The following is a 144,179-nucleotide window of genomic DNA, read 5'->3' as shown; positions in this document are numbered from 1 at the left end:
GTGGAATCTATATGCACTGAGAAATCTATACGCAAATTCCTAGAATTTCTTTATATGCATAAAGAAAATATCAGGGAAGTGTATTATTTTATTGCTGAATAAGACTTTGACCCCAAGGTACCATCTTGTTTCCTATTTCAGTAGCCTAAGATGGTTCATGTGTGAGCCTAGAGGTGTATGTTTGCCTGCTCGGTATAAGGGATAAGACTAGATTAAAGAGCTAATGCAAACTGTATAAAGCAACGCCAGGCAAATAATATACGTATGCTTTATAAGCCTTCACCACTGTCATCATCATCATTATTATTTTAAAGGATAGCCATCCACCGCTCCTGAGCAGTAAACCTCAGTCTCCTGACCTTGACTTAGTGGAGGAAAGACTGCATTATCCAAAGGGGAAATACAGTGATATTGCAAAGCATTATTTTGCTAACCTACAGTTTTCAGTATAATAGGTCTATTTGTTTGTTGGCTTCTTTTGGATTTTTGAAATACAACAGACACAGAGCTGCAACCTAAGAATGATGAGTTGTACATCTGGAGGAAAGCTGCGGCTGCCTCTTCGTGAGGGTTCGTACAGCAGCATAGATGTATGGACAAGCCACATTTTTCTACCCACTACCCTGAGGAACATTCTCATTTAACTCTGGGCATCCAAAGCCATAAAGGGGTGTTTGGGGGAGAGTTATTCCATAATTCCCTATGTTCTTAAGACAGACAGACTCAGGTCTTTGACCCACAAATAGATTTTGGAGCATAAGGTAGGCACAGATAGAGCTAGCTCTTCACAGTGGAATCAGACAAATGATAGCTTTAAGGGAAATAACGTCTGAAGAAGACATCCACCTCACTTCAGAGCTAAATTAGAGACATAAATCAGAAACCCAAAGGCTAGAGAAAACTGCTGGTTTTGTAGAGAGAAAAAGTTTAGAGGTTTTTTGAGGAATACCCATATAGTATTTCTTTCTAAAACAAAACAAAATCATTATCACAGAATTTTGCTTCTGCAGGCAGCCACAGCTGTATACAATATGTAAGTATGGGTCTCAGGCTCAAAAACCACATTTAAATAAAGTAAAGAGCCTGGCTTACGTCCATCAGAGTTTGGGTAATTTCAAGGTTATGCCAAGTCTCCCAGCCACCGAACACCCTGTGTAATGCCAAGGCTCTTCCACTCATCTGGTTCTTTATATTGGGCTGTTTGATCGCGAGTCATTTTGAATTCCCCAAGCAGAAGGTCTGGAAAGCAGAGAGTAGGGTTCCAAATTCCACTTGGGTTTCATTTTCTTATGCCTTGCAGTCAGCGCTAAGTCCAGGAGTGGGCCACCATACTTTCTAAGTCTTCATCTTTGAAGGAATTGCCCTTCTAATGAGTAAGAGCTTAGAGGGTGAAAAATCTGAATGAAACATGATGGTGGTATTCACTGCTGCACCTTGGTGGAAACTAAGAGGGAGACAAGACCAGAACAAAGAAAATCCAGAGTATAACATGTTGGGATCCCTGACCTAGGGCTGTGGATTTGGAACAAAGGGAAGCCATCAGTTACATTGAAACAAATTCTGTCTTTGAAACGAACTTAGGGGTTTTCCTCTAATGAAGAATGAGAAACATTTTGCTGTGGAATTGTGTGTAAATAGTGCAGCTGATGGAGGCTTCAAATGTGAACTAACAAACTGACAATTACACATTGATTATATAAATATTCTCTACCTGAATTTAGCATGTGCCTTTCCACATATATGATGTATGTGCAAATGGCAGGAAACATTGTCTGCGCTGACAGATCTTTTAGGGAAAGTGACGGCATGACAAATTGAGATATCGCAGCTTCAATCCTCCGTGGTGATAGATATTTAATATGTAACCACATATTTTGCTGCGTTGGGTGAAGGCCTACCTCTGCCTCACACCTGCATTGTGACCTTGGGGAAGTAATAACTTTGCTTCCTGTACTTCATCTCTCTGACAATTACATAAAAATATTTACTAGGAAAAGTTATACAATTATGTTTTATTTCTTCAAGCTCTTTGGGAGTCATTGATATCCATATAACAATCAATATGTTCTATAATAAGAAAGAAAAATTAACATCTCCTTATATTCACCAAACTTTAAAAGTATATATTGATCAGTTTCCATGTCTTAATAACTCATGTGACACCTCTCAACACAGACTAAACTGCCATCTGGTTAATCTTGTCACTCTGGCCTCTTCTAAAAGCTTCTATATTCTATTTCTGCCTTCAAAAACCTTTAAGTCCAATTATGAACTATTGAGCATATCATAAATACAAGGCAGTGGATAAAAAAAGGAAACCTGATATAGATGCATGTCCAAAAAGGATAATTGTTAAAGTTTACATACACGTGTAAGATATTGTTTTTATACTAGCAAATATAATAAAGCTTATTTAAAGCACTCTTCAAAAAATGAAGAAATGAATCTTTTATCAAATGAAATAACTAGGGCGCCTGGGTGGCTCAGATGGTTGGGCGTCTGCCTTCGGCTCAAGTCATGATCCCAGGGTCCTGGGATCGAGTCCCACATCGGGCTCCCTGCTCTTTGGGAGCCTGCTTCACCCTCTGCCTCTCTCTCTCTCTCTCTCTCATGAATAAATAAATAAAATCTAAAAAAAAAAAAAATGAAATAACTGCATGTGTATATATTTGGGATCTTAGGTAAGTTCTTCCTTTCCCCAGACCTCCATTTCCTTACCTGTAAAATGGGGCAATAATAGTACCTAATTCATAGTTTTGCTGCGAGGACTGGATGAAATAGCGTACATCAAGAATTTAGGAGAGCCTAAACCATGAGTGCTATTATGAGTTCAACTGTGCTGAAGCCCTAATATCCCAGAACGTGACTCATATTTGGGAATAGGGACTTTTAAAGAGGTAATGAAGTTAAAATGAGGCTGTTAGAGTGGACCCTGGTTTAATATGACTAATGTCCTTATAAGAAGAGATTAAGACACAGAGACACCAGGGGGTGCGTGTGCCAGAGGGATGGCCATCTGTCAGCCAAGGAGGGGATTTGGAACAGATCCTTCCCTCATGACCTTCAGAGGAAACAACCCCACTGGCACCTCGATTTTAAACTCCTAGCCTCTAGAACTTCAAGGAAATTAATTTCTGGTGTCTAAGCTGCCCAGTCTGCAGTATTTTGTTATGGCAGCCTGAGCTGGCTACACAAGTACTCAATATGGATTTGCTCTACAGAGATGAGAAGGGCAGAGAGGGAGAAAATGAACATGTACATGGGACACTGCGGAAGAACGAATGTGGTTACCACTTCCGCCTTGGGTTGACCTCCCTGGATGACCTCAAGGAGCTCTATCTTGCTGGCACCAGAGCAGTCTCATTGGATTGTCTTCTCCAGTCAGTGAGGAAGTTCTGGGAAGAATTACAGCTGCTTGCAGACAGAGAAAAAGCAGAGCATCATCATCAATATCACTTTATAGATTCATTTGGAAGGAAACTGGGCTTCAAATCATACCAAAGTAACACACAAAACAAAAGGAGCTCTCATTCCCCCTAAGACTATTGACCATTTGCAAGTATAAATCAATAGTGCATTTTCAAAATGCTTTGTTTCTTTTATGAATGTCTTAATTCCTCTAGGCCAGAGAATCTTAGAGCCCAGAGTAAAATAAAATAAGCCAGGACAATATGTATCAGCGTCTATTCATAGGGACCTAATCGGTGCAATCATTAAACAATATGTTCTTGGCAAGTCATTTGGGTAATGTATGCAAATATGTATTTCCCTTAGTACAGACCCAGCATGCTAATATATGTCATTCTGCCGTTAGGTCCAGGAGGCTAAGGGAAATTAGGCTCAGAGCTCTATGTCTTTACCATATCATCTCAACAACAACACAAATTCCACAGAGATCTAATAGTGTATTGCTGCCAATATCTGGATCTTTTTTATTGCTAAGTGTTCTCTTTCTCCTTTGCTTGCAGCATAGTTTTAAAATCATGTAGTGCAGCTTATGTTTAGGAAAGACCAGATGATATCTCTGTATCCTGAGGTCAGACCCCAACAGCCCATCAGTTAGCACTTGACTGCTGTGGGCTAGGCATGGGACGTTTTAAGTACTTCATTAGTCTGGGGCCATGTTCCCTGGGGCGTCCATCTAACAAAGGGTATTATGGATGCTTTCCAAATGTTCCTTTGTTTTCAATCCTTGTTATTAAATGTAGGCAGGCCATGTAAGGAAGAGAAGTCTAGGCTTTTAGATGGTACCTTTGAAATATTCTAGTCCAGGGGTGGCAAATAGATTTTATTTCAATTGTTAACTCTTATCAATTGGTGGTGGCTACCCAGAGCATGATGTTAAAACTGTGCCAAAGCCAAGTGTTGGCTCAGCAGGAAGTAATGCCAAGGTTGATGCTGATGTCCATTGTGGACACAAGATTGGGGAGTGGTAGAAAGACATCCTACCTACGTTCCATCTCTCAGTCGAATCCTTTCTTCTTATACGTGAGGAAACTGAGCTCCAAAAATATTGAATGATATTCTCAAGATCACATAATTATCAAAAAAACCAAAGTCAGAATCAATACATCCTGACTCCCTTCCTACCACATCACTGAAAAAAATCCTAGTTGCATGAATATAACTTAATTCTGCCCTCCAGGTGATAATACTGGCCTTCATTTTCTAATGAAACCATAATCCAGAAAGAAGTATTAAAAGCTCCTCCCTCCCTAACACACGTATATCCCTTCTTCCCTCAAGGACATATTTACTCTGCATTTACTTAGACACTATATTTTCTCCTGAGCCCCTTTTCATGTTAGAAATAGGAGATAAAGTTTGTCTCCAGGTACTGTTTACTTATTTGTGAATTGGGGAGAGTGATAATGCAAAGTCTAAATTCTGCATGTTGAATTTAAGTTAGTAAAACCCTTTGAGTTCTTTAGAAAAAGAATTCAAAAATGGAAGTTTCTTTTGTTATCAATGTGCCAAACATAGGTAAGAAAAGATGAATCCGTATATGCAAACACAAAATGTTCTGCACATGAACCAAACGAATTACGGGGGGAAAAGAAGTTATGCAAAGGGTAAAAAAAAAAAAAAATGCTGGCGAACCTTCTGAAGGAATGAGCGAGGAGTTAAATTCTAATTCTTTGTAGCAATTATTTTTTCCCCTTGGGAAAGGACATTAAGAACTTTTGCACTGCAATGCCATCTATTTTTTATTGCGCCAATGAACAAGTAAGTACATCTTTCCAAACTGCCACTATTCATCACTTTTAAATAAGAATAGATGAGTTTGAAAAGATATGAAGATTCATTAGTCCCAGCTCTAAATATTGCAGGTGAAATTATTTCCATCCACTGAGGCCTACTGCAGACTCAGAGAAGTGTCACATAATATCCTTGAAAATTATGCTTCCAAAGAATGTGCCCTTGTTTGGACAAATGCAAAGGCCACAAGGATCTGTGTTTGATACCCCAGCCTATCATGTAGACTGCCAGTCTAGAATAACATTCCATTTCGTAGGAAGGAGTCCTTTCTATATATTGAAACCATCCAGAAAGTGGGGGGAGGAGGAGTTTGAAATCGATACAACATTTTAATGAAGTAGTGTAGCCAGTGGAAAAGTTTTATTAAGATCCACTCCCTTCCAACCACATTAACCTCAAGAAGCCAATAACCGAGGCAGTATTTACTCCTGAGAAAAGTTGGCACGAGGAGCCCTGAGTTCTCCCAAGCGCTTAACTACCCAGCACTGTGTTTGGAGATTGACATTTATTACCATATTCATCATCACAATGCTCCAAAAGGGTGGATGTAATCTGCATATGGAGACAGAGATACTTAGGGCATAAGCGGGGTTGAGGTAGGTCAGTGCTCTGGAAGCAGGACTAGTACTATCCCTTGGCTCCTTTCCACTAGCCCAACCTGAATGCTATTCTACACGATACTTGGTGACCCAGCACTATCCCTCAGCATCCTAATTCCTTTGAAGGTCCTTCAAAACAACCAAACCTCAGGGGTGCCTGGTGGCTCACTCGGTTAAGCATCCAACTCTTGATTTTGGCTCAGGTCATGATCTCAGGGTTATGGGATGGAGCCCTGCGTCGGGCTCCACGATGGGCGTGAAGCCTGCCTAAGATTCTCTCTCTCCCCCTCCCCCTCTGCCCACCCCCTCCCCCAAAACAAAACAACCAAACCTCTACCCTAGCATTGCCATTTGGCTAACGGCCACATGCCCAGGCCCTAAATGGGAATACCTAACTCTCCCATACATAGGAAGGGTAGTCCTACATACTTTCTTGGGGTGATGTTTTGAGCTTGCCGCAGAGAATAAGACATGACTGGGGTGGGATTACTCTACCTCATTTATGACATTTATTTTATCTTGCACTTCACTAGGTTTTTGTTACTTACATGATGGAGGGCAAGAACTCTGCCATGCAGCCTGACTCCCCCACACTACTTATTCCTGTGCCTTGCACACAGTAGGTGCTCAACACTTCTGAGAAGACTGGCTGACTAATTGAATGAATTAAATGGGGGGATAATAGCTCATGAGGGAGTGTCCTCAGCGGCCAGGCTGTTTCTCTCTTTTCACTCACCTTCTACCACCTGAGTTGCTTCACAGAAAAAAATGCAACCTCCTTCCCTCTCCTATGCTCACCTGATGTGCCCTCCACTGTGTCATCCTCTACTGACTTGCCACAAAGTAATAAGGCTCTCAGGAGAATGACTCAGTTCAGTGTTGCATCTGGATGTCCCATGACATTTTCTTCTTCATCATTTCCTCATTGCCAGTCTGAGTGACTCAGCTGCTGGCTTAATGAAAGTGGTATTTGTACAGTATGGAATACTCCATATCTATGTCTATGCCAATAATTTATATACATATAAATAAAATAATTTTATATGTAAATTATATAAAATAAATAAAATGCATATATTTGTAGTCTATATTCATATTTATATTCCTATGCATATATAAAATTTTTTAACTCTCCCACAGCCACTATCTCATTTGATTGACACGACACCCTCTCGGACCAGCAGGACATGTCTCGTGAGTCTTATCTTCCAGGAAGTTTATAAAGGTGATGTAACCAAGGTCACAGAGCTAATTAAGCCAGCAACTGGCAGATGCATGTCCCACATTCTTTTCACCGTGCCACGCACTTCTTCCGTTGTGGCTGACCTGTTTCCACTCTTAGGGCAAAAGCTCAACACCCGTGACTCAGTTTCGGCCTAGCACAATAGGTGTGGATGAACCTGACGTCAAGAGCCTCGAAAAGTGCACCCTAGTAGATTTTTAGCTCACTGGCCTTGAACAAAAAAATTACCTGAAATGTTTAATATTTTGAAAAACCACGCCTCGCTGAAGTCTCATCAGAAATGGACACTCCCTATTCCTTCATGTGTGAGGACTTGGGGGGAAGGAGGTAGCGTAGGAAGCAAGTGTCACGGGAGCTTCTAGAGGTCTTCTGTCCCAGTGAAGGCCATTGTTGAATTTGTCCCAAGAACAGTCCCACAGCCAGCATGGCTGGGGCGCAGGTCAAGGGCTGATGGGCCAGGTACTCCATTTTGAGAGAGAAGGAAGTTCATCCAGGAGGGAGTGGGGGGTGAAATGGCGTTTAGCGGAAGACAGAAAGGACAGATGTGGCAGAGACCTGGCTGAGGGATGTGGAATTGCTGGGTCCAACTGGGACGTGCATCTGTGCGACCATTTGGATCCCCAAAACGTGTATGTAGGCCTTGTTTTTATTTAATTTAGTTTTGTAACTATTTTTTCATGAATCCATTTTCCTGTGTGTTAAACAGAGACAAATTTACCACTTCTTAGCTATGGACACTGAGAAAAAGTTTTAATTTCTCTAAGCCTCCTATTTCCACTTTGGGGAAATAGAAAGCCTGCAACCTGCCACAGCACTGTTGTGGGAATGAGTTGATCTAAGTGAGGCCTCTAGGGATAATGCTTCTGGGTGGGTTTTAATGTGCTGCTGTCCTTCATACTAAACAGACACACTTACAACAACTGTCTTGATTCCCAAAGTCTAGATCTTCTGGAAACTTCGATAGTCATCTCTTCAGTCTAGAGACTAGATAGATAGATGATAGGCAACAAAAGGGGAGATGCATAGAGAGAGATGGAGAGAGACATCAGTGGAGAATTTTTTTTTTTGAAGATTTATTTATTTTAGAGAGAGAGAGCGTGCGCAGGGGGAGGGGCAGAGGGAGAAGGAGAGAGAATCTCAAGCAATCTCCCTGCTGAGTGCAGAGCCTGATGTGGGGCTTGATCTTATGACCCTGAGATCATGACCTGAGCTGAAATCAAGAACCAGACACTCAACCAAGTGCACCACCCAGGCGCGTCCCCCCGACCTCAACCCTGTGAAGAAATTAAAGTGAGAGAGGAGAAGAAGGAGGGAGAAAGATGGGAAGGTAGATGGAGATTTATGGATGGAGAATTGAAAAATTGTTCTTGACTCACCCCCACCTCTGCGAGACATTACCATTGAATCCCTCTGAATCCAAAGCCTGAGTAATTGCAAATGGCATTTGGACTTGGGAGATTTCACTGTAGGTCCTGGCAATTTCTATTTCTTTCTTGTTCCTGAGTAATGAGATATTGCCGGAAAATGGAGATGCTGAGGAAGGGAGAAAGAATGTTAAACCTACTCAGATACAAATGGGTCCAAATGAAAACCGGAGAACAAAGAGTATATATTCTTTCCCAATCTAATTATATATTTTGAACCCTCTATCTCCATCATGGCTTCAATAAAGGCCTCCTCCCCTCTTCTCCCCCATCTCTCTTTTCCCCTGCATTCGTGCCCACGACCTCAGATTTTATGTGTAGCTGGGAGGTAACTAAAATTCGTGTTTATGTGGCCTCCAGGAGTGCTGAGGTTCACACTGGGGGAAGTGGGATAGAGCCTGGTAGGCATAGGTTCTTGGAAGAAAGAGCCTGGTAGAGCAAGGTCCAGCGACACTGGATGCCCTGAAATAATCGGGCATATCCCATACACCTGGAGCAAGAAAGAGTCTCAGGCAACAGTGTCCTCACTGGCCGTTATCAATGCACAGAGGGCATGTGCAAGAAATAGACAGGACAAGTTTAAACCCAACAAGTCGCCCAACATGTTGTTGACTTGGCACTGGTAACAACAGTTTACAGGATTTATGCCCATTGATGGCAACTGGCTCCGTTCTCCCTAGCCAGGTCCCTGGAAGAAAAATTTCATTCCCAAACTTTTCCAGTTTTCAGGAACCCATTTTTAACCACAAAGTATTTCATGTCCCCCCCCCATGATTATAATTGTAGCTAACATTTTATCATGTGCCAAGCCCTGCTTATGTGCTTTCTGTGTATCGATTCTGTTAATGTTCATTCCACCCTTGTGAGGAAAATAGTATCATGGCATTTCCCAGAGGAGAAAGCCAAGGTAAGGGGAAGTTAAAGAGCTTGCCCAAAGTCACGGCACAGGTAAAGGGGACCTGAGTTATGACCCAGTTCCACAGTCCCTGCTCTTAATAGCTATGCTATCCTTTCTCCCGATTGTAGGTGAACTTTCCCTGTAAGACAGAAGGACAGAAGACACATAAGGACAGAAGGACAGAAGACACATAAGGACAGAAGGATTCCATATACGTCCAGCAACGCTTTTAAATAATCGCATATGCCTGAAAAGATAATACGCTGGAGGCAGGTATTTGACACTAAACACACTTGAAACAGCATGTGGCCGTGTAGACTTCCTCTGATGGCAGTCCTTGCCCTGGCAAGGCATGGCCAGACCACCACCAAGCCCACATGGCCCCGGGGCTTACTGTTCCAAGGCCCTATCATACTCTCTTGGACCTTGGCTGTATATTGGTCATGTTCTTGGGGTCAGGGATTGTCTTCTACATAATTGTAATTTATGCACTCGTCCCTTCTTGCCCAAAATAGGTGCTCAATAAATATTTTTGGAGTGAATGAATGCATAGTTCTGCATCGAGCTTCTCCCTCCTCCCACTGAGCGTATTTGCAAGTACAGATGATTTGCAAACAATTAGCTTACAATGCGTAACCAGTCATAATACTAGATCTTTTAAGAGAGGGGATCTGAGGTGCCTGGGATGGCTCAGTCTGTTGGGTGTCCAGCTCTTGATGTCGGCTCAGGTCGTGGTCTCAGGGTCATGAGATTGGGCTCCACGTCCTGCTCTGCACTGAGCTTGGAGGCTGCTTGTCCCTCTCCCTCTGCTCCTCCCCCCCACCCCACTAGTTCTCTCTCTCAAATAAATAAATAAGTAAAATCTTTTTAAAAATTATTAAGAAAAGAGTTTACTTAAAATAAGAGCGGGCACCTGAGAGTGTACAGGAGCGCCCCCTAGAGGGACCAGTCTAAAAAGCATGGCACGAGGTAGGTTCCTGGAACCCTTTTCCTGGGCCTCTAGTAAGGCAGCTCTTTGGGGATGGTAATGGACATTATGGTCTATGAGGGGTCAATGGCAGCAGATACCTTCAGTGAAGATGGCAAGCTCTTTGGCCAGGCCCGGTTTGAGGGTGCTGAGGTCATGAGTTTCATGTGGAACTTAGGACAGAGTAGGAAGCACCTTCCTCAAGGCATGTTGGCTGCTAGAAGGATGCATGAGGTGGTCAAGCTGCTGAGGCATCTGACCCTGACTGGTTGTGTAACAGAGGTTTGCAACTTCGGGTCAAATTCTGGCCAACCCCCAGGGAATCTTTCCCTCCCAGGCTTCTTCCAAGGGCATAATACCAGGTGGGCTTCACCCATTGCTAATTACAATGAATAACAATGGGAGATTTCAAGTTTGGCATTATGGGTGTGCCCCCAGACACTGTGGGGTCACAAGACCCTGGGGTGGGGCACTGGAGAGACCAGTGCTGCTCTGTGTTCACAGCTCTTGGGTCTGCCCTCTGGGGGATATTTGGGGCCTTGAAGTAGCCACCTCTCACTCTAAGAAGCAGCTAAGAAACCCCAGAGAGCCCAGCCTGAGCCCAGGATGGAATAAATAAGAGTTCTCAAAAGAGAGCAGGGTCTGGGTTATATCATTAAAAATGATCCATGAAAATTGGATAGCAAATCACTGATGTTGAGATTTTTTTTCGGTATGGAATTGGATTATGTGTGCAGACCCCATTTATTGCTCTTCATACCCTTAGTATGAGTACCCTGACTACAGCCAAGCCATCACAGAGAAAGGGATACAGAGAAGGTGCTCAAGGAGTGTCCCTTACGGTGGGCTTATCTCAGAGAGGACTGTGCTCGAATCCTTGCTCAGAAAGCCCATTCCGAGCTGACAATGTGCTTTTCCTTCTCTGTGATCTGACAATCCACTTGCCTTTACGCCACCACTTGCGACCTTTGGATAGCTTTTCCTTATGAAACGAGTCCTGGTGCCCACTCCATGCATTCAGCAGAGCAGCACAAATTAGTCATTGCGCATTAAAACTTTAAACTTTTCAAAAACAAAAAAATAGAGAAAACCAGCATGGTCGCAGTATGTCAGATATGCACACAGAATCAACCGTTTGATTTTTAGTAGAAATAAATCAAAAGCAGACACTTCCCTTGACCATAGATGAGGCGGTGTCTGGAGCCAGATAGCGGCAGGTTGCTGAGTCTAAAGTGCACATAAAATCCAATTGTAAGTTGGCTGACCACAGAACATGACTGGATTCACTTACTGCTAATTAGGATGAATAAAAAGAGACACTAGGAGATGGGAAGCTTGGGATTATGGGTAGTGAAAGCCACTTTATGGGAGGAAACCAATTTTTCCTGGTATTTTGGAAAAGCACTTTGTACAGAGTCTGGTTCATTATTTACGTCCTGAAATTTGCACGTAGGAAGGACCAAACGTATTCTGATAAAACTACACCCCAGGAAGCCCAATCTGAAGGGGTCTTAAGGGTCCAAGCTGAGAAGAGTGAATGGGTTTGGCTCTCTATTAAAGAATGGATCTTCTGTTCCTGGCCTGTATAGAAAGACATTTTCCTTCTGCCCCAAGAGATAAAATGCATGCCATGGAGCAACACTCTGGATATTGTCAGTGGAGGCTGGAGTGATGGCCAGATGGCCCACTTGGCTATTGATCATTTTATTTGTACCTCCTGGTGCTAACTTCTCTTTCTTAGGGTGATTTCACTATCCTTTTACTCTATTCAGAAAGGAAATGAACTGCCAGGCTCATCTAAGCTAGGAGTGACTGTCGGGAGGTGTGAGGCCAGAAGAAAGCAGCTAGACGGACTGCTGGTTGATACCATAAAGGAATCTTTTGTGGGAATTCTTACTCCATTATGTTGGCACATCCTTTTCCCCCACTTTCTGGCCAGCAGTGATATGGGAGAGTTATTTTAATCTTAACTCTATTTAGGGGATTGGAGCATTCCAAAGAGAAGGAGAGTTTTGCTGAGCATTTTAAACAATTGATTCCAGATGGATTCTCTTTGTATCATTTTTGGAATTGTCTTCTCTAAATGAGTTCTAAAGATAGAAGGTATGTATTCACCAAAGAGTGAAGGATGCTGAAATATTCAGCAAATAGGATGGCAAATGTTGCTGTATTCAGGTGTCACTTCGGGTAAATGATTTCAATTCTCATTTTTGTTTTGTTTTGTTTTTCTTGGTGCTTCTATGACATGTTTTTCTTGGGGCTTCTGTGACACGTCAGAGACACTAATCCTCACAGGGTAGGGATTACAGGATAAGTTTGCAGGATGAGTTATCCACCTCTCTGCTCAAGTACAAAGTTCAAAAATATTGTGCAATGATAATAAATGATTTTTATTTCAAATTAGTTTTAGGAGTAATTTTTTAAATTTAAATTCAATTAGCCAACATATAGGACATCATTAGTTTCAAATGCAGTGTTCAATGATTCATCAGTTGCATATAACACCCAGTGCTCATCACATCACGTGCCCTCCTTAATGCCCATCACCCAATTACCCCATCCCCTGACCCACGTCTCCTTCTGCAACTCTCACTTTGTTTCCCAGAGTCAAGAGTCTCTCATGCTTTCTCTCCCTCTCTGATTTCTTCCTATTCCTTTTTCCCTCCCTTCCCCTATGGTCCTCTGTGCTATTTCTTATATTCCTCATATGAGTGAAACCATATGATAATTGTCTTTCTCTAATTGACTTATTTCACTTAGCATAATACCCTCCAGTTCCATCAATTTTAATGAGAAATGTAGTGTGTGTGTGTGTGTGTGTGTGTGTGTGTGTGTGTGTCAAAGGGAGAGAGAGAGACAGAGAGACAGAGAGAGAGAGACCCACAGAGATTGGAGGCAGAGAGAGAGAGATTCTAGTGGAGAAGCCAAGATTTAAAAACAGGGTCTGCTTCTCACTCATGTTCTTTGGCACAAGGCCCCTTTCTTTTAAATGGTTATCATCAAATACTCACCCTGCAAAGGTGGGAGTCAAGACAAAGGGGACAGCGCCAGCACTGCTCAAGGAGGATGAATGACAACCATAAACTTCCAACATGGCCGTAACTGCAGAGGGAGGACCACCAGCCATCAGTTGAAGCAGTTGAAGCTCCTGAAACTCTGCATCCTTGCTCTACCTATGGCCAGAGTGGAATTGCATGTGCTGTCTGGTTTCGTGTCATCAGACACAGATATCTCGGCCACAATGGACTGAACCAGAGATTGGCTCCTTGACTAAAAACCACATGACATAGGTGATATCTACCAGTGGCTCACAAGGTGGTCAAGTGCCAGATGAATGTGCTTCTTTATGGTTGAGGATCAGTGAACCCAAGGAGAGAGCCTCTTTCTGGAGGAACTGAACAAGTAATACAAGAAATAGAAGGGGTACCTAGGTGGCTCAGTCGGTTAAGCATCTGCGTTTGGCTCGGGTCATGATCTCAGGGTCCCGGGATTGAGTCCCGCATTGGGCTCCCTGATCAGCAGGAGCCGGCTTCTCCTTCTCCCCCGCCCATGCTCATGCTCTCTCTTGCTGTCTCTCTCTCTTTCTCTCTCAAATAAGTAAATAAAATCTTAAAAAGAAATACAAGAAACAGAAGAAAGAAATAGAGGCAGGACAGTCATGGAAGAAACCCAAGAGTAGAGAGAGAAGCGCCCAAAGAAGAAGCTCAGTGTTGAGAATGGCGAGCTCAGCGGAGTAAGTCTCAGTGCTGTCGACAGAAAGGGCAAGAGGGTACCGAGCTCCTGAGGATCGGGAATCACGCTCTGAATCCTCGTGACATCTACTGTGGGAGAGCAAAGATGCTTTCCTGACCCTCGTCATTTCCCCAAATGTTCCCTGCTAGATCTCCATCACCTGGCGTCTCTCAAGCCTGTCTCTCCTCCTTGTGACCTAGAACAATTTAATGGCAATAACTATAATAATCAAATGCTTACTATACATTAAATTATTAAGCAGATTGTTTTAGTTAATCATTTCAAAAACACAATGAGGGCCACCTGGCTGGCTCAGGTAGCTAGGCGACCAACTCTTGGTTTCGGCTCAGATCTCATCTCATGATCTCGGCTCAGGTCCTGGGATCCAGCCCCGTGTTGGGCTTCTTGCTCAGCAGGGAGCCTGCTTGAGGATTCTCTCTCTCCCTGTGCCCCTCTCTCTGCTCTCACTCTCTCTATCTCTCAAATAAACAAATAAACAAATAAATAAATCAGTCTTAAAAAACACTATGAAATAAATATCATGATGATAATATCCATTTTACAGATGAGTAAACTGAGGCAAAAGGGGGTCGAGTACAACCAAAGCCTTCATACTGAAAGTAATAAGTCCCAGGAATTAACCAGTTAACTGAAAATTGAAACAAGGAATTGTTAAAAATGGATTCATGCATACCTTAGACGTTCTATTTTTTTAAATGCATAATGTATGTCAATTTGACAAGGGCTTTTCTTTTGGTAGAAGTTGCTAATGGAATTCAGGGGTGTTTTTCTGGCAGAAACCACACGTATAATATATGCTTAACATTTTCTGGTTTCAGTTTCTCTGAAGCAAAATAAACCTGGAGACACGTGTGAAACAATCTGACACAGAATCTAGATTGCTTTTTTGTTTTCTATAATCGTATATATTTTTCCAACATTCAACTTGCATGGCTCACTCTTGTCTAGTCCTTCCAAAGCATTCAGCCTAGTGTTCACCGGGAGAAAAAAAAGCACCTTTTTTCATACTCCATTTCAACATTAGTTATATTTGATTAAATTATATGATGACATTGGTATTAAGAGATTTGACAGCTAAATCTTAGAAACTCAACTGGTACAAGAAGAATTGTGTATGTCTCTTACAGAGGATTCTATTTCCAATATGGTTGTAACCAGACGTAGCACCTCAGATGCTCGTGTAGAATCTATGTCCCCTCCCCACGAACCTGGAAGACCGTCAGCAACTACCTTGGCAGAGTATGGCAAAAATGATGCTGTGTGACTTCCAACCTTAAGTCATAAAAACGCCACTCACTCCTACCTTGTTCTGCACACTGCAGAGATGCTACATGGGGAGGAGCCACGGCCCTGAGCCAACCCCCAGCTGATATTAGCACCAGCTTGCCAGCCATGTGAACGAGCTCTCTTGAAAGCAGATCCTGTCGTCCCGGCTGAACCCCTCTTCTATCTTCTACCGTATGCAGAGAAGGAGCCCTCTCTGCTGAGCACTTCCGAATTACAGATTAGTGAATGAAATACAAGACCATTATTTGAAGCCACGTGGTTTAAGTAGTTTGCTGTGCCGCAGTAGGTCACTCCAGTGTTTTGGGTATCATGAGTGTGTTTTGCAGAGGGAATGGAGGACATAGATCAACCAGTGGGTCTGCTAAATAAACGTCCTGTGTCACTCTTCCATGATTAAGAGCTAAAGCCGGGCTTTGAACCCAGCAGTCCGAATTCAGAATTATATTACTATATTCCTAAAAAAAAATGTAGAAGCCCTTACTAAACCCTACATAGCAGTTGACGATACATAATAATTTGGTTTGATTTCTTAACTCCAGGCCTGTAGACAAGCTCTTAATATTTGCAGGTTTCAAGGCAGGAGTACAAATACCAGATGTCTAATCTTTAAAAGTGAAAAATGAACTTAAAAACTCTCAAATAAGTTTTATCCTTTTAACTTGAAATCTAAATTTCGGGTTGAGTTCTTGGACTCCATGGCTATAGCCCTTTTCTTTCGACCCCTGGATTCTTTCCTCACCACAAGGGCTTTGGTCACAGGTTTATAACCTCCAGCCCATACCTCCTGGCTTCATTCACACATCCTCTTGCCCCATCAGCTGCCTCTTGGCCGGCCCCAGGTCCTAGGGATAGTCCTGCAGAAGGACAGTCAGCCCTAGAAGGATGAACCCAGGAAAGAGGTCCATGCGAGCTCGGGAAGTAGACGTGAACAATTCAGGTAGAAACTTCTGGGCTGTTAGTGCTCAGAGCACATTCTAAATTGAGAGGTGGGCTCTGGATGGACTCTGGGTGGGCACCTACCCTTGGCCGAGTTGCCCTGTGCCATGTGGAGGAGTACAGCTAGAGGGGACTGCGAGTGAGGGACACATGCCGGGGCACCTCTTCTCAGCCCTAAGCACAGGACTAACCCCACCTCTAAACCCTCTCCCCGACCCTCTTTCACCATGTCTGGCCCACGATTGAGGATCAATAAATATTTACCAGATAAAGTAGCCTTGTTCCCAAAGGCAAATTTTGCCTTTTCAATCTTGGGTGCTGCTGGGGCTTAAGACCGTCAGCCCTGAGTCAGGTCATAAAGCCGGGACAGGAGCCAGACTCCCACACATCTGTGAGCACAGCTAAAATTGATTCTGAGTGACTCCGAAGAGCAAGCACGGTGGATGAGAATTAGATTGGGCTCCATGAATGGTGGCACAAACAAGCACCAGGCCCTGGAGAATGAAACCCCGAGCACTGACTGTCCCAACCTCTTGTCCCGACGATGAATTTTCCACTGACACTGACACTGACAAATGGCTCTCATCTCCCTCACACCCATGCCCACCTCCCTACCCAAGTACACATACTCTTCTGGTAATGACAACCAAGTGGCAGGGAAATGACTGGAGCTAAGGATGTAAAACACTGCACTTAGGCACTTAGGAGATTTATTTAAGAAGGACTACTCATCCTGATTATTTCTTTAGAGCAGCCTCTGTAGAACAGCCTTCCAGGTCCCCCACCAGTAATGGCAACGGTGCACTGTTACTTACCAGACCCTTCTGAACGAGTATATGTCATAGACACAGACCCTCCTACTCTGTTGAGGGCCATTTCAAAGTGCATTCTCCTCTATGTCCAGAAAAATCATCACCCATGGAAGTGGTTGCTTTAGTTCATCGGAGCTAGGGGTTTTAATACCATTTTAGTCCAAATAGAAAGGACTTGAGTCAGAAAGTCTTATAAAAAAATAGTTTGCCTGTCATTTTGATTAAACTTCGTTCTACAAGCCTCAGAAAAAAAGACCAACGTAAGTTACACCCCAGGGTATTTTAAGTAAAAGGCGGGGGGGAGTAAAAGAACATTTTCAGCCCCAAATTCTGTCAATAAATTTATTTGGTTTTTATTTGGAAGGGTGTTAATGCAAATTCTTCATAAACACAGTAGATGAAGACTTCTAGTGGAACAGAACTTGCTCAGGCATAATTCCCGAAGGGTGTAATTCGAACGTGCGCTCTGAATTCTGCTTCCTCTAAGGCTATCAGATCTGAGGCAAACAGCAAAGATTAAATCTGTGGGAAATAAATGTCACACTCTCTTCCTGAACATTCTTCTGACATTTAAAACGTCCAACCGCTTCAGGAAATCTGTCTCTGCCTGAATTCATGATTGGTGCTTCGGGCATAGACGTTGACAAAGAATTATATAAATTGATGTTTTATTTATTTTATTTTTAAAGATTTTATTTATTCATTTATTTTAGAGAGAGAGAGGCCGAGGGGAGAGGCAGAGGGGGAGGGAGAGGGAGGGGAGGAATCTCAAGCAGACTCCTCGCTGAGCATGGAGACGGATGCAGGGAACCAAGAGCCAGAGGCTTAACTGACTGAGCCACCCAGGCGCCCCTATAAATCGATGTTTTAAAAGGTACTTTCTTCTTTAGAGATTTTGAGAGAGTTTCATTAATTCTGGGGAAAAATTAAACCATAGGGAGGTAATTTATTAATTATTAACTATTAGTTAATTGTTTCCCCCCGTTGGCCATAGAAAGCTAAAATGTAAGAGAATGATTCTTATCTCCTCATGCCCAAGGTTATGTTTGCATCTTTTTCCTGTTGTGAACAGTTTTTTGTTTTGTTTTTCTTCCATTACTATTTATTACTATTATTTTTTATTACAACTTTTCCTAAGGAGAATTATACCGGGTCCTGGAAGGGATGGGAGGTGAGAGATACAGGAAAGGATAGAATGGCCTCACAAATATGTCCAAATTCTAATCCTTGAAACGAGGAACGAGGTCGTCTTATATGGCAAAGGAGATAAAAGGCAAACATTTTCAGCTGTGTCCTGTTTTCAAGAGATGAAATTAAAGTATAAAAATACAAATAATTTAAAAGTAAAAGGAGGAGGGGCACCTGGGTGGCTCAGTTGGTTAAGTGTCCAACTCTTGATTTTGGCTCAGGTCTCAGAGATCAAGCCCTATGTCGGGCTCTGCGCTCAGAGGGGAGTCTGCTTCTCTCCCTCTGCCTCTGCACCCCCTCATTTCTCTCTCGTACTTTGTCTCTCTCTCGTACTTTCTCTCTCTCTCTCTCTCTCTCCCCCTCTCAAATAAATAAATAAATAAAAGGAGGAGAAAAGGTGTACCATTGTAAATAAAAAACTATAAGAAAACTGGTATGGCAAAATTAGTATTGACCAAGTAAACTTCCATACCAAAGATAAAGAACATTTTTTTAAAAGATTTTATTTATCCATTCATGAGAGACAGAGACAGAGAGAGAGAGAGAGAGAGGCAGAGGGAGAAGCAGTCTCCCAAGAAGCAGGGAGCCCGACACGGGACTCGATCCCAGGACCCTGAGATCATGACCTGAGCCGAAGGCAGGTCTGAGCCACCCAGGCGCCCAAGATAAAGAACATTTCATGATGAAAAAAAGGTCAAGACACAATGACCCTATATGTATATATATGCATATCTAAAAGCAGAGCTTCAAAACACATGAAACAAAAGCTTACAAGTTAAACAGAGAAATAGACACATCCACGATCATAAGGAAGTAATTGGTAAAAACATAAATTTTTGAAAAATATGTAAGGATATAGATTTGAACAATATTGACCAGTTTGTCATAACAGAAATCTATAGGATATCACACCCAACAATTGCAAGAACACATATTTTTTCAAGAGTCCATGGAAATGTCATGAAATGCAATACATTAAACATGACCACAAATTAGTTGTCCCTCCTCTCATTAAGAGGTAGAATCCATTTTCCCACTTTTTAAATCTGAGCTGGTCTTACCATCTGCTCTGACCAATAAAGTATGGCAGAATTGATGTTGTACCACGGATGAGTCAAGTCCTCAGAGGGCTTGCCACTTTGTCCCTGTCCTTTGGCAATGGTGCTGCAAGGAAGTCAAGGCTAATCTCTGAGGTTGAAAGAGAAGCCCAATCATGGCAGTGTCCCAACTGTGCCCAGCCCCCAGCCAACCCTCCAGTTGAATGCAGTCTCAGAGTGAGATCAAAAGAAGTCAGCACAAGAATCATCCAGACAACCAACAGAATCATGAAATAATAAATCATTGTTTTTAAACCACTAGGTTTTGAGGTGGCTTGTTTTGTGTGGGTAGTTGGTTATAAAGCAATAAATCTATGACACGCTTAAGAAAGACCATATATTTGACCGTAAAATCATCTCAATAAATTTCAGTGGATTTAAATTATACAAAGTATCTTCTTGACCACAGTGAGTTAAATTATAAATAGTATAAATCGAGAATGAAAAGATATCTAGGAAGTTTACAGATATTTTGAAGTTAAGCACATAATTCTAAATAATTTATGGATCAAAGAAGAAAGCACAAGGGAAATTATGAAGTATTTTAAACAAGATGATAGGGAAAACAGTAAAGATGTATGGAATGCAGTTAAAACAGCTTGTAGTTTTAAGTGCTTATATTAGAAAAGAGAAAAGCTTTTAAACCCATTGGACTAAACTTCCACCTTAAGAAGCCAGACGAAGAAAAAATCAAAAACAAATTTCAAAGAATGAAGGAGAAATATAGTCGTAATTGACGGATACAGGTCTGATTGTGTATGTAGAGAACACTAGGGCAATAAAACAACAAAAACCTTGGAGACTAATGAGGGAATTTAGTGAAGTCTCGGGATACAAGGTCTTCGCAGAAAAATCAATATATTTCTACATACTAGCAATACACAATTAGAAAGATAAAATGAAACATCATCTACAGAAACATAAAAATATGAAATACTTAGAATAACTTTAACAAAAGAAGTAAAGGAACACACTTTAAACTGTAGGATGTGGTTGAGATATATCAATGAAATCTTAACTAAATGTCCATGTATTGAAAGACTCAATATTGTTCCGTCTATTTGCCCCTCCCTTCATCTATAACTTCAGTGGAATTTCAGACAAGAGCCCAGCAGGCTGGCCAAGGCAGTCTGTCTTGGTCTGTGTGGTGCAAGGCGGTGCTTCAGCCTCACCCCATAGTCTAGGATCCTCTCAGCGGCATCTCGTCCTTCAGTAGTCGCTAGTCGTTCCTCTCGTGAGGGGGAGCAAAGTCAGGAACAACCTCTGCCGCCCTCTTGGTTACTTTCTTTAGGAAACTTTCTCTGAACCCTCAGTTTGGGTCGTCTGTCCTTTCTGTGCTGTTTTTCCTTAAATTCTCATTTGTGGCATCAAAGTGCTTAAACCACTTTGTTGAACTGCCAGTTTGCTTGACATCCTCCTCCCCAAGGTCATAAGCTCTGTGAAATCAGCCTCTTGGCTACCCCTGTTCCCAGGCAGCCTTCCTTCATTGTCACGAGCAACGCCCAGGGTTTGTTGCCACAGGGCCCTACGTTTTCTTGTCCTCCCATCATGGGTGACTCTTCGGACTTCTTCCTTACCTCTTTATGGGGGGCAGCCTCCCCAGCCCATCTGGGGAGCTGGCTCTTCGTGAGATACTCAACTAGAGCAGTCAGGGGCCTCTTTGTGTGCCTGGGTCACAATACTTTTAACGGTTGCATAATGGTGATCATGCCCCTTTGTTGTCTAAAACCAAGAATAATGAATAAGGAAGGGGGCGGAAGAGAAGTAAGCATCTTGAGAACTGCTGCTAACAAAACTAATCCCATGGTGAAAGGGCATAGTTAAATGGTGTTACTTTTTCTTCTCCTGGTCTCTGAACCTATGTTTTGGCTCTTTCTTCTTATTAAATCTTGACATTCCCAAGAGTATCATGGGAAGTGTGTCCCATAGAGAATTTCCAGCCTCCATCCACATAGTCCTTGTCACCATAGCAGCTTCTGGGCAGGTCTCCTATGTTCCCAAAGCCCCCGTACAGCCTGTGATGAGGAGCTAGAAGTGCCACTTACAGAAGACGTTCCTCCCCATGGTTCCACTCACCCACAGCTGAGGCCCCTTCTGTAGTCCGGCAGCTCGGGTTAGAGATTCCTGCCTGATAGCTCCATAGAGCAGGATTTTAAAGCACCCAGATCACCATTACCCACCTACAAACATTAGACTCCATTCCCTATGCATCTTGGAGCAAACTTCTTTTTTCTACTCGCAGCACTAGAAAAAGATAATTTTCCCCTGAAAGGCCATGTTGCTTATAGAAAAGCTTCTCAGAAACATGAAAAAGTTACAAGAAAATTAAGTGGCCATTAACTTGTTTTGGAAAATCAATCTCAAATGTTTTGGGATAAAGTTTATGATGTGTTTTTAAAACACATCACCAAAATTTTACAGGAAATCATGCATAACTTTCCTTCTCCCACTGGCTCCCAGTGACTATACTTCCTAGGGGGAACATCCCTTGAAATAACTTTGAAGTCTTTGACTAATTTACTAGATAAATCCACTGTGTATAAAATGGCATCTTTATGAGATAATGAATTAATCTCTAGGTTCCACTGGGGCCTGGAACTTTGAGCTTTGCTATAAATTATGGCACCTGCTGCAATTCTGTATCACACACACAGGATGCAAACATTTTTTTCTGAATTGATTAACTGGGACTGAACTAACTGCCTGAAATATCTTCTTGAGGTTTTAAACCACTTATTTCTTAATATACTGAATATAAAATTATTTTTATGTCAAGTCATTTATACACACATAAATTGAAAATAAAAAAACAAACTTTGCCACTGAAGTTTGATAAAAGATGAACTTGGGAAGAAAAATTTTCAATATCAGACATGGTAATCTACTGTCATGAAAATTCACAAGTCAAAAAAATAAGCTACAAAGAAAAATATGGACAAATTATGACCTCTGTTTAAAATGACACATAAGTTGTTAGGTGATAGCTGATCTAATTCTGGATTAGCAAAGACACATTAATTTTGCTGTTTCACTCCATAGATAAAGGAGGGTTGATTAGCACATCATCAAAAATAATAGGCTATGTTAACAGTGTGGGAAGAAAACAAAAAGGAAAGGAATAGTAGCTTTAGACCAAAACGGAAGCAACAGAGAGAACTTGCTTTATTTGGCATCTATTTAGTTAATGAAACATATAGAATAAAAAAATTAATCATGTTTGAGAAAAATCAGATGATAATCTTTATCCCGGGAAGTGTCTAAGATATTTTCAATAAGAGACACTATCTTCTACTTCACAAGATTTACAATGTGCTTTCCTCTTCAGAATTATGGGTTTTGCTGTCTTCTGGGAGAGGGAGGAAAGCCCATTCAATGCCCCCAATATTTTTACTGCATTATCTAATTTATAGCAGTAGGCCTGTGTGTGATTGCTGCCTACTTCATTTCGTAGGATTTCTCCAAACTCCTTTGGGGGTATGACCTCAATCCATTATATTTTAGCCCCATCTTGAGAGTGTTGCCCATAGATATGGGGTTAGAGGACATTCATTCCCCCAAAAATGACTTTGCCAAGTCTTACCACTTGCAGCTTGAACACCATCTTCTCATGGTTCCCTGTGTTCAGTCCCCAGCTACCTCGTCAACCCTGTAGAAATGGATCATGTCTTCACATGTGTCCTCTGCTCCCCAACGTGAAACCTCTCATCATTACTGAAACATGCCTCTCTTTCACCCCCAAGGAGCTGTTCCCAGAATGTTCTTCTCCATTTGTTCCATTGGCAAACTTCTACTCGTGCTTCAACACCCAAGTAATACCGGCTCCTCAGTGATGCCTTCCCCAGCCACCCCAGGCAAATCTGTTTCTCTGGTCTGCCACTTCCTCTTGCTTGCCTGTATCCCAACACATATACTGCAGTGCAGCCTGGCCCCACAGACTCCCTATGAACCTGCGTCATCCCGTGGCCCACTGCTCACAGCATCTGGCACACAGGAGGTGCTCTGTAAATGTTTGTCCTTCAAATGAGTGGTTGAAGAGAGACGGAGGGCCTATAGGTCTAAGCTTTTATAATATTAGAAAATATTTTTAAAATAATTAAAATATTTCCAACTATTTTCTTTCTTACCATAAATGTTGTGATAGTTAAGGCAGTCCGAGTTTGAATTACAGCATTTACCACTGAGAGTTAATTGTTTATATCGTACTCACATATTGCGTGCTAAAATTTTAATTATTGTTAAGCAGTGAATTCAAGTCTTTAGATGCATGCCCCCTTCCCACCTGGAGTGTTTCTTTTGAGTTTCTGTGTAATCATTTCATGGATGGTACATTTTGTTGAGTGGTAATTCTGCCAGATCCTATTTCTACCTTGACTTGGTCACATGTGGGCATGTGACTATGTGCGGGTGTGTTAGGAGGTGGGGGCTGTGAAGGTGATGAGGGGAAATGGTGGGTGTAGACGAAATGTACATACAAAAGCAAGGTGCTGGAAAACAGGGGAGCCTAAGGGCACACACTCCTTCCAGATTGGCAAACCCACTCTGTACTCTCATGGCGACCTCTCTACCTCCTGCACCCCACCTGACACTATAGAGAGGGGTTTCTCGTCCATTACCCTTTTGTTTCTAGTGAGTTGATGTCAATACAAGGGTGTACACTAATTAGAAGGGCAGACTTGCTAAATACAGAGCAATGATCATCTAGTCTGTGTCTAAGTCTCTTTGTCCAGTATTTATAATGAGATGCTCTGAACAGTACCTACAATTATTCTCCATTAAACGTGCTGTTGTTGATGACGTCTCTTGGTGATTGAAACAGTCCAGGACAAACATGAACACTTGTGGGGTACAAATAATGGATTTTTTCTTTGACAGCAGATTGACATTCCTGGTGTCTCTATTACATGATCTGCTCCGATCCCATTCTGAGAGACAGAGACCGGATTTATACCCAGTGCCTCACCCAGGATTGTGCTCATTAATACAGATTAAAACAAATGACATATAGGGGCTCCTAGGTGGCTCAGTAGGCTCAGCATCCGGCTCTTGGTTTCGCCTTAGGTCATGATCTCATGGGTCATGGGATAGAGCCCTGCATTGGGCTCTGCTGGGCTCCGGGCTCAGTGGGGAGTCTGCTTGAAGATTCTCTCCCTCTGCCCCTCCCCCATTCGTGCATTCTGTCTCTCTCTAAAATAAAACTTTAAAAAACAAAAACAACGTATAGAATGAGCATGTGTAACACTCTCGCTTCCTACATCTGCCCCTAAACAGTAGTTGTTTTCCTTCTTCTGTGACCTCTGGACTCCTTCCCATTTTTGCAAATGATCACATCCTTAACTCCTTTATGACAGTTGTTTAACTGGGAAAATATTATTTCAAGGACTGGTGGGATTTGCTATGTTGAAATCACAGTGCTACCTATTCACATTAACTATTCTATTTTCATCATTCAGAGGTCATTTTTAGAAAATAGAATGTAAAGCCTTTTATTTCATATGCTTTAAAATCTAATCACCAATTACTTCAAATGACGTATACGTTCAGCTCATGTTTCTGAGGAAAGCACGATGGCCTGCCTCTGCATTTGTTCCGTTATTGCTCATTAAACTGTGCCATTCCCTCCATTAGGAGGATTAAAAGGTGGAAAATCTCCAGGTGCCACTAGTTAGGAAACTATTCCTGGGGAATCAATAGCCTCATTTTTCTTCTCCTCCTTTCATTTAAAAAATACTTATCTAGTGAAAGAGAAACATTTCTCGCTGCTGGTGAATATGTTTCCCAGGACTTCATTAAACCAAGTAATAGGATCAGTGTTTAAATGATTAAGTAGATATATAAGCTTTTACAAAAAGAAAATCTAATTAAGATAGGGCTCACAGAAATCAAGACACTAATAATTAACCCAAATGACTACATAGGTCTATAAGAGGGTTATGCAAATGTGAGGCCATATTATTATACACAAGCAATGATGCAACGTTTTGGTGAGTTTTAGGGCTAGAAGTATGCAGCGTGCCCTGCCTACTTGTATGTAATACAAGTATGTCATACATACTGGAATAAAACTACTTTTTTCCACTCATCTTTAACTTTTTATAAGCTCTCTGTACTGTTTCAGAAGCTAGAAAACAGGCCAACATACCTAGAGTTTGCATTCCTGGTGACAGATTATTTCAACCCAGCAAGAAAGCCTCGTTCACATTTGCCAATAAGCACGAGGCACACAGAGGACCAGTACACAGTGTTGCATTGCCGGTTGGCACTTTGGCATCTGCCCACAGCATTCTAAACTCTTTCCCGTTCGTAACATGCCTGAAAAACTACACATGGAGCAAAAAGTTTGATAAAAATATATTTAAAACAAGCAAGAAAAAATAGTTTCAGCCTTAAGGATAACTTTCATCATTCTTTTAACCAAGTAGAGTTAAATTATACGTAAAATGATTTCAAGTACCAACTTATAAAAGATGTGATAAATCAAAACCCAAAGAACCAGAGAACCTTTTTTTTTCAGAAAAATGTATTTGCAATTCAAATGTTCATATAAAAAGCATAAATTTTAAAAAGTTCATAGATGTGTGTTTTTAGAAGTGCTATGGTTTCGCCGTTCATTGCAATTACATTCCAAAATGTGCAGGGTGGTCTACACCACGCTGCCTTACACTTGTGTCACACAGAAGTCACTCTCATCACAACCTCCCCTGAGCTATTATCTTCTGACAAATCTTCGTGGGGCCTCATCCGATTGAACAGATGCAATAACACATAGCCACACTGAAACCTCGGGGAAGTTAACTGCGTTGGGTGGACCAAGTTCCTGTTCCGCAGAGCCGTCAATGGCAACCATAAAGTCCTGCTTGTGGAAGACTCTCCCCGGCTACTTTCTTCGATGTCTGTGGCTTTATCATAATTTAGTACATCCCAGTGTAAGTTAACAGCTCGCCAGCGCTTAAATACTCTGTAAACTGCAGCTCCTTCATGGACAATGAGACCTAAAATTCAAGGAAAAATAAAAAAAGGCCAGTCATAATCAAAAAAGTTAAGAATGTTATTTTGTATACAAGTAAGGGATTGAAAAAAAATAGTCAATTCTCTGTTACTCGTCATCATCAAAAAACATGGTATCCTGACTTCTCAAGTATTATGGCTAATGGTAAGCTACTTTCCAGATTACACAGGAATAATCAATATCCAAAGGATATGAATACACTAACATGCACAAAGCAAAGTTCTCATGAATATAATTAACTTGCCCCATCACGGCTGAGAACATACCTTGGGCACTTACATTGCCTTAAGAGAATCATTAGGTTTATTGATTCATTCATCATCTCTTTGAGTGCCCACTGTGGCCCACACAATGTCTTAGGGACTTTGGTCTCAACTGGTAACTTAATTTAGGAAAGAGACAGATATTAAAATCACTACCATCTTCCCAGTTCCTAAAACAATGTCTGATGCATAGGAGGTATGATACACCTTTTTCTTACTTTTACTCTCTTCAACCATCCAACAAAAATGTATTTAGCACCTACTTGAGAGTTTCATGTATATTACCTCATTGAGTTCTCATTATGAACACATCCAGCATTTTACAAACCAGGAAGGAGCTCAAGACCAGACAACTAGCAGCGGGGGAGGAGGGTTTCAGACCCAGGCAGCCTGGCTCCAGAGTCCTTGCTCATTGCTGCTATATAGTAAATTGGATGATTACACATTTCTGAGACAGACTCTCGGGAAAATAAACAAGGTAATGCAAGAACCTCAGGGACCATAAACTGGCAGTGTGTAACTAGGATACATGGCTCCATCTCTACCATCCAGCCCAGATCCTGCCACACCCTGCATTTTTCACACAGTTACACTTCCGCATGTGGTCCAAGAGCTTTTGAATTGGTGACTGCTCACAAAAAGAAATTCCTTGGGGGAGGTCCCCTTCATTCGAGAAGTGAGAAGAAACTCTTCTCCTTCAGGAGGCTGAAATTCCATTGAAAGTCGGTAGAGAGATCAATAAGAGTCTTTTCTTAGATGGAATGTGGTTTCAGCTCAAGTCGTGATCTCAGGGTCGTGAGATTGAGCCCTGCGTTAGGCTCTGTGCTTGGGCGGGGTGGGGAGCGATCTGCTTAAGATTCTCTCTTGCCCTCTCCCTATGCCCCTACCCCCCTTCTCTCTCTCTCTCTCTCTCTCAGATAAATAAATCTTTAAAAAAAAGGGATTTATTATGGAATTGTTCATATTTGAGGGGGAAAACCCCAAACAATCTTAAAGTGCATTCTGAGAAGAATGGATAAACTGCATTGTGTGAATCAATGATCACAGCAACACAATTGAAGGGAACAGAGTCACATGCACTAAGATGGATAAATCTTAAAAGAGCAGAAATCTCAAAGCCACATTAAAAATAAAAGAAAGTTTCAGAAATAAATGATTGGGGTAAATCATTATTAATTAAAAAGTCAATAGTGAATCTATGTAAAAAGTATAAAAACATGCATAAAAATAATAACCATGAAAGGCATGATAGTGGGGAGCAAAGAAAAGAAACAAGGTCCAGGAGAGGCTTCAAATAGGCCATTCGACTGTATTTCTGATGTCACATTTTTTTTATGCTGGGGGTGAAGATGTGGCTGTTCAACATATTCTGTGTACATTTTTGTGCCTGAATAATTCCTATGTTACAAAATTACAGAGAATTAGGAAAATTTATCTAAGATGTATTGAGGCATAGACAACTCAGGTAGTGGAGACAAATAGGGAGGTTACCACGTTGCATGTGGAGAGCAGAGTGGAAACAGTAAGGAGAATATAGAGGGACAAAGTAATACACTTGTCAGATTAAAAAAAACTGACAGAAATAGTAATGCAAGAAGCAGGAAGAATCAGAGTCTCATATTTTTAAGGCTGCATGAAGCGGTGATTGAAAGGATGATAGTTACCTTCCCATAGGCACAATGAGTAAGGGTTTTGAACATGGTTTTGTTGGGAGGATTACTTCATTTTTTTGTCAGCTAAAACAATGGCAGGTAGGTGATGGAGATACCCAGTTTTTTAGATGACACAACTACCTAATACCAGAATTTAAGTTTTATATCATTCCCTTCCCAGGGGATAAACTTCTGACGCTTGTGACCTAAAAGCATTCCAAGGATATGAACATAGGCCACTAAAACATGCATGTGGCCCAATAAATAAAAATAGATAATTGTGGACCACCACCAAAATAATGAGAAGGAATGTAAACTTCTGTTAATCATAGCAATTGCAAATAATTGTTTTGATCAACTTCATTTTCCCAAGGAATAATTGACACAACTGATCAGATATTTTTGGGAAACGGCCAGACTAAGTAAAGACTACCAGATTTTAATTGATGATTCTATTATTAGCCTTCCGAAATCTCTGTGGGCCATGATTTAACTTTTCTGGCTCTATTTTTCCTCATTAAAACACAATCAGAGTACCTAATCTATACTTTCAGCAAGATAGTAAAAAGAGAAATTGAAATTCATCAATTATAAAGCACTCAAATTTCCTCGAGATGGCGGCTCTATAAGCACAGGGCATTATTATTAATTAAAAAGTCAATAGTGAATCCATGTGGTGAGACACATTCACTCACACTAATCACAAAACCATTACAGCTTGCAACAGGTTCCTTCTGGAGAAGTGCAGTGATGGGTGATGGCTTCACCCCAGGAAACCACTCATTTCACAGGATCCTATTCTTTTTTTTTTATCCATTTCCTTTAAGAGGCCAGAAATCAGATCATTTACTAGAGCTTCAAGTCATTTTCTGGGAATACATTCCTGGTAGCCCTTTTCTAAATACATAAATCTACCCAATGTGCACAAATAAATCCCACAGGTCTTTATAGTACATTTTGAATGGAATTTAGAGAGAGAGCTACTTGAAGTTTTCATAAAGACAGAGTCCTCTTGAATTTCCAGCTCCGTGTGCTGCTGCTTAATTGCATTTCAAGTTACGAATGAGGCTTAGATTTTGTTTTATTCCCCATGAGCGTTCAGAATTACTCCTTGCCCTTTAGAAGCTTAAATTTTCCTGAAATAGGAGAATGCCACTCCACCCCAACGTTGTCCTCTGGAAGGTGCATTTTCCCCCTTTCTTCTCTAAATCTTCTAGAATCGTAGCAAATGCCTTTTGTACTTGAGGTAATGAGAACATATGGCTACTCCCATCATTGAAATCCAAGAGTAAGGATTCATTTGACTTTAGCCCACATGCTGAAAATCCAACAATTAAAAATCATACTGCCATACTTTCTTACTGACGATCTTGTTTCCTCTTGTTTCACAACCGATAAACTCACTTCCTCCAGTGGCTTCACTCTCTGAGTAATACCTCAAATTAAGCATTAAATGAATTTGTCACCTTGACATTTCAGGTCATATAAGAACAGGCTTAGATTTATTCTGAGATTTGTTTTTTTTCATCTGAGTCACTAGACCTGAAAGGAAAAGCGATGATAATTTCTATAAAATGTAAATATTAAATATTTTAGGATACTTGCTACATTATTAATAGCATGGGTGTCAACAAGGAATGATTCATAGGAATTTGGGGTTTTGAGAGTTCAGTAAGTATGTGTGTATATGTGTGGTTGGCTGCTTTTTATCATTTCCCTGCTTTTTATCATTCAACATTTAATTGGAGCATCCCCTTATTAATGTGCAAAGGAACATTTTTGTTAGGGAACAATCTTCTTAAAAAAGAGCAAGTTTAAATGTTTCTGGTTTCACTGAAATAAAAGCACAGTGTTCATATATAGGTAAAATATATCCCAAATTTGTAAGTGATGTGTTGGTTGAAATTCTTATATGATAGTAGAAAATGAATTAATTACCCAAAGAAATGATGGGGGAGATTATCAAGGTACATAGGCTCACATGTGTGTGCACACACATGCCACTTGTCCATGTCTATTTCAATACAAACAAATGATGTGTTATAATGAACAGAGACCTGTAAAATTTATAGTCAAATACAAACACATTTTGGTATTAACAACCAAACTACTGATCAAATAATTTCATTTCTTGTGTTACCAGTCTCAGCTCTTGTTCAAATAGGTTTGGTTGTTTTTCAAAACTTAAATTTTTATCAAGGTTCTATTTTGTGCCAAGCACTGCACTAAGTGGTTTATTTGCATGATTTTCACTTAAGCTTGACAGAGACTCTACAAACAGATACCATGATTGAACAATTTCATGGTTGAGGAAATTGAGACATGGAGAGATTTAATAACTGTCCAACATCATGAAGATGTAAGAATAAGACCAGAGATGGGAGCTCAAATATGTCTACTTATAAACCTTGAGTACTATCGTCCTATTTATGTTAAATTTTCAATGGTAAGGCAGTTTCTCTTAGTCATAGAATTAAGGCCACCTAAAAGAGTCCTTGCTATGGACTGAATGTTTGTCTCTCCAAAATTCATATGTTGAAGCCCTAATCCCTAATGTGATGGTATCTGGAGGTGGGACTATTTTAAGTCATGAGGGGGAGGCTCTCATGATACGATTAATGCCTTTATATAAAGTGGAAAAGACACCGAGGAAAGGCCATGTGAGGACACAGGAGAATGACAACCACCCACGAACCAAAACGAGAGACCGACTAGACTGAACATGCTGGCACCTGACCTTGGACTTACCAGCCTCCAGAACTGTAAAAAACATATGTCCTTTGTTTAAGCCACCCAGTCTGTGGTATTTTGCTTTAGAGGCTCGAACAGACGAAGACAGACCATGTAGATCTACATCATCCTCATTTAAAATATGAGTAAATAGAGCCCTGGAGACTGTGATTTGGGCAAAGTTAGATCATTAGCTGCCATTTTTAATATCCTTGTGTGTCACTGACACTGTTATATCTCTAAGAGGCCCAATGAAACAGCCCCTTCTTCCTCTCCCTACCCACAAGAAGAAAGTTGTTGAAGGCAACACTAAAAGTGGTGAGAGCGTCATCCAGGAAGCCACACCCACCCTGAGCTTTCCCAAGAAGTGCAAGGCCCACAAAGGAATAAAGACTGAAGCCCTGTGTGCTGTTCAATCAAAACGACCTTTGGGAGAGCTAAAGAACTTGCAACGCACAGCAGATATTTGGCCAGAAAAGGTCCAAGATTTCAAGAAAAATTTCACCACTGTCCACTGTCAAGAGTTCTTTCTGTCTCTCTCCCTCTCTCCCCACCTCGCTCAGTGAAATTTACACATATTCTATAAAATACAACCGATGTCATTCAGAAAAGTCAGCGTGCACCAGAAGCAGAACAGGGAGTTTGGGTCCCATTTAATCCCACTTAAGAACAGTTTAGAGTCAATCTCATAAAGTGGACCCATTTTTGACTCCTTAATTTCTATTACTTGAAGACCAGAGCATGGTTGTTCAAGGAGTATTAACTAAGTGAGACTGTGGTCGAAGATACCCTTTGTAGTATGAGCTTTGCTAGAGTGTCATAAAATGCATTAATCTTCCTGGCGTATTTTCCCAACCTACCCTAAATTTAAATGCTCGTGGACACTTAGATGTGACGGTAGAGGTAAACACTTTTAAAAGTCACTCCCCCATGGGGCACCTGGGTGGCTCAGTTGGTTAAGCGTCTGCCTTTGGCTCAGGTCATGACCCTGGGATCAAGCCCCACGTTGGGATCCCTGATGAGCAGGGAGCCGGCTTCTCCCTCTCCCTCTGCTCCTCCCCCTGTTTGTTCTCTCTTTCTTTCAAATAAATAAAATCTTAAAAAAAAAAGTCACTACCCTATTGTTGAATCTTGTTAATATGAACCTTGAAGAAATAAACATGAGTGATTCCTTCTTTGTATACTGAATGCTTTTTGTTGAACTGAACTATATGTGGAGCTTAGAGAAAAAAACAAAAATGCAAAAATATAAAACTTACAGAGATGAAAACTGAAAGACAATATAATATATACTGTCGCTGAAGTCACTAGACTCACAAGACAAAGCCATCATAAATTGATATCTCAAAAGCCAGGTCTCTGGGAACTACATGCCCTGATTATATATGGGGAGTTTTGTGAAAATGTACTTCCAGTGTTGCCTGTATCAGAACAAATAATGTAAAGAAATATCCCACATAAAATGCACTTATGTCTATAAAAGACGAGTTGATTTTTCCATTGTTGAATATAAATTATATATATATATATATGTATTAATTCACAGATTTAAGTTGAGAATGGCAGGCTGATTGTGAGAGCATAAAGTTCAGGGGCTCAAACACTCAAACTATTGGTAAGAAAATCTTCTGTGCAAGAAATGTAATAAGAATAAGAATTATTCACAAACTTCCCACAGCACAGAAGCCCTTGCAACAAAAGGCTGGCTAATTTCCAAATACTGATGATCTGACCCACCCAGCCCCAAAGTAGAGTACCTAACAGTACACATGAAGAAAAGGTTATTACAAATAGTGAAGACCCTAAGTGACTGTTTCTCTGAGAGTACACAAAAGAAAATTCACAGTGTCTGTCTTATGACCCTGCGACTCTCTCTGTCCTCCCGTCTGCTCAGTGAAGTCCACAGCCATCAGCCTGGATGCAAAGAGCACACAGGTGCTGGCTCTTCCATGTTGATGACGTCACTGCCTGGCGACTGAACAAGATGGCAAAGCCGAATTTTAATAAGGAGTATAATAGTTTACTAACTGGCAGGGAGGGAAGAACACTCTTTTCCAAAAAGTCTTGACATAGGTTGAATTTGCTTCTTGACCTACCATCCCTGTTTCAGTTAACGATTGTCCCCCAAGTCAATTAAGCTAAAAATCTTGGAATCACCTAGACTCCTCTATCCTCTTGCACTAAATTCTGCTAATTCTATCTTCTTAGCAAATCTGTGATAAACCCGTAAGACAGAGACTTCTCCGGAATGATCACTCTCCTACATTTTCATAATGAACTATTATTAAACATGCTTCAAGATCCAGATTCTCTCATAATTTCTTCTCTGACCCACTCAAAATTAATCCCTCTCTCCTACCTTCTACCTCACCACAAGGAAAAACCTGCACTATTTTCCTTATTACCTGTACTCGAATAATTTTTTTCTATGCCTGTGACCTCACTCAGCTGTGTGCCCCCGGAGGGCAGGAGCCCTACTCCTACTTCAGTGCTTGAAACACAGTAGAAACTCAACAAATCTTCACTAAATGAGAGGGAATGAGAAAGAGGAGAGTAGCCATCCCTGGAATCTGAGGGATGACAAGGGTCTAGTCGTGACGGTGCCACCAACACAAAGATCTCAAGTATTGTTCTTTAAAACGGTAGAGTACCATCTTAAGATACCAAGTGGAGACATTGAGACATGTGACAAGGACTCCAAGACTAGAGATGGAAGGGGTTTAGGAATCGGGAGCTATGTTTCATACATATATGAGCATATGTATGTGTACACGTACACACACACACACACACTCACACACACACACTCGGATGGGCACAGGATAGTGCTTCTTTACAAGGACTTATTTTCAGTCCCAGTAAACTGTAGCTGACTCCTCCATGGTCTTTTTGGCCTGGTCATCAAATATCTCCCTGCATCCAACAATCATGAACCCAGCTAGTCACAAAATGACTACGCTCAGGCCTAAAGCCTAAGAGGCTGATATGGATTCTTCTCTGCTATTTCCAGGCAAAACAGGGAGTATAAAAAAGATTGTCCATTCATCTGACTACTTGCTGTTCTAGGAAGCCAATCCATCAATCAATCATTTTAATGATTTCTTTTATTCCTTAGTAGATAGGAGACTTCTGATCTTTCAATTACTAGCCCTGCCTCTCAAATCTACCTTTGGCATAGTCACAGAACATTCCTCAAAAGCTGTAGACCTTGTTACACGTTATAAAACACATGATACGTTAATTTTTTAAAGGATTAAGAGAATTCACCGGAGAGAAGAACTGTTATATCATCTAAGCTTCTGCCCAGAAGTGCCTGTGAGAAAAGCCACCTACGGATACAATTATTTCAATAAAAGAAATGAAGGAATAAGCCCAATGCCCTTAGAGATGACAAAGATATCCTAGCGCCCTCCTATAACTGGGAGCATGGATTAGAACTAGTTTAATTTCAGCTGAATACAACTTCAAGTCTGTCCTTCAATTCATGAGCAGATGAAACACCTTCAGCAAAAGGGTGATGACATATCACACAGCGATTGGCAGTGGACATAGTCACTGAATTTCAAAATTAGAAAACATTGGGTATGATTTCATCTAACCCCTTTGCTTTGGGGGATGAGGACTCTGAGGCCCAGAGAAGTGACATGGCTTGCCCAAGGGTCCACAGTGCTAGAGCCCAGGATCAGAGTCAGACCTCTGATGCCTGGTCCAGTGTGCTTTATACTCTGCAAGAACTCAGACCTCAGGAGCCGTCCTTGGCCAAAGTCAGCCCACACTAGTGTCTCCTTGGCCCAAGGGATATTATACCATGAGGTAGACAGGAGCACAGTCTCTTCAGTAACACCCGAGGCTGGGACGGTAAGTTCTCCTCCGGTCTTTATCCTCAAGGGTACCCGGCAGCATTGGGACGGATTACAGTGACCCTCACAATTTATAGGAGTAATTCCACAAACCCCAGTGTAACAGTATTGGGTTAAAAAACCCTATCAACGTCCATCTTCTGTGTTAAAGTTTTTGGAACTGGGACTCTACTTTGGTGGGTTTCCATTCGTTTCCCACATTCCAGTATATGGACTAAAAACAGTTCTTTTCTTCCTTTCCTAAGTAGGCTCCACCCCAACGTGGAGCTCAACGCAGGGCCCGAACTCACAATGCTGAGATCAAGAGTCAGATGCTGAACTGACTGAGCCACCCAGGTGCCCCGGACCAAAAACAGTTCTTAGAAGAAGGCTGTTATGGGCTTTTCCTAGTGACAAGGAGAAACAAACACAATGTCCTTCTCCAACGGACAAACTGTCTACTGCAAACTCACAGAACACGATTTTATCAATCTCTAGAGTAAAGCATATATGTGTTGGTTGTTCTATTTTTCAGGATGAGAATAACACTTAAAAAGACCTAACCTGAAACATCTAAAGTCTGTTTATCTTTATGACTGTAATAGGCTATCTCATCTTTGTTGGCTTTGTTTTTCATTTCTCTTAAATCATACAAGCAGTGGGTAAAAATTCCAAATAGAAGTGACCACCTAAGCATAAATAAAATTTCTAACTCTTTGATTTCATTCACACAACCTCCGTAAGATTTTTTTAATTGAAAATATTAATGGCATTTTTAACCTGAATATTAAAATGCTCAGACCTTAGCTTTCCTTAATATTCTAGTCTATGAGCTAGCAACAAAATTCAAGGTTTAGATGTGATTCTTTACATACATAATTCTTTTTTTTTAAGAATTTATTTATTTATTTGACAGAGAGAGACACAGCGAGAGAGGGAACACAAGCAGGGGGAGTGGGAGAGGGAGAAGCAGGCTTCCCGCTGAGCAGGGAGCCCAATGTGGGGCTCGATCCCAGGACCCTGGGATCATGACCTGAGCCGAAGGCAGACGCTTAACGACTGAGCCACCCAGGCACCCCTACATACATAATTCTTATTAGGAAATTGTTTCACTCAGATCAATGGAAAGAGATTGCTCTTGGGATGCTGAATTAAATCTTGCCCATTCTCTATTAATATTTCTCTATGTTCTGTATGGCTCTATTAATTTAGAATACATGAGTAAAGACTTCACAAAGTGGCTATATTACTTTGGGTTTGGGGGGGGTTTCTCCATTTCTGATCTAAATTCAGCTCCCCCATCCCTCCAAAAAGTACTTATTCCTGTTGTTATGCCTTAGGTGTTTGAGACACCAACTGACGTGGTTTCACTTCATGAATAAACATCTTGTAAATGAGCCATTCGAGCTCAGCATATAAGAAGGGGTATTTACTAAATAATAAATAGAATTAACTGAATCACATAAATATTCTGTCACAGGCTCTGGGGCGACAAGGTCTGGATTCCAATCTCGGGTCCCTCTTCCAATCTGTGAGACCCTGGGGGGACTACTTAATGGTGCCTCGTCTCTGAGATGAGAATAGCAACCTACACCTAGCAGAGTGTTGAAGATTAAATAGGAAATCTGAGGAAAATCGCTTCGCATAGTACCTGGATTAGAAAACATAATCTGAGATATTATTGCAGTATGGTCTTTAAAACCTTACTTCTACATATCTGGAATAAGATATGAGCTCCATTTCTGTGCTCATCTCTGTGCTTCCTGAGTTTGTCTCCGGCTCCCCGTCAGCGCCCCCACAGTCCCCGAGCCTCTGTGTTGGGCACTGACGCATCATCAGAAGAGTGATCATGTTCACATTCTCTTCGGTAAATAAAGTTCTTGGCTGCAAAATAGTCTGAAGCCAGGAGATCCCCAGAGAGGCAGGTGATGGTTCTGAAGAACAATCTCCAGGATTTTAGGCTAAGGGGCTGCCTCTTCGTGTCACGGTTCCCTCTGCCACACTATCAACTCTGATCTCTCCTCCCAGGAAGACTTCCCGTTTCGAGCCGGTGGCCTCAGTACTAACCCATCTCCGACTGGCCTAGGGACACACTCAGATCTCTCAAAGGCTGTTCAGCTGTGCGTGAGCCTCGTGTATTTAAATTCCCACAACTAGGAATTCCCGCATGTGTGATCCCATGAGCATACAGTGTGGCCACAAGAGATAGCCATCCTGGCCCCTCCGCCACTCTCAACCATCACCGATGATCTGTCCCCTGGTTCCGGGCTCCTCTCAGCCCTCTCGACACACACGACTTCATGTTTCGGGCCAGTGTGGATGACCTGACCATGACCTGAGGTGCATGACCCTCGCCCTCTGCTGTCCCTCCTTCACTCCGGCCTGGGCCCTTCCCTTCCAGAAACCATTCCAGCTGCAAGCTTCGAAACTCTCCCACCTGGTGCAGACAACCACCGCCTCCTGGGATTCTTACCCACTTTCTTAGGCTCAACGCACCCTCCTCCACCTGCTGAAGGCTGAGCCCCTGGACTGCACATTCCTTCCCAATCGGCCGCTTCTTTCTGGCTCTGGTTCCTTCCCCAGCACCGAGAAAGAACCCCTCCACCCTGTAATCACTCTCCCAGCCCTGGAGGTGAAAGTCAAGGCTGACAGTGCTGCTCAGGCTCCCTGCAACTCTGCATCACAAACCCCATCTCAGCCCAGCCTCAAAGTTCCCCTGTCTCCACCTTGCTCATCTCTAGTGCGTCAAAAATACAGAGCCACGGGTCCTTGCGGATCGGGCCACCCTCATTCTAGTCTCCAGGGGGCGCTCTATCACGCCCAGTGCAGGGCCCGAAGCTCTCGGCAGCTGATCTTCATTTCTAATGCTCCCCTCAGACTCTTCCCCACAGCGTGCCTTGAGCATACCACCAGTTTGACTGAGAAATGGGAAGTCTTTTGCCAGGAGGCCCTTCAGCTTGTTCTCCGGGAGCAGCACAGGCAGCTGTGCCCACTGGGCCCGCTCTCCACCTGCCTGCCTTTCTCGGGCACCATGCCCCTCCTGGGCAAGGCCAACCCCTCCCCTGCGTGCTGGGTGCTAGCTCTGCATTCACACAGGCATCAAGCTGTCCATTCTTCGGTCTTTTCTCTGGTTTCTTCTGGATCTTTCTTCTCAGCATTTGTCCCTGCCTGACTCTACCATTAAAACAAACAAAGAGATGGGGCGCCTGGGTGGCTCAGTCAGTTAAGCATCTGTCTTCAGCTCAGGTCATGATCCCAGGGTCCTGGGATTGAGCCCCGCCTCAGGCTCCCTGCTCCGCGGGAAGCCTGCTTCTCCCTCTTCCTCTGTTCCTGCTTGTGTTCCCTCTCGCACTGTCTCTCTCTGTCAAATAAATAAAATCTTAAAACAACAGCAACAAAAACCAGGAAGTTTTCTCAATTCCACACCCAACTCTAGGTTCTGCCCTCATTTAACTGTGTCCTTGTTCAGCCAAGATTTGTTTAACCTACATTCTGAGCCCCCTTCTGCCTGTCCCAGCCATTCTCAGCCTTGCGTCTATGCAACCAACACCCATACTGCTAAATCCAGCGAGTACACTTTGGCTTAATTCACCTACTCTTGACTCGGCATCTGGCACTACTGACCACGTGTTCCTCCTCCCCGAAGTTCCTTCCTTCCTCCTCACCTAGGCTGACCCACTTTTTTCTCCCCTGGTCATGCTCCTCTGCCTGCTCTTTGTGTCTCTGTGTTCCTCAAACTGCTGTTCATCTCGCCCCGATCACTTTCCCCTGCAGACCACGGCTTCAACTACTAGATGTCAATCTCCAGCTCAAATTCCTATCCTGAGCTCCAGACCCCTATGTCCAGCCACTTCCTGGCGATTTCTACTTGATTCCTCACAAATTCTGCAAAAAGAAAATGTTCAAATAGAACGTATCATCTTTTCCTCCCATCTGCCCATCAGCCTCTTTAAATCACACCTGATGGCCCCTTTCCTTTACCCCCCACTTCTGCCCTACCTCTATTGATTCGAACGCCGTTATCTTGTGATCAACCTTTTTTAATTCCAGCAGCTGCCTATCTACCTTAATGTAGGGCCTAATCCTTTGCCTGGATTATTATCTTCTTGCCTTCCCGGCATGCCCCCTACCCTCTTCAACCTCTCCTAGATATCATTGCTTTGTCTTCAACATCACGCTGACCAGTCACACGCAGCAGACCACCCTCCAGGGGTTCCCTGAGCTTTCAGGGTTGGGTCCCACACCCATGTCCCACCTACAGGATCCCTGTAGACAGTCAGACCTTATTTCTTCTGCTACTCCCCAGCAAGCAGCTTTTGCTCTTGTCACACCAAATTCCCTATGAGTCCTCAAAAATACACATTTTCATGTGTTGACAGGTTCAGGCAGCTGCCTCTCTGGCCCCTTTCATGTTCTTCTTTAAAGTTTAGCTCAAGATTTCTCCCCCCACCCCATAGATGTTGCTAAGGATGGCTAACAAACCTTCTCCCACGAGCTCTCACAGGTATTTGTCTCCTGACACCTTCCATTTTCCATTTTAATCATTTCTTTCCCTGTCTCTCGCCAGCAGCTGGAGAGCAGAGAACATGCTATATTCCAAGCTCCACAAACCTTTTCTGGGAAGGACCAGACAGTAAATATTTTAGGCTATGTGAACATTATGGTCTCTCAATGATGAGATTGTAACTCCTCATCGACAGCACATAAATGAATGGATATGTCTGTATTCCAATAAAACATTATTTATGGGCCCTGAAATTTATATTTGATGTAATTTTCATATGTCACAAAAAACATTCCTCTCTCAATATTTTTTAAACCATTTCAAAATGTAACAACTATTCTCAGATCATGGGCTGTTCAGAAACAGGCAGTGTTTTATTCTGTTCTAGTAAAACCTCTTACCCTGAACTCCAGGCTTATAAATACACTGTCAACACTCAGCAAATGTTGGCTTCATAGATGACTGGTGCCCCTTCGGCTCAACTGGTCCCCATTGGGAGAGATGACTGAAAGGGTCACCTTTTCTCTCGAGGAAACAGAAGTCAACAGCACGAGCATGTTTGGTCTGCTGCTCTGTTAACCTGTGTCAACGTTTCTCCAAAAGAGCTTGAACTTCCCAAGGTCAAAGGAGAGGAAAGCAATGGGTTGTGTTTTCTACCCCATGAGGAGGTCTAAAGAGTTCATTTGCTTTGAGAGCCCATTTTAGACACTGCACTGAAGGGCAAGTAGCAAAAACAAGTCCTTCTATTCTATTTCCTGGGTTTTAAAGGCAGCAATATCCCTGATAACCAACCAGGATAATAATCTTTAGAGAAATTGGTAAACATCAGTGTGGTTAAGGCATAGAAAAGCCTCTACTTGAGTACTTCTCAAAGCATATAAAATATGAAGATTTGTTTTTCCTCTGACAGTTCTGAATTACAAAGCGCCTCTCTGCCCCTCCCTCGGAGGGGCCTGACCATGATGTGCTCAGAAGTGAGAAACGTAAAGATCAGAGGATGGACTCTTTTCAAGGGAAGTTGTGGCATTTCCTGGGGCATGATGCGTGCTAAGACACACTGAAGTCAGGAAGGAATGATCGATGCTTGCAAAGGAATCCTACTCTGTTTAAGAAACGATTCCAAACGAGCTAGCAGAGCACTCAAGTCCGGTACCAGGTCATGGCCACAGCGGTACCAGACCCCGTGGAGTGGCTGCCCTCGAAAGCCAGCCCTCAGCCTGGGAGGAAGTTTGAAGGGAAACCCAGAAGGGCTCTGGGCAAGAGCAGAAGGAGGCTTTTGTCCTCCTGCATTAGCAGCTGGACCAAGTTCTCCTCAGTAGCCAAACTGTGGCACTGAGGGATACAGATGCCCCGTCAAATTACTGCTCCGGAAATGGAAGCATTTCTCTTGGAGCAGAGGGAGCTGATTGTCTTTTTACATCTGGAGGGAAAATCATGATATGAAGATTCAAAAAAGAAGTACTGGACTACTCAACTTTCCTAGCTATCCTGCCAACCAGTGTTTCAGTTGAGCTGCCTTTTCCACATGCCTTATGATTCACGCAGATGCATCCATATCAGTGCTTCCTAGGACACTGGGCAGCCACCAGCAAAGCCACCTCCTACCATCCGCCTTCTGGGGCAGCCCGAAGCGCCACCCACAGAATGCTTTCAGTAGCTCAGATCCCAGACTTGGGGGCGGGGGTGGTGGTGGTGACTTAGGTGGGGGAGGGTGCAGGCCCGTGAAAGGCTGGATCTGGGCTCCCAGTGTTCTTTGATTTAAAAAAATCTACACATATTTGAGTCTCACCATCAAACTTGCTGACAACTTTGAGTGGGGTGGGGCTGCCCTGCTCGTGGGGCCCTGAGAAGAGGTGTGGGGGTATCGGTGGTGGACATCTGTCCTCCCCACTTCCCGTAGAGGAGGCCCACCCAGATCGCACTGGATTCTAGGGTCATGGCTCTCCCACTCTACCAGGCATCCTCACCCCCTCTGTGCAGGACAGCATCTACATGGGCCCTGAAGGACGTCGGGAACAGGACTGTTCTCTTGGTAATTGTACATTTTTCGCTCGGAACTTTTTGATAGATTTTACATCTATCCATAAATATTTCTCTCTCTACAATGACCCAAAGGCTGCACATTTTATGAACTTTGCCTAAATTCCTCTTTCAAACACACTCGTCCGTATGGTTGATGGCCCTGCCTGACGACGCAAGAACCAAAGGCTCTCCTGTGGTCTCCAGCAAGCTCATTTTCTTTCTGCTCTAAATTGTGGCACATTCCAACTTCCAATGTTAATTTCTTTCAAACTCCTTAAGTAAATATGTTGTTTTTCACTGAAAATACTTCAAGAAATATTGTCAACTTCTGAATCATGCTGAGAAGTGCCAGAGAGCATGGAAAATTTTAAACAAGAGATAGTCCAAAAGTCATTTATATTTTGCTTGGAATGCATTAGAATTCTTTTTCCTGAGTTGATTTACTTTCTTAATCATGCTTTGCTTATGCTAATTGGTTTATATTTGTTGAAAGCGAGCCACAGGAAGGAAGACAACCTAAAAGCATCATTTTAGGAAGAAACAACCCGGGCATGAAATAGACCACTGGCCACCCGCAGTGAGAAGAACTCATCTGTGGTCACCGAGAGTTGGACTATCCTGAAATTCTTGGTCAAAATTCTTCATTTTTCCTCATATAATATCATAGAATTAGAAAAGGTACATTTTAAGTTTCGTGTCAGTAAAAGGTTCAGTCATGTGTAACTTTTAGCTGCTCTGCCTGGTGGGGTAAAAAAAAAAAGCACAGTAAAGCAGTATCGAAAGTAAGAGAGAAATATTACCTTGGCTTTTTAACATGTAAACATACGTCTAATATAATCAAAGACCATAGGAATAGTTGGTATTTATTTATTTGAAGTTCTATAATGAAATGTGAATATATTACCAACGGGTAACTCTACCTAGTTTATTTGAGTGTGCCCAAAAACCTTGAGCTAGACAGATCACCAACTATGAAAAACAGATTTTTCAAAACTAATAGCTATAAGAATTCACATGAATTTTTAGAAATTAATTAGATTTAGACTAGAGGAAAATAAAACCTGACATTGGGGAGTATGAAATTTCTGCAGAAGGAGCATTTTTTTTTCAGTATTGACTGTAATTGGTACATTAAGGAGAAGTTATTTTGATCTGATGATCTTCATTCAAGTATATATCAGGTTATTTTTTAAAACTCCCTAATCTCTGCAGTTTTCAAAAGCAGGACAACATAAACAATCATAATATACTTTATTTCGTTATTTCAAAGTAGCCCTGAGAGGGATTTTTGGTTCCTGGTGGGTCCGTGTGCGCGTCAACTCTACCCCGTGTGCTTGTGTTTTAATCTGAGAAAAAGAGTAATAGGGACAACAGGCAATAATAGCCTCAGTACTTTAGCCACAGACCCAAGTGACAGAGGAAGGCAACTTTCCTAAAAGCAATTTCTGGGAGCCCTTTCTACATGAAAAAAGAGAGAAGTGAAACTCCTTGAGTGTTTAATGGTATCATAGATGGGGAGAAACTGGTCCTGAGTTCCTTACATGTGCGCGGGAATGTGGGGTGTCTGAGAGACAGGGATCTCTGACCTTGGCCCTGTCTTCTGGCTTCATGTTCAGGAAGAAGAGGTGGAGTATTTACAGGGCAGAGCTAGTCTGGGCCCCTGCCTACCACACCCCAATAGACGCCAGGCAGGACGAGCTGCATTAAGAGCAGGGCTCAGTGTGGATGTTCTTATTTTCTTAGGCAAAATTACCCCGCAAACCTAAATAGTTAGACAGACTTTAAGGAAAGCACTCTAATGGTGTTAAATATAGGTCAAACTACCAATGAAAAGGTCAAAAAACGGATATCCATTTTTGTCAAGGTGTGGGAGAACGGGAATTGTCATCTATTTGGGGGGAGGGCAAATTGGCAAAGCCTTTTTAGAGAGTAAAAATAGGGCATGTACTTATTACTCAGCCCAGACTTTTCACTTCTTGGAATCTTGCCTCCGGAAATACTCATTGGCAACATTGTTTCTAATGGCGAAGACTGGTAACAACGTGAATATCCATCAGTAGAAGAAAAGTAAATGGTTGTCCATCCATTCTAACAGGGAAAGATCGCTAGGTCATGTTGTTGAATGAAAATGACTTTTTTTCAACAATGAATAGTATGATCCCACCTATATTAAAATACCTACGTGTCTGTATGCCCATATGCATGTAAACCCAATGAAAAAGATCTGGCAGATATACACCAAAACGTTGGGGTGGGGGAGACCATTCCACAAAGAGAATGACATAACAGAATGGGCTGTATGAGTGAAGTGTTCTTCTTTTAAACTTTATATATTCATAAAATGGGCTTATTTCAATATGTATATGTTTATACTATGTGGACAACTAAGAAAAAAATTTTTAAAAGAACAAAAGTGATCTAAGTTTTTAAATTTTATAAGCATATCTGGTCCCTTTCCTTGGTGTATCAGGGAAGATCAAAATAGTTTCCAGATACGGAGGTGGCACTAATTTATAGTGTTAGTGAGATTAGACATAAGCAATGCTGTCCCTGTTTCAGGAATCCCACTAAAGTAACGGGGTTTCAGTCTTATTTTGTTGCTTCAAACAAGAAACAGAACTCACCTCATCAAGTTCTACTGGACACTGAAATGACTTGGTAACGTTTTAGAAGCAAGTTAATCAAATGACTCCCTGTCCTCATGGCTGACTCTCAGTCATTTCAGTCATAACTAAATGTATTCCTCTGACGGAACAACCTTCCTCTGAACCACACAACCAATGAAAGGAATAGCCTTCTATTCTCTGTGTGCAAAGTACAGAGTTAAGAACCAAATCCCGAGCCCACAGCCTTCCGCCATGCATTTGCTCTTCATCTCTGGGTCTGCTAATCTTCCCTTGTCCACTGTGCAAATCTCAGGAGGGAGCCAACACCAGCTTGCTTTGGTTATTCTCCCTAAATTACTGCCCTGGGCTAACACAGCTCAGTGATTTAAATCCTTTATATTAGTTTCCCTGGTACACAATCATAGTTGGAATGCCAACTGTTTAAATATTTAAAAGAGCTCCCCAAGTATAATATAAAGTTATCTCTTTATACTTCGAGTCCCTTAAGACACATCTCCCTTTCATGGCGCTCTGTCTACCTCTCGGCCACCACCTGCACACCTTTAATACCCTTCTCTTAATCCTCTTCAGTTCATTCTTACTTTCTTCATTTGTCTTGGCACAGAGCTTCTTTGTTATTTAGGAAATGCCACCTGTTTATACAGGTGAGGGGAACCTGGCTAATCAAACCCTTACACATTTAATTGGAATCATCATCCAGGATCTGTGCCATCCGATAGCCACTAGCCACAGGTGGCTATTTACTTAAATTTAAGTTAATTTAAAGAAAATTAATTTTAAAATCCAGTTTCTCTTTCTCATGAACCACACTCAAGTGCTCAATAGCCAACGGTAGCCAGTGGCTTGTGTCTGTAGCACTGGACACCAGATGGACATCTTTATCATTGCAGTAAGTTCTAGTGGACAGCCAGATCCAGACATCTCAACTCTAAAAATACCTCGACCCCTGGGAGAATTCAAAACTTGAATGGCAAGAAAAAACTGAATCTTGGGAAAGCAGAAAGGGTATTAATTAATAATAATGAATAAAAGCAAAAGACAAATTCACTATGTGTAGAAATGACTAAACAGATTTCCCCAAGTAAATACATTTTCTACAAATCCTTACATTTTCTCTTTAACAATCCAGCAATAATCTCTTCCTAAGCATTACAACCACTGGCTGGATTATAACATTTTTTTTCATTCAGGAATAAGCTTCTACGGATTTTCAGAATTATTTTTTTAAATAATTTTTTATTGTTACGTTAATCACCACACATTACATCATTAGTTTTTGATGTAGTGTTCCATGATTCATTGTTTGTGCATAACACCCAGTGCTCCACGCAGAATGTGCCCTCTTTAACACCCATCACCAGGCTAACCCATCCCCCCACCCCCCCTCCCCTCTAGAACCCTCCGTTTGTTTTTCAGAGTCCATCATCTCTAATGGTTCGTCTCCCCCTCCGACTTACTCCCCTTCATTCTTCCCCTCCTGCTATCTTCTTCTTCTTTTTTTTTCTTAACATATATTGCATTATTTGTTTCAGAAGTACAGATCCGTGATTCATCAGTCTTGTACAATTCACAGTGCTCACCATAGCACATACCCTCCCCAGAATTATTTTTTAAACAGAACATTTATGAAGCTCTCAGTCTGCTCCTTCTCATTTAGGTATAAACAAGTTTGAAGAGCTCGAGCAAACAGGAATGTGGGAATGTTTCCAAGTACTTTAAGGCCCTCTGAATGGGAAGCCAATTTTACATCCTCCAACAGTGACAAGGGGGCCACCTCCCCACTTGCTAAGCATCTACTCCTCTGTCAGCTTGCTTGGTTATCACTTCCCCTGAAATCTGCCTGGAACCACCCCCACCTTGCATGCAACACCCCAGCATTCATGTCTCCCCGCTTTGTCCAACTATCACCTCCTGTGCATCCTTCCAGAACCATGTACACTCCGCCGTCTTCTCATTACCTCCTGACACACCTATCCCCCTCTGGGGCTGGGAGCTCCTTGGGGCCAGGCAAGTGACTGACCCTGACTTGTATTCCCAGCACCTAGCACTGTGTCTGACACAAAGAAAGTTCTCAATAAATATTTATTGATCTGAGCTGAGCAAACTGGACCCAAAGTTATAAACATGCTTTCCACCTTAACTCAGACTCTTTTTTTTTTCACCCTAACTCAGACACTTAAGTCCTGCAGTGAGGGGTATGTGAGGTATAATCAATGTAATCTACTCTGTTACTGTCTACATGTAATTTAACAGACATCTGATTTAAATTGAAATGTCAACAAGAGCTATTATTGGCTATGATCCAGTTGGCTATTGATAGCCTCCGTGTATTTGCTAACTTGACTATAGTAGTTTCTCAACCTCTTGAGAAAAAAAATAAGATTTTCTCTGGGTCCAAATAGACCAATTAATGTGATTACCAAGTGACAGGAACAATGCTCTCCAATCTGAATTCTGTAACATTTTTCAAAATACAAATAAATCCTTAAATGATGAAATTTGGATTTAATAAGAAAAATGTAATGAAAGGTACTGTCAATATTTAAAACCTCAATAAAAATTCACTCTCCAAAGTGTAAGCCAGCAAAATATCAATTGGCTTTTGTTCTTACGAAACTTAACTTTCTAAAATGGGCAAATACCCAAATTTCAAAAGGGAAGCCCAAATATGTCATATTCTGCCAAAAAATCATTAGCTCATATGCATGTGCTTTTAAAACCAAAATTTAATAATTTTGATTAAAAGACTGGCATCAGCAATCAGAATTTAAGACCTGGTAACTCAGCACTAAATGCAAGCTGTGAAAACCAGGGAAGTGAGTTCCTAAACAGAATGCGCGCGCGCGTGTGTGTGCGTGTGTGTGTGTGTGTATTCCTCTCTAGTGTCGTAATGATATCGAAGTCAAATGGACTCTCTCCCTCCAGGTTGAACTGGAAGCCTAATGGTTCCATTGTTTTTCATCTCTCCTTTTCATATCAAAGAAATACCACATTTTTATAACATTGATGTTGAAGGACTGAATAAATACGATCTATCTCTGAACTTACTGAGGAATTTGTAGAACAATTTTGTGACTCTCCTTTATTTAGAGCAATACCCTGGAGATTATATTTGTATAGAGACTTAGCATTTCCAAATGCTTACAAGTGTATTACCACATTTAATCAAATTGTTCATATATCTGATTAGCTCAATTATTCAGACAACATCTGCTCAGTTTACATATTACTCATGACACCCCGCCCCCCGCCCACATCTTTTTCCTCCTCGCCTGAAATGTGATCATTTTCTTTCCTTTTAGTCTTGTACTAGGGGCAAGGGACGAAGGAAAGGAGAGGAAATTCAGGCTAATCCTATTTTAAAATTTATAGAGTTCTTTTAGAAAAAAGTCACTGAGAATATTAAAACTTCTAGTTAAATTAAGACTCTGGTGAGTAGAGGCATGAATTGAAATGATTTAAACTGTTTTAATATTTGTGACTTATTCAAATACCTTTCATTTATAACTTCCAATTAATAACATAATTGTTTATAATCATTATTTCCTTTATTTAGGATTGTGTGCTAGGGATTATTATTTCTGTCTTCATGGGTGAGGAAAGAGGACATGGAGAAACAGCATTGATCTGTCCCAGCAGGGGCCCAGATTGGAAACCAAGTCAGGGGATCCCAAATTGCACCATTCCCTGAAACCAGTGGTTCCCAAGCTTTGGCGTGTGTGAGAATCTCAGTGGGCTTGTGATGCACAGATGGTGGGGGGTGGGGGGGTGGGGGGTGTCCAAACCCTGAAATTTCTGATTTGGCTGATGGGGTGGGACCTGAGAATGTGCATCTCTTAAAAAGCAGCAGCGGGGACACACTGTGAGAACCACTGCTATAAACCATGGCTGCCTCTCAGCTCTTTACAGCTGCAATGCACATCAGAGCAGAGAAAGTCTCCTCGAGACCCTGTGGGGCTCTAAGTCCCTGCCCCCCACAGCCAACCAGACACCATCACAGTGCCAGTTGACGGGCACCGCACACACACCACATCAGTGCTGCATGGATCGGCTTCCGTTTTCTCATGGTCCTGGGGCAACAGCAGATTGGCTAAGTAACCTTTTTTGGTACGATCTGTTTAAGCTAAAAGGTTTGATCCTTTATCTCTTCTAAGCCACTGAATTTATTAATCAAAACAAAGAAGCCCAAGACAGAAAGGAAAACTGACCTCTGGTCCCCACCCCTTCAAGAAGCACTTATACCCTCGAGGAATCTGAGTCGCATCGCCACGAGGTAAGCCTTCCAGGAGTCTGTGGGTCCTCTCCCCAAATGCACAGACCACCACCGGCACCGGCACCGTCAACGCTTCCCCGGCTTGCTGAAGAGGGGCTGATTTGCTCTTATTCCATAGAAATAAATGACTGTCCTGATTTTGCCCACCCCCAATCATTTCTACCATTCCTCCTTCCTTTCTGTTGCAAAACAAGGCACCTTAAATGGACATTATCCTGTTCATTTTTTCGGACTCCTTGGGAAGAGAGATGCTATGCTTTTTTGAGGGAAGTGGCCAGATTGTGACACCCCAGATAGGTAAGTAGCTGGAGAACCAAGATCACGTGAACCACAACATTCTATACGAGATCCCACTGATGAAAATATAATAGCTGCAAGAAATGGATTACTGACAGTTAATGTGTAATGTCATGGTCTTACCTATGCACACTAGATCCATAAAACCATACATTCCATAGCAGATTTGAAAAAGGATGTCCTTCCTCTGCCACACTGCATAGGGGCTGAAGGCTGACCAAAGGAGCCAGGTCACACTCGCTATTAAGAACAGGGATCCTAGGATTACAGCAATCATCTGAACTTTCTCAACCAGTGTTATAGAAATGCTTTGCCACTAAAAGAAAAACAGAGGCATGTGAGAAAAAGGTGCTGTGTTTAACTTAAAAAGAAAAAAAAAAAGAACACATTTCAGCCCCATGTTTCTCTCCATCATGTTATAGACCCTTTTCAATCTGATCAGCCCCCACACGAATTTTTCCATTTCATCCAGGCTATAAAAAATAGATAAGCAGATAAAGATTAATGAATTGCCTTAGCTTCATTATTTTCCGTAATTCACCGTTCTGCAAATTTAATCTAGTTCTATTCCAGGTAACAGTACTGGGAGTGAATGGCTGAAGAATATTTAGTACCTGGGATCACATTATTATCTTTCACACATGCACGAAATTAAATACACTCCGAAGATATGTGTTGAAGACTCCCCTACTTGGAAACTTATTTTGCTCTTTAACACATTTGACTACTGCAAAAAAGGGAACTGTTTCTTGTTTTTGCAAAAAAAAAAAAAGTAAGCAACAAATAAATAAGTTACATAAGAACATCAGTGAAAAAGTCGTTAAAGTAACACACTAGAATTTTAAGGGAACTATAAGATTGTACATTATCTGTTATTGGTACATTTCATATACTCAGATATCACTGAACTTTAATTATCTAACGGGTAATCTGTGAAGCCATTTTTGTCAAGATTTAGAATTTGTAAACAAACGGAGTACCTTTGAAATTCACAAACTGTGTAAGTACCACACAATTCAATGGGGAGAATAATTTGGTGTCCTAAGCATCGGTATTTGGGAGGATTTTACAGTACAAATGATCAAAAGTCTTTCAAAGGTGTTATCCACTTGAAAGAACTAATTAGTCATGTTCTCCCTTTTGCATAATTGAGACAGAAACAAAACTAGAATTGCTATTATGGTTTGTCAGTAAACAGTGAAACTCAAAACAACCTGCAGTTTCATTCTGTGTGAAAGAGCTCTGTAAAAACAAATGAGCTTGAAAAATCGGTATCCATTGGGTGAATCTGATATTTCCTTAAACTCTTTACTTACCTTTAAGTCTGAATATGTGCATCCCAAATGGCAAGTCTATCACCACCCTTCCCTCTCTCCCTCACTGCTTCTGTCTCTCATCATAAATAATTTACTTATCATATTTAAATACGTCCTTTATCCTGCATATTCATGGGTATTGTTAAATTCTACATTTTTAATGATTAAATATCAAAATGCATTTGAAATATTTAATTCTCTAAAGTCATTTATTTTTCCTTTAAAAACTTCAGAACCAAATGATAGTTCGGCAGAATTCTATAAGAAGGATATTTCTAACGATTTTAATATGCAGATTCATTTGCTGAAAAATGGCTTTTGCTTTTATAATTCTGGATGAATAATAATTAAATTTGTCAGTATATCTTATCATTACAGCTGAATTAATTTATTTCAAGCATGTATTTGAAGTTTCTTTTTTTTTACTAGTTTCCTGACATAATCTTAAACACATTAATTTCGAACGGCCTGGCATTGGAATTTAAAGCCATTTTAAATTTGGTGTCACCGAACAAGTATGAAGTGTCACTATTTGTTGGTTTTTAGTCTCAGGGCTCATTGAAATCTGCATTAAATACAACAACATGGTAAGCAACACAGAAAACTACTACCAGCTAACATCCATCCCAGATGGATCCTATCATGTCTATATGCATTATGTTACTCTTTATCAATTTATTAATTACATCAGATAGATGAAAACAAAGCATACTTCTAAACTTATGGGGCAAAGGTACACAAGTTATGTGTCCATGACAGGGAAAGATTTTCACATGGTGAGCCATATGTTTCAAAATACATAAGCTTGAATCATAAGAGTCTTGGGTAAGCAGCAGTGAGTAAGGAGGATTTATCAAGAATGGTATGGGGTGTCTGGGTGGCTCAGTTGGTTAAGCATCCGCCTCAGGCTCAGGTCATGATCTCAGGGTCCTGGGATCGAGCCCCGTGTAGGGCTCTCTGCTCAGCGGGGAGTTTGCTTCTCTCCTGTGCTCTCTCTCAAGTAAATAAATAAAAATCTTAAAAAAAAAAAAAAAAGAATGGTGTTACTGATATCTACTTCCCTTTTCCAGAAATCCTTTATGTTCCACGTTCACCCTGTAATTTTAGTGGAGTTAAATTTGGACAGCTCAATATTGTACAATTAATTATATTTAGCTTCAGTTAGGCTTACTAATTAATTGCTCCAAGACTGCCTGCATGCCAATTTAGAAAAACATGGTGGTCACAGGCATATGTGATGAGGTCCTACTAAACACTCAGGGGTTCAGTGAACTGGTCAGGATGGATGGATGAAGCTGAGGTGTCTCCTGGGACATAGGAAATTGAGGTGGTTCACATCTGAGAGTGCGCATGACTGCCTGCCACACTGGGCCTGGAAGCTTCTGACGCACAAAGTTAAGCTGTTCCTTGGCAGGGAAGGAGAATGAGCAAAGGGACAGACTTACCAGGAATAAGAAACATGGATGTTTCACACTTGTTTGAAGACACTAAATTTAAAATGGCTTAAAATTCAAATACCTGGCAGGTTGGAATTAAATGTGTTTTAAAATTATGTCCTGAAAGCTAGGAGAAAAAAGAGAACAATTCTCAATTTCAGTACACTGAGATGCTTATTTATTATTATCATAGAAATTATCTTTTGTGGTAGACATAGGAAATAATTTGAGATTTTTGAAGCTTATTTCTCAAGAAGGATAAACTGCTCAAAATCAACAATAAGCTCCCTGAAATTTCTGGTTTTATATCACTCCAGTAATAACGCAAATATGCCAGTGTGTCTAAAAGTGCTGTGATATTCTTCATACACTGATGAACCTTAAAATTAGCACCATTTCACTGAATAGCTAATGAGGGCAAATCATTATTGAACCAAAATCATTAAACTGATTATAAACATAAGGATTTTCCCTTTGAACGCTGATATCATCTTGGTAATTTCTTTGCCCATTATATAATGCTCTTTCTTACTGTTACCATTATGCGAAAAAAGTGGGATTATTCACATTCTTCCCCTAGGAAAAATAATGCTGCCTTCCGCCACTAGGAAACACCCACCTGACGTCTTTGCCCTGGGAGGTACACATTATCTAACCGGCTCAGCTTCAAGAAGCTGTGTTAATGGACCATTAGCTTAGACAATAAAAATAGAAGATGAGTCTCTTGGGGCTTCTCTAACCCGATGGTATCCAAGGCCTGGATTTCAGTCTGTAAGGTATTTCTGAATCCTGAACAGAATTTGTCAACTGCTGAACATACTTTTCACCTCTAAAACCTAATATGCATGGGTGTATGTATAAGTTATGTGAGTATGTATGTGTACGTGTGTATGTATTTATTTAAATTTCTTTCCAAGTTTGGAAACGTAAATCCTATAACAATAAGCAGATTAACTCTAAATAATTGCTATTATTTATTTCTTTCCATAATATTTGAATATGTTTGACTTTTATATTCCTGAAAAGATGTTCACTTCTACAAAAATTATTGGATGTATTGTTAGCAAAAATAACTATCTTCTGAAAGTTCATCCTCATTTGGTGTAGGAGTAATTTAATAATCACAGCCTATATTTATATAGGGTCAATATGTCCCAGGCACTTTTCTAAGAGTTTTTTTTTTTTTAATTAATTTAATCCCCACAACAACTCTGTGAGGAAGGTATTATTATTATCCCCATTTTAAAGATAAGTAACCTGAGGCAGAGAGAGGTCAAACACTTTGCCCAAGGTTACACACCTACTAAGGATGAAAGCTGAGATTTAACCCAGGCAGTCTGGCTCCTAGGTTCATGCTTTTATGTTATATTTATATTATATATTTATATATCCTTGAACAACACCGGGGTTAGGGATGCCAACCCCCCACACAGCCAAAAACCCATGCATAACTTCTGAATCCCCCAAAACGTAACTACTAATAGCCCACTGCTGACCAGAAACCTTAGCAATGGCAGGGGCGTCTGGGTGGCTCAGTCGGTTGAGCATCTGGCTCTTGATTAAGGCTCAGGTCATGATCTCAGGGTTGTGAGATCAAGTCCTACATAGGTCTTGGGCTTGAGCTCAGCAGGGAGTCTGCTTGGGGAGTCTTGCCCTCTACGCCTCCCCTCCCAGTGCACACACACCCTCTCTCTCAAATAAATAATAAATCTTGAAAAGAAACCTTAGCAATGACATAAACAGTCAACTGACTCATATTTTGTAAGTTATATGTATTATTTGCTGTATTCTTACAATAAAGTAAGCTGGGGGGGAATGCAAATGAAATCATAAGGAAGGGAAAATACATTTACAATATCATACTGGATTTATCCAAAAACATCCATGTATAAGTGGGCTCACGTGGCTGAAACCTGTGTCGTCCAGGGTCAACTGTACTATATAATAGTTCTACTGAGCTCTGATGACAATGAACTACATACACTCCATCTTTGCAGTGACACCACGGTTTTCCTGGGAACAGCTTCAAGTCTGTCTTCTCTGGTCTCCTGAAATAGCTTTGCAGCTGAACTGCTAGCCATGAGTCATTCCCTGATACCAAGTGGCACCCCAAGCCTACATTCCTAATGAAAGGAGGCTTGTGAAGGAAAGCTACATGTGTGGCTCAGTACATATTCCCAGCGCCTGGCATCTAACTATCGCAGGAAGGATGAAAAGAAGGGATAGAGGACTATGACACGGAAGAGAGGGAAGGAAGGAGGAAGGAAGAAAGGGAGGAGGGGAAGGAGAGGGAGGGACATGTACGCTCCCCAATTCTGCTTAATCTGCCTCCCTGTATTATCGCAAATGCCATGTACTTTTCATTTTGGTCCCTCTCTGCCTTTGAGCATGTTCCTTTCTCAGCATGCTATGCCTTCCTCCCTTTTCTCATGGGTGGAAATCTCTCCCCCATCCGTAACTTGCTTTCATGCCAACTCTTCTAAAAAGCCGTCCCCTCCTCTCCTCGTGCAGAATCCCTCTGTCCGGACCCGAGAATCCACTGTTTGTATTTCTGTTGAGTGCAGATTTCTTCTTGCATCCCAGATGATTATCTCCCTGTTGTCCACAGACTGTAAGTTTCATGAAAGCAGAAGCTAAGTCTCACCCAGAAAATACTTGACTCCTTGGTATCCTGACTTCAGTTTCCATCATCTATCTGACAGCCACAATCTCATTCTCCGCACACCCGTTCTGTCTTTCCTACAGGATTACGTTCCAGCTCTGGCCAAACCACCACTGAGTAGAGAAGTGAGAATTTAAACTCCGATCTCTTTCCAAAGCCCAAGTTCTTTCTAAAATGCCCTGCGCTCTGCCTACATAAACTGACATATCCTACATCTGAAAGCAAAAACAAACTGGTCATAATTATACCTCTCTAAAAGGTGTTGTTGTACAGTTAAGGCAAAGTCAACATGTGTGCAAAAAGCAGTCGAGCCGAGCAAAGCCAACCCAATAGGACCAATTGTTTTCTAAATGGCGTTCTCAAATGAATACTTCTTCAGTCTGAATGTTGCAGTTTGTTAAATGAATATTAACATTAAGAAGACAATCTCAGGGAGATAGATCTCTTTTATTTTAATGAAGTTTGAAAGGAAATAAATAATTTCACATTGGAAATTGTTTAATATTCTCATTATACACAGCTGTTCAGAGATGCACCAAGTAAGGTCCACCAGTCCTAAAAAGACACAGACAATGTACATGGCCCAGAATTGGGTATCACTGCGTGTGAGGGTCCATGTCAGTGTGGCGTTCTTCATGGGAAATTAAATAACTATCCCAATAATTACCACAGACTTCTTTGAAACCATGGCAAAATGGTTGCCTTTCCCACTGAAATCTAATTAATTAGCACAGACTTATAACTTCCTTCAGACAAAAAAGGATGAAAGAATAAGCTGGGAATTTTCTTTAAAGAAATGACGGGAACCAAAGCCAAGGTAAGACCAAGTCATCTCCTCATATAAATCACTTCCAGCCAGTAAGATAAGAACTGGAGAAAGGCATATACTCCATCAGGCCTCCAGGAAGCTATTTAGAAAGATATACCTGTCATTCCGTTGTCTGAAATAGTTAATGCACCTTCTCTATTTAGAACCCAATTTCCTCCCCGAAAATAACACACACTCAGAGGGAATGAAATTGAATGCAAAGAAAGTAGATTCGTTCAGTTTGCATTAAATCCTTCACTCTAAAGTACTGTTTCACCTTTGTTTTTAAAAGGCAAGCCAGATATGAATCATAAGCTAACAGATTTGTAGTATGATGATTTATAGCATGCAGAATGACAGGTGGGATTACTTACCAGTGTCACAGGAGAGAACACCTGCTCTTAAGAAATGTTCTCTTCAGAAAAATGAATTTAGCTAAAACCTATTTTCAATCATCTTAGATGGTGTTTAAATTGAACCACTATAAGCTGGAATTTGAAATGCTGGCAGAAAACATCTCTATGTGTAATCAATCTGACATGAAGATACAACATTCAGTTAATTATATGCCCATTCTTTGTAGAGTTGTATTTATAGGCTGCATATTAAACATGATTTCATGCTTTGGTATGGGTCCTCTCTGCTAGAAAAAGCATCTTCAGAAACTTATCAGAGATGAAATAAAAATTAGAGCAAAAAAATTTGCTTTGCCTGAGAAAGGTGAAATTTTTTTTTTTGAGAAAGGTGAAATCTAAACAACTCAGATGAAATAAATAGGAAAATATGGAACTGCTTCTTTAAAATAATTAAGAAAAACTGATAAAACTCTAGTAAGGCTAATGAAGAAATAAAAGAGGAGATATAAAATGACTGCTCCAACAGGTAAAAAGAGTAATAAGGGTATATAATAAACAACCTTATGCCAATTAATTCAATAACATAGATGAAATAGATAAATTATTTGAAAAACATAACATCAAAACTGACTCAAGAAGAAATAGAATGTATGACTAACCCTTTACAAAGCAGTTGAACTTATAATTAAAAGCCTTCCACAAACAAATGAACAAACACCTCAAGGACCAATGGTTTTACCGGAGAATTTTATCAAACATTTAGGAAAAAAAAATAATATCAAAGTTACGTATACTCTATTAGAAATAAAAGAGGACAGAATAGTCCCCAACCTATTTTATGAGGTCATGCAAAACCGTGATACCAAAACCTGAAAAAGAAAAGAAAATTATAAAAAAAAATTCCAGAATAATATTCCCTATGAGCATAAATGAAAAAGTAATCCTCTACAAAATATTAGCAAACCAAATCCAGCAGTATACAAAAAGAATAATGCATCCTGAGTGAGTGGGGCTTATCCTAGGTTGAAAGGTTGATATAACAAAATGTCAATCAATGTAATTAATGACATTAAGAAACTAAAAAATAAAAGAAAAAGAAAAAGATCCTCTTAAAAGATGCAGCAAAATTATATGACAAACACTCATTCAAGATGAAAACTAGGAATAGAAAGAAAACTTCTTAACCTGAAAAGGGCATCTACAAAGACTTAGAGCTAGGATCATGCTTAAGGGTGGGAGGAAAGAAAGAATGCTTTCTCCGCTAAGACCAGGAACTGGGAAGAGATGTTTACCCTTATTACTCCTATTCACTAGGAACTAGAGACCCTAGTCAATGGAATAAGTCAGGGAAAAAAAGGTATAAAGGTTGTAAAGGAAGAACTATAAAATTATTTCTATTTGTAAATGACATGATTATCTATGTAGAAAATCCTAGGGAATCTACAAGAAAACCTAACAGAATTAGGAAGTTAATTTAGCAAAGCCTCAAAATATGAGGTCAATAAACAAAGATCAATTGCGTAAGATACCAACAGCAAAAAGTTGGAAAATGAAATTACAAAAAAACAATACTACATAAAAAATACCATAAATCACAAATTACTTAGGACTAAAATTTTTAAAAGATAATCTGCAAATAACTGCTAAAAGAAATTAAAGAAGACCTAAATAAATGACACTTATGAAGACTCACTATTGTTCAGATAATTATTCCCCCCAAATTTAGGTTCTACAGTTAAAGCAGAAGAAAATAGTATCAGAAAAACAATGGTTTCTTGTTACGATCTACAGTTTCAAATCAGAGGCCACTGGTTTAGAATGATCACTAATCAGTTGATGTTAGCAATCTTATTTTAACTCAGAGTGATTAAAAAGAAAAACAAATCTTCAAATCGTTGGTTGCAATTTCCACAAGAGGTCAGCAGAAAACCCTCTGGACTTACTTTCTTGTAGAGAACAATCTTTCCCACTGTTCCCTTGGCTGGTCGTAATGCACATCCTGCGAGGCACCACATCTTGGCCACAGAACATCATTTTGTTTAATTAAGACGCCTGGAACAAGATCACATGACCAAGACAAACAGAACAGCAGAGAAGTGGATGGGCAACTCCCCATGTGTACTAGGAGATGTGCTGAGGGTTTCATGTTATTGTACAGAACTCAGAGCACCAATGAAATTTTTTTCTTCCAGAAATCTAGAAATCCCAAGAGGTTTGACAAGCCATGTCCCAGGACTGCAGAGATTGTACTCAATATGGTTTGCAGCTCAAGGAGAAGAAACTGAGCACCTCAAGGTTAAGGGTCACTTTGTGGGGGGGCGGGTCCTGGGTTGAGTGTCAAGGACTATTAAGTGTCTGGGACCTAAGATTAAATGAAGTAGGAGAGAAATTTTCTTTCCCTAGAATAAAGCCCCTGGAAGAAGATGGCCTCTAAGACTTCACTCTGGTAAGGAGGTTCTTCCCAGTTTTCCTCATGACAATTAGGCTCGATTGTGCTAGACATAAGAATAGGCAAGGTTACACTTTGACTTCGGGGTCAGGAGAATAAAGTCCTGGATGAATTGGGACAAAGATAAAACTGGTCCAAGGCCACAGAGAGCACCAAAGGGACCACAAATCCAGAGCTAGATAGGCCAACGTGACCAGAGAGTCTGCAAAGTTTGAAAATTTAGTTCTGGCGGCTAGGGGCAGGGGAGGGGAGGAAAGGAAATGAATCTAAAGTAAAGGTTTGGTTACTGAGAAGCAAAACCAGCTGAGCCCAGAGATGTGGAATGGGAAGGGATGCTACATGGGAGGGGCATCTGTGAATGGCCAGGGACCAAGATGCTAACTACGCAAGTGAGATGAGCCTTCTAAAGAAACGCGTGTCCAGAAAAACCCCTGGAATAAAAGCTGTCCTTTATCTCGATGCCAAATCTTTGGAATAGGAAACTAAGTCCTAAAGAATACCCTATCTGGCTGTCTCCAGACTCACAGGATGATGGTAGATCAAAGGAGTAGAAGGTGTGAAGAGTTTTCTTATAAGAGATGAGTATCCTTAATTGGAAGGTTTTGTCTGAGAAAAATCTCTCAAACGACTATTAACAGAAGCAATGACTTTTGAACTAACAAGCATTACTTTAGCACCTATAGGGCACAGAATCCATGAGAAATACCAAAGATTCTGGATCTCACTTAAGATAAAGTATATTGAATCTCCCCCTTTTTCCTTTTTAATTCTTCCAGAACTATTCCCTATCTCATCTCTCAATGTTCTCTCTCGTTCAATTGTTTTGATTGTTATAGAGTGTCATAATTGTCAAAGGCTTGTAAATCCACATTTAACAATCCAAAAGTTAAGATAAAAATACACTTTAGCTCTTCTGTGTTCAAGAGCTTATATTGCCCTTTCCCTCTCTGTGTTCTTTCTGTAACAAAAGCAGGTGCTATCCATTATTTCAAATCAGGGAAATCTCCTAGTGCCAACTGTCTAATAGTGTTAGTCTTAGTAACTAGATTTTGCCCCATATGAATCAAAAGCGTGTCTGTATATAATCCATTTCTAGTTCATTACTCTTCTCAATATTTGATATTAATTATGTTTAAACACAGATTCCCCCAGAGATTTCTATCTAAGTAATTAGTAGGGTGGTCATAACCATATTTACGTGTTTTCTTGACGAAGAGTTGAAAGCTACCTTTGTTAAAGCTTATTTGAACGCTCGGTGGACTGTTGCTGTTTTCAGTCTAGAGTTTGGAGCAGAATTTTCATGGAGAGAAACTATCTTCCCATTTGAAATACTTGAGCTCATGTCACCCAAACACTGTATATTCTGGTGGTCAGAACAGTGCCCTTGGTAATTAGGGACCAGAGCATGAGGAATATCACCTCTTCTGTGGAATTTATGCGGTCTTAACAAAGTGACTTTTTCTTAGCTATGGAGAGGCAGCATAATGTGCTGGGACAAACAGACGGCTGTGAATTGGCTCTAATAACAAGTGAATTATTCTTATAAGGATCTCCAGTGTTCTCTATAAAATGACATTTGACAAGGTATCTCAGAATCATTTTGTACTGACACTCCATGCTTTGCTCCCCTTCCTTAATTGGGTTCTGGGGACTGAACGAGTGGCCATAAAACCATGAAGTCAGGAAGTGGCAGCATCAGGAACAGGGAAGACACAGCCCATCACACTGAGTACTGAACGCAGTGTCTACACATGTAACTGGGCTTTGCCTCAGTTCTTGGCCAGGGAAGCCTCACCATGAGATGACACCACCAACATAAAGGTGTGCACGGAATGGCATCCACTTTAAATTTCTGATGTGTGTAAGTGTATCCCTTCAACATATACTCACCAGATGCCTGGTACATGCCAGGCCCTACAGCAGTTACTAGGCTGAGGAAAAATCCTATTCAAATGGGAATCACTATCTAGCTATTAAAAAGAAATGCAAAAGGCTTTTAGGACAAGGCAACAGGTGAGTTGAGTTTGAAAGGATGGGCAAGAAGCGTCTGCCCAGTGGAGGGTGTGCTAAAGACGTGGGGAGAGATGAGAAAGGCAGACAGAAAGAAGTATGTGCAAAGGAGCTGACAGGTCTGGAAAATAGTGAGATTTTTATTGTTGCTGGAGAGTAGAGTCCACGTGGGCAAGTGGTGGGAGCCAACTCCTGAAGGGCTCCCAGGATTGGCTGTGGAGTTTGAGCTTTATCCTCTCAGGCAATGACTATTAGACAATCACAAGGAAGAACCAGGTCTGAAGATGACAGGATATCTCTGAGGGGTTTACCTACCTGGCTCTGCTCTTGCTTCTGGTGTTTCCCAAAGAGGGACACAATATATCCCATCCCCCATGCTCTTCTGCCGTGTGGCCTCGCCCATCCCCGTTGAGAAAGAGCATTGATTTCTCCCCTCCCCTGAGTAATGGATGCTCTAACCAGCAGAATATGGCAGAAGTGACCCTCTACCAATTCTAAGCACAGACTTTAACTGTCATGGCAGCTTTTCTTCTAAGAAGTGTGACCACCTCAAGACCGCCATGCCGTAAGAATCTCAAGCCATGAGAAGCCGTGGGTAAGGATGATGTCATGTGAAGAGGGAGACCAAAGAGCACTGAGGCACTAGACATGTGAATGAGAAGCTATCTTGGAAGTGACTCCTCCAGTCCCAGACCCTCAGCAGATACCACAGTGATCACAGACGAATCGTCCAACTGAACCTTTTCCAAACCACAAAATCATGAGCAAAAGAAGATGGTTGTTTCAAATCACTAAGTATCAGGATAAGCTTTTTCAACAGCAAGAGATGAGGGGAACCACCCCCTTCACTTCTTTGCATCGTGGTAACTGCAGGGGCAACAAGCTGAGAATCAGAAAACCAGACTCTTGGTCTGTCATCAACTCATTCTGGTTCTCCAACTTCTCGACCCTCCTCACCCCCACTTTTAAAATGAAGATTTCAATTAAATCACCTGGTAATGCTCTATAATTCCCTCAAATACTCCTTTTTACTATGTAACTTTACCTTCCCACTGTGCCTCTTACCCCCGCCCTTCTCCTCCCCATATCACCAAGGGGTCCTAAGACAAATTGTCCTTAAAAGCATGAGGATGTCTTGGGGATAATGGAAATGATCTAAAATTGGAATGTGCTGATGGTTGCACAAGCCAACGTATTTACTAAAAATCACTGAATTGTGCATTAAAAAATAGGTGATTTTAATGGTATGTAAGCTATGCCTCAATAAAAACTTTTTAAAGATTTATTTATTTATTTTAGAGAGAGAGAGAGAGAGAATTAGCAGGAGGAGGGGCAGAGGGAGAGGGAGAGAATCTCAAGCAGACTCCCTGCTGAGCGTGGAGTCTGACGTGGAGCTTGATCCCAGGACCCTGAGGTCAAGACCTGAGCTGAAATCCAGTCAGATACTCAACCGAATGAGCCACCCAGGCACCCCTGAATAAGACTATTTTTTAAGCCCTCAAAAAAGCATCCTTAAAATAGCAAATGAATGAAATCTTTTCAGCAATTACTTGCTTGGTTGGTGTGTGCTATCTTTTATTATAAAATACTTGAAATGAGTTTAATTTTTAATTAAATATAATTCCTAGTGCAACCCAACAGAGAGGGGACCCATAAGAAGGCCATTTACCCAAATTCACTCTGCTCAGCTTTTCAATTCCTAGAAAGATACACACTGGATAAAGAGTTTAGACTCTGGGTGAGATTTGAATACAGGGTCTGATATTTCCACCTCTTTGCTATATGACTTTGAACAAGACCACAGGGACTCCCCAGCAATCACATCTGTGCACACAATGCTATCAAAGCAGAGATACACTGCATAATCGGAAGCCACAGAAAGCATACAGCAGGAGGTAACACGTGCTCTGGGGTTTTGAAGCATCAGCGGAAGTTCATAAGGCAGAAAAGAAGATGCCAGACAGAAGATCCAAGTACCTGCCATTCTTTAGCTTTAGGTCTGCTTCACCTTCACCTTATCATTCACTCACTTTTCCTAAGAGTTTTGAGTTCTCCTCTTACACCAACTTTTGCAAGCCAACGGCAGTCAAAGAATGACTCGCTTTGCCATTAATGTGAATAATCCAGTATAACATCTGGTTTCCGCCTTCAAGTAGCCCACAGTCTCTTGAGTGATTAGCCCAGTGCATGGCAAGCAGGGGGGCAACAGGCTGTACAAACAATACAGCATGTAATTAAGCCACAAGCTAAGCGGAAGGGATTGTGAGTCTCAAAAGGGGAGTTTGGTGGATAGACACTGATGCAAGCTAAAGCAATCTAGAACGGCTTCCTGGAAGAGACAGGCTGGCCTGTGAATGGCAGGGAGAATTCGGAGATGTGAAAATCTGAGGTAAAACCTTCCAGGCAGGAGCAACTCGAGCAAGGCTGCAAGGCGGGAGAATGAACGAGAGAGGTGCCCAGTTTTTAAAAAGGGACTGGGAATGCAGGATGCCGGAAAAACTGAGAAGTGCAAAGTGCTGTGTAACACCCAGCAGTATGACTCATTTTCTCCCTATAAGTCCTATTGTCCATGACTATCTGTTTACACATCTCTCCCCCAACCCACCTCACTGTGAGCTCTCTGCAGGCAAGGCGGGACCTTCCCGATGTCTGAGTCTTTGTCACTTGGCAGTGTGGTGACATGCTGGCAGAACTCAAGAAACACTGGGTCAATAATGAGGTTAGGTTTTGCTTTTTCTCTTTATGTGCGTGACTTGTTCTGACAGCATGAAAGGATCCCAAAAGCCACTTTCACTTTCTAATTCGAGTGAGGTTCTCAACTGTGGATGATTTTGCCCAGGGGTCATCTAACAATATCTGGAGACATTTTTGCTTGTCACTCCTGGAGATGGTGCTATTGGCATCTAGGGGTTAAGGGTCAGGGATGCTGCTCAACATCCCACAACCTGTAAGTCAGCCCCCACAACAAAAAATTGTCTGGCCCAAAATGTTGCTAGTGCCAAGATCATGAAACACTCTTCTGGTCTATCACACTTAAGGCTAAAATGGATGCTGTGTTTGGATTGTTGGTGTTTTAGTTGTATTCTCTTCTGAGCAAAAGAAACGAGGGGGAAAGAGGGGGAAAAGGCCTGACTCTTTTCAAGATAATTGCACTTAGTTTCCTGGGAAACTGAACAGCAGAGACATCCAAGGTATGCCACGGGTCAGCTCATCAGCGAGCAAACTACATTACATGGTCACTGAGTCTGGAAAATGTGTGAGAAATGGTGCAGGGAGGATGATGTCAGATGGCGACTAATGTGCTGATACACACACGGTGCCTAGTTAAACACAAGTGCACACTCTCTGTGATTCTGTAGGCAATCAGCTACATGTACGTATTGGCACTACCTGCTAATTTTTAAAATGAATGAGAGGTGATTCAATAAAGCATTGATGAAGGGGGAGGAGGCATGTTGCTTAAGGAAATATTTCTTTATAACATGGGGGAGATAGGGAGGGACAGAAGAAAGGGAGGGAAGGAGGGAAGGAAAGGAAAGGGAGGTGGGTGATAGACAGATGAATGGATGGATGGAAAGAGAGACAGACTGAGCTACCCTCATCCAAGGCCATGGCCTTGGTCACTATAACATCCGTAATGCTGTATGGCCTTCCCACATTGTGTCTCCATACACCGTAATCACTCAGATTACTGGAAACTGTTGGCCTTTTCTAGTTTTGATTCGGAATTGGAAGAAAGCTATCCAAAAAGATTAGGATGGTGCTAATATTCCGGGGCCAACCTGGACTCGGCCATCTTTAGGCCTTGGAGAGAGCAACCTGGCCTACAGACTAAACTCCTGTGTTGTAGAAGGAATAGCCCTTAAGATGGGAGAGAAAGGCGAAACAACCTGGTTCTGAGAGCAATGGTGAGCACAGAAGAAAAATGTGTCCCCCGGGGGCCAAATTCAGCCTAGTCCAGCTCTGAACACACACAATTTAGAACTTGTCCTCATAAAAGCACATTTGGAAGGAGGCAGAACGCTCCTCAGAGGCCCTTCATTTTAAGGAAGAGAAGAGTGGTCCAAGCAGAGAAGCAGAACGCTGTGGCAAGGCTGCTGAGCTGGCCGGCGGGTCGGGAACACGAGCACCAGCATGGGTCCTCGGCTACGGGGACTCCGGACGTACCCCAAAGCCTCACCCTTCCTAGCTGGCTTATCTTCTCATTCCTGCGGGTTCAGTAGGATTCACTCTCCATCCTGCTGCTTAATAACTGCCGCTCCAGGAGAGCCAGCCCGTTCCTTCCGACAGTGGCAGAAACCTCCTGTCCCATGACCCTGGACCGTGGCCAGAGCCCTGGCTGCAGGTGAGGCTTTTACAAAGCTGCACCTGTACTTCTTACGGAAGTTCTATCTGGAAAACATTCCTAAATAATGAGTGTCGCAGAAGGAATGAATAAGAAATTATCCTCCTGACAGGTGAACTGGCTTTGAAGCCACTTTACTGATGAACAAGATTTGTCTGCCAGAAGATGCAAAAGCAAATTTTCTAGCGTTTTCCCTCCCTGGAAAGATATGTAGAGTGAAAAAAATCAACTAAGTGGTTTGAAGATAAGAAGAGGGCTTGAGGGAAGCACTATTGATATTTTTGGAAATCATATTACCATACTGTTGCTTTTTAGGAGGCTATGTCCCTAGTGAAGTATAATTTATTCTTCAACAAACTTCTTTGACAAGTTTTGCAACCTAAAGTAGGAGCGCATGACCAGAGAGCTCAACATGCTTTGCAAATAGCAAAATAAGGCAACTTGTACCTCCACATAATTAATAAATTATGAAACATAATTAAATGAGCCCCTCACTAAAAGAAATAAAATCCTGTATCTGGGCATTTTAGGGCAAAGACCAGGAGAGGGCGGGCAGGTGTCAGGTTGTGAAGCTACCCTGGCACATAAGTGCTCAATGAGCAACATCTAGCTATTAACTGTGAAGAGGACGGACTTCCCAGAAACTCACCAGCTGAGCTCTGAGTGAGAGGAAGCCCAGAGACAGTTTATCCAATGCACAAATACAGCAACAACCCCCCCCTTTTTTTTTCCAGGACCATCAGTGTTAACTTATCAGTGAAGTCCCATTTGGGGACTATATTTTCTTTCTGGTTCTCTAGAAAAGCTGGGCAAATTATATTCCTCATTTTGTTACTAATTTAGAAAATTTTAGAATATATGCAATTTTAAAAGCCCTCTTGAAAAGACAAAAATGATACTGCAAAGAATTTTCGGTTAGGACACTAAGGGAGACCAAAGTCACATAATTCAGTATTTGTAAGATAATTTTTTAAGGGGGAAAGGGGAGAGACCAAAGTCACATAATTCAGTATTTGTAAAATAATTTTTTTAAGGGGGAAAAGGGAAAGAATCCCAAGCAGACTCCATGCTCAGCCCAACACAGGGCTGCATCTCACAACCCTGAGATCATGACCTGAACTGAAATCAAGAGTAGGACCCTCAACTGACTGAGCTACCCAGGAGCCCCAGTAAGATCGTTTTCCACAAATGAATCATTAAATCGTGTCACTGACTCAGAGGGGACCGGAAGTAATGAAGAAGACCATTCATCCCATGTACTTTTGCATCTTTCCACCAGTGACATATGGGCTAGTAGTTGTAGGTGAAGAGCAGCATCGTCATGTATGAAGTGCACAATCACAATACAATACAATAGAACCACATAATATAAAACGGATAGGTATTTGGACTAGAAAATATCAGAGGTTAAAAAAAGTACTTAGAAACAATCTACTCCAAATTCCCATGTCACATAAACTGAGAACAAAGTTAAAGTGACCTACCCAAGATCACACAGCTAGTTAATGGCCAACATAAGTTACAGATCTTTTCTGTTATTATTACAGACCTTATTTATTATTATAATTAATAACAGCAGACTCAGAAAGTGGTGTGGTTTTATGTTTCTAACCTCCAGCCTATGAAGTAATAGTTACCATACTCCTTCAGGTCCAACAAGAAGATAATTCATTCTATATCAAAAGCTGAGGAATTAAAGAATGATACAACCAGAAAACATGACTGTTATGGTATCAACAAGAGGAAATTGCTCATACCATGGCCAACACCTCTAGTAAACGAAATTCTTGGCAATATGTGATATATTTAAAATAGATTTGTCTCTGGCAGACATATTCTCTTTCCTTAAAATTATTAGTAGCTTAACATAATTTCTAGAAAGCTTTTTCTTTATATATTGGATTGGCAATATTTGAGGTACCTCATGCTTTCTTTTTCATGGTGGGGAGTTGAGACTTTCATTCAAAGGAGCACATCTGTATCTAACATACGGTTAATCATTTCAATGCAACAACCATAATTAATGTTAACTGGGGATCAAATGAAAAGTATGACTAAAATTTGGAACATTCCTGAGCATATTGAAGAAATTCACTATGTTAGTGTTGTTCCATTTTTAAAAAGATAGAATTTTATTTATTTTAACTTTATTTTTAAGTAATCTCTACACCCAACGTAGGGCTTGGACTCACAACCCTCAGATCAAGAGTCATAGGCTCATTTTTGAGCCAGCCACGTGCCCCAAAAAGATAGAATTTTAGAAAGATAGGTTTTAGGGGTACCTGGGTGGCTCAGTCGTTGGGCATCTGCCTTTGGCTCAGGTCATGATCCCCGGGTCCTGAGATTGAGCCCCACATCGGGCTCCTTGCTCAGCAGAAGCCTGCTTCTCCCTCTCCCACTCCCCCTGCTTATTATTTCCTCTCTCACTGTGTCTCTCTGTCAAATAAATAAATAAAATCTTTAAAAAAAAAGAAGATAGTTTTTAGATCAGAGTCTGTCTTCTCCAGTTAAAAAAAATACATGTATTTGAGTGAGGATAAAAAAAGGGCATTATTAAGGAATGACACCAACACCACACTGTCCTTGAGAAATTGTTAACAATATAATCTATTCTCCTAATTCTGATATTTTATATCAAGGGAGTATTTTTATTTTCCAAGGATGGTCATTATCTTACTTTTTCACAGCCACAGGGACCTTGGTTTTAAGATGAAAACCGAGCTTATACAACTAAAGAGAAATGGTATAGAAAGAGTCTAAAATCTGAAAATGATTTTTTTGGGGGTTCCATTTTTGTACTGATTATATTTGCACATCATTTCCAACGTGCCCCTTTTCTGTTACTTCCAGCTTGTTCATCCCCCGGAAAACATCCTTATTCTTGGTAGAGTGGTCGTGTCTCCTTCACGTCCAGAATCTCCGTGTTGCACAACTGGTGGATGTGGAGGACCGACTGGCATTGAGTACCAGGGCTGATACTCTAGAAAGTCTTTCTCTCATAAGCAAGAAGAAATGGCTGCCTTCATTATTACGAAAATGAAATACAACATGATTTCTCATATTTTTCCTAAGATTTAATTTACTTTGATTATTTGGATTGTTGCTTTTAAGAATAAAATGCCTGGGGCCACCTGGGTGGCTCGGTCAGTTAAGCGTCTGCCTTCAGCTCAGGTCATGATCCCAAGGTCCTGGGATTGAGCCCCACATCGGGCTCCCTGCTCAGTGGAGAGTCTGCTTCTCCCTCTGCCCCTCTCCACTGCTCGTGCTCTCTCTCTCTATCCAATAAATAAAATCTTAAAAAAACAACAATAAAACACCTGTGTGATGGAATGAAAACCAACCTCTGCTAATTGACAATATTCATCTGTAGCATTTAACTGCACACCATGACTCACACCGTGGCAATTCTTTCACACTTTTGCAGTGAATAAATTCCTGTTACCAGTCAAGTTCATGAATAGGATTATGAGTCTTGACTTGGCAGTAACATTTTTAATGAAGACTGAGATGGAACTTTGCAAAGGGCATTTTGTAGTAAGAATAATGTAAAGTGAAATATGTAGCCAATCTACTTATTAAGATAAAATTTGTGAGTCTAATTTAAACCATTATTTTGCAACAAGTGCCCTCTCCCTCCCTAATTCATCCATTTCTGTCACAACACTCTCACAGGACGTGCACTTAGGTTCCCTCCCTGTGTGTCCCTGAATGGCGTGTTGCACGCGGTTGGCTTTCTCCTCAGCTGGGGAACATGGTCAGGTGCTGCTTGATGTCATAGCCTCATCGGTTTATGAGAAAAGAATGAGCTCATCAGTAAATCTGAATCAAGAGCCCTGGATTATGGAAAAGAGGACAGAAGCAACAACATGAAAGAACACTTTTTCTTAAGGAAGTGTTTTCAGAAAGCATGTATGTTCCCAGTGATCTAGTACTTTCATACACTGGGTGCGCAGCAAGAAATAAAAAGGTTTATACAAAAGTTTTATAACACTTAAATTGAAACTTGGGACTTACTTACATTTCTAGATTATTTTTTCTAGGAAAATGTCCATATAAGCAATTCTGCTGAGACTGGTTTTGCATGGGTGTCTCTGAGAACTAAACGCTCGTGTAAGCACAGGTTGATTTGCATTTCGCAAGGTTGAGAATCATTAGGAGCAAGATGGAAGAAGTTGCATGTGGCATGATTCTAGCCTTTGGAACGTGCATGTACTTAGTAATGACCGTCAGAAGAGACCCAGCAGGCAACAAAGAAAATCATCCTCTTTATGTTTAAGTGTATCAAGTCAATGAATGGCACTCTTGAAGTCAGTGTCTTGAAAGGAAGCATTTTGATCACAGGATGCTTTCTGCCTACAACCACAAAATTGAATCTATCTCTATGAAATCAAACTGACTGCACTTCAGTGCTCAGGGCTGGGATTCTCTCTCACTAGGGTGGGTACTACACCCACTGTCCTACGTTCATGACAGGTGCCCCTAGATATCTAACAGGCAACTGGGATTGCCTGCTTTTCCATGCTTATGATTTCCTCAAACAACTCTGAATATCTCAAATGGCTTAGTTCAGTGTAACCCTTATCCCCTAAATTGCAGAGTACTGTCATTATAGTGATACAGAAAAGTTTCTGCCACCATATGAACTTCGGAAAAAAAAAAAAAGCAGTGCTGAGCTCTTGACTACACTTTGTCTACCTTGATAAAGAGATCCTATAATGATGTTAGAGAAATTAATTTTTTAAAAGATTTTATTTATTTATTAGAGAGAGAGAGTGAGCAAGCACACATGAGCAGGGGAGAGGAAGAAGCAGACTCTTGGCTGAGGGGGGAGACTGATGTGGGGCTGGATCCCAGGACCTGGTATCATGACCTGAGCTGAAGGCAGACGCTTAACCGACTAAGCCACCCAGGAGCCCCTAGAGAAATTAATCTTAAGGCTACTGGAATCATAAGTAAAACCTGCTATCCTATTGATTATGATAAAAAGTATTTTGGAATATTTTGAAATAAATCAAAGGTATAACCTCATTCATTGATGAATAGTTGCACAAAGATATCTAAACCTATGGACAAATGTTGAAGAAATTGGATTTGTGTAAAATTTCCAAAGAACACTTTTTTTAAAAAGATTTTATTTATTTATTTGACAGAGAGAGAGAGAGAACACAAGAAGGGGGAGCTGAAGGCAGAGGGAGAAGCAGACTCCCCATTGAGCAGGGAGCCTGACGCACGGCTTGATCTCAGAACCCTAGAATCATGACATGAGCCAAAGGCAGACATTTAACTGACTGAGCCACACAGGCGCCACCCCCCAAAGAACACCTTTATAACAGAAGTTGGTTTCTCAGAAACAGTGCCGCCCCCTCACGCAGGGGCAGCACAGGGATGAAAGCTCAGGGGTGCTGAGATTGCCCAGCAAGGACATCTAAGGAGGACAGAGACCATGGAAGAGAACCAGACTCTAAGGCAATGTCATTCTGTGATTAGAAGCACAGAGCAATTATAAATTACAAGTCAGAGGCGCGCCTGGGGGGCTCAGTCAGTTAAGTATCTGAATCTTGACTTCAGCTCAGGTCATGATCTCAAGGGTCGTGAGATCAAGCTGTGGAGCCTGCTTAAGATTCTCTCTCTTTCCCTCTCCCGCTCTCCCTCCCCCCTCTCTGACGGGGCACACGTGCGCACACACACATGCGCGCTCTCTATCATAAACAAACAAACAAACAAATAAAATAACAAGTCAGAAACACATCGAAAAGGGCAAATGTGTAAGTACTGCAGTGGTAACTGCAGTGGGGGTCTTATCAGAAGTAATAAGAGCAAGAGAAAGAATGAGTTTTGCAGCTGTTCTGTCTGAAAAGAATCACCTAACTTTACACAAAGAGGAAGGGGTGGTGATCAGCTAAGCACCAGGACTGCTCTGGAAATTTTCTCAAATTGATTTTCTTCAATACAGAGATAAATAAAATATGACTGGATCAACTGTGCTATAATATGGCTCATTTGGGATGCTGTGAATTATTTATTCCTGACTGTATCCACTCGGCATGTTTATTCACTAACCTTTTAAAGCTATCTGATAAAATGGTTCAAACTTTTCTTAAACTGATTCATTTGGGGAGGCATGCCTCAGGACTAGCTTCTTTCTTTGCTGTCCTAAAGAATTTTCATGTTAAGCATCCAGAGAAAACATCATGGGTCTAGGAAGTGCTCTGCACAAAGCCACAGAGCACAGTCCTGCCCCCATTTGGACTGATCTCTCAGGAAGGCCCACAGAAACTGATGACTGCTTTCTTTGAACTCAGTTGTCTTCCAAAATAAAGTAGAAAATAAAATTCACATGTTCACCCAATAACTTAGTGCTCACTATGTGCCTGATACTGGGCATCTGCTGGTGAAAAGTCAGGGAAGTTCCTGCTCCTATGGTGCCTACAGAAGAGTAGAAGGCACAGACACTAGACCAAAATTGCACCAAGAAAGTCAGCATGTAACTACAAATCGTGACAAGGGCCATGAGAACCAACATGGCTGCTCTGAAGGAGGAAAGCGGGTTTGGGTGTTCAGGGAAGCCTGTTGGACCAAAAGGCACTTTCTCCTGAGACCTGAGGGAGGGGTAAGAAGACGTCATTAGGAGGAGAGCAGAGGGACAGCTGTGCCTGGCAGAGGGCAGAGCCCCAAGCACTTGTGGCAGTCTGGAGGCACATGCATGCATGCAGATGAAGTGACGTGAGAGGAGCTCAAAGCCTCAGGCACCGCCTGGGTCAGGCAGAGCCTGCAGGTCCTTTCGAGGGCTGAGGTTTTCTCCCAACATCACTGGGGAACCAACCACCAAAGTGTTTTAAGGCAGAAGGTGATGCTTCCTTCATTGCCATGTAGAGAATGGATCCAAGCAGGGGAGAAACAGAAAATCCATTTAGAAGGTCATTCAACTGGTTCAAATAGGAGGGGGCCATGATTTGGGCCACACGGTGGCTTCAGAAGGCAGGTGAATGGAGGAACAACACATTGACGTAGGGAGCCTGGAGGAAGGCAATTTTTGAGGGGAAAGACCAAGAGTCCGGTTACAGACATTTAGATCGAAATTCCCACGAAGCATTCAAGTGAAGACATTAAGTAGGTAGTTGGATTTATGAGAATGAAAGAATTACCATATTTGAAAGAGAAAGAAGAACCAAGATAAAAACCAAAAGGAAACAGAGCAGTAGGTGAGATAAGGGGAAGCGGGAAAGTGACATGAGAGCAAGAGAAGAAAGGAGGGCATCACCCCTGCTTCGTGCTCTGACATGTCTGAAGACCCTCTTCCAGGTCCTAACTGGCTTCAGCAAGAACAGTTTCAGGAAAGTAACAGAGGAAGAAGCAGCTTAGAGTGGGCCGAAGGACAGGGAAGGGAAGAGGCAGTGAGGGGGGGGCAATATTTTTAAGTGGAATGGCCAGGAAAGAAAAGGAGAGCCGTAGCTGGGTGCATCAGAGGAAGGTGGATTTGTCCACCACCTTGCTTCTTCTGTTCTGTTTCTTTGAATGGGGATAGGGGACATCGGAACTCTACATTATTCTGGGTATAATCTAATGGAGAGGAGACACTGAAGAGTCAGGAAAGAGAAGAAAAATAACTGAGGAATAAGAGCCTTGAGCCGTAGAGGGGCTGAGCTCTGGAGCAGGGGAAGGATGGGTCCTGAAGAAGCTTACATTTCCTCTGGTACCGGGCGCAGAGAGAGCCTGCGGGAAGCATCACCCTCACATTCTTTCTACAAGGGACTTGAAAAAAATTTGATTTTAATTTTTCCAAGTTCCTGGAGCCATGAAGGTTGGAAGCCTTGTGATCTTAAAATGTTAAAGGATGCCTATTCATGAACACGACATGTTTTGGGGATACTGAAGTCCTTATCAGCCAACAAAACAATTATGTTTACTGACTTGCTGACAGTACCATTTAAGAATGCTCAAATTCTGAGTTTATCCCGCCAACTATTCCTCCGAGGCAAAAAACCCAAGGCTCTGTGTTTTATTACTTCTATTTAAAGTAATAAAAACTCAACCCGCAGATTCAAATAAACACGCAGAATGCAAAGAAGCAAAATGAACTAGCTTAAAATGCATTACTAAATAACACTTCACAAATGGTTTCCCCTAGGCTTTATGTCCATACGTGTGGCACTAAGTGCTCAAGTCAAGGACACTCCCGTGCCTGCAGCCTGGTCCTAGGACAGCAAGCAGAAAGCCTGCATTGGCACAACAGGCCATGAGCAGCCGTGAGCTGCCCAGAGCCACTGGGGTCCCAAGGAGTTTCTGAGAATGGGGTTTTTTCCTTTCCGTAAGTTCATCTTGGAAATCAAAAGCCCAACAGATTCATTTCCTCACTCATTCCTTCAACAAATATGTATTGAACATCCGCTATGTGCCAGCCATGGTCCTTCGTGCTAAGAACACCGTGAAAAATAAAACATTCCTCGCCCACAAAGAGCTTTCAATCAAGGTGATGAAAAGAAGGAATAAGCAGGGGAAGGCACTCTTTTCGGTTGGCACTCAGTGTGTATCTAGAATGTGGTCATTTCTCACCCCCTTCACTGCTACCCTCCAGTTCAAGCTGCTACCAGTTCAAGCTGCTTCCTGGCCCCTCTATGGTTTCTTCTCCACTGAGCAGCCGGAGAGAGAGTTTTCAATTACTAAGTCAGATCATGTTAAAGCTCTGCTCCAGACTCTCAGATGGCTTTCCAACTTACATTATGAATGAAATCTAAACTTACACTTACAACTTAGGAGGCTGCACCACTCTCTGGCCCATGTGCTGTCACTCCCTTTAGGGTAGATTGCAAAAATGGTGATGATGCTTCGCAGTTGTTCCCATCAAAGGGTGGAGCCAATTCCCCATCCTTTGAGTCTGGGATTGGCTGTGAGACTTGTTTTAACCAATAGAAAGTGGCACAAGTGACTTGGTCACGTGGAGAAGCATCCAATGTGGACCGGAGACAAGCCATCCTGCCTGAGGTCCCCAATCAGGTGTCAGCTTCCTGGCACCTGCCAGAGATGCATAAGTGAGCCTAGTCAAGACCAAGAAGAACTGCCCAGCTGAACCCAGCCAAACTGCCAACAAATGAGCCACTAATTTTATGAGCTTCTGAGCATGGAATGACCCAGGGTGCAGGGCCCGGGAACAATGAAGAGAATTATTAATACACTGTGAGGAGAGGGAGGAGGAAAATGAAAATGAAGACCTGGTATGTAGGGCCTGGGGACTCTGCATGCAGAGCAGCTCCAGAGAGGCCAGTAAGGGTAGGGAGGGAGAAAAAGGATGGAGAGAGCCCTGGATGGCCTTAGTTGATGGAGGCATTTCTGGAACTTATTTCTCTTACAGAAAAGGAAGGCTGGTTCACACAAAGCTCTGGAATGATGGCTCAAGGGGCATCACCTACTAGAATGTGGCGGGGTTGATGGATTCGCTCAAAGGCGAGTCTCAGTAATCTGAACAAAACTAGTCCCTCTTCTTTATTAATCCAGGAGAGGGCAGAACCGTGAGTCTGGGGGCAAACAATTGCCAACAAAGTTTGATGTTTGATAGAGCGTTGAGCCTGGAGCCCAGCATAATGGGTGACAGAGGACATGCAGGGAAGACAAAAGTATGTTTTCAAGAAGTGGAGCCAAAACCAGACTCATGGCCTGTTACCTTATATGCTCTATTAATAAGGATTTCTGCCTCCTGTAGGGAATGGTGAAACATGTTGCCCCAAGGAGCCTCGCATCTAGTCACTTGAGTGCTAGCTACAGGTGCTTTGGCGCTTAGGGGCGATTCATCTAAGCTGCACAAGCAAATTAAAATCCAAGGCAGCCATGATCCTTGAAAATGCAATCAGCAATTCGGGGCAATGAGAACTGAGATTGCCCTAATGCAAATTTGTAGGCATGGTGAGAACTATCAGCTTTTATAAGACCTTCAAAAAGATCCCAAGCACATGAATAAAACTGGTCTGCCCCATTCAAATGTGATTTGAAACTATCTCTATAGGAACAGTGTAAGAGACTTGTCTCCCTATCTTGCATATTACACTTTGAAAGAGTCTTGGTAACTATCATGGGTTTACAGCCGATGTTCCCAGATTTTCTAGGTTCATGGAACCTTTAGCATGACGGTAAATTTTCTCACAATGCTCCTAGCCTAAAAGAAATAGCTTGTAGCTGTTTATTGAGTAGTTGGATCCAGACAACTTAATAAGTATTTATTCCCTAACTTAGTAGCCATTGAAAAAAAGAATAGAGTAAGTGTCACTATTAAATGACTATAACTACGGGTAACAGGACATGTGACCCTGCACATCTTCTCAAATTTGGGACAAAAATAAGACACTGCCACTTCCATGATCTATTCCACCTGGATTGTCGAGGGGCACTTGTGTTTTTTATTTATTTTATTTTTTAATTTTATTATGTTATGTCAGTCACCATACATCATTAGTTTTTCATGTGGTGATCCACGATCCATTGTTTTCGTATAACACCCAGTGCTCCATGCAGTTTGTGCCCTCCTTAATATCCATCACCATGCTAACCCATCCCCCCTCCCTCTCCCCTCTAAAACCCTGTTTGTTTCTCAGAATCCATAGTCTCTCATGGTTCATCTCTCCCTCCGAATTCCGCCCCCCTTCATTTTTCCCTTCTTTCTCCTAATGTCCTCCCTCCTATTCCTCACGTTCCACAAATAAGTGAAACCATATGATAATTGACCTTCTCTGCTTGACTTATTTCACTTAGCATCATCTCCTCCAGTCCCATCCATGTTGATGTAAAAGTTGGGTATTCATCCTTTCTGATGGCTGAGTATTTCCATTGTATATATGGACCACATCTTCTTTATCCATTTGTCTGTTGAAGGGCATCTTGGCTCTTTCCACAGTTTGGCTATTGCGGACATTGCTGCTATGAACATTGGGGTACATATGGCCCTTCCTTTCACTACACCTGTATCTTTGGGGTAAATACCCAGGAGTGCAATTGCTGGGTCATAGGGTAGCTCTATTTTTAACTTTTTGAGGAAACGCCACACTGTTTTCCAAAGTGGCTGTACCAACTTGCATTCCCACCAACAGTGTAAGAGGGTTCCCCTTTCTCCACAACCTCTCCAACATTTGTTGTTTCTTTCCCTGTTCATTTTTGCCATTCTAACTAGTGTAAGGTGGTATCTCAATGTGGTTTTGATGTGAATTTCCCTGATGGCTAATGATGATGAACATTTTTTTCATGTGTCTGTTAGCCATTTGTATGTCTTCTTCAGAGAAGTGTCTTTTCATATCTTCTGCCCATTTTTTGACTTGATTATTTGTTTTTTGGGTGTTGAGTTTGAGAAGTTCTTTATAGATCTTGGCTACCAGCCCTTTATCTGTAGTGTCATTTGCAAATATCTTCTCCCATTCTGTGGGTTGCCTCTTTGTTTTGTTGACTGTTTCCTTTGCTGTGCAGAAGCTTTTTATCTTGATGAAGTCCCAAAAGTTCATTTTTGCTTTTGTTTCACTAGCTTTTGGAGATGTATCTTGAAAGAAGCTGCTGTGGCCGATGTCAAAGAGGTTACTGCCTTTGTTCTCTAGGATTTTGATGGATTCCTGTCTCACATTGAGGTCTTTTATCAAAGGCACTTGTGTTTTATCAGAGCAAATGCTGTAAGTCTAGCGTCACAAATGTATGACATCATCAATGTGCAAGATCGACTGTTGAAATCTGAAACTCTGAGCTACCTCGAGCTAGTAATTCACCAAGAGCCCGGAAGGTGGCGCTGTACTTTCCTGTATGTTCCTTGAAATTTTATAGTACCTGGTGGTGCCCTTCGGAAGTCTTGGGCTGGCAGTTCCCGAGCCAGGGATTTACACAATCATTAGTTTTTATCTAGTCCATGACAATGCCCTTGGGGGAAAGATTTGTAATAAACAACAGAAGATGCAAACCCACATTTCCAAACATCTTACTCGTTCCTAGGTTTTTAGCTTTTTGTCAGATATGATTAGATTTGTCGTTTTTTTTTTCTCCTAGAAATATGACTACACTAGTACTAGGTAGGAATGCCCACTTGGCCGTGTTCTTATTGTTTGATTACGTTTGCAGTATTGTAACTTCCTTCAACCCAAAGTTTCTTTGCGGGAATATTTTTCAGCCTTTTGCCGGTTATGTGAAGGTAAAGTGGAGTTTAAAGCATGTACTGTAATCTGCAGTATCAGCTCCACAGGGCCCTGATAACCATGATATGTCACATTACCCCGAAGTGCAGTACACGTGTGGCAGGAGGGGCGCCAAACAACTCCTTCTCTGAGACACAGCCGAGAGCACACTCATGACCATCCCATGTTTGAACCGAGCCCTGGCACAGACGCCAACTGTACCCTGTATGCTGTTAATCCTGCTGTTGTGTGCGTTGGGAATAATATATGTTATTACTTAGAACGAGGATGGCATGTGGTTCAAGTTCAATAAATCCTAGCATTATCATATCCTAGAGCCCTCAGTGCTGTACGGAGTCCCCAAGATGGCTGTCATGTGGCTTTTAAATGTTTGTTTTAAAGATTTATTCATTCATTTGAGAGAGAGAGAAAGAGAACATGTACGCAAGCATGGGGAGGGACAGGGGGAGAGGGGAGGGACAGAGGGAGACGGAGAGAACCCCAAGCAGACTCCCCGCCTAGCACAGAGCCTGAAGCTTGGCTCGATCCTACAACCCTGAGATCAGGGCTTGAGCCAAAATCAAGAGTTGGTTGCTCAACCGACTGAGCCACCCAGGGACCCCTGCCATGTGACTTTTAAAGCACGGAACCACTGTCCAGCAATGCTTGGGTGACCATGAAGACTCTAGTCCCAAGTCCAGCATCCAGGGATGGATTTGGAGCTTGGATAAGTAGCCAAGACCTTACTGGTTGGTCATCCATGGTCACCTCTCAGGTGGTGAACCCTGGCTGTCCGTAGTTCACACTGACCACTGCTTCATTGCAATACCAAAGGGACCCATGTCAAGAAACCCAGGATATATGGCCTGATTATGAGGAAATCTAGCTATACCTGCTCTGTGAGAGAGAGAAAAGCTATATAAATAAGTCAGCAGAAATTTAATACAAGTCGCTTTCAAGTTCAGTTGATAAATACCAGTAGGCCTGAGGTAACCTACATTTTTAATTTTCTCCATGAGAAGAAAGTTACAGCAAAGACATGATGCCCGTGAAATCTGCAGACACTAAGTCAATGTGATGAGAATTTTCTCATTCTGATTTGTGGACATAATTCCCTGCTTGCACATCTTTAGAAAATGATCATTCTGAGTGTTCCTTATGAAAGATTCAGATGAATCCCTTAACTTCATAGTTGTTAGTTTGGATTTCTTAAACAACATCACTCCAACAAACAGTTGCTATGCACACTAAGCGTTGCAGCCTGGTGCAGTCGAGGAGAAATCGTTAATGAGCGAACAATGTAACATAAACCAGCGATGGTTTTAAGTTGGGGTGGTGGATGGAAGGGGCACACAGGGATCTTGACATCTAATAAAGGAGAATCAGAAATGAAGATAAATTATTTTCTCATTTGCACATTGCTCACCAATTCTATGAATTCACATGCCAAGAATGCACCATATAAATGCCGCTAATTAACAGCTAAAGCATTTACAAGAAAATGTTGGCAGATAGACTAATTTTTAACACATGAATTGTTTTGTAATTTATCTCAAATTACAATACTTTGCATCTGGATTTAAAGTTCTTAATTGCAAAGCTCCTATTTGATAGCATTCTTATTGTTATAACAGCTACTTTTCTTTAGTGTCTAACATAGACATTTTATAAATAAGAACTAGCTGCTTATAAGAATGGAAAAAATAGCATTAGATGGTGGTCCTATATTTCCTATGGCAAGGAAAGCTGAAAGATATATTCTTCTTCTGGATTTCTCTTTGGTCCTAAATATTTGGTTTCAAATACTCAAAAAGTTCTCATGTGGTAAACATGTATAGTTAAGATTCTAATTGCAGAGTTAAGATTCTAATAGTGCTGACATTAAATCAATTTGCCATATTAACTGTTCCCCATAATATGATTCATTGTTTGTTCTAACCTTAGGAAATGGCGTCTGCAAAAGTCCTGCTTTGGTTAGCACCTACTTATAATAGGCATGAACATTTTATAAGGAGTCAAATTAAAATCTTGATTAAAGCATTAATATTTGCTTAATTAATATTTGGGGGAATATTTTTAAAGGACCATCAATCTTTAATAACATAAATTTACCTTCTTCTATCATCTCAACTCAAAGAAAAAAGCATCTTCCATGGTTCTTCCAAATAATGAATGGTGGAAATAATTAAAGTTGCATATAATTTAAAAATTAGATAATTAAAGTAGCCTGTCTAGAGTAACGGGTCAAACACCTCACAGGGCATGGTGAAAGCTCATAGGACAATAGGAATTAATGGATATGTGCAAACATTGGGGCTGAGTATTCAATTAACATGTGTTAAGGAGTCCCAGTTCACTCTAGGTTATGCTCATTGTTGGGATTCAGACACAGAACAGAGACTGTCATACTCTTCAAACATCCTGCCTTTCTTTGCATTCAGGTTAGAGCCATGTGGCTAAGTCGTCAACAGGATGTGAATGACTAGATGTTAGCCATACCAGGCCTGGCCATAAAGTCATCTTATATGTTCCTTTCTCTCTCTCTCTCTCTCTCTCTCTCTCTCTTCCTTGTCTTCCTTTGCAAATTTCTGCTCCAACCCAGCTCCCAAGACCCATAAGCTAGCGTGGCATGGGACAGAGAGGAGGGAAAGAAAGGCTGTGTACCAAACACTCCTCATTTGCCCCTCCAGATCTCACTTCTGTCTTTTTTCTGTCCTGTTCCTTATGAAACCATATTAGCTCCCCTGCCCTCTGGCTCCTGGTTGGATGGGGCCAATGGGAAGGGCCCACAGGAAGTCAGAGGGAGGAAGTGGCATTAAGTCATGGTATCTGCCCTCCCTGCTCCCTCCTCACGTCATCATGAACAGGACAGTGGCTACATTCTGCTACCCTCAGCTCATCTCCTCTTCCACAGCTATAGCTCTGAACGCACTCCGGGAGCTCTCCACCTGTCCTTCACTTTCCAGTGCCTACCATCTTTTTGGTTCTCTTAACTCGGCTCATATCCACCCACAAAACCCATTGAGTTATCCATGTGTTTCCTACCAGGGTTGATGCAGGCTTCATGTAGTTAAAAAGGCTAATATCTTTATTGAAATGTAAACCCCAAGACACAAGGCAGCACGATCAGGCAAACAATGACCAAACAGAGAAAGTAAGGTTTTTCCTCCTACTCAGACTCAAGGCACAATGCAGCCTATTTGCAAGCTATCAGAAACACCCCCTTATCCCGGCCCCTCAGAGGCAGTACTCATATGCCTGCAGGTGAAGGGATAGTGCCCATCTCAGTCCAAATATGGGCACAAGAGGCTAGCTTGGTACTTCTGCACAGCTTTGCAAACTGCTGAACAGGTAGTAACAGTCACGGCAGCCTCGAGCCCACTGAGAGAGCCCCTGGGGATACCCAGATATATACAGGAAAGAGTAGGAAGCCACTCAGGATCCCATTATAGGAAGGGGGGATGAGAGCCAGAGAAACAGAATCGAATGCTCTTGATGTCGGTCACCACCTATGAAATTCTCAGCTGATGTGGCCTGGAAGATAATCTTTCCCGGAGAAGGTAGTGTGGGAAAAGTGTCTGAGCAAAGAATGTGCCCTAACAAAAGAAACAACCTCTTTGGAATGGATTGTAGAGTTCACTGGTCATATGCCAAACTGTGTGTGTGTGTGTGTGTGTGTGTGTGTGTGTGTGTGTGTGTGTGTACACGAGCGCGCGTGCATGTGTGTGTGGAAGAACACTTTCAAATGCATATTTCAGAGCTTATAAAAAATAACTGATCCAATATTCAAAAATTTGGGGAAAAAATAGGAGCAAGCTTGGCCATCTGTTCATACAAGTAATTCATAAAACATCAATTCCAGATGGATATTTAAACCTTATTCACTTATTCTACCCTTCTGTGCCTCGTTGTTTTCATTTACAAGGTAGTCTCTTTTATTTTGTATGTAGAACCACTCCCCTCTCAACACTTATAATTTTACACAAAGAAGTCCCATTAACCCCTGACTAGCAAGGGCTGATGAGAAGATGAACTTTACTACCATTACTCAGTCCTTTCTGGGGCGAGGCAGAACTTATCAACTGTGGGCCACAGTTCACGCACTTGGCATGCGATCGCCGGGAGCCGGTACTCTGCTGCTTATCCTGGTACACTACTTTGTTTTCATTTTTTCAGAGTCAGATGTCTTACAAATGTTAACAATGTAGGTCGGATGCTCCAAAGACATGTATAGGTCTTTAAAGGTGTGGAATAGCTAGGAATGTTTTCTATCACCTTCACACTATTACCAGTGTTTCTTTGGTTATATTTTCATAGCACTGCTTAAGAAAGCTTTTTCTAGCATATAGTTTGTGCCCTTCGTTTTTTTTCTATAAAGCAATGTATTAGAATAAACCATTTTTAAAGTCACAGTTTACAAAGGGAAAGGTTGAATTTTTAAGTCAAGTGTTTTATATTGAAATAGCTATGTCAAATATAATTTTTTTTGTTTTCTAAAGATTTTATTTATTTATTTATTTGAGAAGGGGGAAGAAAGAGCGCACAAGCCAGAGCCACAAGAGCAGGGAGAGGGAGAAACAGACTCCCCCCCCCCGCCCTGAGCAGGGAACCCAACCCGGGGCTCGATCCCAGGAAGCCCGGATCATGACCTGAGCCAAAGGCAGCCGCTTAACCACCTGAGCCACACAGGTGCCCCTCAAATTTAATTTTACTCAATATGAAGATGTTCAAATAAAGACATTTAAAATATTTACCTTAGGGTTATCTTACATTCCCATTATGCTGTAAGTAAATTATTTTTCAAACAACTTGCTAGCTCAGCAATACTTTATTTTTACACTAAGTTTCAGCAATCCCAGAAAAGATTTTATAAAAGTTAAATGTAGAATTGAAGAAGATATTTGCAATACCCTGCTTGGGTTTGTTTTCAGGTATTTCAATAGAGAAACAGTGATTTCCAATTTACATTCATTCCAATGAGTTGCATAATTCTTTTGCTTAAGGTCATTTTATGACGCCTGTCCCAACCTACTTTTATCTGAACATGGCGCTGTGGGGATGTTACCAGAGTGAGGAATACTTACCAGTGAGACAAGGACCAAAAGAAAAATAAATCAAAATCACAAAGAGTATGCAGTCAAATTTGTGCTATGAAACCCAAAATGGCTAAAATTTCCATCCCTTCTCTTTTTTAGCACTTTAAGACATATTTTCTCTGAAATTAATAGACAAAATACTTGCAGCGAAAATGAGAAGTAATTATTTATTGCTCCTAAGATTTTGTCTAAGTCCATTATGTGAATATGGGTAAAAGCTCATGTTAATAAATTCAGTAATTACATCTAGATTTGATTTCAGAAATTTGGTCTACGTCTCAGTTAACAATTCATATTAACTGTGGTACAGAAGAAAATACCATAAATTCTAGGTGATCAACACACACATATAATAGGTATGTTCATATTTTTATTAAGCATTTATTAACCATTATTAGCCCATGTTTCTCACCAATGAAGACCATAAGCTCTCCAGTAAGACTGACTGCACAGACCTTGAACTTGAATACTTCTATGCTAAATAAGCTCACAAATTAGTTATTGTGATACAACATGTTGTGCTTGTGATCTTTGGGCATTAGAAGTGGTTCTGTTGTTTCCAGGCTTCTGCAGAGCTGTGGGCTGTTATGGAATATAATCAATGCAGGGTGCTACTAAACAGAGGACAAATCACTCTTTGGAAAATAAAAAATCCTTGGTTCTAGTTTAAAAAAAAAAAAAATCTCCTGATGACGATATTCATGAAAGGAGCAGACATAAAAGGGCAAAAGGCAATAACAATTTCATAGATGGAAACAATCAAGAAAGTACTATTAGAGGACATGAGGGATGCTGAAAATATGCTCCCAACTTGTAGTTACTAGCGTCGAAGACAATCGTCATCACCCACAAATCAACCCAATATCACTGCCAGAATTGAAACCAGAAGCTGACGCCTATCTCCAGATATGTTTAGGAGGCACCACATTTTCCCTTCTCACTGAAATTCATTTCCTAAATCTTTTCCTATCTGGCAAAATTTATTTTAATCCATATGCTTGAAGGCTCATGTTAATTTACCATGCAAATATGATCTGATGGATCCTTCATTTTAAATAGATGAAATAATGTTGAATATTTACACATGTCTTTGAATACACATTTTAAAGCCAGCAGGACCTCGATTATTCCATTTAACGGAGGATAGCCTGGAGAAGTAAATAGAAGGGAAGGGCAAATTAACTGAATCCACAGGTACTATTTTTTTTTTAAAGATTTTATTCATTTATTTGACAGAGAAAGAGAGAGCAAGCACAAGCAGGGGGAGCAGCAGAGGAAGAGGGAGAAGCAGGCTCCCTACTGAGCAAGGAGCCCAATGCAATGCGGGGCTGGATCCCAGGACCCTGGGATCATGACCTGAGCCAAAGGCAGACGCTTAACCAACTGAGCCACCCAGGCGCCCCGAATCCACAGGTACTATTAAGGCAAGGGCTACAACAGCTAAAAGCAATTCTTTTTAAAAAGTTCAAAATACTATGGGTGCCTGGCTGGCTCAGTCAGTAAAGCATGTGACTCCTGATCTCGAGGTTGTGAGTTTGAGCTCCATGTTGGGTGTAGAGATTACTTAAAAACAAAATCTTTAAGAAAAAAAAGAGTTCAAAATTCGAGCCCTAAAGTGATAACTCCTAATTCATTTGTAAGGAAGAAAGCAAACAACCATCACGAAAGACACAGCATTTGGTTCAGTAAGTAGTAACATAATCCCCATCAGAATTACCTTGTATGGAAAAATGGAAGCAGAAAATAGTAAAATTATAGTTTGTTATTTATGATTTTCTAGACAACAAGAAGTAGATTCTGGAAATAATTTCAATCTTGAAATATAATAAATAGACAAATGTGTAATTATACTAGGACAAGGGTGAAAATAATGTATACTGTGGTAGTAGAAAGGGAAGAAAAAATATAATATAAAACAAAATGTAATATTATCGGAAAGCAGTGTGAAGACCTGGGGGCATGGATAAAGAATAAAAAGCAGCAGATTGGGGGGACCTGGGTGTAAATCCTGTCTTTCAGTTATCCACTCTGGAATCATGAATGAGTCAATCCCCACCTTTCTGGGGCTCAGGTTCCTCTGGTTCAACCTGATGATCTATCAGATCCTTGTCAGCTCACAAATTCTGGGAATACTGCCATTTCACAAAGGACGACTCAAATAGAAAGCTCATTTTACTTTGTGCTTAGGAATGGGAATACATGTCCTTTTCCCCCCTAAAATTCCTAATTTCTGCCAACTTCTGATGGGAGATATTAAATGGTGGTGATGTGGCACCATTTACAAGAGAGTCCCAGTAATTAAGCCACAGATGCTCCAAGGTAGGGTGGAGTTCACTGACAGAAAGAACAGCAAAGAAAAACAGAGGTGAAGCCACCGACCGCAGTCCTCAAGTAGAGTCGAAGCTGGCTACAGAGGATTCCTTTCATCTCTGAAAGGGAAAGTGCCCCCTCCAAGAGCTCAGAGCACCCTGACTTTGGCTGGGGAGGCTCCTCAGGGAAGGAGGGAGAATGCAGCAGGGGCAGTTCTTCCTCTTGCCTACAGAGCAGGTTTGCTGCCGCTCAGAACCAAGAGTAACATGAGTTCTCAAGGTGTCTAAATGGTCCAAGAGCAAAGATAATGAGAGGAAATAATTAAAGAGCTGAAAAGGAGAAGGGGCAAAGTGTGAGGAACAGCCATCCAGATACATTCCTTTTGGTCTGATAGTATCAACTGTCAGGCGGGTCCTGTGTGCCCTACCTGTCCCACTAAGTACTGCTTCAGGGCTCCATTTCTTGCTTCTCTAGGAGCTTCCACTTTGCATCCATCTTTGGCTTCTTCCTCCTTAAAGGAGTCCTCCTAACCTTCCTCCAGTGTCTGGACTGCCAGAACTAAGATGAGGCAATGATGGAAAGCTTGTGTACGGAAATCTGGTTGTATTAGGAAAGATTTTTACAAGCAAACTACTAGGATATGGAGAAAGTCTGAGTAACAGGAAAATAAGGGGCTGCATTTGGATGTGGGTGATTTATAGTCAAAGTGTCAGAGGATACTATAGCGTGGTGAGCTAGCCTGGAGACCGAGAGCAAGACAACTGACATCTTATGAAAGGAACCCAAAGAACATTTTAGAAGACTTCTTAGAAGCTTCAGAAATATGAAAGAAGGGGCGCCTCAGTTAAGCATCTGCCTTTGGCTCAGGTCATGATCCCAGGGTCCTGGGATTAAACCCCAGTCGGGCTCCCTCTCTCTTGCTCTCTCAAATAAATAAAATCTGAAAAGAAAAAAGAAATATGAAAGAAGGTATGCCCTGCAAAAACTGGGATTAGAAAGATGAACAGTCAGTAGGAACAGAGAGAACAACCAGCTACAATAGGGATAAAGATAAATAACTGCAAGGAAATAAGACGTAACAGGCAAATCAAATTTACATTGCAGTAAGAAATTGACATTATCACAAACAATAGGAATAGATGCAAGAATCAAACACATGTTGAAAAAAAGCCTTCCTGGACTGAAAAAAAAAAGCAAAATTATTTTTTAAATGTCTCTTAAATACATCCTTTTGAAACAAAAGGATGAAGAAATATCCTAAAAAGAGACCAAAAACAAAAAACAAAAACAAAAACCACCACCAACAAAAAACCATTCACCTACTGTGGAAAACTAAAATGGCCATAATTAACCACTCTTCCTATTGTCTTTTGCAATGTATTTTGCAGTTCCTCCCATCAAGATGTTGAGTCCATTTCACCATCCCTTGAATCTGGTCTGTTTCTGTGACTTACCTTTGCCATTAAGAATATCAGGAAAAAAAAAAATGTCAGAAATGTCAGAAATAGCTGTGTACCAGTTCCAAGCCTTTCTTGGAAGCCTGCCATTTGAACAAGCCACACTAGCCTGGAGATGGAGAGAGCGCCCAGCTGGCTTAGTCCAGGTCATCAGAGTCCAGTCAGCCTGCCAAAACCTTAAGTGCTTAAATGTCAGAGATCTCAGGGAAAATCAGCAGAGGCATCTCTCCACCCTACAGTGGGCCACACAGGCATGAGAGAATCCAACCACGACCAGCAGAATACAGAGACTACCCCAAAACTAACAAACAAGAAAAAAGGAGTATTGTTGTGAGCCTTTGAGTTTTTGGAGGGTTTTGTTAACTGATTTACCTGAAGAGGAACAAAAATTGTAACATGTGCAGATGCACACACACATATCTACAAAAATATGAAAAATGTTGAAATATTTAAAATGCCTTTAAGGAAAATAAGCAAAATTCTAATACTCCAACAGATAATTTGGCAAAGATCAATCTCTTTAGACAATTCACAGAAAAAAATACATATGACTGACAACAATCTACTCAACTCCATTGATAAAATAAACAAGTTAAAGCAAAGAAATGCCATTTTTACTATATTAAATTGACAACAAAATTTAAGGCTCACATAAATGCTGAGGTTGGCATGGGCAGGCAACCACATGAACACATGTTCTCCTGGTGAGAACATAAAATGGCACAAACCATTCTCATCAGTCTCACATCCATCTTGAGACTAAAAATGCTCACTCCTGTTCTATTTCTGTATGTGCAGTTTTTCAAAATAAAACACTTAGAAAACAACCCAAAACTTGGCATCAAAAAAGTCCTCATGCTCACCTATTAACTCTACTTCTTGGACCTGATCTCAATGAAATATTTATAAATATGGGCAGCATTTGGTAACACAAGAATTTCAACAATGAGGGAGTGACTAAGTAAATTCAGGTATAGCTTGAATTTAAAAATTTTGTAGTCATTACAAAAACCACATGTAAAGAATATTTACCAAAATGGGATAATAGGGCAATATAAAGAGAAAACTTGATAGCAAATTTTAGGTGTACACAGCAGGACTATAATTCAATAAAATTATATGTGTGTATGCATATCTAAGACTAAAAGGAAATGCAAAATCATGCTGAGTAATCTTTATGCCCTCGGGATTAGGGGTGATATATCACACACACATAGTTTTCAAATTCCCTATAATAAGCATACATTAATTTTATAACTACAACCAATAAATTCACTTTTTAAATGACTGGTTACGGTTTTGGGTGAATTTAGAAGTCATTCCTGGCCGGGTGCATTTTATAATCTTTTCATCAGTGACTACACACTGGACAGTGTATAAACTTAACAGCTTTGGGTCTTTTATGAAACCGAGAGACTTTATGAATTCAGAATGACACGGTTAAATGCTGAGCTGATCAGAAGCAAAAAGGATGAGATGCAAAAGGGATCTCTGCTGGGTCATTTACAGAGGATAAGTTAATTACACAACGTAATAGACAACAAGTGCAGGTGTGTCTGAAATAGATCTAGGAGTTAGTAGACCAGAAATCGAACGTGAATTCAAAAGCTGTGCGTAAAATCAAGTGCATTACTGAAACCTAAATTGACAAGTAAAATATGAGATTAATTCTTCCCCACCCTAATGGTCATGTAGAGTCTTTTATGAATATCATCTACAGTTTTTGGATTCATAATTTAAGAAAAAAGATTCAAAGGAAAACATTATAAATAATAGTATTTCTTCAGAAATGAGATCATGTAGCTCCCCCCCCAAAAAAAACAATGTTGAAAATACTTAAGTCTTGGGATAGATGAAAAGTAATTATTACGTAGCTGGCAATGCCCAAGTGGTCTACTGATAAAATGCCCCCCAAAAATATGAGTAAATCATGTGGTAATCACATCATCTCCCTCTCTCTCACCACGTCCACCCCTACCCCCAAACAGTCATATTTTTATATTGAACATGTTCCCCAGGGCAAAGTGTGGGAAAAGATATCAAAGGCAATAAGAAAGAATGAAGGAATCGAGGGAGAGAGAAATCAGAGAAGAAGAGAGAGGTCGGGGCAGGAAGGGAGGGAGGGAGGGAGGGAGGGAGAACGATGAAATACAAGAAAATGTTTTAGGGATAAAGAAACAGATTGAAAGTATACATTAGATACCAGAAATAAATTTGACATATAACAACCAACATGAAGTTAGTAGACTTCAGTGATAAAGAACAATCCTTTGGGCATCCAGCTAGGAGAAAGAGATAAATTTATCTTGAAGGGAAGACATCGGCTAACCTTGGGCTGCTCCCCAGCAACATTCAATATTGGGACATGGCAGAAGGTGTCCAAAGTCCTCAAAGAAACTCAAGAGACAAATAAAAACCCTTAGCAAAATGACTAGTGGTGATCCCTGGCTGCATTTCAACAAGGAATGTTGAGAGTTAATACCACCATGAGAACTAGCTCTAGAACAGAATGCAAATGGTCTGTACTGTAAGAAGGTAGAAAGAAAGGAGGCAAAGGGCACTGATTGTTTCATCCCTTATAGCCAGGGCAAAACCATAACATTTAAATCTGGTAAAGGAAAAGGAAAAGAAATTTAAGTATATTAAAAATATAAAGGTAAATAGAGAATAGCTAAAAAAAATAGTATAATCAACTAAAATTAGGTAGTAGAAGGAAGGAGTAGAAAGTAGAAATAAGTGGAATGATACTTATTTCTTCATGAGTCTTGGGGGCATAAATAATGTCTAAAAAAAATCATTAACTAAATATATCTATGAAGCTACAGTTATAAAGGTTGTTACTAAAAGAGTTAAGCCATAACAGACAGGAACTTTCCAAATAAGAGGAAAAAACATACAATAAAACCAAGACCATATGATAAAAAGTTAAGAAATAAAAGAATAACATAAAATATGATTACAGAATTAAGACTAAGCACATCTATTTTATAAGTAAACATATTTGCACTATATTAAGAAATCAAGACAAAAAGACCCCCAGACTGGCTCCCAGAGGGGGAAAAAAAAAACAGATGGTATGCTCTATTTAAGAAGCACCTAAAATAAAGTGACTCAGAAAAGTTGAAAATAAAAGACTGGGCAAAGACATGCCAGGTGAGTACCAACCAAACCTTGGAATTCTGATCTAAATTTCAGACACACTGAATTCAAAGCGATTTGCACCCAATAGGAAAAAGCTACTTTAAAATTGTAGAAATTGCAATCCACAATGAACACCTAACAGGTATAAATATGGCATCACTGTTTAACTAGCAAAACCTATATAAAGTACAAAGTATAAGAAATACAGAAGTATTGAAATTTATCTCTTTCTGCAGAAGAATGGTCACATGAACAAAAAATAAGAATAAAATCACAAGGCTGTTCTGACTGATTTATAAATGGAATTCCGTATCTTAAAAGAGAGGATGTGACTTCTTTCCAAATCCATGGAATATTTTGATAATTAATTATATCAAAAATAAAGCTTCAATCAGAAATGAAAGAAAAAATAACTTCTGCTCACAATGCAATAAAAATTAAAATCTATAACAAAACCAGAAATTCAAGGGACCCTACCATCTGAAAATTTTTTAGCCTTCAAAATAAACTTTGTGTCAAAAATAAAATTAAAACCAAGAATACGGAATATGCAGAAAATAGCAAAGATGGAATGCTCTAGATCAGAAACTCTGGGATATAGCTGTGATGTGCTCAGAAGAAATTTCACAGATTACACTACTTATATTAATAAATAAGAAACAAAGAGTCTTTTTTTCAAGTCAAGAAATCTAAGGCCAATATATGAGATTGAACTCTTAGCTCACCAAAATAAAGAGGAAAAAAAATTGAGATTATAGAAACAATCATAAATTTTTCATGGAATGTGTGAATCATAAAAACTACTGGGCTCCAAAATATTATAATAAATGTAAAAACCTAAATGAATGGATGACATCATCCATTACCAATTACAACAAATGAAAATGCAGTACATTTTCAAAGAATAACCCCTCCCAAAATGCGCCAGACTTAATCAATTTCACACTTGAGAATTCTAAAGATCCTTAAAGGAACAGATAATTTCAATGCTATTTACCATGTACATAGAAAATGAAGGGCAGTTTTTGATTTCTTCTAAAAAACCAGTATACCAACCACACCAACATCTGAAAGAGACAACACACCCACACAAAAAAGAAACTACAGGCAAATTTCGCTTATGTTCTCAATGCAAAAATCTCAAAGTAAATATGCACAAGCTGAATTATGCAGCACAATGGAGCTCATAACAGGTGTGCAAGGAATGTTCAACATTAGAAAATACGTCAATATAATTCTTCACATTAGTAAGTAAAAAGAGAGAAACTTTATGTTCTCTATTAATGCTAGAAAAGAATTGGACAAAATTGAGTAAAATTTAACATTTACCTATTTTTTTAAATGAGTTCTTTCTTTTTTTTTTTTTAAGATTTTATTTATATATTTGACAGAGAGAGACACAGCGAGAGAGGGAACACAAGCAGGGGGAGTGGGAGAGGGAGAAGCAGGCTTCCCGCCTCAGGGAGCACTATGCAGAGCTCGATCCCAGGACCCCAGGACCATGACCTGAGCTGAAGGCAGACACTTAACCAGTGAGCCACCCAGGCGCTCCTTACCCATTTTTTTTTTTTTTATTTTTTAAGACACTTAACGAGATAGAAAAATATGGAGACATCACCAATATCATAATAATGAGTAACATACTATAATGAGTAATATAATGAGCATTTACAAAGTGCGTATTACATGCTTAGTGCTGCTGTAAGTGGATGTGTACCTATTCAAAATTGTTCTTTTTCCTTTTTCTAAAGCAATGGTTAAATAAGGCAATGGCAGTGGGAATGAAGGGGGCAGCGGCCAGAGCCAGTGCTGCAGAATTCTTGATTTATTCTGAAAGTTGAAGGAATCATCTAGTTGCCAAACCAACATAAGAAGAAACATCCAGTCTCCCTCCCAGAATTCTTTCAATGCTCTTGACAAGACACCTTTGAGACTGTGTATAAAACACCCTGCTTTATCTAATTACTGGTGTGTAACACATCAGATGGCAGACATATTCATTCAGCGTGCAAATATTTATTGGGCATCTGCTGGGTGCCAGACGCTGTTCGAGGTGTTAAAGATAAACTGGTACAGATCAACTGTCTTCATCCAGCTCACTTTGTGGTCCGAAATCTAAAAGCAGGAAGAATTTAGCCACATAAACCCTCTTTATTGGTAGTAAACACTCCCCAGATATCAGGCACTGAGTGAAATAAAAACAAAAACATGGCCCTTCTCTGAGGAGCCCACAGTGTCCACAAGGACGAGAAGGCTGTCTGGAAACCAACAAACTACAAATCCCTCAGCCATGTTCTATTGGCAAAATCAAAGAAGGATGTCCTTGGAAAGTCATCAAACAGAAATGTTAGAGAAACACATCCTTTAGAGGCCAAAGAGCTTGGAATACGCTCGTCTACACATCACATTCACTTTAATATTTTGGAAAAAATGACATTTTTTAAAAAATACCATAAACTCTACTTTCCATTCACCTTGAAAATGTGAGTTGAAACTCAAGAGCCGAGAAACACATGAGAACAATATATTCTGACCTTGAGCACAAAAAGTGGCCTCCAAAACATCGATGCTGTGGAAAGTATTTTCCAGTATCCAAGTTCTCCACGTTCATTACCTCATGGCACAAGGACCCCCTCAAGGCATTCAGCAACCAGGATGTTGCCTAATTTTTAGAGGGATTTCTTTTCCATCTTCCTGGAAAATCACTTTAATACAAAAATTTTAAAAGGCAAAACAGAGCCACCCTATGGTTTCCACATGACTTACTGCCAAGAAGTTAGAAGACAGCCTTGTGATCATTTTTAAGAGGAAAAACAGCAGATTCTATCTTAGTCTCACGGTTATCAACTCAGGCCAAAATGACTAAAAACCTCACTGGAAGGAGTTGGCATCACTATTTCCGAAACCAAAATAATTATCAACAAGTAGTTAAAACTGGGGGGAGGGAATTATTAAATTGTACTCTATTTTACAAAGGCAAGTCATTTCTAAGGTGAGATTGTTAAGAGGCAAAAGCATCCAAGAACATACAATCAATCCTAATATGGTTTTCTGCATAATCTTGTGTGTACCTGTTACCATCTCCTCCCCTCAAGCTCATTTTCCTTGTTACAACAAAAACATTAAAAGCAATTCTATGCTAGGACCATTGGGACAGATTTCAAAAAATCCTCCTCTGAACTCAACAGTGCCTTCAGCCAAGTAGATGGCTCAAAAGGTGACCAAATGACAAAATACACTATAGAGTACGACAGTGCAGCCTGGCTATGCCCTGAGGATTCAGACAGCCTACAAGCCCTGGACGCCAGGGTCTCAGTGGAGTGTGGTATGCTGTGCAATCTGGTGGACCCGGGGGGAGTTCCCATTATTGTTTCCAGGACCCTGACTTCCTCTCCTTTGTTAGCGCCGTTCAAAGGGAAAGCACTGCTTACTCTCTATGCAGGTTACCTATGAATGCATACAGGCAACCAACATCAGACCTTAAAAGGGGGGAAACAGGGGCACCTGGGCAGCTCAGTAGGTTAAGCGTCCGGCTCTTGGTTGTGGTTCAGTTCATGATCTCACTGTTGCAAGATCGAGCCCCAAGTCGGGCTCTGAGCTGGGCATGGAGCCTCTTTGAGACTCTCTCTCTCTCCTCCCCCTCTGCCCTCCTCCCCCTCACCCCTGCCCAGCTCACGCACTCTCTCTAAAAAAAAAGAAAAATATGTGGGGGGACATCCTATGCCTCTCTCTCTTCCTTTCTCCTTTCTGTGTTCCTCAGGTTCTTTATCTGTCCTTGGACCTTCACACCATTCGAAGCACCTCTTGCTTATCCCTTTGTTCTGTCCCTCTCTGACTCCTAACTTAGCAGAGTAACAGGACACCACGGAGGTGGGGGGAGGCAGGCAGGGAGGTAGGAGTTGGGTGGGAGAGGACAGCTGATGGGGACACATGCCTTGACTTGCCCTCTCTGCTTCTATTTCCCAGTTAGTCCCTGTCCCTCCCACAACCCTAGATCTGACCGACCGGGCCAAGGCAATGCGGCTATACCATCTCACCATCTTCCAGGAGCGGGCTCACGGCGCCAGTGAATGTTGACTATCCCCTTTGGTTGATCTCTCAAGCAGCAAATCTACAAGAATGTACCCTTGGAAGAGAACTGTCCTACCCAAGAGCTGGGTCCTGGTTAATATTCCAAGGAACACAGGCGTTTTTTCTCAACTATAATTTAATCTTTTTACTAAACCAGAGAGACTAACTACACAATAGAGCAAGGTCAAAGAGAGAGACGTGGGCATTTGGGAGAATCTTGTTCAAATCTAGGGGAATGAGAACAAGGAGTGGGAAGTGCAGTCAGAATCCTCAGGCCTTGGTTTGGGTAAGCACCCCCTTCACCAAAAAATGCCTAAACATCCTGATAACAAAATCTCTTCAAAATACCGGTAGGCTTCGGGAGGTAATTTTATTTAAATGGACTGCAGTAGATTCACCTGTGCATGACTCCCCCAGGCTCAGCAGGGAAGGCTGTTCCCTCCCTTTTGCCAACCAATGGACTTGAATTGAAACAAAGTGAAATTCCTAGTTCTTTATCCCTGAACGAGTGAGACCTCCTTAAGTCTCAGTAGACCCATCTGCAAAATGGGACTGATGATAAAATTACCACCTCAGATTCTTCATAAGAGATTAATGAGCCAATGCATGTAAAAGCGCTTAATACATGAAAAACAAGCAGCAGATGTTTATTATTATTTCTCAGAGAAACTCAGAATGAACACCATAAAAAGACGAGAACATGTTCTTGAATACTCTCTGAACATTCACTAAAGCGACTGTGCTCTTTAAAATGGAATTTATCAAATTTCTCCAGATCTCCAAATGTCCAGGTCATACATTCTCTCCCAGTGTCCTATCCGCCTCCACATACAATCACCAGCAGGTCCTCACTGCCCTCCCCGTAACAGAATGCTTCTCGACAGCATCGCCCCACACACTCCCTATCTCCTCCTTCGTTCTCTACCATTAACTGTGAAACATGTGCTCGCCGACCTTCTCCTCTCTTTATCCTATAATCCTACCTCTTGTTTTTTCATCAGCCTGTTTGATGGATCTGGGGGGTTTAGCTTTTAGTTAAAGCATGCATTTTGAGCCCTAATCAAAGCAACATATTGCAATCTGTTTATCAAGCACACAGAGGAATGCTCAGATGAGTCACATGGCTCTGCATCCAGTGAAATTATATCCTTGTTTAATAGCAGAGTGAGGCATTCGTGGTGCCAGAGTAAGTATATCACTTAGCAGTGCCAAACACTGTGATTAAGAGATGATTTTCAGTTCGTTATTTGAATTTTTAGGCTATTAGGCAAACATTTACATTAAGTGGGAACATGGGGATAGCTAACTTTTTCAGTCTGAATCTAGATTTTAAATGCCATGTGTACACAGCAGAAAACCTGCAAAATTAAGAGTGACAGCTGCCAGAAATGAGAAAGAAAAAGATGGTACATAGAGCTTATGAGACAATCCCTAGACAAAACCTTCCTGCTAGAGTTAAGTGTTAGAATTGAGATGTGCTTAAATGTTGCAGGTTAACAGAAGACAGAGGAATATGCTCAATTTAAAAAGTTCAAGATCTTCCATCCTTTGAGTGTGGGTTGTACCTACTGACTGGTTTTCCAAGAGTCTGTTATGGAGGGGGAGAGAGGAAAGGGTAACTTTACGGTGGAGAAACCTGACAAACATGACCTTAAGCCAAGCAGTCAAGGTCACCATCGACAGTGATAAGCCATGCTGACAGCATGTACCCGATAGGATGTGAAGACAGTGGCACGTCACCTAGACGGTCTTCCCCCCAAAGCCCCACAATCTCGGTCTACCCAAGAGAAGAACAGCATGCAAACCCAAATGGAGGGACATACTAGAAGACACCTGACCAATAATCCACAATCTGTCAAGGTCATCAGCAACAGTGGAAGTCTGGAAACTGTCGCAGCTAAGAGGACCCTAAGGAGACACAAACAACTAAACCTAATATGGTACCCTGGAGAGGATCCTGGAACAGAAAAAGAATATTTAAGGGAAAACTAGTGGAATTTTAGTAAAATGTGAAGCTTAGTCAATAATAACACGTTAACATTTCTTTCTTCATTGTGACAGGTGTACCGTAGTAATACAAAATGTTAACAAGGAAAGCTGGATGTGGGTGTGTACAAGAACTCTCTGTACTATCTCTGCAACTCTTCCATAGACATAAGACTATTCTAGAATTAAAAATTGATCAAAATGTCAAAGAGCACTAACAACTGGAAAAACTAATTGCTTTCTTTTTTTTAAGGTTTGTTTTATTTTTAAGCAACCTCTACACCCAACGTGGGGCTCAAACTTACAACCCCAAGATTGAGAGTCACATGCTCTACTAATTGAGCCAGCCAGGTGTCCCAAACACTAAACTAACTGCTTTCATCTCAAGCATTTTGTAGAGATGGAATAAATAACAGGTAAGTTACATCCTATTGTTTGGTTTCTATATCCTCAAATTCCAGATCGGGCCTTACTTTCACCTTCTTCTTGTCCTCCATCTCTATCTAGCCAGCTGTCCCTCACAGGACCCTAAGCTCAGTCTCTTTCCTAATCCCCACCTTGACCTCCTCTCTCTGTTCTCTGGGAAGAGCTGACCCATTCATTGATGTTACTGTATCAACAGCTCTGAAGTAATCTACAATGCTACCTGGAATAATGTTTAAAGACAAAGAAGTGAACTTAAGGGGGAAAGGCCCATAAACTGGGGGGTCAAAGCAAGATTTTCTGGATTTTTCATCATGCCCAGGGAATGTGAGAGAACTCACTCTTCACCAAGACATCTGGATAGAATTTATAAACTAAATCTCAGTATCCTTGCCAGACTTTAAATGAAATTGACAACTAAAAGGCTTTTGCTTTGTAGATATCCACTTTCAGTCCAGCAGTTAAGTCCTCGTTGTAGACTGAATTGTGTCCCCCACAAAATTCATCATTCAAGCCCTAATCACCAATGAGGCCATACTTGGAAATAAGATCTTTAGGAGGTATTAAGGTTAAAGGTCATAAAGATAGGGCCCTAATCTGATAGAAATGTGACCTTATAAGAAGATAGCCCTCCATGGAGAACACAGGAAGAAGGTGGCATCTTCAAGCCAGGAAGAGAGCCACACCAGGAACAGAATCAGCCAGCACCTTGATCTTGCACTTCGCAGCCTCCAGAACTGTAAGAAACACATTTCTGTTGGTGAAGCCCCCCAGTCTGTGTGTTTGGTTACCGCAGCCCAAGCTGACTAAAAGAGTTCTTTATGAAAGAAAAGATGGTTTTAGAATACAGGACCAAACATAATTTCACTACCTAAAGTAATACATGTGTTGAAAACATCAGTTTGTCAATACTGATAGAAGTATATTTGGGGAAAAATATAAACCATGTCCATTTTTTCCCCTTCTAGAACATGCCATTAACCAAATAAATGCAGAAAGATGTTTTTCTTCTTCATGAACGTCACTGGTGCTACTTTTCACAGAATCATTCTCTCTAAATTTCAATATTCATGCAGTACATGACCCTCAGATGGGTGTCCTACTAATGAATGTCCTTCCATTTCTAGATAAGATTTATCCATATTTGCCCAAGAGAAATAATTATATATGCTTTTATCCCCCCTTTTTTTTTAGGCCTGGATTTTTAAGAGGGTTCTGTGTGGAAGCTTTTCAAGTTTCTTCTCCCTAAATTCAATGAACATTCTCCCAAATTTCATAAGTGTGGCTATCTTTCAAGAACAGCAGAAAATTGCTTGAGTTTGTCAATAATCAAAAGAATTGGAACAAAAGGTCAACTTCCTCAATCATGAGCAGGTAATGATATTAATCTCACTGTTTAAATGTCAAGACTCAGTTTGTTTCTATCTTGTCAAAATAAAGGGCCAGGCAGTTTTCCTGTGACCTCTCACAGAGGCTTTCTTTGTATTTACCACCAAATCATTCCAACTCATGGAAGTCAATGCCTGCTACACATCAGTTAAGATCACAAATAAAAAAAATCAAAAACAAGGTACAGTTAAGCAAAACCTTTAATTTGCTAACAGCATTCTATTTTTTTCTCTTTAGCTCTGATGGTTGAAATAGTTTCACAACGAGTATTCACGCCAAGAGAGAGAAAGATGTCAACTCAGAGCTGGAGAACGCTCTCTGGTTCTCTGGTTTGCCACGACTTGGAGAAGAGGGAAAAGGCCCCTGGATCCCAGGAGCCAGGACTCTGGGGCTCAGTCCACCAGCTTTATGACCCTGGGGGTTTGGAAGATGTGATGACTAAGGTACCTACAGCTCTAACAACTAAAAACCTCAAACTAATCCCAAGTCCTGATTTGAAGGACTGTGAGAAGCAGGAGAAACTCTTCGGGGCGGGGGGGCTGTTTCCAAGTTTTGAAGTTTGTGGCACAAGAACTAAACTGGAGGATAATCAATAACCTCCATGTAGGCTTTCTGCTGGAACAGTTTAAAAGCAGTCCAGCTCGTGCGGAAATACAGGCTTAGCACTCACACGTTGTAAGCAATACAGCTCTTGCCCTTCCGTTATATAGTCCTCTGGAGGAGACTAGGTAACTGGAAATTCTAGTTTTGTTATTCCTAAATAACACCGAGAGACAGACAGACAGACAGACACAGAAACAGAGACAGAGAGATGCTAACTGTGTTGAAGTATACCGGAGCAGCAATCCTGAAAGTATCTCAATGGTCCTTCGATCAATATTCTCAAAGGAAGGAAAGGTTCAGAGACCTCTCTTTCATTTGATACTGTGGTAGATGCTGTGTCTGAGGGGACTGTGTTTAAAGTAGGGCAATGCCACAAAAGAACAGGCTTTCACTGGGCAGTCTAGAGGGACTTTCAACAACACCTTGAATCGGTACTTAGTCTTTCTCTGCTTTCTACCCATCTGCTAAATGCATTACATACCTATTCTCATTGAATCCTCCAAAACCCTATGACCCAGTTACTACTATTATTTTTAATCCCCTTTGACAATCGAGAAAACTGGAACACCAAGAGGTTAAAAAGCAGGCCCAAAGTTACAAAGCCAATAAATGCAGAGACTCGAAACCTGACCCATGGGCTTATTAAACTATGCTCCTGCCTATAACGCTTCTTGGAAGAAATATCAGACCCTGGTTCTAGACACAGCTCAGCCACTAATTGTCTTGGGGAGCTTGGCTCCCTCATCTCTTCTTATAGTAAAGAGGGCTGGTCTGGAAGATCTTTAACATGTATGTCGAGTGACCATGAATCAGCCCCCCCCCTATTAACTCAGAGGACCCATCCTAGACAGTGGAGTCTACTGGATCTATTTTTGCTAACTAAATATTGTGTGGCACACAGAGCAATTCCAAACACTCTGCATGTGGGTTTGCTGTGATTTGGGTTCGTTGTCTATGTCTTGAATATGATACACATTCAATGAGCACATGTGAATGGATGGAATAAGCTACAGAACCCAAGGAGGAACAGCTGGTTTGTGGTTTACAAGACTGCATATTCCAGGAAACATCTATGTCCCCTGCAAGACCACGATGTCCACCGTTGGCCATGAGCAATGTCTATAAAGGGAGTTTTTCCTCATCTTCTGCCCCTGTTTTATATTGCACACTTTAGGAAATATTAAGGAAAAATTGGGCAAAGAGGCAATCAACAGCAGATCTAATAAATAACCATACTTGTATCAGAGAAAACCAACTTGTATCATTAAATAAACACACACACACATATACATATATACTGAGTAAAAATACAAACTCATCATAAATGTGACACTCTTTTATAATCCCAAGTTTAGGTGATTTCCATACCCCTGACAAAAGAATGGCTACCCAGAAATCGACCAAATTCAGTGGCTACATGGGATTTTCCTCTCCTCTTTCCTTCTTTCCTCACTGGTCTACACACACTCACTAACATTTGGCCACCTTTCCCTACTCGTGGCACCAACTTCCAACTGCAATCAGTATCGACCCTCATCCAAAAGCATGTGCACAATGGCGAGTCTGGGGAAGAGGGAGTAAGCGTCCCATCCTTCCATGACCTGGTCCCCATGCCCCCTACTGAGTCTTCCCTAGCTGTGTCACTGAGACACCTTGCTAGCAGGCCCCTCCCATCTCCTCACCCAGTGTCCTCCTTACCCCAGCCCGGCGCTGGTCCGTGCCTCACCCCAGCCCTGACTGGCTTCAACTTCCAGGGCTTTCTTTTGAAATATAAGTGGAGTTTTTCCAGAAAGTCCCTTGCGCTTCTTGTTTTAAAGATCCAGGGTCCAAGTGAAAGGAGGAGAAAAGGCCAAGGAAAGCTGAGACGAGGAAAGAGCCCTTTCACCTCATGGATGCTTCCTAGTGAGGATGTGGAAGCGATCTCTCATACTCCCGGTGGGAGTATCAATTGTACGAGCACTTGGAAAACTTTTCGGTAGTCTCTACTAAAGCTATCTATACATATGCCCCATGACCCAGTGCCTCCTATTGCATATGGCCCCAGTTCTTCACCCTGCCCTGTATCCATACCAGTCACAAAGCTGGAGAGAGTGGAGATGAAAAGGAACATGTCTCCCACCTCCCCAGATCCAGAAAACAATTCACCTAAGCAACTTGATGCATGGGGTTAAGCATACAGGCTAAATGGCCTCCGTGGGCAAGCCAGAGAAGCTCACACGGACTCTGTGAATGGAGAAGTAGTGCTATTTCCAAACAGGTTCAACACACTACCTGTCAGTGAGCTGGGAGATGGCTTTTTGTATCAGTGTAATGGTGAAGTCTGAGGTAAGCATTCATGCTTGCTTCCAGTATTATTTACTCTCCACAGAGCTAACTCATCCTGAATTTCAACTCACGCTCGCCTCTTCTAGAAACTTCCCTCATGCAGCCCCTCGCTATCTACCCCTGTTCACCACACTCAAGGCTTAGGCAGGTACCCATTTTTAGCACTCCCACAGTGCCTTTAAAGATGTGTTTTCCACACTGGACTGTAATTTATATGCTTTTATTCTCCAGTGGGCTATAAGCTCCTCCAGGCTGGGAGCCATAACTTACATGTGATTCCTAGCGTCAGCCTCGTTGCTTCACACAAACGTTGTAGGAAGAATGCTGTTACCCTATAATGCTGCTCCTGCTTCTCCAGCCAATCAAACTCTGACTCTGGTAAATGAATCAACTCAAGTGCTCCCCACTGTGTGAGACCCTCTTAGATCTCTCTTGCTAAGCTGATCTTTCCCTTCTCTGAAACCCTGTGACCTTGAGTTATTGTAAATATCTTCCATTACTCTCCAACAGCCTCTTTTTTGCAAGTATCTTCCCAGCTGGATTTTAATTACCAATGTCCATATTTTAGCATTTTTTTCTAGCTCTCTCTATACATTCACAGATATGTTTAGATATATAGACATAGGTCTACCTATCTATTCAACCACTAAGTAGAACACACACAGGTTCCATAACCTGCTTTTTGTCCTCAACAATAGGTTGCAGAAATTTTTCCAAGTCAATACATTTCATTGACTTCATAGTACTCCACTGCATAACAGTGCACCAGCCCTTATGGATGATCATTTAGGTCTTTTTCAATATTTCTCTGTCACAAACAAGACTGAAACCAATATCCTCATACATACATCATTTCAGACTTGTATAATTATATCCTTAGAGTAAACCTCTTGAGGCATGATTGCCAAGACAAAGAGCTGAACATATTTGATTTTATATTCAGACAAACATTTCTAGACCACTCTCCAAAAACACAGTATCATTTTATAGGCCCCAAATCCTTTTCCCAGAACCACTCCCCCACCTTACCCCACTCTTTGAGACTGATACATTATTTTGTCTCCTAGAAGTACAAAAACCTGGCAGCCTACAGTCTTGCATCTTTGCCTTAAGAGCCTGTGTGTGTGTGTGTGTGTGTGTGTGTGTGAAAGAGAGAGGGAGAGAGAGATGGAAGATATTGAAAGCCAATGTCAATTAGAATTCTTCCTCCCATGTCTCCAGTTATTGCCACAAGTAAACATTTCATATCTCACTCTTAACACTGCCAATAAAACATGAAAAGATACCTAATCTCCCCACTAACCAAAGGAATGCAAATAAAATAATAGTGACTTTCTTGGGGTTTTTTGTTGTTGTCATTTTTGGATGAAGGCAAAGAGTGGTATTCTTTGTTGATGCTGACCATGAGGAAAAAGCACCAATGCCCATTTTTTGGTTCTCTTTCCTAACTGCATTAGTTAGCACTTCCAGAATAACCTCAGATAAGAGGGTGCCAGCTGTGTATCTTAGTCATTTAAGCATGAAGAGGTTTTTAGTTGAGCTTTACATTTTTATTTCTATTTCGCTCACGGCTCTATTATAAACAAATGATTCTTACCAAATGCATTTTGAACTTATTAAGATAAAGACATAGTAATTAATGTTCTTTTGATGGGTGTGATGCAAGTCAGATGGTTTCTACCTGCCTACCCATCTGTCTAACAGAGAAATTTTTGTTTTTGTCCAAACTTGAGATTTGTTCCAAGTTTCCGGACCAACATGGAAAAACATAGTTAAAACACACATTCTGAGTGTATATATATATATATATATATATATATATATATATATATATATGGCCTAAGAATACTAACAGTGTTATCAAGAGCCATGTCACGAATAATATCAAGCCCTGTTTATTAATTCATCTTAAAGAAACTAAGCCAAATTCTGGCAGGATCCAGTCAAATACCAAGAAATCCCAATTGAGGTGAGATAGGTATAAGACCACAAGGTAAGACAGCCTACAAACAGCTCTCACAGCAAAATCAGGGATACATTTCTTTTTTTTTTTAAGATTTCATTTATTTATTTGACAGAGAGAGACACAGAGAGAGAGGGAACACAAGCAGGGGGAGTGGGAGAGGGAGAGGCAGGCCTCCCGCGGAGCAGGGAGCCGATGTGGGGCTCGATCCCAGGACCCTGGGATCATGACCTGAGCCGAAGGCAGACGCTTAACGACTGAGCCACCCAGGCACCCCCAGGGATCCATTTCTTACCCTCAGTCAGAGACACAGATGGAGCCCAAGAAGTTTCATCACTCCCTCCCAAAATTGATGGAATAAAGTGCCCCCTGATGAAGCCAATGGCAGGAACTGGCATTCTTTCTAAATTCTCCTTCCTCTATTTGGCTAAGAATGAGTCTATTAAAATATTAAGATGTGCCGGTAAGTGGTATCATGCTCTCTCCCACCGCCTGCAGCTGCTTGTGCTATCTTTAAACTAAATACATCTCTCAGCTTATTACAATGATCAAGTAGCAACCATGTCATTTGGACCCCACAGAGCATAAGTTACGTTAACGTAATATGGTAATTTAGACTGTATAAAATAAATATTATGACACTAAATGCACACATTTTACAAGCAGTCAGTCATTCACTTAATTTCCTTTCTTGATGGATTGTCCAATGTTATACACACGGCTGGGCACTGTGGAGGATGTACCGGTCCTGCCCTTGAGCACCAAGATAAAAATGTGTGCACCATCACAGAAGCACAAAAAAGATAAAGTGCTGTGGCAGTTGCAAGGCAGAGAAGATTACACACATGCTGGACTGTTTGAAGATGACTTGGTAGACAAGTGCCTTTTAGATTAGACTTGGAAAGCAAAAGGGAACTTCTCCATGTAGGAAATAGAGAAGGGGCCTTTCTAGGTGAGAAAGGAGTGTCTTCAGCTCAGGAACTAAGATGCAACTCGTGGTTTGTGCTAGAGAAACAAGGGTAACTCTTTGGCAGGATCACAGGTTATCAGAAGCATGGATGTGGGCATACATTTGGTAACTGAGATGTGGCTAGCTCGAATAAGACCTCACCACCGTTTTGGGAACATGAACGTCACTCTACATGCAACCAGGCTCTGCCGGAGGGGCGCCTAATAAGTTGTATTTTAGGATGCAGAAAAGGTGAAAGTCTAAACATTTTAGCAAAGATTGCACACAAAATGAAGTGTGGTATTCTTTACACTTCAAGACACTTGTATTCGAGAAATTGAGTATTAACTGATGGATGAACCACTGATAGAACTGGTTATGGCAGAGACTGCTAGCTGTTGCTCAGTACCTGTTCATTCCTTTCTTGCTAAAAAAAAAAAATTCCCAAAATTCAGTTGGTCACAGGCTGACCAGAATGAACACCACACATTCCCTAGTCTGACTTGAAGCTAAATATGATCATTGTTAGTCATGTGGCCCATACATCCCATGGCTCATGGGATGTAGTCTGATGTGCTGTGCACACCTTCTGGGAAATGGCCTCTAGATATTTGTAGACATTTCTAGAGGAATGTGCTTTCCTCTTTTTCCTTCTTCCCGGCTGGCATATGGATGTGATGTCTGGAGGTGAAGCAGCCATTCTGGGCAATAAGATGAACTTGGGAATGGAGGTCACATGTATCAGGACAATAAGAGAGAAAGAGCTTGGACTCTGGCACATGGAGCACCTTCACAGCCCAGGAGCATCTTATCTGACACTTCTATGAAAAAAGAAAGTCCTCTCTCTTCTGAGTTTCAGAGAGTTTAGATATCCACCACTGGCATCTAAAGCAGATCTTATCTGACATGGTTAGGAAGTAACACAGGGAACTTTCTGTAGCTCCATGTCCATCAAATCTGTTAGTTTCACCTTAGGTAGGAGCTCAAAGAATTCTGTAAGAGGTGGAGCATGCCCTTTTGGACAATCCAATCAAACCTGAGAAACTACATCCAACAACTGGAGAAAACACATTCTTTTCCAGCACACATAAAACAAATGTAAAAATTAACCACATACTTGGCCAAAATTCAGTATCACCAAATACTGAAAGAATGAATTTATAACATCTATGTTTTCTAGTCACAAGGCAATTAAGCAGGAAATCAGAAACACAAGGATAATCCTAATATAGAGTTTAAATATTAATGGGATGATGATTTGTTAATTCCTATCTCCCAATTAGATTGTAAGTTATGTAACAGAAATTGACAGATCAAGCTGGCCAAAAAAGGGGGAAAAAATTTTTAATGATATCAAAATATAAATTTTTAAAATAAGCTTGATCTCAATAAAAACAAAGGATATGAACATATAATTCACAACCACAGAGAAATACCAATGGACAATAAACAATAAACTACCTCGCTAGTAATCAGGGAAATGCAAATCAAAATAACAAGATATCACTTTTATGCAACATTAATGATTTATTAATAATTAATAATTGGTAATTTCCCATGTTGGTCAGAATAGGGGAAATGGCCACTGTCCTACAATGCTGATGGAGAGTCATATTCATATAGTGCTGACAGTGGGCAATTTGGAAGTGTTTGTCAAAAATTTCATGGTGCACATTCCATAACCCAACATTTCCCCATCTGACTCAACTCTACAGTCATACACTCAATGTGTGTGCAGAGTTCACTGCAGTGTTTTTACTGCAGTCAAAATTTATAAACTACCTAAATGTCCCTCAACAGGAAAACTGTTAAATAATTTGTTAGATTCATTGTGAAGAATATATACATTGGTTAAAAAATAATAAAGGGTCATACGTACTGATACACTGTCAAGTGAAAGAAATTACAGAACAAGGCAGGTAGTAGGGAAAGAGAAACACTATAAATACACAGAATTGGAATATATATGTAAATGCATTCTTCAGACAGTCTTAGAAGTAACAGTCTTAACAAGGGATCACCAAGATTGTGGTAATGGATTGGGGGTGGGGCCCAGGAGGTAAGTAAAAGGAGGGATTATCCGTTTTTATTCTACTGGTTTCTTTCCTATCTGAATTATTTAAATTTTAACATACATTTTAACAATATCACATTTTCCTGAATTATTTGTGTAGTTTATTTATTTTTAAAGATTTTATTTATTTATTTGACAGAGACACAGAGAGAGAGGGAACACAAGCAGGAGGAGTGGGAGAGGGAGAAGCAGGCTTCCCGTGGAGCAGGGAGCCCGATGCAGGACTAGATCCCAGGACCCTGGGATCACGACCTGAGCCGAAGGCAGATGCTTAACGACTGAGCCACCCAGGCGCCCTATTTGTGTAGTTTAAAACAGTTTTGTAAATCATTAGACTTACCCCAAATTCCATAGTGATGCGTGGTGGCTCATGAACTAGTATTCAGCCTCCCTCACTGATCACTGATTGGGAAGCGTTCTTTCTCTTTTCCCGAACTGATTTAAATATAATCCTGAAAGGGTTTCTCTAATATCTTCCATGCTTTTTTCAAGCCCAGCTAGTATCTTTAAAATCGTCATTCTGAACTCTAGTTCTGACAATCCTGTAAATCTTGGCACAACTTAAATTGAAGCATCTCTAAGATACATTTTTCTAGACTGCTCATTCTTACAGCAGTTGGGGAAGGACATGGGACAATGTCTCTTAAGCACTTTGAAAAGTGCCTGGTGCACCAGTGCTCAAAAAATGGTGGCTCCCATTATCAGGAAGTGTCTCTAGAAATAGTCATTGTGGCGCAACACAAACTCTGTAACATGTGTGCTTGTTTCCCTGGCTCCTCCAAGGTTCAGCCGTGGTCAGCCTGAGAAAGTGTGTCCACGGGGAGGTGACCAAACATACTCTTAACCTCCTACTCCAGATCACTCTCAACCCTCCTTAAGAAATACTTTCGGTCCTGGAAATGACATGTTGAGATTCGCTTAAAGTAAACACGTGTCTAATCTACATCACTTTCCATAGCTGTTTGCTATGCAATCAAGTCAGCTTTAATCCTTAAATGTCTGGAGGTCAATAAAGCAATATATTCATTGTACTGAGTTCTGAATGGGTTTACTATACGAAAGTTAAAAGAGGATAACTGTATCATTTCATTATGGTATAGTCACTTTGCTGGCACGGTTTGGTTCTGATCCGACATCTAGAAGAAATTCCATTGTCAGACTCCAATAGCACATGAGAAGTGAGCTCTCTCACGTCTGAAGTGCTAGACAAACTCAGACTCACACTTGATGAGGAGCTCTGTGTTACTTTTTATAACATACAACTGCACCCATGTAGAGTTAGCACCTTATCTGCTGTAAGGACCCTGTCTTCAAGTTACAAACTAAAGCTGCCTTCAACTGTGACCAATATTCTCTTAGTCCTTCATGGGAATAGTAATCTTCTACGAGCATGGAGCTGCTAGGAAATGGTTTTAATGCAGAACATGCAGTGTGGAGACATTATCAATTCTCTCCTTACTCTCAATGAAACTTTATGCTATTTTATTGAAAAATGTCCCAATTGTGTACCAACCCTTTGCTGCAATATTGCCACAAAAATTAATATGCTCAGTATTTGCTCAAGGTTTAACTGCTGAAAACATGTTGCTGACCATGCAAAACAATTTTAATTTACTGTGTATGTCGTTTAGTACCTATGGTTTGCAGCTAAGAAAAAAGGCACTTAATAAGTAATATAAATTATTTTTCTTACTGTATCAAAATCTGATGAAGAATATTTTTCTAGCCGTCCAAACTAAAATATGCACTAGCTACCAAGATATTGAACTGCAAATTAACCATGCTAATATATGCAATTATTATCACGTTTGGCTTATTAAGTATTCTATGAAATTTATTTTGGTCTAGAAATACATTTCAATTTTTGATAAGGCAGAAGTACTATATGTACATTTTTATGTAAAAGATATTGTTTTTATTTTATGTATTTATTTATTCACTTAAAATCCCCCACACTTTAACCCTATTTAAAATACATTTAATGAACGTTATGGCCACATCATCGTCTAATGGAAGCTTCATATTCCTATAGTCCCCAGTCCCACCGAAGACGCTTGGAAACCACAGTAGAAATGGTTTTCCCTGACCAAACATAACATTCCTTGTACCTTTTGCCATGCTCTCATGGACTATTTGATAAAAGAGTTACTCAGTCAAGGAGGCAAGGACAGTGTTACAACCAAGTTCTTTGATGATGAGTATTTACACATCGTTTATTTTCAGTAACTAATAACGTCATATTTTCTATGCATCAAAACAAGAGTAATTGTGGCCTCCTTGATCTGGAAAGGGCATGCCTGTGAGTTCAAACAGTATTTGTCTAATGCTCACTGTGAGTGCTCTTAAAAAGCCTGTACCTCTAAACCAAAATTATATTTCCCATTTAGAAAAAGAAAACTCTACTTATCTCTCCTTTTTCCTTCCTCTATTTCTTTGTTGTTTCCAGTTATTTCCAGGGTAACAGAGTCTTTCCTGGGGATTCACAACCAGCCAGAGAGACTCATTCTCCACATCCCCTCCCACCAGTGATGAACCTCAGGAGATGGTCAGTGCCTAGTTCCTGCTTAATTACAGTTCCTCTGGTTGTTAACTAAGAACCCAAACTGCTTGAAAAAATTTTCTCCCTCAAGCAAGATGACTTGCCATGAGTAAAACAATCAGTAGTAATTAAAAAACCTCATTTTCAAATATAGTTCGTAAGTTTTACATCAAAAAAATTGCTTCTCATCTAAACTCTTTTAAAACGTTGCCCTAAGCAAAAGGCCCTCTTTAAAAAAACCTAAAGCCAAACCAAAAAAAAAAAAAAAGCCAAAATGCAATCACTGTTTTTCAAATAACAACACTGCTCCAATATTTATGAATCCAAATAAAGGATTTTTTTTGTCTTGCTGACAAAAATATCTATAAAATATTTAATCATCGATATAGTGCAAATATTTTGGTATAGACCACTAGGTGCTATAATTATCTTCAATTTAAACTTGTTGTGCCCAGATAGTCAATGGGCAATCAAAATGTGAATGCACTCCCTAAAATCACTTTAAATGGATTTAACATTCTGCTTGAGTTCACATACTTCACACTCTTAAACCATTTAAAAAGTGGCTATTCCAAAATCTCTGAACAGAGTAAAATTTAACTCCCCCAAATTGCAGAGTGTAAAAAAAAGAAAACAGAAATGTTTGATTTAATCAAATCGAATCAAATAGAAAAACAGGCACCTTTTTTGAAACAAACCAGGTGAACAATAACATATGTCAATTAAGTAAATGGAACCTGGGCCAAATGTATTTTCAAACAAGATGCAAAAAGTAGAGAAACATCTCTAACGTGATGGAATTCTGTGCACCATGAGACACATTTCAAGAATATAACTGGAGTTAACAGGAAACACTAGAGGGCAGAGTTGCATAGTGAAGTTCTTCTAACTCTAACTGGAGAAAGGGATACCAATACTCAGATGTTTGCTCAGATAAATCGTCAAGACCGGCCACTAACTGACTTATTTTGAAAGACTTTAAACTTTTAACAGATGACCTAAACTCATCCACTACAAGAGGCAATCAAGCAAATTCAGGAAACCCAGATAAGGACTCCATGGACAATACTTACCCTCAGCATGATCTATTTTCCCTCTTGCATGTGTTGATAAATACAAATCTTACCCCCCATGAAATGACCATCATTTTTCTCCTGAATAAAGGATTCTTAATAACCCACTTTGCTTATGGCCTTTGAAAGCCAAGGGTTGTAAGTTATAGATGACATTTCCAGTCAAATTTGGGGAACTGATTATTCCATTTTGGTTGACTAAGTACCATAAGCTCAAACAAAATGTCTCCATATTATTAAAAGTTTTCTGATGAGATGGAAGGAGTGTTCACCCTTCAAAACTCCCTTATATTCATATTCTCTGTCAATGGCAGAGATTTAAAAAAAAGATGGGCTGCCCAGCATCTTGTTGCACTGATTAATGGAAGCCATTTATTCCAAATGGATTTTGGAAGCCCAGATGTCAGTTTCTGTAGCTCCAGAAGCAACATAAAAAGTCATTTCCACTCTTTAAGTCAATGTGTGACTTTCATAGTGCCCAACTCATGTTCAGTATCTCCCAATTATATTACCTTGAAAATCACAGCCTCCAACATTCATTCTCCAAATAGCTAAGTTTCCTAGATGACATTCAATGAGATGATGGAGCTTCTCTTTAAAACAATCCACCTCAAAGATTTTATGTTTTTCAACACCAGGAGAAAATCGGCCCAATATTCATTTTTACTTATTTTATTATCACTATACTTATAAAAATCATTGTTAAATGATTGTTTAATGATTTAATCAATGTTAAATGTTAAATGGCTGGCTCAGTGGGTGAAGCATATGACTCTTGATCTCGGGGTCCTGAATTTGAACCCCACACTGGGCATAGAGATTACTTTAAAAAATAATTACAATCCAAAATAGCTGAATTTCTCATATATCACAGTTTTTATTTTAAAATCCTAACCCCTTGATAATTCTGTAGATGGAACAGTGAATAACTCAAGGACAAATTGAGCATCTGTGACTCTAAAATACAATCTCACTATCCTTCTTCTCTTAATATCTTTTTGTACTCTTTTTCCTTGCTCCTAAATAACCAATATATTGAATCTTTACCCTGATATTTGGGATATTACAATGGATTAGGAAATTGGCCACTATCAAGGCTTTTAATATATTGATGCAAATTATAAAACTATAGGCTATAAATATTGACCTTGCCAGTTCACAGAAAACTGAAACCCAGAATGAAATGTGTTTCAATGGGAAAATTAGTCATAGTGAATATTCATTCACATACTCTATTTCTAGAAAGCCATAAATTAAAAAATTCTGAGAATCAAAATCAAAGATCATGGATTGGTAAGCCTTCTCTGACCAACCTACCTAAAAATTTAACCATCCCTTCCCAAGATCTCTCCTTCTTTGCCCAGTATTTTTTTCCTTAGCACTTACCACTAATTTTCTCATTATTTTATTTAGAGTTTTTTATTTATCCCTCTCTGGATTGTATGTCCTCTGAAGGCAGGGATTTTATTTCTTTTGTTTACTCTTTTGTTCATCCCTAGTCCTGGAACAGTGCCTGTCAATTAGTAATTAAATATTTGTTGTATTACTTAAAGAAATAACAACAAATACAAAATCTGGCAGAATTGTATGTGTTACAACTCTTGTTCTAACGAGGTTGGAAGTCTGGGATTAGTAAAGCACCATCACATGCCAAGAACTCTGAAAAATGTTACTTGATTTAACTTTCCCAAAAACATGATGAAATTAAGACCTATGGCATCGCTGCTGGTCACATAGCTTGGTAAGTGGTTGAGTTAAAAATTTGGACCCTGGTCTGCATATTGCTAAAGTCCACTCTTTTTTCTATTATATCACACTGACCCTCATATAATCTCAACCCCTCTAGAAGATGTGTAACAAGTCTTTTAAAGGAGGGGCTTAAGTTACAAAAGCTAATTGTGTCCACAAACTCATACTCGGGAGGCTCTGAAGACCTTGGAAGAAGCAGTTGAATATTTATGAGTGGCAATAAGTATCTCCTACTTACTTGAAAAGCAGAGTCCTACAACTCCTCAATTACTCACACCAAGTCTCAGGTGATTGGGGAAAGAAAAGATAATGAAAAATCACAGTTTCTTCATGATTATGGGAGAGGACAACTGCACAAATACACGGGTTAACAGAAGACTTGATGGGGATTGAAACACATAATCTCATTTTGCACATAATCACCATGATTTCAGAATCATAGATTCTCCCTAAATTGATAACTTCACAAAGAAGCTAGCTCAACAACGTTTATTGATTTTCAGAAGGCTCTATTCCAGGAATAACCATATGCAGGTCCAAATTCCCTTAGCTGCCAACAATCCAACTATATGCTGTCTGCAAGGATACACTTTAGATTCAAAGACCAAATCGCGTGAAAGCACAAAGATGAAAAAGGATATATATCTAAACAGTAACCAAAAGAGAGCTGGAGTGGCTATACCACTCCAGTGGTTGGTACCACAGTATCAGGCAAAACAGACTTTAAGATAAAAATTGCTACTAGAGACAATGGATGTTTTGTCATGATAAAACAAAGTCTCAAGAAGATATAACACTCATAAACATATTTGCTTCTAATAACAGAGCCCCAAAATACAAAAAGCAAAAACTGACAGAAAGGAAGAGAGAAATAGGCAATTCAATAATAGTTAGAGATTTAAATACCCCACTTTCAACTAAACAGAAGATTAACAGAAAATAGAATCCCTGAACAACACTATCAATCAATATGACAAGCACACATTTATAGTATACACCACTCAACAACAGCACAATACACACTCGTCTCACAAGTACATAGAACATTCTCCTCACAAGTACATGGAACATTCTCCAGGACAGACCATGTATTAGGCCCAAATCCCCTACCCAAAATACTTTGGGTCATATATGTTTCAGAATTTGAAACTGTCCAGATTCTTAAAATATGATATGGTGCATTTTCAACATAAATGGAACATCCCACATCCTCAGCAAGGTCTAGGTCAACATCCTATTAACTAATCACAGTATTTCTATGGCAAAACAAATAAATATTGATCTTAACTGATAGCTAGATAAAGACCATGAGTAGCCTCAAATAAATTCAGATATTATGTCTTCAAATAAATTACAAAAAAAAAAAATTAAAACACACATGTTGCTTCAACTTTCAAACATTTTTCTAATGGATCCACTTTCCCTCATCTCTGCCACCATCATGATCTACTATTATGTCCTTCCCATCCACCCACCAAGGAAGCCTTCTAACAGCATTCCTGCCTCAGCCCAGCCTCTGTCCAACCCAGTCTCCACAAAGCAATCAAAGACATCTATTATTACTACTATATTACTCCTCTACCTGAGACTTTCCAATGTCTTCCCCTTGCGCTTAGAATGAAACATGAATTCCACACGATGGCCTGATGGTGAGGTGCGCCCCTGCTTCCACAGCGACATCACTTGCTCCTTCTCCATCACGGTCCTCTTTTTATTCCCTCCAACACACCGAGCTCTTACCTACTTAGAGTCTTTGGTTTAACTACTCTCCCTTTCAGCAGGTTCTTCAAAGAGTTTTTCAAAGGTGCGATTATCATCAACCTTTCAGTCTAAGTTCAGATGTTGCCTCCTCAGAAAGACTTTCCCTACCGCTTCCACCTAGATATACTTAGACTTCCCCATAATCTTTTTTCTAATAAAATGGACTTGGGAGTATTTTTAGGTTTACATAAAAGTTACGAAGCTAGTATTGAGTTCCTATGTACTCTGCACACAGTTTCCCTCGTTAACATTTTACATGACTAGGATATGCTAACACTGGTGCATTGCTATTAACTAAGCTCCACACTTTCATAGGATTTCACTAGTTCTTCTCCAGTGTCCTTTTTTTTTTTTTTTTTCTGTTCCAGCATCCCATCCAGGACACCACAACAGTACATTTTGTCATTACATCTCTTTAACTCCCTCTGATCTGTGACAGTTTCTCGGACTTTCCTTATTTTTCCTTCACAATGTGGAAGAGCCCTGGTCAGGTACTTGTAGGCTCTCCCCCAATTTGGTTTGGGCTGATGTTCTTCTCATTATTAGACTAGGTTATAGGTTCTTAAGAGGAAGACCATGGAGGTAAAGTAGTCTCATCACATCATAACAACAGCCTATGTTATGAATATGACTTATCACAGATAATGCTAAATTTGATCACCTGGCTAACATCATATTTGCCAGGCTTCTCCCCTGGATGGTTACTCCCCTGCCTCCTTCCACCTTGTAATGAATCTACTCTTGAGAAGCAGGTCACTAAGTACATCTCACACTCAGGAGGGTACAACTGGGGCACAACTCCATTGTGCGAGATGCAAAAAAAATATTTGGAATTCTTCAGTTAGGGAGATTTGTCTCTTCTCCCTCATTCACTTATTCAATCATTTATTTATATCAGTATGCACTCATGGATGTTTATATTATAGTTTAAGTTATAATCCAATACTACATTATTTATTTCATTGCTCAAAGTATTCCAGATTTAGCCAGTTCAGGTTGGCCTTTATATTGCTTTGCTATGCCTCCATCCCTTTGTTTTTCAAGCACTTCTTTACTTTCTGGTACAAGATACTCTAGCCTCATCTTGTGTAAGAACATCATTTTGTATGTGACTGGTTCCCTTTATTGGAAAATGGTATTGGAACCAAGATCTGATGCTAGGTGAGTTTATTACTACTGGAGTGTCACTACCATTAGGCCCTCTCAGCAAACAGAGCTAGGAAATGGATGTGTGTATACTAACCCATGCATAGGCACATATCTATAAATATTTATATCTATCTTGAGCAAAACATGAAATTTATACTGATGTCTCCAACTCTAATCCAGGACCACATGGCTCACTCTAGCATGCCCTGTCTTAACCACTCAGTTTATTTCCAGTAGAAGTATTAACATAATCTATAATTACCTAGTTTTAAAAATTTATTTGCTTACTTATTTACAGTCTATCCCTCATCATCAAGGATTTAAAATAAGAAGCAGAGGTTTACCTAACTCTGTAGCTCTAGGACCTAGAACAGTGCCTGCTACATAATAGTGGTTAATTTATTGGATGTGTGAAAAAATAATCAACAGAAAACTACTGATTATATAATTCTTAATAGGGAATAACAAAGATAGAATATTTTGAAGCTAACCCCTGACATGAGTAAAATCATATTCTAGACCAAAAATAAACACATATTAATCCATCACTATGCCCTGTTATATTAATAATCTCCACACATTCATCATCACTTAGCATTGAAATTTTCCCTACGAGCAATTCAAGGAATGGTTGGTGTTTTCCTCCTAAAGTTTACTGTAGTAGACCTTAATCATGTCCAAAATGAAAGTAGCATACTCTATCTCAAATTTCCTTTTCTGTAACAGTAAAGTGCAGGTCAGAGAAAAGATGTAGGCAGGAGGCAGGGAGATGAGTCACCCACTGGTACATGTTTCACCAAATTACTCAAAAAGTTTTCAATACACAAGAGTCTTTCCCTCCACAGTCTAAGAAACATGTGTCATCCAAAGCTACCCAACAAATTTTGGCACAATTACTTATTATCTTGTTGGCTTAGCATTTTTTCACTTTAAGATTTTATTTATTTATCTGACAGAGAGAGAGCTAGCATGGGCAGGGGGAGGGGCAGAGGGGGAGGGAGAAGCAGACTCGCTGCTGAGCAAGGAGCCTGATGTGGGACTTGATTCCCAGGACACTGGGATCAGACCTGAGCTGAAGGCAGATGCTTAACAACTGAGCCACCCAGGCACCCCAATTTTTCACTTCTTTATACTGCTTCTCAAATTGCTGACAAGTCTTGTCTAAATCTGAAAATGACTTTAATAGAAGCTATAGCGGTAGGACTGAGAGTCCACCATAAAAGTAAAGGAAACAGTTTCGGAAGGGATGAAAAGATGATTTTACATTCAAAATTTTCTTTCAACTTCCAGGTTTGAGCTTGGGCATACTTGGTCCTAGAGGATACAACAAGGGTAAGGATCAATAACCTTTCCTCTCTAAAAGGACTGGAGCTTCCTCTGGCAAGCTCCCATCTACTTGCTCCCACTAAAAATAAGGGAAAATGTTTTCAAGAAAAGGAAGAAAAAGATGGAATGACCATAAAACAAATATTTACTGAATGCTGAATATATTCCTAGTAAACCCTATGCTCTGTTCTACCCTACTATAAACTCTTTAAGTTCTTTATTTTTTCTTTAAACTAATAAAGAGATTCCTCTTACATGCATATTCATGTAAAAAAATTGCAAATGTAACATAGAAAAGAAGTTAATACTGGGGGAGGCAGTGAGGGGAGAGAAAAGAGCAAAAGTATTTCCTGGAATATTCTTTCACAAGAATCTAAGTAAAAGTCCCTGATATTTGTGAGAAACGTTATTATTCCTAAAAATCTTTTTTAACAGGCTGAACAAACCAAGGCAAGCCTGTATACATTTCTTGAAATAGTTCCTTGTTTATTTGAACTATATTGTAACTCAGAGTCATGACACAAATGAACGTCAAGGCACAAGTGTATGTCCATATATAACAAAGGAGTGCCCAGAGGGTTCCTGTAATTAGAGCTAGATGCATATGGGAGGGCCCCCCGTGCCCAAATTAAGCTTTGGCCACTTGCACATAATTAGCATACCAAAATGAGAAACAAAACCAAAAGGCATATTAAGGCAATGACACTCTATTACTATGATAAGGATACACCACCCAAGTGTTATCAAAGTGAACTGTCTTGAAGAGACAAAAACTGGAGAGAGAGCATGGTTTTTAGACAGTAGTTTCCAGAGCATACCACACCTAAAACAAAGGATGGAATAAGAAATGTCTCCTCAGTAAATTCTCTTATTGACTTTGCCTATATAGAAATGCTTCCAGGTTTCTGTCATGTCTTCCCACGTGACTGCTTCCTGCTGAGGCCATCCACCTCTACCTACAAGGGACATCCGTTTGGCTAAATCTTATAGAACAGCTGCTGAATTATAAGTTATGCTCACAGGGAAGATGCTGTCAAATATCCATTATACAGAAAGCACAAGCCACAGTGCAGTTTTTCCTGGAGAGACCTCTGAGTCTACCATCCATTTACTTGTAATTGTAGGCGACCATCTCCTGTCAGTCGCCTCCCTGCTGCTCCGAAAGGTCAGAAGCACACACGCTTTGTCCTCAGTCATACCACATTCTACCCTTACAAGGCCCGAAAATAGAAGGAAGCCAAGTTTATCAGTCACATCACAGCAAAGCCACACGCCAAGCAGGAAATGAGCAAGGAAGAAATAGTGTGTTCTCTTGCTACATCTCCCTGTGCTGGAGTATTGTTATCACCAGTGGAAAACCACATCTGAAGTTATGTTACAACTGTACATTTTGTTAAAAAAAAAGTCACCTCGTTTTCTCTCAGGTGACAGATTCCACACCAAAAAAGTTCTCCCAAGTAGACATTCTTAGCGGTTCGTCTATACCCATGATCATACAGCAAAATTTCCAACAAATTATTCAAATTCTCAGAACAAACCCTAGATGAAATTCTTCAACCAGTGACAACCTCAAGAAAGCACGTGTGTCACACATGGGTAATTCCACATTCACAGGGTCTCTTTTCATGACATTTTATTTTTGAAAAGAGCAGACATGTCTCTCTGGAACCTTTTTTTTTTTTTTTAGGTTTTAAAAATAGATCCCTCTATTACTCTTAAGGCTTTTTCCGGTGGTCTGAAGAAGTGAACAAACTTTGCCCTAGCACATTGAGAACAGAATTATTAGAAGAGCAATTTAAGAACAAGTTGAGAACTAACAGCCTGTAGATGGCTGACGTGTGAACAATGAATGCAACTTGTTTTCCTTAAGACATATTCTCACTGCATGAATATGAACATGACCCCCATGGTTCTGTTTATCTTAAAAGCCATTTGCTTATTCATTCATTCATTCATTCATTCATTCCACAAGTATTCACTGAATGACCACCGAGTGACCAAGAAAGAGAAGTTTTCCTAAGCTACGTTGAGCTGTGTTAGGAAATTTGTTCTAAAACTCTTCCCATCAGCTTGCTCTCCTAGAAGGCAAGCTTGGAAACCCCAGTCAAACTAAATATTATTTTAAGACATTCAAAAGGGGGTATTCTAAGCATACCTGCTGGGTTGCAGATAGCCTGGAAGGACTTGCTTTAGGAATGGATCTGCGAACCCTCTCTAAAATGCATTCTACAACTCAAGGAGATGAAATGGTGGCCTAGTCCAGGGACGCTGAGGGTTTATTCTGGGATGTCTCTGCCTTCCGCTTCTAACTTAACTAAATCTGCTCCTGGAAATGGAGAGTTTGAGTCTGATACAACCAAGAAACGGTTTGGAAAAAACAATGGTTTTAATATTTAGTATTAAGAAGTTAATAGCATTTTGTTATGGAGCTACAGTGCCACCATTTTCTGAATGATATAGGTTTATGATGATTTCACTCAAAATTACAAAGAAACACATACAAATGTTGGAACACTTCACCCATTTCATCTTCTAAGAGGTCAGAAAACACCTATGTCCATAGAGATACTCAATTTGCGTGAATCAGGGGTTGGCAAACTTTTGCCAAATCCATTTGGGCCCAATCCAGCTCAACACCTCTTTTTGTGTTGCCCACAAGTTTTTAAATTTTAAATGGTTGGGGTTGGGAGGGGAGACAAAAGGAAGATATGCTTTCCTGACATGTTAAGGTTACATGAAATTCAAACTTCATGGCCTACAAGAGAAGATTTAGTGGAACACAGACACACTCACTCCTTCATACAATGTTTATGACTGCTTTCATGCTAGGACAGTAACTATAATATTTTAGGCCCTCAAAGCCTAAAATATTTACTCTCTGGCCCTTTATAGAACAGATGTTCTAACCTCTGGTTTACATAACAAGATAAATATCATCAGGTGAAGACATTTTGGAGCCATAGCAAGGTTCCTTTACCCAACCACTCCCAAATTTTCTTGCCACCATAACTTGCTTTGACCAAAAAGTCTGCCCAAGCTCCACCCCAGTGGGGGGGGTGAGGATGGGGGTTCTTTCTTCTACAGGCAGCTGGGTGGGGGGGCCAAGAAAGTAAAGAAGAGAAAGGTATCAAAGTGGAAATATACTTTAAAAGAGGGAGGGAATGTACCAAAGCAAATGTGTGTAGAAGACAGTTTTGAAGAGTATCACCCATCTGGGCAACACCGTCCCCAATCCTCTTTCAATAAAGGGTAGAAGCCAACACCCACACACAATGCCTAAAGACTCCATCTCTTTTTACTACCATCTCAGAACAGAATTTGCCTTGAGACAAATTGTAAAATCCCAGTACATGTGGCCTATACAATAAGTAAGATGGCTTATAAGTAGTAGTACACAAAGTATAATTTACATATTTTATTCAGCAGAGAATCATTAATCTATTCTAGCGAGTAAAATGAAGATTCATGTGTTTTGAGAATTAGTAAGCAAATGAAACAAAAATAATTTCAAAGGCGAGCAAACTGCCTCATGATGTGTTCTTTGTTTATTTTGACATTTTTAATTACCTATAAAATATGCCAACATATGCATTTAAATATTACACTTTAATGTTGTTTCTCAGTTGTTTAGGCATGGTAATGAAAAGCTTCTCCTCAGCTTGCCATTTGCTAGCAAACCTACAGAGAATGTTAGTAAGAGCAACAGTTGGAAAAAAAAGGGGGAGGCTCACCACGCGAACCAGGTTGTACGCATGCAGACATTTTTAAGCTATAAAACGCAAATGCCTTGAAGTATTTCAAATGACAGCACACAATACTGCTAAAGTTCATGCTCTGATGTTTTCTTATTACATTTTCAAAATCACAGTCGATTTTCTAGAATAACTTGCCAACTTCTCCTAGTGCATCAGCTACATTGTGAGAATGACTACATCACTTCTGAAGGTAGTCCGCCCCTTTCATGCCACAGCACCATTTAGGGAAATAAAGACTCCAGCGTCCCCAAGAAGTTAAAGTTTTATAAACACTTTACAAAGAAGGTCCAGAATATGAGCCCCGAGGAGGCTACCTGGTGCCAACTTCCTCTCTAACTCAAAACTGTCATGATGAGTGAGCCCCAGGGTTTTAAGAATTTGGATAAAAATGAAAAACACTCCCAAGTTCTTCTCCCTCTCAGAAGACCTTCCCATCATTCTTCCTGCTATGAGAAGACGTGTTGCACACAGCACACTGTAGGTGTTGAAAGGAAAAGCCATAAGGGGAATGCTGATAAAAATGTGAGAGGCTAGGGAAAACGTCCAGGGGCCTAATACTCATAAAGGTATATGGCCCACAGGCAACTCTCGATGCCATCCAAGGCAAGATCCTTCCTAGTCCTTTCCTTTGGTACTCTAAGTAAGGGAGGAAGAAGGAAAGCTGATGGATGCCACTATTCGCTCTGACAGATGCTCTGCCAACTGTCTGCGTTTCTTCAGGATCGCCCCCTCCCAGGCATCTCTGGGGGCTTCTCCAACCTCCTCCCACTTGCACACATCCCACCCAGCAGAGGGATCTCCCAGTGTAAAGGAATGATGCCTGAAAAGCTGAGCAGCACTGCTCTGTGCTTGGCTACCTGTGGAAGCATCTCGTAACTCCGATTAAGACCCGTGGCTAGGGATATCTGGAGAGTACATATGCTCTTGTGTGCTGAGACTGTCATATCGCATTACACCCCTGAGTTTTTTAAATGCTGATTCTTTCATTATTTACGAAAGCAAATTTGTTCAGACACTGAGATGGGCTCTCCTAGAAAAAGCGGGGGGGTGGGAGGGGAGGGCATGGTGGTTAAACATCCAGGGAAAAAGAATGATCTGGAAAAAGAAGTCCTTAACTTCACGTTGTTGACAAGAGTTGAAGGACACAACAGGGATCCATGAACCACTGAAGGTCCCCATCTGTTAGCTGAATGAACAAGTAATAATAATCAGAGCCAACATTAAAATGGCACCTACTATGTGCTGGGCACGACTCTAACCACTTTACATATATTATGTATTTAGCCCTCAAAATAGTGGATAAAATAGGTGCCCTTATGATTTTTTAAAGATGAGTTAACTGAGGGGCGCCTGGCTGGCTCAGTCGGTAGAGCCTGACACTCTTGATCTCAGAGTCACGCATTCCAGCCTGATACTGGGTTTAGAGATCACTTTTTAAAAATGAGCTAATGAGGCACAAAGAGTTAAGTAAGTTGTGCAAGGTAATACAGGGAGTACCTTCCATTTACAGTGTATTTTTCTATGTTTAGGCAGTGCGCTATCTTTTATAACAAGTCTGAAGTTTCCCATACAATATGTTACCAAATAAATGTTATCTCTTCAAACATCGATATTTCTTGAACAAGTACAGAAAGCATTCATAAACCTGAATATAGCTTAATTAGTTAATGTCACCAACATCTCAAGATAAATTTGATCTTATATATTCTTAGATTCCACTAATTTTATACCATATTATGAGATTCAAAACAGAATTAGCTTTTACTCTTAAAATATTGTTAGTGCACCATCTTGAATATGTTAATCAATAAAATAGATTCTGCAAGTAGGTAGGAGGGTAAATGCATGTTAATTACTTGGAATGTCTTAATTAACTCCTACTGCTAATGACAAAGCAATTAAGGTTTAAGTATGTTTAGAGGATATATCAGTTTTCTACCAGGTTATGTTGCTGAACATCACTAAAATCCAAAGGAATAGGAGTTTTAGACCCAAGTTCTCAAAGACCTCTAATACTAAGGAGAAAAACAAGTAAAATTAAAGTTTTAGACTCTTTGCAGCACGAGGCCCCCCTCCCCCCCACACACACCTGTTTCCTGGTTAGCTGCTCCTTTCCCTTCTTTGTCTCCATAACCCTCTGAGCACCAGGAAGTACCTCATGGTAGTAATCACTTCTGAAAGTGCTTGAGGGTATGCATCAAGCTTCACTCCATACATTTTTTTTTAAAGCTTTCTTTATTTCTGAGCGCTGGGAGGGAAGTTACGGTGGTGCTTGGTAACCTATCTGGGCTTAACAAGTACTTAATGCAGAGACCAGGGTAGGTAGGTAGAGCTATTTTTAGAAGCTATCTCCTATTGTGAATTAAAGACAGCCACTCTCTTTGAAAGGACAGACTCCAAAGGTGAAGTCTATTTTCCCTTCTCTTGAATGTGGGCTGGCGCTGTGACTTCCTTTAATCAAGAGAATACAGCATACATGAAACTGTGTTACTTCCAAGATTGGGCCTTAAGAGATCACAGCACTTGCACCTCAACCAGCATACTGTGAAAACTCCAAGTCACAAGGAAAGAGAACTGAGGCACCAGTTGACAGCCCCAGCTGCCTTCCAGCCAACAGCCAGCACCAAGAACAAGTCATATGAGTGAGCCATCCTGGATTGGAGCATTCTAGTCAAACCTCTGGATGGCTATGACTCCCGGCTGACACCACATATGGAGAGGAACCTTCCAGCTGACCTCAATCAACCCAGGCTCTGAAGAGATCATAACTGATTGTCGTTCAAACTACTAAGTATTTGAGAGGGTTTGTTACACAACAATAAATAGTCAAAAACTTTCTAGACCATCTTAGAGACCCAAGCTAATACCAGTTCCTGAGTGACTCAGCTTTGCACAGGACAAGCCATGACAGGGCCAGAAATGGCTCTGATGGAATTGAGAACACTTTCTAATATGGGGCATGGAGGCTAAGACCATGGACCTCAGAGCCAGACTGAACAAATGTGAATCCTGGCCTTGTCCTTGACTAGATACATACCCAGGAGAAGTTAGGTAACTTTTCTGTGTCTGTCTCAGTTTCCATTTGTGTAAAATAGTGATCATACTATCCCCTACCTCACAGGTTTGTTATGAAGATTAAACATCAGTATCAGCATATGTAAAGCACTTAGAACAGTGCCTGGCACAGAGTAAGTATTCAGCAAATATTCTCTATTAATATTATTATTTATTCTCTCTTCTATTCTACATCCAAGGAACCACCCACTCACAGCTGTGGAGGTCTCTATACTTAGGACAGAGGGATAGGGAAAGTGATGGGGGGGGCGTTGCCAAAACATACTTCCTGTTGGATCCTACACCATGAAGAAATGGATTTCTGCCGGGTTATAAAAGCATGAATGTGATAAATGTGACATCTGATCGGCCTCACACCAGCAAGGGAGAAAACCAAAAATCAGAGTGAATGCTCAGTTTGTACGTGATCCAGAACAGAAATATCAGACAATTAATAAAACTTTATCTGAGAATAAATTGCTCCTAGGTAGAAGAATCCACACTGTAGGAAACTTATAACTGATTTCCACTCATTAGGAGTACTGACTGAGCTTTTATACATATAACACAGTCCTGGAAAGTTACTTTCTTGGGCATGATCTAAGCTATCATCATCACACTCATATCAACTTTGTTTCTGAATATTATTTTGTAATTCACTCTAACAAACAGGTCACCTTACAGATCAGGGTAGTATTTGCATATGTCATAATAAAATTAATTCTAGTGTATTAGTGACACTGGGTTAGTTTTGGGGTTTGGGTATTTTTTTTTAATTTTTTGGTTATATCATACACACACTTTGGGGAACTGCTTTTGTTAAAATGATATTGAATGATTTGTTTTATGAATGAAGGAAAACATAGTAGCAATCAATTCATTTCGCTATAGAATTAGTAAACAGTACTTTTTCCACCAGCTCTTTGTCTCTTCTCTATTTTAAAATTATATCAAAGACCTATTTCTGTTTACTTCAAAATGAATCATCCCACATGAGTTAATATATGGTAGCCATAAGTTTCTGAAATACTTAGCATTCTATTTGAGCTCTAGAACATCTGGCCCTAATGCTTCTCATGGGACTTTTCACTGGAGTTCCAAATTCCCCCTTTCTCATCTCCCCATGTTTCTAGTCATAGAATTATTGTACATCCACTGATACTACTCTTACCCTTATATCCATACATGATTTCAACTGTTTCTCAGGACAGCTACGATAGATCCATAAATTGATACCCAGGTAGTTCAATCAATTAGAGGCTCTGGGAACACGCGTCAGGTTTGTGCCTATCTTCAGCATGATAGCATCACTTATCCACATTAGTTCTTCTTCTTCTCTCCAAATTATTTATAAGCCTTTGGTCAACTTGAAAAAATCCACATTTTCATCTCATGCCTGCTAATCATGCTTTAAATGATGACTATCAAAGATGCAAATTAATTGCAAGCCATACGAAGGATGCACAAATTAAAATCTATGAAATTTAAATTATTAATGCAGTAGTAATTCAGCTTTCAGGTTCCCTCTGCAATCCCTAACAGTTTCACCTATTTTACATTGCTCAATGCAAATTACTTTGGTTAATTTAAACAGAAACAAGGGACACCAGATTTTATGACTTTCTTCCCCTCCTAACTTTTCGATCCCTTTCCCCCCTTCCTTCTACTGTGTACTTCGTCTCTGTTTTGAACCTACTCTTTCATGTCTGCTTAACTTCAGCCCCACGTCACCACCAGATCTCAAGTATACACTATTCTGCTTTAATATGTCATTCTTAATATTTTGAATTTTACATCCCACCAGTCTATTCAAAGAATCTGAATCAGTTTCACCATGGAAAAAACCAAAGCCTATTTTTCCCAAGGGCATTTGTAGGGTTATGGGTATTGTGTTTTATGTGATCATACACAAAAAGTTTAAGAATACACACAATTTTAGTGGTATTATTGAGAGTAACTGTTGGAAATACTTCTGCATCCACTATGTAGTTGAACACAGCAAATGAAAGTAGCCAAATCTTCCAAATGCATCACATGAAAAAGAGCCTAGTTAAGTGAAAAAAGTTTTCAGATTAAAACTAATAGATTTAACTGAAGTTTCCAGACTAGTAAAGTTCAGCTTTACTTGCATGTGTCTCCCATTAACAGAGCCCATCCTGGGCTTCAGTGCATAATTAACAATATTATTATTAAAATAAATTGTGTAATATTTCTAATTAATAACTAGTTTAATTGAAGTATAAGACAGTTTACCAACTTGCCCCAAACAAAGATGGGCATAAGTTTATCAAAAAGTAACAAACTAATAAAGGAAACCACTTGAATAAGATGTCTCTTTAGCTTCCCAGATAAAAATGTCACAGATTTCTCCAAGCACAACTCAACAAATTCTAAATCTTGGCTTTATTGTATTTACATAAAATGTTTTTAAGTAGCATATGTAAATATTCTTAGTAGTAACTGAACTCAAGTGCACACATGGTTAGCAAAATCATTTCAGGGTAAAAAAAAAAAATGTCATGGATGTTTACCTGGCAAGGCTGTTTCATTTTAATGGCTATGACATGGTATCTGTAACAGCAGAGCTCACAGGTCCAGGAACCCCTCTCGCTGATCCACTTCAGCAGGCACAGCTGATGTGTATACCGAACTGACCCATCACAGCGGCAGGGATTTAACAATTCCCCCTGAAAAGAACACAGCCCATGTGAATATTTATGCTCATGTCTCTATTAAAAAAAAAAAAAAAAAACTAACCCTTGCTTTCTTTTCTTTCAAAGCCATTTACCCGGAAGCATACAAGCATCAAACTATCCGAGAAAATAAAATTAAATTTTTATACCTCTGATGGGAATGAAACTGAAGTCTTAAAACTATTTCAAAGGTATTGCTGAGAGTTATGACATAAATGTTCTACCAACATACAAAATGTCTGCAAGATATAGCTCCCAATACCCTTGGGGGAAATCTGTACTATGAAATCTCTTTAATAACTTCTAAGTGGATGGTCAGATGCATTTCCTCTGCAGTTATTCTTAATCATCGCTAAAGAAGAAATGCATGGCATCCCAGAAAGTAGCTTGCAGTAGCATTATGCTTTTATTTTTTTCTAAATGTAGCATCATAAATATTTACTTAGGGCACTATATTCCTGAAAGCCTGCATATTCTTACACAATTTCCTTACCTTTAAAAATATTAAACCTAATGTTTTCTCAGACCACATTTTGTAAGAGATAAGTTATCCTGTTGTCTCCATGATTACTCTCATATAAGTTTGCATGCACCGCTAATGGAGTTTTTAATTTTAGTTTTTAATTTATGTTTCTAACAAAACACAAAATACATTGTTAGCTAAATAGGCTTTCTTTCACAAGGTGAAAATACATTCCTATTTCTCTTGTAAAAACTTTAACACGCTCTTCACATCAGTGAGATTAAGTCAACATAACTTGCAATATGTAAAGACCCTGCCCTTTTTGGTTTTGGCATGACTCATCCCCAGTTTGTATTCTAAGACTATCTACCTCAGGATACATTTGTAGTAAAGGGGACATAGGTTTGTTTCTAAAATCCATTTAGCAATTCACAAAAGAGATACTTAGGGCATGATCTTGAAAGCACCTGAGGAATGCGTAACTGCAAAACCAGGTAGGAAAAAAAAATAAGTGTAGATCAAATTAAACCCTGCATTCGCCACCGGGACATTTTCATCTGCCTTCACAGCAAGGGAAAAGGGAACCCAAGTAGCAGTCGCTCAGTTGGCCGGACCAGACCAGCGGGGTGGCAAGGAAGGGGGAGGCGAGCTCTGTCCGTGGTGCTGAAAGGTCGATCCTCCCGAGCAGGAGCGGGACCAGTCCCGACCAGAGCCCACCGCCAGCTGCTCCGAGGTCTCCCGGGGCCTTACCTGCTCCGCGCCCTGGAAGCAGATCTTGCAGATGGGCTGGTGGTGCTGGTGCTGGTGCCCGGCGCGCTGGTCGCCACCACCGCTGCTGCTGCTGCGGCTGCTACACACCGAGCGCGTCTCGGGCTGGTCGCCGGCGCCCCGCCGCTCGCCCTCCCCGCCCGCACCGGCCTCAGACTCCCCGGGGACGCCCTTCCCCGCCGCCGCCGCCTCAGGGACCGCCGCCTCCGGAAGGCGCCTCGGACCTTCCCCGGAGTCGCCAGCCGCCGACACCTCCTGGCCGGCGGGCGGCAGGGGCACCGGCGGCGGCGGCAGCTCGTCCGCGCCCCGGCGCCGCGGGACCACCTCCTTCGGCGGTTCTTCTGGTCCCGCGGCGCGCTCGGGGGACGCGGGCGGCGCGGGCAGCGGTGGCAGGTAGCGTGGGGCCGCGGGGACCGAGGCCGGCTCTCCCGGCGGCGGCGGCGACGGTGGCGGCGGCGGCGGCGGCGGCGACGGGGGCGGCTCGGTGTCCCCACTCTCCGCCCCGCGGCGCAGACTGCCGCTGAGGCCGCCCTCAAAGCTCATGGTGGTGTCGCTGCCGCCCTCCTGTCAGCCCAGCTGGCGGGCCGGGCTCGGGCAGTAGCCGAAGGGAGAACGGAGGGGGCGGGAGGACAGAGGGAGGAGTGCAGGGAGGGAGGAGGGTGGGAAGGGGGACCCGGGCGCCAGGGGCTGGGGGGCGGGACGGGGAGGGGACGCGGAAGACCCGGCGGCGGCGGCAGTAGCGGCTGCTCCGCGGAGCCGCCGACTCGGCTCTGATGGAGGCGGCGCCGAATTCGGCTGCGCGTGAGAGCCGCGCCGTGGGGGGGGGGGGGGGGGGGGCGGGAGGCGGTTGATGGGGAGGGGAACCGGAGCAGAGCCGCTGGGGGGTGGTGGGCGGGGGAAGGAGGTGGAGGGAGCTGGCGCGGGGCCGACGGGGAGGAGCGGAGGGGGCGTTCCGGGGTGGGGGGGATGTGGAGGCAGCGGGTGCGAACCCTGGCTGGGGTGCGGAGACCTCGGGCCGGAATTCAGGGAGGGGAGATCCCCGAGCCACCTCCACGGACCCCGCCCCGGGGCAGCTCACGTCGGTTCCGGGGCGGACTACCCCTCTCCAAACGGCGCGGCACTGCGGCTCTCGGGAGTCTGGAGAGGGGGGAGGGGTCTGAGGCCATGGGTCCAGAAACCGTTACTGGGAAGGCAGGTGGGATGCGGCAGCGCGGGGCTGGGTGGGGCCGGGATGGTCGAACCCGAGACCCGTGTGGGAGTTGGGGTCTCAGGCTGGTGCCCTGGGCTCGCTGGAGCCGGCTGAGCAGGGGTCAGGAAAAGGTGCGCGAGCCCTGGGCACTGTAACCGCCACTGCCCGGCGATTGCTCCCAGCCCTCTCAGAACCTTGTCCCTCAAGGGCACTCTCATGGATCCACCAGAGCCCTAAAGACCGAAGCCTCTGGAACCTATAGCCTCCCTCTGTCCGTCTCGCCCCTGAATCTTCCCCGCGTCCTCCTCGCCCCCTCCCTCCTGCAGTGAGTGTCCGGCTTATTTGTAAATATCTTGGTGACATTGTCACTATCTTGGGTCATTTCCTGGAATGGTTCCTCCCAGTGAACCCTGGTGCCACGTTGTGTGCGGGTGATCACTTTCATCCTTGTCCTTTAAGGGCTCGAATGACACCTCCCCTCCCAGAGAAGTGGCTGTGTCCTCGGGTCGTGATTTTAAGCACCCAAAGCCAGTTTTCTGTACCTCCACTCCGCAAAACCTCTCTGGGACTGCTCTTTGGGCAGGGCAAATTTCCCCTGTTCTTCTCTGAAAATAAACTGCCATACCTGCAGGGAGCTGGATGGAAAAGAGTGCACATGCAGGGTGGTTTCCAAATCCATTCAGTGTAAACTCACGAAGCATTGGATTTATATAGTGCAATGTGCCTATCCACATCAATGGTGATTTTCACTATTCTAACGATTTAACATCTTTGGCACAATCGACTCTCTCTGGGCAGGCATTTTGGGCTGTATTTCATAGCTGAAGACCCAGGATCAGATAGGCAAAGTAACTTGTTCAAGGTCACCGGACTATTATTAACAAAGAACTTTTGAGCTCCCTGACTTCAGATTTTCTGGCTCAAACACCCAGTGATTTTTTTTTTTTTCCAATCTTCTAGCATGTCTCCTAAAACAGTATGTTTGATGGTGCTGACTCCCATTAATAGATGCTCTGAAACGACTGAGGTAAACTACCAGCTTAAATTAATTTGTCCATTACACACTTTAGCAGTACAAAGTATATATGGTTAAAAAAAGAAAAAACAGTCCCAGCTCTTTTGATATAAACTGGTTTGACTGCAAAGCAGAGAAAGAAGGTAGTAAAAAAGAGTTCAGAAATGCTTTGTCACACACAAATGGTCCTGAATGAAATAGTTCCCAGGAATGTCCTCTAACACTTAGCCCTCCTCAGACTAGCTTATTTTTGGTAGTAGAGTGGCAGGCAGCAAGCATATTTTTAAAATAATAATCCCTGAATGCTCTCGGAACTTATCATGTTGAAGAAATGTGGTTGTAAGATATGCTCTCATTTTCAGTCTGCACCTGTCAAACTGACATTGCCACGTTTGTATACTGCCACAGTCTTATGGTAGTCAGAAGCCTTGATCCTAAGTTATTGAATTAAAAGCTATCTGAATTGTCTTTTAAAAAACCCCTAAATAATTCAATTTATAACAAGTAAATTTCTACCCAGTGTGATAAAGTCCATTATTATTTGAAGGACAGCATAAAAGCTGTGGATTCTGTATAAAAACAATGTGGAACAATTCAAACAGCAGAGTAGCATGGATAAAGGAGGAAAGAGCCACAGTGCTAGATGTGTCCTCTTGGTTGATTGTTTCTGAAAAATAATTTCAGTAAGAGAAGATTAACTTTCATTGATACAGTGAGCAGCCACATAAGAACATTATTTTTTCCATTTTCTATGACCTTCCCTGAAAAAGGGAAATTTATTTGTTCGTGATCCTTCTTCAGTTAACTCAGTGAATCTTAGGTGGATCAAGGAAAAAATACCTTCGTAACTTTGAAACATTCTCTGCTGTAAAAATATAGAACATTGGGGAACACAGAAAGGATGAGCCACTCTAGTTGCTGGCATCCAAGTGAAAGAGATGATAGAGACACAGACATCTGATAACATCAGGGCACCAGCAGCCACTGCCAGGCATCCAGTAGCCAAAATGCATCTACCAACTGAAAAATGAATGAGGGGAGAGGCAATTCTATCAATTTCAGCAAATACTGAAAGGCACATCCAACCTGCTTCAACCTATATAGAGAAGAAAGCTATAAATAACGTAACAAATGCTTGAAGTCTCCCTTATGTCTCCCTCCCCTCACGCACACGCAGAGTGAAATGTACCCTTCACCAAAACAGGTCTTTCATTATGAAGTTGCAGACCCTTTAGATACCAGCAGTTTCTTGAGCTGAATCCAAGAATAAAGGAGAGATTAGGAGGGGACCAGGCAAGTATGTCCCAAAAAGTCACTTGGTGATATTAGTGGATATCTTAAGGAATTCTTTTTGAACTTCCCTTGTTACCACATCCTGAATCTGTCATCTCAGGTCACTTTAGGGATTTTAGATAGAAAACAATTCAGGCTACACTTAGGTCAGAATGCTTTCAGAATGACCTTGAAGCTAGATTATGTGTGATGACCTTGAAATGCCCTTCAATAGGAGGGTTAGCCATAGGAGAGTTAGCCTGGAGAGCACTTCAGAATTGCTTTTCAATTCTTTTAAGTTAAATTCTTCAAGCTGTTCCACAATTGTACACTTGGCACCTTTGGGGTGCACTAATTTGTTTTAAGGGGGTTTAGCTTTTCTTTCCTTCAAATTCCTTCTGTAGTGTTTATTTAAATCCTGACATTTAGTTTAAGATAGTCTTGCATTTTCACAAAATTATTTAATGGAGACATTTTTTTCTTTCCCAAACTGATGACAAATGTTTTTTAAGCCATAGACTATGCCATATTTGTAAATATAAATTCATAGCAAATATTCATTATACATATTAAATAATTTAGTGGTTAAAAGATGAATAAATATATGCAGGGACACATGGTAGTGGTTACATATTTTTGATATATATATTTTTTTAGATTTTATTTATTTATCTGACAGAGAGAGGCACAGTGAAAGAAGGAACACAAGCAGGGGAAGTGGGAGAGGCAGAAGCAGGCTTCCCGCTGAGCAGGGAGCCCGATGCGGGGCTCGATCCCAGGACCCCTGGGATCATGACCTGAGCCGAAGGCAGACGCTTATTGACTGAGCCACCCGGGTGCCCCTAGTGGTTACATATTTTTGAAAAATGTTTTAGAGAATATTTACTTGGATGGGGTGCACTAATTTGTCTCTGTGGTCACTGAGTACAATACACAGAATTCTCAATTGCTTTCAAATATCTAAGAGAAAAGAAATGTTATAGAGCAATTAGGTTATGCTGTATGGGTGGGAGGGTGATTTTTTTAAAGAGGATAGTGAAGTGCAATCTGTGTATTGTGAGTATTCAGTGTAGAGTATAGCTTTGTTGTACATCAGTACTAAAATAGTATCAGCATCCTACAACACAATGATGTGTGCAGAGCAGTCCACAATTTATATCTCCTAGTCTAACCTCTCCATTGAACTTCAGAATCACGAATCAAAGTGTCTTCTTGACTGCTCTAGTTAGATGCCAAAGAGTCATTTCAAACTAACCCAGTCCAAAAGCAAACAACATCCCAAACCTGCTCATTTCCCAATCTGCATTATGCTAGTGAGCTAGTCGCTTGTTCATCCAGTTATTTAAGCCAAAATCCTTGGAGTCATCCTTGACTTTAATTTTTCACATCAGACATTCAGTGTATCAAAAAATTCTTTCAGATGTACTTTCAAAATATACTCCAAATTTTACTACTACTTTTCACCACCCCACCATCCAATTCAAACTACCATCACGGTGCTCCAGGAAGATCAAAGTAGCCTCTCATCACCCTGCTTCTTACTCTTGAATCCATCCCCTCTAGCAGCAGGATGATCCAATTCAAATGTAAGCCCACCCCTACCCAGTACCCCCCAATGGCTTCCCATCATACTTTGTGCAATATCAAGAATCCTAGCATGCCCTACAAGTCTTCAGTCTAGCCTCTGGATACATCTCCAAGACATATCCATATCTTCCCTGCCACCCCACCCCCCTCCCTGTTATTCATTCCTACTACCCTGAGCTCCCAAGCTTATGATTTCCCAAGTACACTCCCTCTTCACTACTCTTTCCAGTCATTTTGGCTCGCTCTCTCACTTCACTCAGATCACTGCTCAAGGGCACTTCATCAGAAAGACCTTCCTTAAGCTTCCTATCGGAAATAGAATATTCCACCTCCATTTTAACTACAACCCTTGCCCAGTTTTCTTCTTTTTCATATCACTACTCAACATTATATGCCAGCTTACCTTGTATTGCACTTCACTGTGCTTCACAAATCTTGTGTTTTTTTACAAACTGAAGGGTTGTGGCAACCCTGCATTGAGCAAGTTTATTGGCATCATTTTTCCAACAGCATTAACGTTTTTGTCACATTTTGGTCATTCTCACAGTATTTTGAACTTTTTTTTTTAAGATTTAATTTATTTATTTGTCAGAGAGAGAGAGAGAGCACAAGCAGGGGGCGCAGCAGGCAGAGGGAGAAGCAGGCTCCCCACTGAGCAAGGAGCCCGATGCAGGACTCTATCCCAGGACCCTGGGATCATGACCTGAGCCGAAGGCAGTCGCTTAACTAACTGAGCCACCCAGGCGTCCCTGAACTTTTTTTTTAATCATTGTTATATTTGTCATGGTGATCAGTGATTACAACTCACTGAAAGCTCAGATGATGGTTAGCATTGTTGAGCAATAAAGTATTTTTTAATTAAGGTATGTACTTTTTTTTTAGACATAACGCTATTGCATGCTTAATAGACCACAGTATAGTGTAAACGTAACTATTATATGCACTGGGAAACCAAAAAACTCATTAGGCTTACTGTATGGTAATATTTGCTTTATTATGGTGGTCTGGAACCAAACCCACGATATCTCTGAGCTATGCCTGCATTTACATATTGTGTGTATTTTGTTTGCTTCCTTTCTTATCTAACATCTTCCACTGAAACACTGGCTCCATTGGAGACTTGTTCACTGCTCTGTCCCCGGTGCCTAGAACAGTGCCTGGTCAGAGTAGTGTTCAGCCAATATTTATTGAACAAATAGATGAGTAATTCAGTCAATCAGGCAGGTAATCACTAACCGGCCTCTGCCTTTAAGGCACTGTGCATCTGTTAACCCTAGTTCCCAGGTAGGATTGCAATCTGTAGGTCAATGAAGGATATAGTGTAACATATAGCGCATTTTTTTCATTGCTTAACCAAAATAACTAAAATTATGCTGTTCTCTTAGCAACTGGTAGCTAGTCATTTGCTATCATGTAGAAGTGAAATCAAAGTCTTGATTGACCTTTGATGGGGAACAGAATACACGATACCAAAATATGTCATTTTGGCATGTGTATTATTTTGGAGTGAAGGCAGTCAAGACCCAACAGATTCAAGAAAAACTTTTACCTCTCCCTTAACTACCTTAAGAATTTAGATAAGAGGCATGGCCCAGAAAGAGAACTATTACCAGAGGTAACTTTTTCTAAAAGTTAGGTGGCAAGGCAAACATCTAATTACAAAACATCTGCCCTTCATATTGTCCTGTGACTTACCCTCGTCCCTCCTGATGCCCGAGGCCCCTATTCCATTCCTTAGCTCAGGATGGTCTGTAAGCCACAACAGCATCACTTGCCTTGGGGTGTCCTGTTTTATGGGGCTCCCATACCTACATAATTAAATTTGTTTTTCTCCTATTAATCTGTCTCATCTTACTCTAATTAGGAGACCAGCCAGAAGAATCTAGAAGGGAAGAAGGGAAAATATTGCTTCCCCTACACCTTGATTTCACATTCAATGAAGATGTCACAAATCTGAAAATGCATGCCACTGGCCTTAAAGGAAAGTGAAGGAATATGGGTGCATGGATCTCCATATCTGACCAATCTAATTGATCACTCATGATGCACCCCATGTGATTTTACACAACACTGTATTCTAGCATTTATCAATTCTACTCATAAGTTTGGTTCCATACTTTCCTTCGAGTCTTTCTATCTCTGCCTCTTCCATCTCTCCATTGTTCTCTGTTCCTGCTGGCTCGTCCACTCTTGAAGGCTTCCAAATCTGAGCGGACTGGCCAGTCCTCCCTCTGCCCTTCTTAGGTGCCTTGATCCTCACTAACTCCTCTGACCTGTCATCTCTCCCAGAATCTGGTAGCTTCTCTGGACACTCAACAGATATCTAAACTCTGCATATAAAATCATCAAAGCTATGAGATAATTAGCTTCTTAATTTCTACCCAAAACCCTTCCTATACCTTCCCCCAATATTCTGAGACCTTCAAGACAATAAAATAATCTATGAAGGGTATGTTTGATTTGTAAAGAGTCATAATGCATTTTAAAAATTATATAAAAAAAACCCACATTATTTTCTTTCTTGGTCTTGCTACCTTGAAACTTGGTAATGCAGAAGGGATTTTTACCAGGCAAGTTGAAGGCAAAGAAATATGTTGAATTATTATGTACACTGAATATCCTAAACCTGACTGAGATCTGGAATGCAGTCGAATCAGCATAACCCCATAGGGCCACCCAAGCTTTTGAAGGACCTAGAATAAAGCCAGCCCTGATTCCCCTCAGCGGAAAATCATCTATTCTTATACCAAACTCACACGTTAAATTAGACAGATTTTTTTATGGCCTTTATCACATTATGCCTTGCATTGTGGTTAGGTATGCACTTATTTAGATTTTTTTCACTCTTGTGCTAGATTGTAAGCTACCTGGAATTCAAGTCTGTCTGTTTAAATGGACCTTTTCTCTAAGGCATGTACAATGATGGCTGATATTAGTGGGAACTCAATTAATGTGGATCAAATAAGTAAATATTAACTGAAATCTTATTTCAAAAGAAGTATTATTTACTTTTTAAAAGTTTTTGATAGAGTTCCATAGATAACTTAAAGAGAGTTATGCTTCCATGATGTTTGGATGGAGAGCAGAAAATTAGTTTGCTAAACAGACAAACTCTTCTATGCATACCTTTATCAGAGTCCCTAAGGATCAATCCAAGATTAATAAGTACAGTGAGGGGCAGCCGGCTGGCTCAGTCAGTAGAGCATGCGACTCTTGATCTTGAGGTTGTGAGTTTGAGCCCCAAATGGGGTGTAGAGATCACTTAAAAATAAAATCTTTTTAAAAATTAAAATAAATAAATTAATGAAGTAAGTAAGTACAGTGAAACACCCATGTTTTTCTTCTCCCTTTCCCTGCCCACTCTCCCTCAGGATACTTCTCTTAACCACCTGGGCACCTGGTCAGTTTCACCACCATTCTGAGAAGAGCAGAGCCATGAAGCCAGAAACATACAAGGATGCTGTGCTGGAGCTTGGCTTCAACTGGGTACTGACCTGAGCCCTGGTTGTTCTACTCATAGAATCCTCGGCTCTCTCTTTCTTCTACAGGAGTACTTGTCTGCACCTATTCCCCTTAGAGGGTCCTTGATCAGTCAAGAGGAGGAGGCAGCTCCATGTTTACACCAGATCACAAATTCCATGTCCCATCTCCAGCCCTACCCCAACCCACCCCTTTTCCAGATTTTAAAAGTTTCAGAAAATGACCGTGACTCAGTCTGGATCAAGAGCTGCTGACCAATCGCCAAATTTAAACTTCAACCGAATGACATGGTTGGTATGGCCAACAGCAACTCCTCAAAGGAAGAGAAATGCTGTGTCCAGGGAAATGACTTCTTGACAGATAAAAACAGATACCAACCTTCTCCGCATCTTGGAATTTGACTTCTAGCCCATTTGATTTACAGTACTTGTCAGCGCCTTCCTCCTGTCCAACAGAACTCCCAAACTTAGCTGCTCCCAGCTAAGCCAACAAGATGACACTGCACTCCAAAAGATGCTGAAAGGCAAAAACCAAGAGTTATAAACTGCAGCTATATACAAGGCTTCTTAAATGCAGGGAGCTTTGAACAGATGGACTACGTTAATATAATTAAAAAGTAATTTTTGATGCTATAAACATGAGCTCAGTATGCTGATGGGTGGGGGGGTAAGTGGGTGGGGGAATTGGAGGGCCCCACAAATGACGGGCATGACCAAAAAAGGATTGAGTGCAAATCACAAAACATCATATTTTGGAAAATTAACAATTACCAAGGGACAGGTTTTTGTGTAATGGATTTTGAGAGATGGATGGGCCTGACCTCAAAAGAGCCATAGCCCAAATAAAAAAAATAGGCACATAGACATACACATTGGTATGCAAATTAAAAGTTATGGTAGATTAAAAGGACGATGGAAGCAGAGATATAAACAATTCTGCATGAGAAAGATGATTATCCCAAGAAAAAGTTTCTCAGAGCGGGTCATTTGAACCGGGTTTTGAAGGCTAGATAGGAGCATGCCAGGTTTGCTTCCATCTCAGCAACTAACGAAATCAAGAGGCTAGAGAAGCTGCTGTGGATATCAGACTTAAATATGAGGACTGTAGAGACAAGGAAGGGGGATTGAGAATATGATTCAAGTTCCTAAGAAATAAAGGCAGTAATAAGCAGGATAGAAGTGAACCTACTACATACTAAAATACTGGAAAAGAAGCACTCCTTCTGTTGGAAAAATAATCACTATAGAAGAATTAAGACCATTTAATTACCAAGAAGTCACTATTCTACCAAATGCGACTTAGAACCACAAAATAAACAAATCAGCCTCCCGAAGACCACTGCAGCCCACCCCAGTCACATTTACTAATGCTTTTACTTTCCTATCAAGTGAAACCACTAGATCTGTTATATTTGATTTTAAATATAATCCTAATACCTATGCTTGATTTCCCTACACACAGCAAATTACAAATAACACATTTAGAAATGTCAGCAGAGTAGGAGCTTACATTCCAGCTCTCCTCCCAAAGAAGCAGACCCAATAATTTAAAAATTTAGCAGTGGGGCACCTTGCTGGCTCAGTTGGAAGAGCATGTCACTCTTGATTCCAGGGCTGTGAGTTCCAGTCCCACGTTGGAGGTAAAGATTACTAAAAAAAATAATAATAAACTGTTTTTTAAATAAGGTATAAAGATAAATAAATAAAAATTAAAATCTTAACAGTAAGAGTTCATTTAAGAGCAAACAGCCCTATATGCAGTTTACTAAGCCACTGGAGGTGCGTTTGCCTTGCAGCCTTGCATAATCACTGGTATTCATAATGAAGGGCATGAGTCTCCCAGAACAGGTGCCAGCCTGGGCAATCTGCAAAGAACGACGAGGCAGGTGTTCAGAAGATTTCCCTCCAATATTGTTAATTACAAATTTCTACCACTTAAAGTAACCAGATTAAGAAGTTGGGTTTTTTTAAGATTTATTTATTTATTTGAGAGAGAGAGAGAGTATGGGGGAGGGGCAGAGGGAAAGGGAGAGAGTCTCAAGCCGACTCACAACCGGATGCAGGGCTTGATCTCAAGACCCTGAGATCATGACCTGAGCCAAAACCAAGAGTCGGATGCTTAACCTACTGTGCCACCCAGGCGCCCCTAAAAAGTTTTCTTAGACTCCTCTGGGCAGCCGTCTGTGCCCCCTCCCGAGTGGGCGGGGATCGCACAGGGCCCTCTTGAGCCGGGAGCACAGCGCCCTCCTCCTACTCTCTGCTTGTCTCTCTCCATCAGCAGATCATAAATTATTGAAGCGAGATCATTTATATACATATGAAATTTACGGTCTGCTCCCAGTGCTAAATACAAATGCATTGGTATGTAATGGGTAGCCAAAAAATTTTTATATAATGAACAAGAGAAATGAAGTGATTGTAGCACTTTTAAAGAAGATTTACGTTAACAATGAAGGAAACTTTGGGGCGCCTGGGTGGCTCAGGCGTTAAGCGTCTGCCTTCCGCTCATGAGGGTCATGATCCCAGGGTTCTGGGATCGAGCCCCGCATCTGGCTCCCTGTTCCGCGTGGGGGGGGGGCTGCTTTTCGCGGGGGGGTGTCTGCTTCTCCCTCTCTCACTCCCCCTGATTGTGTTCCCTCTTTCGCTGTGTTTCTGTCAAATAAATAAATAAAATCTTTTTAAAAAAATGAAGGAACCTTTAACTACATGAACAATTCTCTTGCACTTACCAATGATAACTGAAATTGATTGATCATTTACTAGGTCAGGCACCGTTTCAAGCACTGAACATGTGTTAATTTATTTAATCTTCACCACAGTGCTGTGGAGCAGGTGCGATTATCCTCATTCTACTGATGGGGAAAGTAAGGCCAGAGATAGTGAGTGGTGGTGCCCATTCAGGCAGCTAGTAAGCCGCAGAGGCCGTCTGACTCCCAATCCCAGCCCCTGAACTACTCTGCTATATGCCTCCCATGCTATCTAATTCATAGCGGACCAAAAAAGAAATTTCTGCTGCTAGAGGTGACTAAGATCATCAGTGTAGCTTCACCACTAAAAAAAAAAAAAAAAAAAAAAAAATCCTCCATGTTTACCCATGCTTCTACCCTCGGCTTCTGTGAGTTGGACGTTTCTGGATTCCATATACAAGTGAGATCATAAAATATTTGTTTTCCTCTGTCTGACTTATTTCACTTAGCATGATATCCTCAAAGTCTATCCATGTTGTTGCAACTGGCAGGATTTCTTTTTTTTTAAGGCTAAGTGATATTCTATTGCATATATAGGTCACATTTTCTCCATCCATTTATATATCTCAGCTATCGTAAATAATGCTGCAGTGAACATGGGAGTGTAGTGTTAAAAGATACACAGAGGCATATTAAAAAATGTTGAGTTTGAGCAAAAATCAATACTGATCTGGTAGCACCCAATCCAGCAGATAGAAAGGAGCTCCGAGAGGCTGTATGAAATGAAAGACTGACAGGCAGACGAGAGCAGGAGCAAGAAAAGTTAGACTGGTCAAAAAAGTAGGTTCATTATTGCAAGGTCACTTTCCCTCAGCTGGCAGGGGTCTATAAGGCAGATGGCAGGGGTCTATAAGGCAGATGACCTGACTGGTGCTGATCAGGAGATTTCTGACTGACAGGTTTAAGATTCCATTTCTGGGAGAACAGAAACCACAATTAAGTTTTGGACTGTGATGTGGTGTTTAGCGTAAGAGACTCCTTTTGGGGCCTGATGTCTTGTTTTTAATAGAGGTAAACTTGACCTTCATCCACATTTTCACATCTCTGCTCCTGAGTATCAGGGAGTGTTAGGGTAGGGTGCTGGGGAGGTGGGGGGTGTTACATGCCTGACCTTTTGAGGTTGATAGAATGAAGTATCATGGCCATACTCTTTCAAAATTGCATTTTGATGCCAGTGGCAGAGAGAAAATAACAGAAATGAAGGGTCATTGAGTTGAGTAAGTATGATACTTCCTAGGCTCTTACCTATGTACTGCCTGAACAAAATATCTGGGTGTGAAAGGCTTATTCACTTTCATGTTTCAGAGAATAATTCACTTATACATCATGATTGAAAAATGGCAACACAAGCCTAAAACTCACCCTAATTCTGTGGTTCTCCATAGGGAGAAACTTTGCCCACTTGTATCTTCCATCCCTATGGGATATTTGTCCAGTCTGGAAACTCTGGAACCTGCTTTTAGACAACTGGCTTGAGCAATGGAAACTCAATCAAGGCAAAAGGGCCCACAGTGACCCCTGAGCAGAATACAGACAGGCCCATCAGGCAACCCACCCCAAATATCCATAGGCCCTAACTAACCAAGGGATTACTTACAGGCACCAAAAAAAAAAAGAAAGAAAGAAAGAAAAGAAAATTGCATGCGTCCCCATACCTCTTCACCTTCCTGCTTTAGATGAGGCCCCCACCCACTGCCTCCTAGCAGACAGCTTCTCCCCCGCTGTCTTGCCCACCAGCCCCCTGCAGTGGATTCAATAAACTTCTAGCTCCTTTGTTCTGCCTTGGGTGAATCCTTTCATCACCCTTGCTGCTCGCTTCCACCCTATTGGGTCGCCCCACATTTTGGGGCCCCTGTCCGATTGGGAGAGATACCACAGAGACATGTTGGGGTGTCACAATCAGCGGGCAGTGCTTCTGGAAAGGAGTTGGGGAGAGACCATGGTGCTGCTGAATCACCGACCATACACAGAACAGCTCCCTCAAAAAAAGCCGTCTGGCCCCAGATGTCAATAATGCCAAGGTCCCACCCCAAATAATTGCAAAACTCTTCTGAAAACATTAGTATAGGAGAAATAGTTAAAATTTTAAAAGCAACACTGAAAAAGAAATTATAAACTACACAAAGAAGGATATTCTGAAAAGTTGCAGAGGAAAGTAAAAAAAACGAGAAGTTAAATATTAAAGTTTCTTATTTTTTTTAATTTGAAAGAAATAGAAACAATTAGGGAAGAAGGACAAGGTCCAAAGACTAGACCAGCAATGCATAATACAAGAACACATGCTTAAGGAGCTAATTTAAAATAGATTGAAAGTAATGTACGTGCGAAAGGTTAACTCCTCACAAACTGGTGAGAGTCACTTTTGGCCTATTTTTCATCTTTTCCAGTGAACAAACCTCCCACTGATTTCAAAGAATATTTTGGTTTTGACATTAGCTTTAAGGAAGCTAAAAGTTAGACGTGAAGAATTAGGAACTCATAATAATTTAGACTTCAAAACTCTGAAAATAGAGGGACATGCTTAGCTAATTTATGCTGAAATTCATGTACTAAACAATAAATATTTTGATGAAAGCAATAGGAAAGACCCTGTATTTCTAGGAGAGGCAGTAGTAACAAAAAGGAAAAAATCTACTGGTAGAGGAAAACGTAATCCTCATAAAGTGGGTTTAAAAACTAAAACACTCAGAAGACATCCCTAATCATCAGACGTCATGTTAGTAACTCTTAAGACAAAAAGAAAAAAAAATGTAATAACATGGATTATATTTTTTCAGATTTTTTATAAGAAAGGGGAGCCAAACATGCCACCCCAAAATATGCCTCTTTGGCCTAAAGATTATCTTAAACTGATTTTTTTTTTTTTTTTTTAAGAAAAATCAGCCAAACCAAAGCTCTGGAAAATGAAGAGGTTACCCTCTCATAAAGGTCATTTACATTTAGGAGGGAAATCTGCATGTGTAAGGATGTTTCCCTCTGGTACCAGGAGGATGACTCTAAATCCCATCAGAGAATCTTGACAATGTAGAAGGCTTCAGTTTAGATCTACATATCAAGCCTCACCTTATTTCCTGAGCTTTTCCTGGTCACCTCCCCGCCAGCATTGTTCTGTCTTTAGCTTTAAGGTGATGTTTAGGGGTGGGGGCGGTGTCTCTCCCATGTATGTACAGGATTAAACTTCTGTTTGTTTTTCTCCTGTTAATCTTTTATTTTGGAGGGGGGGAGTTCTCAGCCAAGAACCTAGAAGGGTAGAGGGAAAATTATCTTTCCTTCCTTACATATGTTATTTGTTGAAATTTTGAAAAATACGGAAAACAAAATAGAAAAAACTGTGACGGCTGGTTCTATTACCCAGGCATAACAACCATGCCTTTGTAGTGTCGGAGCTTTTCTGTCCATTCCAGAAACCCCTTCCCAGGAAGGGTCTTCAGTAAGCGAGGAAAAGAGACTTAATCTCCATTCGAATATCAACGCAGCAAAGGGGGAGTCAAAAAGGGGTCTCTGCCAAGAGAGCAAAATTAGGGTATGCGAATAAATGCTTTCTTTTTGTTTCATAAATGCTTCTCCCTGAAGGGCTGAAAGCTTCGGAGCCCTTCCCCAGTACCCTCGGTAAAGACAAAGAAGGAGAGGGGTTTCTGTGGGGGTATTTGGGGGGGGCCAGAAAGAGACTGAGTTCTATAGGAGGGGACACAACCACCCAGAACACCTTTATCGTAATAGGAACACCCTTAACAGAATATGAAATCTTCTCCACAGGCTAATCTTTAGGAATGCATCCTTATCAGAAAGATTTCCTTTAGTGAATCAACTAAGCCCTATAGTCCTCCCAAACAGTACGGCTCAGCTAAGGGAAGTCTACTCTATAGGCAGTATATTTTGATCCTTTTCTCATATCCTTCTAAAATATACATTTAAAAAAAAATCTTATTGTTATGTTAATCACCATACTAAAATATACCTTTTAATGGTGAGATTAATGAGTACAAAAGCCAAGCTGACACCCCACATACCACCCCCGCCCCCACTGAAGGTGCAATATATGTGACATTCCTCAGGCACAGTGACTGCCCAAAAACAAAGGGCAGGGAAGAAACAAATGGTAAACTGATAAAGATCGCAGTCCTGCAGGACATGAAACTCCATCACAGTCTGTAACTGTCTTAATGATTTACAAGTAAAACACAAGCTTAATAATAGCCAGAGCTCCAGGAACCTATAGACTCAATTTCCTCCAGTCCGAACGTCAAGTTCCCCTCCACAGGACAGAAAACCCTATACAATCAGTCACTCCTCACAATCCCAGCGCCACTCTTTCTGCCCACAGGTCCTGTCCCTATGCTATCATAAAACCTCCTATTTGCACCACGAACTGTCTCAAGAATTCCTTCTTGACCATTGCATTCAACGACCCTGCATCAAGATGAACTACATTTTATGGAGGTCCTGTTTATTTTTTTCTCCTAGGACATTTAGAGTATTGTTCATTCTTTTCATTTTTTTCTGTTTGTCGTTGTTTATTTTGTTTTTTATATTTCAATAATATTTGTGTAAGCATAAATACAGAAATTTTTCTTTGTGTTTTCTGATGATTTCCTAACGAAGAATCGCTACATGAGAACAATAGGCCAAACACTATGGAACAGAAGCCGCACTTATACTAATGATAGAAACAGTACAAGTGTAAAAGCAAGCGACAGTCACTCTTCTGAAGCACCAAAATAAGTAAGAGTCCCTATTTTCGGATGCTAACATTGTTAATTCCATAATGGCATCTACGATGCCATTACTGTGGTTCTGCAGGGCTTAGCTTCCTTTGCGCTTGACACATTTGCTTATGACATGATCAGTTCTGTGGCCTGAATGTTCACATCTGTTTCCTTAACTTCCTTCTCTTCACTCTCCTCTGATGCAGTTGGAGTCTCTCTTTTTCTTGAATGTTCTAGACAGCTTCACCTTGAACTCTGGATTTCTCAGCATCTAAAATTACATTAAATGTCTCTTTCCAAAATACCTTGGATATAATTATTTTTAAAGCAGTAGGGTTGTTCATATTTTGAATGTACTTTAATTTATTTAATAATTTAGGTTGTCCATTGTTTTTTATAAGATGTTTCTACTAATACATTTTGTTTGAATATTTCCATACAGAAAGTCTCTAGAAGTAGAAATCTAAAATAAAAGATAGACAGCATAATTTAAATTTTGATAGATGCTGTCCAAATACATTGCAAACTGGTTTATTAATTTATCTCCCACCTATCTGTTTTCCTTCACCTCCAAAAGAACAGGATATAATCCATCTTTTGAATATTTGAAATTATAATGTGGACAGAGAGAGCACATAACTAGTCTTCTGGCATTTACTTGCATATTCCTGATGACCAGTGAGGTTGTGTTACTTTCTGTTTATTGTTCATTTTCCCCCTTTTCTGTGAATAGCCTATTTATATCTTTTGATTGATTTTTTTAATTTTGAGTTTTCTTTTAAGTGTCTTATAAGGGTACTTTGTATAGGTTGGATAGTAATCCCTAATGTTACAAATGTAGCAGATATTTTTTTGTTCTCTCTGTTTTTTTCCCCTACATTGTTAACACCCTATTATTTAAGGTTTCTTCCGTCATCTTGTACTTCCTTAGAAAACTACTCTTTTCATATAGATTTTCAAAGATGATACAAGGTTTCACATTTTATTTAAAAAATATTTATAATTATGTCCTCAAGCCTAATGTTTTATCTGTGCTATCTTACTTACGACCTCTCAAAAACTGAAGTTTTGATTCAATTAATTTTATTTTATTTTTGTTGTTATTGCTCTATTTTGAAAACTGTAAATAATTTTTGGAAGTATTTCCTTGGCAGAAACCCACTGAGTGCTTTCATTCAGTTCTAAGTAGAATGTAATTTCTGGTTTTTTCTTTCACTTAAGTAGTATTTTTTAATGATTCAAAAATTTTCAAGGACAATATATTTAAGAGAAGAGCATACTCTTTTATCATTTATTTTTGCTTTTATATCATTGTGGATTAAGGACATGGCCAGAATGGTTTCTCTGCTTTGGAAGACACAAGATTTTCTTTTTAACCTGGTACTTGGGGTGAACATTTGTAATTTTTTCATAAGTGCTTGAAAAGACTTCATATTCTTATTTTGTTTGGTACAAAGTTATGTATTTGCTGACCATTTTTCGCTAGTCGATATGCTGATTTTTAAGATAGCTCTGAAAATCCCCTAATAAATCTGTTGGATTTGTATTCATTTAGCTTTAAACTGAAACTCTCTGAACATGCTAATGATTATTATTTAGCTTATTTATTATTATATTTATATAATACACATTTATATTTTATTTGTAAAGTTTTATACCTTTTCATGTAATAGATATATATATAGTGTTTATATAAACATATATGTAATATATAATGTAATTATAATAACTATTTAGCTCATTCTATTGCCCAATTTGGTTTGGAATGATCTTTGTTTAGTTTAAGTTTTCCATTCAACACAGCCTTTGGCACTGAATGGGGTGTAGGGAGAGAGGGTTGAGGGCTGGAGGAAGGGAGACAGGAAAGCATGGAGAAGGGAGGCATGAGGACAGACAGAGCCACAGACGCAGAGCTAGACTGGCTCTCCATGTGTGTGGATGAGACATCACCACATCCCTCAGAGGGTCTTGGAGACGTGGGCTCCTAAGGCACCTTGCATCTTGGCTCTTGGGATGCTTAGGAGCTTCGGTCGACAGCCCATCCCCAGAACTCCCACATTACACCAGCATCCTGGGAATTAACTTCAGAGGCAGCTTCTCTCTAGGAGTGGAGTTGGGGCAAGAGAGCTCTTCTCCATCTGTTACCTTTTCACTATCTGGCCATACCACGACACCACCACAGTCCATGCTTTCTCCCGTTCCCGATCATTTTTTGGAGCTCAAGTTACAGTGTAGTAAGGTTGTAGGTTTCTCAGTTCTGTTAGCATTTACTATCAATCTATTACCAATTGCTTTCTACATTCCAAAATTTCCTGTTTTATTATGCCCTTAGCACCCCCACTGGCTTTCCAGTATCATATGGGTTTACTTATTATTATATTTTAATAGGGTTTGAAAAGAGAAAGTCTGAATTATGCCTCTCATTATCTAAACTGGACCAGAATTCAAAGTTCTTTATATAAGAAATTTGCCTATGTTCAGATTTAGGCTCTGTCACTTACCAGCCGGAAACTGAGGCAAAGTACTGTGCCTCAGTTTCCTCATCTGTAAAGTGTGGATAAAAGTGCATGGTGATGTCATAAAGAGACATCTAGAACACTCCATAAATGCTAGCTGTTGTAATTATTTTGTTTGTCATGTATACTGTGTGTTTTTTTACTTGTAATAGTGTATATTTATATATGTGTAAATATATGTATATGTATATTTATGCTTTTCAATAGTAAAAGCCAGCACTTATATAGTGCTTGCCATGTACCTTTTTAGCCCTTCACATATATTAATTTATGGTTCTGAAGAAGAAATCACAATGGCAATTAGAAAATATTTTTAACTGATAATGAAAACACAACCTAATAAAACTTATGGGGTGCTTTTCCCAGGATGGTTCCTAATTAGCTATTTTTGGTGCCTTAAAGATGTTCTAGTTTCTGTTCATTTATTTTGAATCTGGTTTCGATACTGAGCAAAGCCTCAGGCAGCGGTCTTATCAGCTTTATTAGGAACTGGCATTCCGGGGAGTAGGAGGAATGAAGCACAAGCGGGGCGAGGCAGGGTCGTCAGGAGAGTCCGCGGGAGCCTGGCTGCCGGCAAGCGGGCTTGCTCAGTGCCTGCGAGCCAGCCCTGCGGAGCCCTGCAAACTGCACCTCTGCATGGTCTTTCTGGGGGAGGGGAGGGCAAGGAAAGGGAAATCGTTTATCTACCGGCTTCCGTCTTCTTCTTTCCATCTGGGATATTAGCCCTTCAGCTCCCAACCTTGGCAGAAATCCAAGTCAGTAAGTTGGCCTCTCTCCAGAAGCTTGGCCCCTTACTTCCAAGGGGCTTCTACGGTCTCTGAAGTCTTCAAAAAATAATCTATTTTTCAATGCAACCAGCTTTTGTTGTTCTCACTGAGGCACCGCTCAGCCACAAATTCTACCACTGAGGTCAGAAGTAAAAGCTCACCTATATATTTTGATATGTGATTTTTCTTTCATTGCTTCCCCCCGCCCCCACCAAAGGAATCAATAGTTTCAGTTTTGGTTAACTCTTGACCTAAGAATCACTAAGAAGTAGTTAAGTTTTTTAAAAATTGGTTTTCCATTGCTTCATAACAAATTCTATAAAACCCAGCAGGTTAAAACAACATATGCAATCTCACCATTTCTGTGGGTCAGGAATCTGGGCACAGCTCAGCTGGGTGGCTCTGGCTCAGAATCTCTTCCAGGATACAGTCAAGGTGTCAGCTGGGATGGAACTCATCTCAAGGTTCAACTGGGAAAGGATCTGTCTCCAAACTCACTCAGATGTGGTTGCTGGCAGGGTTCCATTTTTCCACTGGATGTTTAACAGAGGGACTCAGTTCCTCCCTAGCTATTGGCCTGAGATGCCTTCCA

At 40.9% G+C, this 144,179-nt stretch overlaps 1 protein-coding gene and 1 long non-coding RNA gene across 2 annotated transcripts; one reads left to right on the top strand and one right to left on the bottom strand.

The window, feature by feature from the left end:
* Positions 1–25,782: 25,782 nt before the first annotated feature.
* On the bottom strand, positions 25,783–125,109 carry MARCHF11 (membrane associated ring-CH-type finger 11). The gene is made up of 4 exons (XM_027604380.2): positions 124,292–125,109; positions 122,917–123,072; positions 48,800–48,992; positions 25,783–26,452 (listed from the first exon to the last, which is right to left on the bottom strand). The coding sequence occupies exons 1-4, from the start codon at positions 124,850–124,852 to the stop codon at positions 26,130–26,132; spliced, it is 1,233 nt and encodes a 410-aa protein (XP_027460181.1). The 5' UTR covers positions 124,853–125,109; the 3' UTR covers positions 25,783–26,129.
* A 116-nt stretch (positions 125,110–125,225) lies between these two features.
* Positions 125,226–133,810, top strand: LOC113928446. Its single transcript, XR_003521903.2, has 3 exons — positions 125,226–125,504; positions 126,459–126,525; positions 132,744–133,810. It is a non-coding gene; the product is annotated as an uncharacterized LOC113928446 (long non-coding RNA).
* Positions 133,811–144,179: the final 10,369 nt, after the last annotated feature.

This window comes from Zalophus californianus, chromosome 5 (assembly GCF_009762305.2).
Source record: "Zalophus californianus isolate mZalCal1 chromosome 5, mZalCal1.pri.v2, whole genome shotgun sequence".
In the NCBI taxonomy this organism is placed as follows: Eukaryota; Metazoa; Chordata; class Mammalia; order Carnivora; family Otariidae; genus Zalophus; species Zalophus californianus.
Note: the sequence above shows the minus strand (reverse complement) of the source record. Positions and strands in the feature narration are given on the sequence as shown.

What these genes read in the sequence shown, in the direction of transcription:
- MARCHF11 (XM_027604380.2), bottom strand. Translation starts at nt 124,852, where the DNA reads ATGAGCTTTGAGGGCGGCCTCAGCGGCAGTCTGCGCCGCGGGGCGGAG. An exon ending in GCTTCCAGGGCGCGGAGCAG is followed by an intron (nt 123,073 to 124,291) that starts GTAAGGCCCCGG and finishes TGTTCTTTTCAG; the next exon opens with GGGGAATTGTTAAATCCCTG. An exon ending in TATGGATCTAGTGTGCATAG is followed by an intron (nt 26,453 to 48,799) that starts GTAAGACCATGA and finishes CTTGAATTTTAG; the next exon opens with GTCTCATTGTCCATGAAGGA.